The sequence below is a fragment of the Mustela lutreola genome, chromosome 3 (genome assembly GCF_030435805.1).
Source record: "Mustela lutreola isolate mMusLut2 chromosome 3, mMusLut2.pri, whole genome shotgun sequence".
NCBI lineage: Eukaryota > Metazoa > Chordata > Mammalia > Carnivora > Mustelidae > Mustela > Mustela lutreola.
This window is the reverse complement of record NC_081292.1, coordinates 76,883,195-77,027,373: the sequence shown is the minus strand read 5'-3', so window position 1 is coordinate 77,027,373 and position 144,179 is coordinate 76,883,195. Positions and strand designations below refer to the sequence as shown.

General features: G+C 37.2%; 2 protein-coding genes across 7 annotated transcripts; one reads left to right on the top strand and one right to left on the bottom strand.

The window, feature by feature from the left end:
* Positions 1 to 38,486: 38,486 nt before the first annotated feature.
* On the bottom strand, positions 38,487 to 82,633 carry TMEM68 (transmembrane protein 68). Of its 3 annotated transcripts, none has more exons than XM_059166431.1 (8): positions 82,485 to 82,626; positions 75,366 to 75,410; positions 74,342 to 74,735; positions 60,399 to 60,566; positions 57,973 to 58,166; positions 53,140 to 53,200; positions 51,379 to 51,518; positions 38,487 to 39,869 (listed from the first exon to the last, which is right to left on the bottom strand). In XM_059166431.1, the coding sequence occupies exons 3-8, from the start codon at positions 74,664 to 74,666 to the stop codon at positions 39,765 to 39,767; spliced, it is 993 nt and encodes a 330-aa protein (XP_059022414.1). In that variant the 5' UTR covers positions 74,667 to 74,735; positions 75,366 to 75,410; positions 82,485 to 82,626; the 3' UTR covers positions 38,487 to 39,764. The 3 variants fall into 3 exon arrangements, with proteins under 3 accessions (XP_059022414.1, XP_059022415.1, XP_059022416.1); XM_059166432.1 differs by lacking the exon at positions 82,485 to 82,626 and adding an exon at positions 81,566 to 81,698; XM_059166433.1 differs by lacking the exon at positions 38,487 to 39,869 and adding an exon at positions 55,823 to 55,955 and having other exon boundaries at positions 82,485 to 82,633.
* Positions 82,634 to 82,668: 35 nt separating this feature from the next.
* TGS1 (trimethylguanosine synthase 1) lies at positions 82,669 to 121,805 on the top strand. 4 transcript variants are annotated; one of them, XM_059166427.1, is made up of 13 exons: positions 82,669 to 82,983; positions 88,065 to 88,129; positions 90,516 to 90,685; positions 91,019 to 91,841; positions 94,397 to 94,514; positions 95,957 to 96,043; positions 99,216 to 99,387; positions 101,093 to 101,399; positions 103,690 to 103,845; positions 105,315 to 105,458; positions 108,599 to 108,815; positions 109,710 to 109,788; positions 120,186 to 121,805. In XM_059166427.1, exons 1-13 carry the CDS (start codon positions 82,880 to 82,882, stop codon positions 120,306 to 120,308), a joined length of 2,565 nt encoding a protein of 854 aa, XP_059022410.1. In that variant the 5' UTR covers positions 82,669 to 82,879; the 3' UTR covers positions 120,309 to 121,805. The 4 variants fall into 4 exon arrangements, with proteins under 4 accessions (XP_059022410.1, XP_059022412.1, XP_059022413.1 ...); XM_059166428.1 differs by lacking the exon at positions 82,669 to 82,983 and adding an exon at positions 90,039 to 90,080 and having other exon boundaries at positions 88,070 to 88,129; XM_059166429.1 differs by lacking the exon at positions 88,065 to 88,129.
* Positions 121,806 to 144,179: the final 22,374 nt, after the last annotated feature.

The window sequence follows — 144,179 nt, the reverse complement described above, 5'->3', positions numbered from 1 at the left end:
AACTAAAAGCCTTCTGAAAGACATGGGTTTAAAATTCTCACAGATGTTCAGGAGAAAGTGAAATGTAAAAAATGACTCAGTCTTTTTATAATGGCTCATGTTTAAAAGTCTTAAACAGCACAACGGATGCTGGATCTTGACCAGGAATCAGATGCTTGACAACCAGATCCTGCAACCTCAGCAAGTCTGGGAAGGTGTCCTTTTTCCTCTCAGCACTGATAAAACTCTCTGCAACTCTAGAAAGGCAGCACCAGAAAAAGATATAAAAAATCAATTGGTCATCAATCAATCAATCCATGGCATTAGCATATTGTAACTTGTACTAGTAAGTGCAATTCATTTAGTAATGGTCACTATGTTTCTGTGCATTCTTTCCTGCTGGTTACCTGAAGCATTTGATAGAGGAGATTCATGATTTTATTTAATGTTGAGAAGAGTTTGATTAAGTAAGTTTACAATCAGTGCTTAAGCATTTGGGTAATTTAATTTGTTAAATGTGTAAATTTTGACATAGTCATCTTAGGTAGCATGTAAATACTTAGAGGAACATCAATCATTTATTTTTAATGTTTGAAGAAATGTTTAAATAAGTTATAATATTAGTAAAATGGACATTAAGTAAAATATGAATAGCTGCTAATGTTATCTACTGCTTGACATATCTTGGTCCATGGAGAAGAATCTGGTTAACAATTTTTTTTAAAGAAAGAAAGAGAAAGAGAGAGGGTGCATACGTATGTGCATACATGCAAGTAGAGGGGAGGGGTAGAGAGAAAGAGAGAATCTCAAGCAAGCTCCATGCCCAGTGAGGAGCCTGATGCTCTGAGATCATGACCTTAGCAGAAATCAAGAGTCAGTTGTTTAACCAACTGGGCACCTAGATGCCCCCTATTTAACATTTTTTATAAAGTTCTATAGCAAATGCAGACAAAACCTAGAAAGAAAAAGATATTTTATGCATGTATTCATAATACTATATTGCACACTACTCAAATTCCAACTTAAGAGATTTCTAACTTCAGTGTCCTAACTGCCATTTTCAACAGATCAGATTTAATCCAGTTCTGATGGAGAATAATTTAATATTGCCTCCACAACTAGAGGTAGAGATAGTGGAAAAAAGGGCAATTTTGCATTTCTGACAGATACATGCCCCACAAGAAACACGTTTGATATTTGATCATTTTTCTTTTGAATGTCCATACCCAAACTCATCTTTCAAGGTGCAAGAGGCCCGCACACAAGGTAATAACCAGTTTTCAGTGAACATAGATACCAACACAAGAGGGCCAAAAAGAAAGATCCTTCAAACTGGCTGTAAATGTTATTTCTCTCCACACATATCTTTTTTTTTTTTTCAGAATTTTTTTTACCTTTATTTATTTACCAGTTTTCAGAGTAATGAGTTAATTGGTGCCCTAGCAGTATCCAAAAGGGGTTAAAAAAATTTTTTTTAGTATCAGAAAGGCACAGCTTTTTAGATGACATATATATATTCATTTCCTGTAACCATTATTCTTTTTTAAAAAATTATTTATCTAGAGAAAGAGTGTGAGCATGTGCACACAAGGAGGGAAGAGACAGAGGGAAAAGGAGAGAGGAAATCTCAAGGAGACGCCATGCCACGCTGAGTATGGAGCCCAACACAGGACTTGATCTCACAACTCTGAGATCATGATCTGAGCCAAAATCAAGAGTCGGACACTTAACCACCTGAGCCACCCAGGTGCCCCTCATTATTCTTTCTGATGATCAAATTGCCTTCTGTTGATGCCTCCTGTGTCCTTTGAAGATGACCCCAGTAATTTTTTTAATTGTAGTAAATTATATATAACTTTTGTCATTTTCACCATTTTATGTGTACAGTTCAGCATTAGTAAGAACATTCACACTGTTGTATAACCACCACCACCCTTCTCCAGAATTTCTCATTTTCCCAAATTGAAACCCTCTACCCATTAAACAATAACTCTCTACACTCTCCTCCCCACCAGCTCCTGACAGCCACCATTTTTTCTGTCTCTGAATTTGACTACTCACTCTAGGCACCTCCTATAAGTCAAATTACATGGTATTTGTCTGTGACTGACTTATTTTACTCAGCATGTCTTCAAGGTGCATTCATGTTGCATCGTGTGTCCAAATTTCATTGATTTTTTTTTAGGACTGAATAAGATACATTTTAGGTGTGTATCACATTTTGTTTGTCTGTGCATGGATGGTCCCTTGGGTTGCTTCTACCTTTTGGCAATTATGAATGATGAACATGGGCGTACAAGTATCTGTTCAAGTCCCTACCTCCAATTCTTTGAAGCTTATACCACACATGGAGTTGCTGGTTATGGTAATTCCGTGTTTAGTTTTTTAAGGAACTACCCCCACTGTTTCCCAGAGCAGCCGCACCACTTTACATTCCTACCAGGAGTGCCCAAGCATTCTGATTTTTCCACATCTCCATCAGCACTTCTATTCTGTTTGTCTTTTTTTTTTTTTTTTTAATGATATCCATCATAAGAGGTGATTTTTGTCTTCCTGGCTGTGATGTATGCCCCACAAGAAATGTGTTTGATGTTCGATCGTTTCTTTTGACTGTGTATACCTAAGTTCATTGGCCAGGGTGGCCAAAGAACCACACATATGAGAATGGGGAGTGATGAAATATGGGTATTCCTCTTGGAGTGATGAGTGGGTCTTGGAACTGACTAGATGGGATGGGTGAACACCACCATGAATGTACTGAAAGCCACTTAATTATAAACTTTAAAATAGCTAAAGGTAAAATTTGTGGTATGTGAATATTACCTCAATTAAAACAAAATGAACAAACCAACAAAAAACAGTGGAATGAGGTGGGATAAAGGAATAAAACCACTGCTGGATAAGCAAGGGAACATTTCTGAGGAGCTCCTGAGTGGTTTGGTTGGTTAAGCGACTGTCTTCGGCTCAGGCCCTGATCCTAGGGTCCTGGGATCTAGCCCCAGGTAGGGCTCCCTGATCAGCAAGGGGTCTGCTTCTCCCTCTCCCTCTATCCCTACCCCCAACCCCTACTCATGCTCTCTCTCGCTCGCTCTCACTATCTCAAATAAACAAATAAAATCTTTTTTTTTAAAAAAGTACGTTTTTGAGAAAAAAAAATATTTGAAGCTGGAAGTGTGAGGACCAAAGTTAAGTGACACAGTGACATAGGAAACTGAAGAGCCAGACACTATTTCAAACTGAAATGAGGGGAATGGGAGGGCAGTGAGGAAGTGCTTCAAGATTGTTCCAGATTCTTTGCAGGCTAATTCAGGTATTTGGGACCGAAAGGGAAACTGAAAATCAATAATTTCACTGTAGAGACCTCAAAAACAGACACCTAAAAAAATAGTAATAAGCGGGATGTCATCTTAAGCTTTGTCGACTCTGTCACTTGTTATTTCCCCAATATGGGACTGAGCCCTAGTGGCTTCCATGGTCAAGGGAAGTTTCCTCTCTGAAAATTTGATCAGGGCTTTCCCTATCAAGTAATCTAAGTAATTAAATGATAAAAAGTATAATTTTTGCCTAACAGTTCAGCAAAATTTTAAGATTGGTAATGCTAGTATTGGTAATGTGTGGAACAGGGCACTCTCAGGCTCCGATGGCAGCAGTGGAAGATCAGCAGCTCTAGGGGGTAATTTGGTAATATGTAATCAGTTTTTTAATATGCATACCCTTTACCCAACAATCTTACTTCTGTAAATTTATCCTAAGGAAATAACTGGAAAGGCATATAAAGTTTAATGTACAAATATGTTCATCATGGCATTATTTATAATGAAGAAATTCTCAATTCTCAGCAGAGAATTCATTAAATATCTTATGGTAAAGCCATGCAGTGAAATGCTGCTATATGGATTTAAAAATAATCATGAAGATCCGTATTTGTTTTAAAGAAAAATGCCCATGATATTGTTACATTTGATAAAAAAAGATTACAAAATCATATGTGTATTATCACATTTTTTAATATATGCATAGAAAAAATGTGGAAGGGCACTCATCCAAATGTTAGTAGGTTTTCTCTCTGGACAGAGGTGATTTTCATTTTTGCTTTACACTGTTTATATTGCCTAGATTTATTTCTATTAATGCATTATTTTCATTATAAGAAAAAAAATATATGAAGTGGTGTTTATTTTGAGAAACTCTCTAGTAAAGAAAAAATAAAAATGAAAAAAACTTAAGAACATAAAATACTTCCAAGACAAAGATACTGATGAGCTCAGCTTAGGTTGACGTCTCAGCTGGATCAATGGCGTCCGGCCGCTGGATTTCTCCACTGTGAATCAAGGTTCCTGGAGAAGAGGAATTCACCGTGAGCCGAGCAGTCACTCCAGTTTTTGTATATTATGCCATTTCAGCGAATTTATGGACAAATATCCTGACGGCAAGTCTTAAACCTCTAGGTTTAGATCAGAAATTGTAATTGCGGCTATAAATAGGAAACTCTTAAAAGCTAAAAAAAAAATAATAATCCTTATCTGCACTACCACACCTCTAACAAGATTCTGTTGTTGGTGAGTAAGGCCCACACATGTTATATTTTAAACACTCCAGGGGATTCTAATATACAACCTAGGTTGAGAAATAATGGTCTAGACCAGACTGAGGATTTTTTGTTCTGGAATTAGCATCTATGTGATTTAGAACCAAGGTTCTCAAACATGGGGAACAAGTTAGAAATGCAGATTCCTTGGCTTCAACTCAGACATTCTAATTCAGTAGGTTTGGGTGGGGCCCAGGAATCTGAATTTTTTACAAGAACATCCCAGGTGATTCCAGCAAAAGTAATAGAAAAGCTTCTGGAAATAAATACATACATACGTACATACATACATACTAAACAAACAAAAAGAACATTTTACAAGATACGTAGAGTAAAAAGTTTAGCATGGTTCTAGTCAGACCTTAAAAGCAGATGGCCATCAGAAATATTTCTGCTGCTGGGGTGCCTGGGTGGCTCAGTGGGTTAAAGCCTCTGCCTTCAGCTCAGGTCATGATCCCAGGGCCCTGGGATCAAGCCCCACGTCAGGCTCTCTGCTTAGCAGGGAGCCTGCTTCCTCCTCTCTCTCTGCCTCCCTCTCTGTCTACTTGTGCTCTCTGTCTGTCAAATAAATAAAATCTTTAAAAACAAACAAACAAACAAAAGAAATATTTCTGCCAAGAAATCTAGTATCGAAAAGTATGTAGATTTCAAGGAGTTACTTCTATGGAGGTTAAACAACACTGACAGAGAGTGGCATAGGATGGAAAATTTTTACTATTTTTTTTATTTTATTGTATTGTATTTACTATTCAAGTGCATCATTTAGGGCTACTAGAGCAAGTTGTCCCCAGAGCAGCAGTGTGACAAGGAAAGAGTCACTACTCGCCACAGTACTGTCCTCTGGCATGAAAAAGATGACTTCCTTCCTGCTGCTACTCAGGGGACACTGGGTTTTCCTTTTTCAGACTTTCTTCCCTCAACTTCAGAAATCTGAGGAGTAAGATAGAAAACAACATTCCTGTGATCGAATGGGACAATTTTTTAAAAAATGCTTTCAAATAGATGAGGAATAAGTTAGAAATACAATTCTTGGGAAAGTCTTCTTTCAGAATCTCTTAATGCTCTCCAAGTCCTTTCAAGGAAAAACAATTCAAAGAAAAATTATGAAATAATGGCTCCCAGGTGGCACAACCAGAGTGGTTTTTGTACAAAGAACACAATAGTTGTTCTCTTGGAGAACTTTCCTGATGTTTCTGGTATCACTCCATCCCTCAAAAAGAAAGCACTGCACTGAAGGGCCATGAAAGTTTTCCATGGCAGGTTGGAGCAGAGCTTAATCTAAAAGTCAGTCTCCAGTGGCATACAAGTCCTCCTTTCCTTGACAGAATGAGGAGCAAGAAGGCTGTGTTTAGACTTATTGTCCACGTGTGGTCCTCCCCCTCATCCCTGCTCACTGCCACAAACGTTTTGCCCCCACTGCACTCCAGCTCTGCAAGATGACGCTGATGGAATAAGTTACAGCTCCAGAGCTGCTTGCTTGTCATAATTCATAAACCAAGGGATGCAAACACCAAATGTAAACCCTCAAAATAGTAACATCAGTTAGCCACTGTGAACCGTGTTGAACTTTTTCCTGGTCTCCTCTTTGCTTTTAGGAAGTCATGACAACACATCTGGACAGATTGCAAGGGAGTCCTTGTGGTTAGATGTCTAACTGGTGAGTCCCTTACAGTCTTGGGTTCAAATTCCAACCCTATTACTCTAATGTGTGATCTTGAGAAAGTCATCTATCCTCTGTCAACCTCATTTTCCCTATCTGTAAAACACACAGATCAATGGAACAGAATAGAGAGCCCAGAAATAGACCCTCAACTCTATGGTCAACTAATCTTCGACAAAGCAGGAAAGAATGTCCAATGGAAAAAAGACAGCCTCTTCAATAAATGGTGTTGGGAAAATTGGACAGCCACATGCAGAAAAATGATATTGGACTATTTCCTTACACCACACATGGAAATAGACTCAAAATGGATGAAGGACCTCAATGTGAGAAAGGCATCCATCAAAATCCTTGAGGAGAACACAGGCAGCAACCTCTTTGACCTCAGCTGCAGCAACATATTCCTAGGTACATCACCGAAGGCAAGGGAAGCAAGGACAAAAATGAACTCTTGGGATTTCATCAAGATCAAAAGCTTTTGCACAGCAAAGGAAACAGTTAACAAAACCAAAAGACAACTGACAGAATGGGAGAAGATATTTGCAAACGACATATCAGATAAAGGGCTAGTGTCCAAAATCTATAAAGAACTTAGCAAACTCAACACCCAAAGAACAAATAATCCAATCAAGAAATGGGCAGAAGACATGAACAGACATTTCTGCAAAGAAGACATCCAGATAGCCAACAGACACAAGAAAAAGTACTCCTTATCACTCGGCATCAGGGAAATACAAATCAAAACCACAATGAGATACCACCTCACACCAGTCAGAATGGCTAAAATTAACTAGTCAGGAAATGACAGATGCTGGCTAGGATGCGGAGAAAGGGGAACCCTCCTACACTGTTGGTGGGAATGCAAGCTGGTGCAACCACTCTGAAAAAAACATGGAGGTTCCTCAAAATGTTGAAAATAGAACTACCCTATGAGCCAGCAATAGCACTACTGGGTATTTACCCTAAAGATTCAAACTAGTGATCCAAAGGGGCATGTGCACCTGAATGTTTATAGCAGCAATGTCTACAATAGCCAAACTATGGAAAGAACTTAGATGTCCATCAACAGACGAATGGATCAAGAAGATATGGCATATATACACAATGGAATACTATGCAGCCATCAAAAGAAATGAAATCTTGCCATTTGTGACGACGTGGATGGAACTAGAGGGTATCAGGCTTAGCGAAATAAGTCAAGCGAAGAAAGACAACTATCATATGATCTCCCTGATATGAGGAAGTGGAGATGCAACATGGGGGGTTAAGGGGGTAGGAGAAGAATAAATGAAACAAGATGGGATTGGGAGGGAGACAAACCATAAGTGACTCTTAATCTCACAAAACAAACTGAGGGTTGCTGGAGGGGGGGGTATTGGGAGAAGGGAGGTGGTGTTATGGACGTTGGGGAGGGTATGTGCTATGGCGAGTGCTGTGAAGTGTGTAAACCTGGCGATTCACAGACCTGTACCCCTGGGGATAAAAATATATTTTTATTAAAAAATAATAAAAAAAAATTTAAAAATGTAAATAATTATTGGCAAGGGTATAGAGAAATTGGAACCTTTGGATATTGCTGGGAGGAAAGTAAAATAGTACAGGCACCAAGAAAAAAATATGGTAGCTCCTCAAAAAATTAAACATTTATATCATATATATAATCCACCAATTACACTTCTAGGTATATACCCAAAAGTAGTGAAAGCAGGAACTTGAACAGGTAATTGTACATCAGTGTTCATAGCAGCTTTTCATAGCAGCTTCTCATAATAGCCAAAAGAAGGAAACAACCCAAATGTCCATAGCTTGATGAATGGATAAACAAAATGCGGTTTATATACATACAGTGGGATGTTATACAGTCTGTAAAAGGAATGAAGTTCTAATGGATAATGGATAAAATGCAACATGAATAAAATTTAAAGACATTATGTGAAATGAAATACACCAGATACAAAAGAATATTGTATGACTTCACTTACATGCAGTACTATGTAGTCAAACTCATAGAGACAGAAGGTGGAGCAGTGGTTACAAGGGGCTGGAGGAGGAGGGGGATGTAAGTTTTGTTTAGTGGGTACAGCGTTTCAGTTTGGGATGTCTAAGAAGTTATAGAAATGGGTAGTGGTGATGGTTGCCCAACAATCTGAATTATACCCTCAAGAAAGTTTCAAATGGTATGGTTTATGTATGTTTTACCACAATTTTCGTTTAAAAACTTTAAAAGAATCTGAGGATACCCTATTTGGCAAGCATCACAGAAATAAATGGTTTAGGCATCAATGTATCCATTGATGATACTAGTGGGTGAAAGTATGAAGGAGAACAGGAAACTTACAGTATCAAGGAACTTCCCTTCTCTTAATTATAGAAGGAAAACCGTGACTTTTAGAGTGGAGAAACCAGGCAGACAAGACCTTAACCAAATGATCAAGTTCACTTCACCAGTATTAGGAGTAATGGACCCTCTGGGCCTCCTGACAACTGCACCAGGAAACACAACAGCACTTCCTTTCAGCCCTGCTCCTGCCAAAAATGTGTAGCCTAAATCTAATGATGAGGAAGTACCCAGGCAAAAGATACCACAATGAAAAAGGAAATTCTCAAATCACCTGGCTTACAACAAGGAAGACTTCTTCTTTCACCAAGAAGTGGAACTGCCCCAGCCTTAGCTAATCTAGCATTTTAGATTTGTTTTTGTCTCTTGACGGTTTTCATTCTGCTATCCTTAGCCTGTTCAGCTCCCCTGTAGTTGCAAGAGGGCTGTGGCTCCCATGTTATGTTCCAGACATAGCAATGGGCAAGGGAGACAAGGAGCTATCTCTTTTGATATTTCTCACTTTTAATCAACGAGGAAAAGGCTTCCTAGAAGACCCCAATACAAGTTACCCTCCTGGGTCTTTGGCCCAATATAGGTCACATATGAACCCCAGAACAAATCTCTGCTAAAGGGGAAAGGGATTCCTGGGCTATTCAGGGAACCTGTGGATGTCACATGGGGAAAGGTGGCCACCCAAATCGCAGTGGAGCTCTGTGGCAAGTTCGGCTTTCTGGCGGCGCACAAAAGAAGAATGAAGCACAAACAAGTCAGCTCAAGAGAAAGGGAGCAGGGGACAATGGTAGAAAAGACTGCCACCCCAAACAACTCCTCAGACCTATATTTATGAGATATAGACAGTAATCAACAAAGGAGCCAAAGAAGGCTACACATTAATCATATGCCTTGTAGATAAGAATGAAGGCAAAATATATTTGAGCAATCACATTCAAAGGGATCATCTAATTAGCCACAGGTGCTCTCCAGGGAAGGGGAGATAATGGAAAAATGAAGCAGGCGGCATTCCACCCTGAGCAGGCTAGGTATCCCCAGCTGCTCAGCTTCAAGGACATTTATCATTCTCTTCCCCAGAGGCCTATTGCCAGTATGTTTTTCTTAAGGCTATATCTAAACATGCTTGATAACTAGTATAATTTCTCATGGGTTATATATATATATATATTTTTTTTTTTTGTAAGATTTTATTTATTTATTTGTAAGAGAGAGAGAGAGAGCAAGTACAGGCAGACAGAGTGGAAGGCAGAGTCAGAGGGAGAAGCAGGCTCCCTGCGGAGCAAGGAGCCCGATGTGGGACTCGATCCCAGGACGCTGGGATCATGACCTGAGCCAAAGGCAGCTGCTTAACCAACCGAGCCACCCAGGCGTCCCATCTCATGGGTTATATTTTAAGTAATACATTGTTCTGAGGCACAGTTACAGCAAGGAAGAAACATGAATGGCTATTTCAGGGTGAATGGTGGACCCTCCAGGGCCAAGGCCAGCTTCAACTTTGAATGTTAGATGATTCATCCATCAGGTAGGGAACCAAGGATCTCCAACGAGGGAGGTTTTGGGGGAGGAAATTGTAAATTACATCTGGAGGTCAGTAGACAACAGTAACAAAGACACATGAAGATGTTGTAAGCAGAAGATATAGACCTGAAAAGAGACTCTTTCTGTTTGGTTAAAATCGGCAACTAAGGGTATTGAAGTAGTAGCAGGCAGGTATGCATGAAGAATCCTGTAATCCACCTTTTTTTGTAAAAACTAACAACATCTTTAATGTTAGTGAGTAGGAAGGGGAAATAGAAAATACATGCTCAAATAATGGGACTTGGGTGGATGAGGAAAAATAAAGTTTTTCCAGGAGAAAATGGATGGACTATGTCTTTTATGCTTATCTTTTTAGTGCTTTAAAAAAACAAAAACAAAAACATTCTCTGGGATTCACAACATCCCTGTCTAGCCCAGTATAGTGCTTTATCACCCCGAGTCTCAAGAAACTTAATCAATACCATGGTTGCCTAAATGTAAGTCCAATTAGTCTTTTTCAGTCTTAAACACACATGAAATACAACTGTTTATTTCCCAAAGTTGCTACATAGAGATTTCACAAAATCTATTTAATTGTATCACCGAACACTTGAAAGATACCTTATTGTAACATCTCAGGCTGGCAGTGCCAATCAATAAAAATGAACAATTCCTAGATTCAATTTGCAGAAAACTCAATACAATATATTTTACAGGGGGGTTTCTTTGTTATGTCTACATTCTAGGTTTAGTGTTGTTCTGAAGGCTGATCTTTAGGGGAATCAAATTCTTTCCATTTGTCAATAGAGAAAAGCATTTTTGAGCAGATTCTAATTACCTAGCTAATAGGACTTGTTGCTTGGGATTTAAATACATTGGTGCATTTTTATAAATCAATTAAGCCATTTTTTATATGAAGCCAAACAATTTTATCACAAGAAAATATTTTAATCTTTTCATAGACTTTCCTCATGTATTCAGTAACTATGTATAACACAGAAAGAACCAAGGACACAACAGTCTGGAAGGAACCCAACAGTCAATGATACAAACCACTGTTGACTAATAATACATAACATGTGTCCAGTGCTATGTTTTATATGCCAGCATTGTGCCAAGGGATTTACATCTTGGTTTTTTTGTTTTGTTTTATTTTGTTTTCTGTTTGTTTGTTCTTCTCAAAGAGGTCATGTGAGTTGCCCAAGCTACTATAGCTAAGAAGTGGAAGAGGCAACATTCAAACCCAGTTTTGTTGTCTCCACAGCCCATGTCTTAACCACAATGCTATAATGCTTTTGGCAGATAACATACGTTAAGAAACTACAAATGTGGCAAATGAAATAGAAAGGAAATCTATGGCAGCCAACACTGTGGGAGGACAGAGAAGACCAAAGTGGGCCTGACATTTTAGCTGAACAAGAGTTTGTCAAGGAAAACAAGAGGAGGTGAGGGCAGTATGCAGCTAAGCAGAGCAGAGGGAAAGTGGGGGGTGGGGTGGGGTGGGGATGGGCAAGCTGCAAAGAAGCTGTAAAAGAAAAAACCCTGTGTGGCTACAATAGAGAGATGAGAGGAGGGAGAAAGGGAGAGGAGTAAGACTGCTTGTGAACCTTTTCAGCAAGGCAGGAGTTTATTTAAATGCACCTTAATGGGGCTTTCCTATATTCTTCTGTTTTCATGAATATTTTCCTTTAGTTTTAATAGAATGTTTCAACTTTTTAAGTTACCAATTGAATACAAATACATTTAGTTTTCTTCCATTTTTCATATAATAGAGATATTATATAGATATGACTTGGGTTTCTGGACTATTTTTTGAAGAAAGTGATTTTTAATGATGACAAATTCTACTTCTTGCTTAGAGTCCTTCTTTGTGAGGATGGGTTTTGACCAGTTTTAAGAAGATCCTAGGTTTTCAGCTATTTGAAAGGCACAGATCTTATGATAAGTGGGTACATTTTGCTTTATAAACACCTTGACAACTGGTTGGCAGGTTGGGACCCAGTTCCGAGTAGCAGCAACTGGAACAATAGTCCAGCCAAGAATCAGGCTTTGCAGCCCAGAGCCAAGGTTTGCACTTGCAAGAGGTTAAGTCCTTGCAGGCACTTGCTTCTAATAGATACTCGTTACATCAAAATTAAAATAATACAGATATGGGAAGCAGTCTTCAGCAACAATGGGGGAAAAACCCACTTCCTACAAAACACTCACAGCTTCTTCCTCCGCACTTGCTGCCCCCTGCCCCCAGATCTCTTAACTTTGTGAAAAGAATGGTGCTTCTTGAATCCATAAGAACAGCCACATGCACTGAAGAAAGCACTACTGCAGAATTTAGGCCCTTTTAAGTTTTTTGTACATTGCTCAGGCTCTTTTGTTAACTCTTTTGTTAACTCATACAAAAGCTTGCCTTTGATCAACTTAGAATATTAGCAAAGAGGGGAGGAGCCACATATGAACCATGATGCTTTCATGTTACACTGACCCTGTCCCCCATTCGCCTACTTTACAAGGTTGTTAAAAGATTTTTAGAAGACACCTAAAGTGCTTTGAACAGCACCTGGCTAGTGATGAGTGTTCAGCGGCTGTTGGCTGTTACTATTAAATCGGGATCCTCTCTTATTTACAATGTTTAAAATTAAGCCTTCCGAGCCTTGTCAGGTTATGAGAGAAGATTCCCCAGGCCTTGGAAGGGGGCCTGGCATGACAAGGGAAGGGCTAGCTGCTGGTAATGCAGTGAGGGAAGACTGAACTGAAGGGAGACTTTTATGGATGGATCTCATTAGGGTAGCCTGACGCAGGCCAAGCTGTGGGGGAGCCTGGACGAAGAGCCTGGTGCCGTGACAGCAGTTGTCATGTCTCGTTAGTTAGTTACAGATTATAGCACTAGCAATTATTAATGCAACTGCTTAATCTCTATCCTAGAGGTATCACTTCTAGATGATTTTTCTCCTCTTGACTGATACGAAGAGTGCCACGCAGACCCCAAACACACAATTGTCAACTTAATTAACATAAAGCTGGATTCCCTGGGAAGATGGCCGCTTACTCCAGCAACCCATTTGTCCTCTTCGGCATTTTGTTGAAGTTCTTATGGTTCAAAATTTGTAAATAGTCATACACTGTTGTATCACATACTTACCCTTTGAAGACTTGACGGGAATTTATCTTCTCAGGCCCTCCATGGAATATTGGATCCCGTTGTGACCCGCAAGGAAAGAGAAGTGAAAAATGTTGATGTTTCCCAGATTCAGCCACACTAACTTAGTACTTGGAGTTTATATGCGAGTCTTCCACAGAAATGAGATTTTCTAACATAGATGATTATCAAATGAGTTCCTGAATATCCACCAGGAAAAAGATGGTTTAACAAAGTAAAGGGTGTGTTTGTTGTAAAATATTAAGCGTCTATCAGAAAGGATGAGTTAGGTCTATATCTATTCATTTGGAGGTATCTTCAAGTTATGTTTTCTTCTCTTAAAGAAGGTTTCAAGACAATATTTAGAATTAGATCTTATGTTTGCAAAAACAGCACACACACACACACACACACACACACACACACACCCCACATACACCACAGAGTATAGTATTTCCATCTAGTGTGTATCCATTTGAATATGTCTTGCATGCGTGAGGAAGGACGGAAAGGTGTGAGGAGGCTGGCAACACACCAGGACGCTGACAATACACACCTCAGAGGCTCATGGCGGGGAGGCATGAAGGGTTCGTTTTATTTTCTTTATATGCCTTTGGACAAAGTCACTCATTACAAAGAACATGCTTTACTATCGTATTTTAGAAATCTATTAAAGAGGATTTAAACAGGAAAAGTTGTCCCAACCAAAAATTTTTAAGAAGTTTCCCTAGGGATTTCTACTTTGCCTTTATACCTCCACTATAACATTAAAAACCAACCTGGAAAGGTGGGGCTGGACTCTAAATTGTCTATTGTTGTGTGTGTATTTCCCAATTCTTAAAAATGGCCTAACTTGGCCTGGCCTCCTGCCAAGTGCCCCAGCTCCCAGGGTAGTCCCTCCTTTCCAGGGCCTGCTTTCCCTGGCTCCCCTGAGGGCACCCTCTTCCATCACCCCATACCTCTCACTGGCCTCTTAATAGTTAATGCTGACTACCTCCAAACTTCGGGTCCTGAATTGAGAACCAGACATGATTTCCCCCCTTGTTCGGTTGAAACCAGGTCAGAGTTGCACAAGACTGTGTGCCTCAGTTTACATTCTTCCCCAGAGCAAGGAAAATCTCTAATTTCCGAGGATTCTTTTCCTCGTGGTATCCAAATTGCAGCCCCCTCTTCCTTGAGTCCAAAGTTCTGCCAGAAGAAGTGGACCAAGGCTGCAAGTCCACAGTCAAATGAGATGCTTTCCCACCTCATGATTTCATCAAAGTAGCTGTAGCAAGTGTGCTTTTTGTTTTCTGGTGTCCTTTCTTCTTCTTCAGGAATAGGAATCTCAGTTCATAGCTGGGCACTATGCCATCATCCTCCCTTGTGGTTAGTTGTAGTTGTCTAGCAGTTCCTCCAAAAATTGAAAATAGAAGCACCCTACAACCTAGTAATTGCACTACTGGGTAATTACCCCAAAGATACAAACATAGTGATGACTTTCTGAGGAGTCAAGATGGCGGAGAAATAGCAGGCTGAGACTACTTCAGCTAGCCGGAGATCAGCTAGATAGCTTATCTAAAGATTGCAAACACCTGAAAATCCATCGGCAGATCAAAGAGAAGAACAGCAATTCTGGAAACAGAAAAACAACCACTTTCTGAAAGGTAGGACCGGCGGATAAGTGAATCCAAAGCGACGGGAAGATAGACCCCGGGGGGAGGGTCCGGCTCCCGGCAAGCGGCGGAGCAACGGTGCACAAAATCAGGACTTTTAAAAGTCTGTTCCGCTGAGGGACATCGCTCCAGAGGCTACCTGGGGCAAAGCCCACATGGGGTCAGCGTGGCCTCAGGTCCTGCAGGGTCACAGAAGGATCGGGGGTATCTGAGTGTCGCAGAGCTTGTGGGTATTGGAACGGGAAAGCCGGCTACAGAGACAGAGCCGACAGCAAGCTCGCAGCACTGGGTGACCTTGAACCGGTCGCAGGCTCGGTGAGCTCGGAGCGCGGCCGGAGGTCAGGCAGACGGGAGTAACTGGGCGCGGTTCTCTGAGCGCGCACTGAGGAGTGGGGCCCTGGGCTCTCGGCTCCTCCAGGCCGGAGACCAGGAGGCCACCATTTGTATTCCCGTCCTCCAGAACTCTACGGAAAGCGCTCAGGGAACAAAAGCTCCTGAAAACAAACCCAAGCGGATTACTCACCCTGGCCCCCCGGGTAAGGGCGGTGTAATTCCGCCTGGGGCAGACACTTGAGAATCACTACAACAGGCCCCTCCCCCAGAATATCAACAAGAAATCCAGCAGAGACCAAGTTCACCTACCAAGGAGTGCGGTTTCAATACCAAGGAGAACAGCAGAATTCTAGAAGAGGAGAAAAAAAGAACGGAACTCATGGCTTTTTCCCTGTGATTTTTTTTAGTCTTGCAGTTAATTTAATTTTTTTCTTTTTCATTTTTTGTTTTTTTTTCTCGCCTTCGAGTAAAATTATTTTTTTAACTGTTACCTTTTTCTTTTTTAACGATTTTTTACTAGTTTATCTAATATATATATTTTTTCTTTTTTATATTGTCCTTAGGTGTTTTCTTTTTTTTAAAATTCTTTTCTTTTTTTTTCTCTTTTTTCTTTTTTTTTCTTTCTTCTTTTTTGAACCTCTTTTTATCCCCTTTCTCCCCCCTCACGATTTTGGATCTCTTCTAATTTGGTTAAAGCATATTTTCCTGGGGTTGTTGCCACCCTTTTAGTATTTTACTTGCCCCTTCATATACTCTTATCTGGACAAAATGACAAGACAGAAAAATTCAACACAAAAAAAAGAACAAGAGGCAGTACCGAAGGCTAGGGACCTAATCAATACAGACATTGGTAATATGTCAGATCTAGAGTTCAGAATGACAATTCTCAAGGTTCTAGCCGGGCTCGAAAAAGGCATGGAAGATATTAGAGAAACCCTCTCGAGAGATATAAAAGCCCTTTCTGGAGAAATAAAAGAACTAAAATCTAACCAAGTTGAAATCAAAAAAGCTATTAATGAGGTGCAATCAAAAATGGAGGCTCTCACTGCTAGGATAAATGAGGCAGAAGAAAGAATTAGTGATATAGAAGACCAAATGACAGAGAATAAAGAAGCTGAGCAAAAGAGGGACAAACAGCTACTGGACCACGAGAGGAGAATTCGAGAGATAAGTGACACCATAAGACGAAACAACATTAGAATAATTGGGATTCCAGAAGAAGAAGAAAGAGAGAGGGGAGCAGAAGGTATACTAGAGAGAATTATTGGGGAGAATTTCCCCAATATGGCAAAGGGAACGAGCATCAAAATTCAGGAGGTTCAGAGAACGCCCCTCAAATCAATAAGAATAGGCCCACACCCCGTCACCTAATAGTAAAATTTACAAGTCTCAGTGACAAAGAGAAAATCCTGAAAGCAGCCCGGGAAAAGAAGTCTGTAACATACAATGGTAAAAATATTAGATTGGCAGCTGACTTATCCACAGAGACCTGGCAGGCCAGAAAGAGCTGGCATGATATTTTCAGAGCACTAAACAAGAAAAACATGCAGCCAAGAATACTATATCCAGCTAGGCTATCATTGAAAATAGAAGGAGAGATTAAAAGCTTCCAGGACAAACAACAACTGAAAGAATTTGCAAACACCAAACCAGCTGTACAGGAAATCTTGAAAAGGGTCCTCTAAGCAAAGAGAGAGCCTACAAGTGGTAGATCAGAAAGGAACAGAGACCATATACAGTAACAGTCATCTTACAGGCAATACAATGGCCCTAAATTCATATCTCTCAATAGTTACCCTGAATGTTAATGGGCTAAATGCCCCTGTCAAAAGACACAGGGTATCAGAATGGATAAAAAAACAAAACCCATTTATATGTTGCCTCCAAGAAACTCATTTTAAGCCCGAAGACACCTCCAGATTTAAGGTGAGGGGGTGGAAAAGAATTTACCATGCTAATGGACATCAGAAGAAAGCAGGAGTGGCAATCCTTACATCAGATCAATTAGATTTTAAGCCAAAGACTATAATAAGAGATGAGAAAGGACACTATATCATACTAAGGGTCTGTCCAACAAGAAGATTTAACAATTTTAAATATCTATGCCCCCAACGTGGGAGCACCCAACTATATAAACCAATTAATAACAAAATCAAAGAAACACATCAACAATAATACAATAATAGTAGGGGACTTTAACACTCCCCTCACTGAAATGGACAGATCATCCAAGCAAAAGATCAGCAAGGAAATAAAGGCCTTAAACGACACACTGGAGCAGATGGACATCACAGATATATTCAGAACATTTCATCCCAAAGCAACAGAATACACATTCTTCTCTAGTGCACATGGAACATTCTCCAGAATAGATCACATCCTCGGTCCTAAATCAGGACTCAACTGGTATCAAAAGATTGGGATAATTCCTTGCATATTTTCAGACCACAATGCTCTAAAGCTAGAACTCAACCACAAAAGGAAGGTTGGAAAGAACCCAATACATGGAGACTAAACAGCATCCTTCTAAAGAATGAATGGGTCAACCGGGAAATTAAAGAAGAATTGAAAAAAATCATAGAAACAAATGATAATGAAAATACAACGGTTCAAAATCTGTGCGACACAACAAAGGCAGTCCTGAGAGGAAAATATATAGCGGTACAAGCCTTTCTCAAGAAACAAGAAAGGTCTCATGTACACAACCTAACCCTACACCTAAAGGAGCTGGAGAAAGAACAAGAAAGAAACCCTAAGCCCAGCAGGAAAGAGAAATCATAAAGATCAGAGCAGAAATCAATGAAATAGAAACCAAAAAAACAATAGAACAAATCAACGAAACTAGGAGCTGGTTCTTTGAAAGAATTAATAAAATTGATAAACCCCTGGCCAGACTTATCAAAAAGAAAAGAGAAAGGACCCAAATAAATAAAATCATGAATGAAAGAGGAGAGATCACAACTAACACCAAAGAAATACAAACTATTATAAGAACATACTATGAGCAACTCTACGGCAATAAATTTGACAATCTGGAAGAAATGGATGCATTCCTAGAAACATATAAACTACCACAACTGAACCAGGAAGAAATAGAAAGCCTGAACAGACCCATAACCAGTAAGGAGATTGAAACAGTCATTAAAAATCTCCAAACAAACAAAAGCCCAGGGCCAGACGGCTTCCCGGGGGAATTCTACCAAACATTTAAAGAAGAACTAATTCCTATTCTCCTGAAACTGTTCCAAAAAATAGAAATGGAAGGAAAACTTCCAAACTCATTTTATGAGGCCAGCATCACCTTGATCCCAAAACCAGACAAGGATCCCACCAAAAAAGAGAGCTATAGACCGATATCCTTGATGAACACAGATGCGAAAATACTCAACAAAATACTAGCCAATAGGATTCAACAGTACATTAAAAAGATTATTCACCACGACCAAGTGGGATTTATTCCAGGGCTGCAAGGTTGGTTCAACATCCGCAAATCAGTCAATGTGATACAACACATCAATAAAAGAAAGAACAAGAACCATATGATACTCTCAATAGATGCTGAAAAAGCATTTGACAAAGTACAGCATCCCTTCCTGATCAAAACTCTTCAAAGTGTAGGGATAGAGGGCACATACCTCAATATCATCAAAGCCATCTATGAAAAACCCACCGCAAATATCATTCTCAATGGAGAAAAACTGAAATCTTTTCCGCTAAGGTCAGGAACACGGCAGGAATGTCCATTATCACCACTGCTATTCAACATAGTACTAGAGGTCCTAGCCTCAGCAATCAGACAACAAAAGGAAATTAAAGGCATCCAAATCGGCAAAGAAGAAGTCAAATTATCACTCTTTGCAGATGATATGATACTATATGTGGAAAACCCAAAAGACTCCACTCCAAAACTGCTAGAACTTATACAGGAATTCAGTAAAGTGTCAGGATATAAAATCAATGCACAGAAATCAGTTGCATTTCTCTACACCAACAGCAAGACAGAAGAAAGGGAAATTAAGGAGTCAATCCCATTTACAATTGCACCCAAAACCATAAGATACCTAGGAATAAACCTAACCAAAGAGACACAGAATCTATACTCAGAAAACTATAAAGTACTCATGAAAGAAATTGAGGAAGACACAAAGAAATGGAAAAATGTTCCATGGTCCTGGATTGGAAGAATAAATATTGTGAAAATGTCTATGCTACCTAAAGCAATCTACACATTTAATGCAATTCCTATCAAAGTACCATCCATCTTTTTCAAGGAAATGGAACAAATAATTCTAAAATTTATATGGAACCAGAAAAGACCTCGAATAGCCAAAGGGATATTGAAAAAGAAAGCCAACGTTGGTGGCATCACAATTCCGGACTTCAAGCTCTATTACAAAGCTGTCATCATCAAGACAGCATGGTACTGGCACAAAAACAGACCCATAGATCAATGGAACAGAATAGAGAGCCCAGAAATAGACCCTCAACTCTATGGTCAACTCTTCTTCGACAAAGCAGGAAAGAATGTCCAATGGAAAAAAGACAGCCTCTTCAATAAATGGTGCTGGGAAAATTGGACAGCCACATGCAGAAAAATGAAATTGGACCATTTCCTTACACCACACACAAAAATAGACTCAAAATGGATGAAGGACCTCAATGTGAGAAAGGAATCCATCAAAATCCTTGAGGAGAACACAGGCAACAACCTCTTCGACCTCAGCCGCAGCAACATCTTCCTAGGAACAACGCCAAAGGCAAGGGAAGCAAGGGAAAAAATGAACTATTGGGATTTCATCAAGATCAAAAGCTTTTGCACAGCAAAGGAAACAGTTAACAAAATCAAAAGACAACTGACAGAATGGGAGAAGATATTTGCAAACGACATATCAGATAAAGGACTAGTGTCCAGAATCTATAAAGAACTTAGCAAACTCAACACCCAAAGAACAAATAATCCAATCAACAAATGGGCAGAAGACATGAACAGACATTTTTACAAAGAAGACATCCAGATGGCCAACAGACACATGAAAAAGTGCTCCATATCACTCGGCATCAGGGAAATACAAATCAAAACCACAATGCGATATCACCTCACACCAGTCAGAATGGCTAAAATCAACAAGTCAGGAAATGACAGATGTTGGCGAGGATGCGGAGAAAGGGGAACCCTCCTACACTGTTGGTGGGAATGCAAGCTGGTGCAACCTCTCTGGAAAACAGCATGGAGGTTCCTCAAAATGTTGAAAATAGAACTGCCCTATGACTCAGCAATTGCACTATTGGGTATTTACCCTAAAGATACAAACGTAGTGATCCAAAGGGGCACGTGTACCCGAATGTTTATAGCAGCAATGTCTACAATAGCCAAACTATGGAAAGAACCTAGATGTCCATCAACAGATGAATGGATCAAGAAGAAGTGGTATATATACACAATGGAATACTATGCAGCCATCAAAAGAAATGAAATCTTGCCATTTGCGACAACATGGATGGAACTAGAGCGTATCATGCTTAGCGAAATAAATCAAGCAGAGAAAGACAACTATCATATGATCTCCCTGATATGAGGAAGTTGTGATGCAACATGGGGGCTTAAGTGGGTACGAGAAGAATAAATGAAAGAAAATGGGATTGGGAGGGAGACAAACCATAAGTGACTCTTAATCTCACAAAACAAACTGAGGGTTGCTGGGGGGAGGGGGTTTGGGAGAAGGGGGTGGTATTATGGACATTGGGGAGGGTATGTGCTTTGGTGAGTGCTGTGAAGTGTGTAAACCTGGTGATTCACAGACCTGTACCCCTGGGGATAAAAATATATGTTTATAAAAAATAAAAAAATTATAAAAAAAAAACATAGTGATGATATGAAGGGGTACCTGTACATCAATATTTACAGTAGTAATGTGCACAATAGCTAAATTGTGGAAAGAGCCCAGATATCCATCAACAGATGAACGGGAAAAGATGAGATATATATACAGAAGGAATATTACTCAGCCATCAAAAAAATGAAATCTTGCCATTTGCAATGATGTGGAGGAAACTACATGTTATACTAAGCTAAATAAGTCAATCAGAGAAAGACAATTATCACATGATCTCACTGATATGAGGAATTTAAGACACCAAACAGAGGATCATAGAGGAAGAGAGGAAGAAATAAAACAAGAAGAAGTCAGAGAGGGAGACAAATCATAAGAGATTTTCAATCATAGGAAACAAACTAAGGGCTGCTGAGGGGGGGGGGTGGATGGTAGGGGGATGGGGTAATTGGATGATGGACATTAGAGAGGACACATGATATAACGAGCACTGGGTGTTATATAGGACTGATGAAACCTCTGAAGCTAATAGTACATTTTATGCCAATTAATTGAACTAAAAAATAAATGAATAATTACCACTTCCCCCCAAAATTATAAAACTAAATAAAAACCAAAAAAAAAAAGAAAAAGAAAAAGAAGAAGAGGCAAAGCAGGCAGGGACAAGGGGCCCCCCCACCTTAGAGGAAACCACCCTTAAAAGGATTTTACACCAACATGGAAGGAGCTCTCCACCCTTTCCCATGTGATAGGCAAATGACAAAAACCTGATCGGATGATGAGCACATGGAGGATTAATCAGATTAAAACAGCCCACCAACAAGCCCAGAAAATCCCCTAGACTTAGGTAGTAGAGTCTACTAATGTGTTTCAGTTTCCCAGTGGCAGTGTGATGAGGACTGGGAAAGAACAAGTTGTCTTGGACTTCCTACTGCCGGTGCCCTCACTAGACTGCCTACCCCTATTCAGCCAGTTCATAAGTCATTTATATTTTTATTTTATTTTATTTTACTTTATTTTATTTTATTTTTTCAGTGTCCCAAGATTCCTTGTTTATGCACCACACCCAGTGCTCCATGCAATATGTGCCCTCCTTAATATCCACCACCAGGTTCACCGAACCCCCCAACCCCCTCTCCTCCAAAACCCTCAGTTTGTTTCTCAGAGTCCACAGTCTCTCATGGTCCCTCTCCCCCTCCAGTTTCCCCCAGCTCAGTTCTCTCCTTCCAATGTCCCCCATGTTATTCCTTATGCTCCACAAATAAGTGAAACCATATGGTAATTGACTCTCTCTGCTTGACTTATTTCACTCAGCATAATCTCCTCTAGTCCCACCCATGTTGGTACAAAAGCTGGGTATTCATCCTTTCTGATGGAGACATAATACTCCATTGTATATATGGACCATATCTTCTTTATCCATTCGTCAGTTGAAGGGCATCTTAGCTCTTTCTATAGTTTGGCAACTGTGGACATTGCTGCTATGAACACTGAAGTACAGATGGCCCTTCTTTTCACCACATCTTTATCTTTGGGATGAATACCCATAGTGCAATTGCAGAGTCATAGGGAAGCTCTATTTTTAATTTCTTAAGGAATCTTCACACTGTTTTCCAAAGTGGCTGCACCAACTTGCATTCCTACCAACAGTGTAAGAGGGTTCCCCTTTCTCCACGTCCTCTCCAACACTACTGTTTACTGTCTTGTTAATTTTGGCCATTCTAACTGGTGTAAGGTGGTACCTCAATGTAGTTTTTTATTTGAATCTCCCTGATGGCTAGTGATGATGAACATTTTTTCATGTGTCTGTTAGCCATTCATATGTCATCTCTGGAGAAGTGTCTATTCATGTCTTCTGCACATTTTTTGATGTGATTATCTGTTTTTTTGAATGTTGAGTTTGCGTTCTTTCTAGATCTTGGATATCAGACCTTTGTCTGTAATATCATTTGCAAATATCTTCTTCCATCCTATGGGTTGCCTCTGTTTTGCTGACCGTTTCCTTTGCTGGGTAGAAGATTTTGTTCTTGATGAAGATCCTAGCTAATAGGATCCAACAGTAATTAAAAAGATTATCCACTATGACCAGGTGGGGTTCAATCCCTGGGAGGCAAGGGTGGTTCAACATTTGCAAATCAATAAGAGAAGAAAGAAGAACCACATGGTCCTCTCAACAGATGCAGAAAAAGCATTTGACAAGATACAGAATCCATTCCTGATTAAAACACTTCAAAGTATATGGACAGAGGGAACATTCCTCAACTTCATAAAATCTCTGTTAGGAATCTCTGTTAGGAGTAAGAGACAAACTCCCTACCTCTTCCCCAGATTTTCAGAATGGGATGGATATGGAAATGAGCCTTCCACCCACCACATTCAGTAGTTGTGGACAGAGTAAATCCACTGAGAGTTGTTTTCTTAGAATCCATGTCTTGCTGTTAGCACAGATCCTCTAGAAAGCAGAGCCAGAAGCAAGGATTAAGATGCTAATACTTTATTTAGACAATGCAAGCTGAGGGCAGTGACAGTAAAGTAAAAAGAGAGGCAGGGAGAACTGTGACACAGCATAACGGGATGTGTTAGCATGACTGCTAAAGCTGTTTTTCATTCAGGGACAATAAAAAACAGCAGGTTGCTCTGCAGTGTGTTTATTCACCACATATCATCATCCAGAAGGGTTGTTAAGAGGGACTGCATTTCAGAGTAAGTCTACAGTAGAGAGAAAAGAAGGGAATACACAAGCCTAACTTCCACTCATCACCTGGTTCCCCCTCGCTGGTATGCAATTCAAGGGGAGCTAATTCCCTCACATGCCCAGGTTGCATTATCCATTGGTAGTATCATACCAATTGGTAGCTACTCAGAAAGGCAAATATCAGAGTCTTCTGTGTAAAGTGTTAACAAAGTCCAAAAGTGGAAGGCCAATGTGGTCCAGGCAGTGGGCCAACCAAGGAAGCGAGAAAGAGGAGGAAGTTAAGAGAGTCTGAGAAGGAAGGCAAGGTTTCAAATCCATTATATAGTCACAAGCCAACTGGGTATGCTTCCAAAATTCCTTTACTTTTGACCACCTTTTTTGGTTTGTCTTTAAAAATTATGAAGTAATTTTGGTTATGACATTTTTGATACAGTAAACAAGGGAACAACTGTTCACCAACTGATAGTCATTAGCTAACATATTTGGGCAGTGTGAGAAGTTCTGGTCAAGAACATGCTGTGAAGTCAAGCTTTATGTTTCCTCCTTCATTCCAAAACAAAGCAGTAACAGAGGTTAAAAGTAAGAAAAATTCATCCCCTGTGGGACTAGAAGAAATACAGTCATCCCTACTGAACATTAGGAAAAAAAATTACTGGGGCACCTGGGTGACTCAGTCCATTAAGCATCTGCCTTCAGCTCAGGTCATGATCTCAGGGTCCTGGGATCAAGCCCTGCATCGGGCTCTCTGCTCAGCAGGGAATCTGCTTCTCACTCTGCCTCTCCCATCTGCTCATGCCTGTTCACAAATTCTCTTTCTCAAATAAATAAATAAAATCTTCAACAAAAAAAAAAAGAAAAAAGAAAAAATTACTAAAGGAATTCTATAGGGTTTTTTTGTTTGTTTTTTTGTTTTGTTTTGTTTTTTAGAGAGAGACAGAAAGAGTGCACAAGTGGGGATGGTGGGTGGGGGTGGGGCAGAGAGAGAATTCCAAGCAGGCTCCACACCCAGCATGGAGTCTGACATGGTGCTCAATCCCATGATCCATGAAATCATGAGCTAAAACCAAGAGTTGGATGCTTAATGCACTGAGGCACCCACATACCCCAGGAACTGTAGTATTTGTAGCAAACATTTGTAATTTTTGTTTTCTTTTGGCCATCTAGAAGCTAAACACATTTCCTACTTTGGAGAAAACCAAATTTGTGGAAATAGGATGCTTCCAGTAGGACAGCTAATGTGAAGGGGCAGTTATAGTTTCTCTTCAATGCGCCCACAGCTAAGCCATGGTTGCATATCCTGATTTAGCCAATTAGATGCTTCTGCCTAGAGCTTTGACACTTGAGAGAAAATGTAAAATTGATGAGGCAGAGATTATTCCTTAACGAGTGGTAGAGACAAGAACCCTGAGACACAGAGCAGGAGCTCAAGAGCGAAAGTGTTTCAAGTTTGTTCCACTGGTGATTGTGCATCTTTGAAGCCCAAAAATGTAGAATTTCCATTGATCACGCAAGCCATCCAATACCCTTAAAAAAGGGTTCTTCTGCTTATGTTAACCAGAATTAGTTTCTGTTATTTGCAACCAAGAACCCTGACAGAGTCGAGATTGAGAGCGAGAACCTGGAAGAAAGTAGCATGACTCAAGAAACTCTCATAAAAATAAATATGCCTGGAGTGACACCTGGCTTCCCCATACATTCTCAATTCCATCATTAAGCCTATAAGAGGGGAGATGTGTATACTCAGACTTAATGTTTTTCTTTGTCACCTGGAGTTAAAGGCCAACAGTCTGGAATATGATCATGCAAAGAAGACAGAGATGAAGACTGGAGCCACATGGACACAAGCCAAGGAAGGTGGCAACCACGAAAAACTAAAAGAGGCAAGGAACTGATTCTTCCCATGCGTGGCCTTGCTGACACCATGATTTTGGACTTCCGGCCTTTAGAACTGTGAGAGAATCAATTTCCATTGTTTTAAACCACCAAGTTTGTGGTAATTTGTTACAGAAATCCTATAAAACAAATACACACAACAATTTCACTCCAAGGTATTTATCTAAGTGAAATGAGAACCTATGTTCACCTAAGACTTGTACAAAAATATTTATAGCAGCTTTATTTGCAATAGCCAGAAACCAAAAGAAAACACAATATCCCTCTGCTGGGGAATGATTAAACAAACTACACTCTGTCCATATCATGTAATAATGCTCAGCAGGAAAAGGAAAACAACCAGCAATACATGTAATGACATGGATGAATTCCAAAGGTATTATGGTAAGTGAAAGAGGCCAAACCCCAAATGCCATCAAGTGTCTGATTCCACTGAGTTCACATTTTGGAAAAGGCAAATCTTTAGGGATAGAAAGCAGAATCATAGTTACCATGGGATGGAGTTGGAGAAGGGTTGACTACAAAAGTGGCACATGGCGAAATTTTGAGGTTGGATGACACAACAGTTCTGGTATCTTGGTTGTGATTGTGAGTACACAGTGATGTCTTCAAAGCCCACAGAACTACACATCAGAAAGGGTGAACTGTAGATCAATCTTAAAATTAAAAAAGTAAAAATACTCTGATAAATCATCATTCTAGAACTGGGCACCAGGGGACATGGTAATCAGGAAAGTCACTCAAACACTCATCAAGATGGATCTTGTTTTGCCTAAGAAAGATCACCGAGGAAAAGGATACATTTCATTTTAATTTAATGCCACAAACCAAAAATACTTTTTTGAAGGATAAAGTTTGTATGAGATATGCTAATAGGGGATAAGTTTCTTAAAAGAAATAGTACTTGCCCTTAGGATTAAAGACCTGGAGAAAACTAATATGAAGTAGAATACAAACATCATTTTGACAACTTGAAGGAAATGTGGTATCAAAATTTGTTCCTGGTTTATTTTTCACTTCTCCCGTGCACTTAGGGCTCTTTTGGGTTTTTAGACAAAAAATTACACTTTGCAGTATTTAAAAAAAAAGAAAACCCAAGAGCTCTAAAGTAATAGAAAATGAAAGAGGAGATTTTAGAAAGCAGGAAGATTCGAGTAAAGGAGGAAAACAACAACAACAACAAACACAACGCTCTTCCAAAATGGCTAAGAGTCAGTGAAATATGAAAACTGCTGCTGAGGATCTCCCTGGACCAAGAAAAAAATATATATGGTTTGTAAATCTTGACTTGCCTTGCAGTTAATTACATCCCACATTCAGTAGAGAGAAAAATATGAAAAATTATTATTCCATCTCAATTGTGAACAATAGTTGAAAATGTAGTTTTCAAAATAATTGAAAAGGTAAAAATCCATGATATCTTAAAAGCTAGCAAAGGAATTCTGAACACAGACACTTCTGAGTTCAGATAAAAATAGCCATATTTCTGTATCTGGAGATTCTACAAAAGGAAGATGACTCAAGAGGAAGGAGAAGCCCAACACGGATGACCAAAGGTTGAAGAAATGGAAGGTACACATCAAAACCCTTGTAGTTATGCAAATTGATCTCAAGTTTTAATAGGTCATTATGAAAGATGGAAGAAATAATAAATGTCCGAGAACAAGTTCCAAAATAGCATGACATGAAACTCTAGATCAGCACCCGAGGCTGAAGCAGCAAATGAGAACAATATACCAGGGTTCTCCATAGAAACAGAACCAATAAGAGATACAGACATACATAAGGATGTTTATTATTAGAAATCAGTTCCTATGATTATGAAGGGCAAGAAGTCACGTGATCTGCCAGCTGCCAGCTGCAGAACCTGGAAAGCCACCAGTAAAGTGCCAGCCCTATTGTAGGAGACTTTTGTTGTGGCACAAAAATGGGCAAAGAGAGCAAATTCTGCCTTACCCTACCAGGCCCAATAACACTGGGCTCCCAGCTTCATAGAAAAGTGACCATTTCTTTTTTTTTTTCTCTAAGATTTTATTTATTTATTCTTTATTTCTTTCTTTCTCTTTCTTTATTTATCTGACACAGAGAGGGCGAGAGAACAAGCAGAGGGATGGGCGGAGGGAGAGAGAAGCAGACACCCAACTGAGCCACCCAGATGCCCACAATGTGGCCATTTCATTTATTTTGTAATAGAGATCATAATTTCTACCTTCAAGGACTGGTAGAACTAAGTCATATCTGTATGTGATTTAGCACATGGCAGGTAACTATGATGTGAGTACTGAACTATTTCCTATCAAAATAGTAAATAACAAAAATATTTAATAACAAAGCTAAACACTTAATAGCACAGCAAAAGCACTCACTTTCAATTTAGATTTGGCCTTCTTCGTTAGAAAATATCTTAAAACTAGAAAAGTATAAATAATCCTTCTTCAAAAGACTTGATGCTTAAAATATGTTGGTCAAAACATGGCGATTATTCATTGTTTTTGATTTTTCACATCTCCAGGTCCAGATGAATTAGAATTTGTAATTATTGGTATCCAAGGAATTTTGGACAGCGGTATAGAGACCAAAATTTTCAGGGGGGAGCTTGAATAAATGTCTTAGTTTTCAAGAGGAGGCAGAGGTGGATTCTGAGAAAACCAAACCCATAAAGAAAGAAAGTGTAGAATTTGAAAGCCAGGTGAATTGTTTTAACTCATAGACACGCTGCTTAAGACAACTCTAGCTCTATTGATCAAGCAGATATTTTGTTATCACTCAGAAAAGAAGCCATATATTAAATCCAGGAGCCTAGAAGCAGGCAATATTCATGGCTCCAGTAGGTGGGTGGAAAGAAGATTCACAGTTGAAGAGAAATGACAATAAATTCAGAATTGAGAACTCCATGATCAGAACTAGGGTCTGAGTATCCTGGTCAGAGCTAGAAATAGAGCACAAGAGCACATGCACAAAGGTGGCCAAGCAGGGCAGTTGGTTTCTGAGAAGGATATTAGCATGCGAAGGGCTATGGTCTCTGGACCATGAGGTCCATTAAGAGCAGGAGAAGAAGGTGAACTACAGTGATATTGCAAGAGTACTGCCAACTCCATGGGGAGGGCTGGAGCTGGGGTGGCCCTTAAAGACATCTTGAATTGAGACACAGAGCAGGGCTATCTTCTTCCTGCAATGGACTAGTCACAGAGGTGAGCTAGTGCCTGGGGAGTGGCTGCAGCCCTTTCAGCAGAGGGCAATGACAGGAGAGACGCTCAGCTATCTTCAGCAGCTGGGGGATAAGCACCTCTGTCCAAAGGAGGATGGTACCTGCTACACCTGGCCTGATGCCAGATCTCCATAACACCAAGGAGGATCACCTACAGCCCTCCTGGGTCATGAGCAGGGCTGAGACTGGAGGCAGGGGTGGTAGTTGTGGAAAAGTCAAGGACTTTTGCTAACAGATCAGCAATTTGCTAGCAAGTTAAAAGTTATTTCACTTCTTTGAGCTCCTGGTTTCATCCATATTTATAGAACACTTAGGGGCAGAATTAAAAGGCATAGCATATAAAAGAAAGAAAGACATATCAGTATGTTGATGATAGAGTCAGAGAGATCATTACAACTTGGAATGATACAGTGAAAGAGAATATAAGATTTAAGAGGGATTAAATACATAAGAAGTATGTATTTATTAAATACATAAGAAATATTTAATAAAGGTCCCACAGTTAAATTGCTCATACACACACATACACACCAGGAAAGTAAATAACAATAGTAGACATTTACTGAGTACCAAGTACCTATCATGAGCCCGGCCTTACCCTCTATGCTTTCAATACTATGCAACTAGATGCCATAAAGTACTAAACCCCTTACAGGGATGTTTTCCATTAATCCTCTCAGCAAACCTGCAAGACAGGAGCTTTTATTACCCTTCCTCTTCATAGAGGTGAACTTGGTTTGGGAGGGTAAGTAATTCTACTCAAGGTCAGTTAACTGGGAAAAGGTAGACCCAGGACACCAAGAACCTTGAAACAAACATAAAGCTCTTACATGTGACCATCACACCATGTTAGAGAGAAAAGAAACTAGTATATAACAAATCACATGTTACATCATTTGATCCACACATCAGTCAGGATATATAAATTGCAAGTAACAATAATTTTAATTTTAACAGATTTAAGCCCAACAGAAAACAACTGGTTCATGTAACTGGAAGTCCAGAGGTAGAATAGCTTTGAGGGTTGACTTCTTCTAATGGCTCCATCTCTATTTTCTTGCAAATCTTTCTACTGGGCCTCCAGTGAGGTTGGCTTCTTCCCAGACTGGAAGCAATAACCTCACAGCAGATTCAGGGCTCACTGGATCCAAAAATTAATCCAGACAAAGAAAGAAAGGGTCATTTCCAGGAGCTCACCCAGAAAAACGAGAGAGAATTTTCCCAAAGTCCCTGGCTCACTTCTACTTACATCTCCCTGTCAAAATTATGAACAGATCAAGGACATGCGATCATTCTTAGACAAACTGGGCCATCCCTGGAATTGCAAGAGGGGTCAGCATACCCTGAGATTCACAGAGTTCCTGGAGAAGGGGTGGGTACCTAAATAAAGTTAGGGATCTCTTTGGAAGAAGAAAGGAGGGAAAGAATGGGTCTTGGGTAGAGAATCAACAACGTCTGTTTCAGAGAAATGAATTCTCCTCCCACCTTCCTTTTGTGATCTGTGGCTTTAAAATAGTTCTTGTGAAAAAGAGCTGTGGTTTTTGTACTAATAATAAATTTCATATGAGCTAAATGGATCAGAGGGTTAATGTAAATGTATCAGATGGTTAATCTTGAGCTCACTGATAAGAGTGGCCAGGATAGAAGAAGGAATAGCTTTATCATACTCAATTCTGGTCATACTGGGACATGGTATCAACTCCAGATATTGCATGTAAAGAGGAATAGTAAAGATCATGGAGGAGGTGGAAGCATAGCAATAGTCCCCGAAAGAGTGGAAACTCGGCAAGTTCAAATCCCAATTCTGCCATATTCCTTCCGTGTGAACTTCCACAAGTTGTATAAACTCTAAACCTGTTTACTCATCTTTGAAATAAGGATACTGACACAGACCTGTACCCCTGGGGCTAATAATACATTGAATTTTAATAAAAAATTTAAAAATTACAAAACTAAAATAAAATAGGGATATTGATTAAATATTTACCTTGCAGAGTTGCTGAGAAAAACAAGAAAGACCAAATTCTGTAAGTTCACAGGAGCATAAAGTTTACTTGAATATCATGATTTCTAGATCCTTGCTTCTGCTGGATTTGTCCAGCTCAAGAATTGTGTAGAAGACCCCAGTGAGCTCACTTGGCACTCCTCCTAACCCACCTAGACATAAATCTTGGTCCCTTTCTTTGATTTCCACAGAAAAACAAACAACTCCCTCAGTCTCTTGAATAAGAATCAATGGGAACACTAGACAGACACATGCAAAAGAATGAAACTGGACCACTGTTTTATGCCATGCACAAAAATTATCTCAAAATTATTAAAAGACTTGAATTTAAGATCTGAAACCACTAAACTCCTGGAAGAAAACAGTAAGCTTAGTGATAATTTTTCAGATCTGACTCAAAAGCAAGGACAATGCAACCAAAAATAAACATGCAGAGCTCGTCAAATTAGACAGCTCTGCACACCAAAGGAACCATCAACAAAATAAAAAGACAACCTACTGAGTGGGAGAAAATATCTGCAAATCACATATCTGATAAGGGGTTAATATCCAAAACATATAAGAATTCAATAGCAAAAAATTTAAAAATAGTCTGATTGAAAACTGAGATTTTTTTTTTTAAGATTTTATTTATTTATTTGACAGAGAGAGTTCACAAGCAGGCAGAGAGGCAGGCAGAGAGAGAGGGGGAAGCAGGCTCCCTACTGAGCAGAGAGCCTGATGCGGGGCTTGATCCCAGGATCCTGAGATCATGACCTGAGTCAAAGGCAGTGGCTTAACCCACTGAGCCACCCAAGCGCTCCCGGAGCAGAAGATTTTAATAGTTATTTTCTTCAAAGATGACACACAGATGGCCAACACATAGATATAAAATGATGCTCAACAAAAACCACAATGAAATATCACCTCACACGTGACAGAATGGCTATTATAAAAAATAAAAATAAAAAAAAATAAGAGGTAACAAATCCTGGCAAGGATGTGGAGAAAAAGGAACTGTTGTGCACCATTGGTGGGGCTGTGAATTGATGCAGCCCTATTGAAAACACTACGGGCATTCCTTCAAAAATTAAAAATTGAACTACCATACGATCCACAACTCCACTTCTGGATATCTATCTGAATAAGACAAAAACACTAACTCAGAAAGATATCTGTACCCTGATGTGCATTGCAGCATTACTTATAACAACCAAAATATGTAAACAACATAACTGTCCACTGGCAGATGAATGGATAAAGAAGACATGGTGTGTGTGTGTGTGTGTGTGTGTTCGTATAATATTATTCAGTCATCAAAAAGAATAAAATCTTGCCATTTGTGACAACATGGAAGGACTCTGAAGGCATAATGCAATGAAATTAGTCAGAGAAAGAGAAATACCCTAAGATTTCACTTTTATGTGTAATTTATAAAATAAAAAAACAAACAGAACCAAGTTCATATAGAGAACAAACTGGTGGTTTCCAGAAGCAGGGGTTAGGGGGAGACAAAACGGGTAAAGGGAGTCAAAGGGTACAAACTTACAATTATACAATAAATAATGTGCAGCATGTAACGTGCAGCATGTTGACTAGAACTAACAGTACTGTACCGCATATCTGAAAGTTCCGAAGAGGGTAAATCTTTTAAGTTCTCATAAAAGAAAGAAAGAGAAAGAGAGGAAGGAAGGATGGATGGAAGGAAGGGAGGGAAGAAGGGAGAAAAAGAGAGAGAGACGGAGAAGAAAGAGAGAGGGAGGGAGGGAGGAGGAAAGAAAGAGATGGAAAGAAAGAGGGGAAGGAAGAAAGGAAGGGTGGGAGGAAGGAGGAGGAGGAATTCATCAAATATCCAACTCAAAGAATAAAGAGCTAAACAAGTAAAAATTGCAGGAGACTTGGGATAAAATGAATCTATCAGGGGCACCTGGGTGACTCAGTGGGTTAAAGCTTTAACCCCTCTGCCTTCGGCTCAGGTCATGATTCCAGAGTCCTGGGAATCTCTGCTCAGCAGGGAGCCTGCTTCCTCCTCTCTCTAGATCTCTCTCTGCCCTCCTCTCTGCCTACTTGTGATCTCTGTCTGTCAAATAAATACACAATTTTTTTTAAGTGAATCTATCAGAAAGAAAAACAGGTCCCACAGAAAACACTTAAAACCAACATGCCATAGAATATAATAGGAAATGACTCAAAAATGCTGAGAATGGAGGCGCCTGGGTGGCCCAGTATATAAAGCGTCCTACTCTTGATCTCAGCTCAGGTCTTGAGCTCAGGGTTGTGTGTTTAGAAATCAACAAGCAACATGGAAGAGATATAAGTCAAATCTATTCTTTCACCTTTGAACATGAAACATAATCATATAAAGACAAAAACGCACTTTTACCACATGTATTCAGCATACTGTCAGAGGTTCTAATTAGAGTAATTAGATAAGAAAAAGAAATAAAAGATACCCAAATTGAAAAGGCGGATGTAATCTATTTGCAGATGACATGAATTTACATACAGTTTACTGTTAAGATTAACCAAAAAAGGGGATGCCTGGGTGGCTCAATTGGTCAAGCGTCTGCCTTTGGCTCAGGTCACTATCGCAAATCATGGGATAGAGTCCTGCATTGGGCTCCCTGCTCAGCAGGAAGCCTGCTTCTCCCTCTGCTTGCCACTCCCCCTGCTTGTGCATGCTCTCTCTCTCACAAAAAATGAAATCTTAAAAAAAGATTCCACCAAAAAAACCTGTTAAATAGATGAAATCAGTAAAGTTGATGAAACAAAATTAACACACAGAAAGCACTTCTATTTCTATACATAAACAGTGAACAACTGAAAAGTAAATTAAGAAAGCAATTATTTAATAGAATAAAAGAGAATAAAATGTTAAGACTTGAACACTCAAAACTATAAAACATTGCTGAAAGAAATCTAAGATGATACAAATAAATGGAAAGTATCCTGTTCTTTAAATACTTAATATGAAGATGACACCACCACCCAAAACAATGTATGGATTAAATATAAATCAAATACAAAATCAAATACAAAAATCAAATACAAAAACCCAATAGTATTTTTTTTTCATAAACAGGAATACCCATCCTAAAATTCATATGGAATCTCAAGGGACTCCAAATAACTGAAACAAAACAATCTTTAAAAAGAACAAAAAGGGCTCATACTTCTAGATTTCAAAACTTACTACAAAGTTACAGTAACCAAAACAGTGGTAATGGCATATGGACAGACATATAGGTCAATGGAACAGAATACAGTCCAGAAATAAAGACTTGCATTTAGGATCATCTGATTTATGAGAAGGGTGCCAAGACCACACATGGAAAGGACAGTCTTTTCAACAAATGGTTCTAGAAAACTGGACAGCCACATGCAAATGTATAAATTTTATACCAAACACAAAAATTAACTTAAAATGGATCAAAGATCTAAACTTAAGAACTAAAATCATAAAACTCTCAGAAGAAAAAATAGGGGGAAAGCTTCATATTGGATTTGGCAATGATTTCTTGGATATGACACCAAAAGTAAATATGGCAAAAGAAAAAGTAGATAAATTAGATCTCAACAAAATAAATTTTAAAGATTTATTAGTCATTCTAGAGAGTGGGGGAGGGGCAGGGGGAGGAGAAGGAGAATCCCAACAGAGTCCCTGCTGAGAGTAGAGCCCAACATGGGGCCTGATCCCATGACCCCAAGGACCATGACCTGAGCCAAAATCAAGAGCTGGAGGCCCAAATGACTGAACAACCCAGGCACCCCTAGGTCTTAACAGAATTAAAAACTTTTGTTCAACAAAGGACGCTATCAAAAGAGTAAAAACACAACCCACAGAATAGGGATCAAATATTTGCAAATTATATAACCGATAAGGGATTACTATCCAGAATATATAAAGAACTCTAAAAACAAAAATAGGACTTCAACAGGACATTTCTCCAAAGATGATATGCAAATGGCCAACAAGCACATGAAAAGATATTAAATCATGTCATTAGGGAGATGCAAATCAAAGCCACAGTAAGATACCACTTCATACCCATTAGGATAGTTACCATCAAAAAAATTGAAAATAACAAGTGTTGGTGAGGATATGGAGAAAACGGAATCCTGGTACATTGCTATCAGGAATGTAAAATGGTAGTCTATGGAGATTAGTTTGGTGGTTCCTCAAAAAGTTAGACATGGTGTTATGATGATCCAGCAATTCCTCTCCTAGGTATACATCAAAAAGAATTGAAAGCAGGAACTCAAACAGATACTTCTATACCAATCTCCACAGCAACATTATTTACAATAGCCAAAGGGTAGAAACACCACTTTGGATAAACAAAATGTGCTATATATATACAATGGAATATTTTGAAGCCATAAGAAGATATGAAATTCTGATATATGCTACACAAATGATCCTTGAAAATATTGTAGTGGTCTAATAAAATATATATGTATTTTGTCTTTGGTCCTAGCTTCTGGCACTGAGCTCCTAAAATCCTGGTAAATTCCTGAGTGATAGGAATACCTGTTTTATGCTAATGACTCCTAGTTGGGTATGATGGGGAAAGGCTAGATAGCTTTAGGATGAGGCTAGTTATCAGGAAAACTATGCAATTAGAGAGTTAGAACTTTGAGCTCCATCCCCAGTTTCCAAGGAGGAGAGAGGACAACCAATGATGCCAAGATGAGGTTTGGGGGAAACTTCTGGGTTGGTGAACACATCATATGCTGGGAAGGTGGTACACCCAGAGAGAACATGGAAGCTTTGACACACCTACTACTCCCATACCTTGCCCTCTTCCATTTGGCTGTTCCTGAGTTGTATCCTTTATAATAAAACTGTAAGTATGGTATTTTCCTGAGTTCTGTGAGTTGTTCTACTAATTATCCAACCTGAGCAGGGCAGGATGGGAGAAGGTCATGGAAACTTCCAAATTCGTCATAGGGCAGGCAGAGCAGATAGGGCTTAGAGGCTCTATTTGCAACTGGTACATGAAGTGGGGACAGCCTTATGGGACTAGGCCTTACCTTGTAGAGTCTGTGTTAACTCATTCCAATAGTTAGGGTCAGAATTGAATGGAATTGTAGGAAACCCAGTTGATGTCGGAGATTGAAGAATTGGCAATGCAACTATGTTATCTAGTGTAAGAGAAGATACCAAATAATTTTGCTAAGTGAAATAAACCAGACACAAAAGAATAAATATTATGATTCCACTTATATAAAATACAGAGATCGGGCAAATTCATAGAAAAAGAAAGTGGAAAAGAGGTTATCAAGGGCTGGGGAAAGCAGGGAATGTAGAGTTATTATTTAAAGGACATAGAATTGCTGTTTGGGATAATGAAATAGTTCCTGGAAATGAGTAGTAGTGATGGTTCTACAATACTGTAAATGTATTTAATACCAATGAATTGTATGCCTTAAAAAGGGCTAAAATGATAAATTCCTTATACACATTTTATAATAAAAAAGTAACAAAAATATATTTTTAAAATAGTAATCATATACAAATACAAAAACATCCCACTTACCCTTGTAAATATCTATTATTCCAAAGTTTCGTAAATGCTATAAACTTGAGGGTCTCATATTTAAATTACTTAAAAGTAGAAGAATACTCCTTTGAACAAAATATGAATCTCAGTGTCCACAACGATAACATCAAGTGTGTGGGAAGAGCAGAAATTGGAAAATTCTTTATTATAGTGGAATGCCAACGAATAAATGTAGAATAATAGTTAGAAAATCACACTTTTGAAAACCTCAAAGTAGTAATTATTTCAGAAAATAGCCAACTTAAGGAAGGTAAACTAGAGGGTGAAAGTGTGATGAGAAACATTTACATAGTCTCTAAGTATCTCTCCATAAGCTCAATACAAAGGAAAAATTTACAGGGAAAAAACCTAGTGGGTGCCATTTTAACCAGGTGATCAAAGTTACTACCATTGTTAATGACACAAACCAACATTATGTGCCTCCTGACGTGAAACACTTGAAAGAGCACAACACCATTATGTGGTATTTCTGGAATAATGCATAACCTGGATCAAATCATGAAAAAACAGAGGGAAATAAAACAGTCTTCTCTAAAAATGTCAGTATCATTAAAGACAAAGAAGGGCTAGGCAATCATTCCAGATTAAAGGTTACTAAAGATATGTAAACTAAATGCAGTATGTGATTCTGCTGTGAACCATGAATCAAGAAGAGAAACTGATATAAAGGATATTGAGACAACAGGTAAAACTGAAATCTGGCCTTAAGATCAGATACTAGGTATCAATGATAAATGTCCTGATTTTGATCATTGCTCTGTGGTGCTATGAATGGATGGCCTTATAATCAAGGGTAAAGGTAAAGGGCCTGGCATCTGCAATTTACTATCGGTTGATTCAGAAGAAAAAAATATTTATAAATTTATAGAGAGAGAGAAAGAGGAGGAGGGGTGGGTAAACAAATGTGACATAACAATTTAGTCAGTCTGGGTGAAGAGTACATGGGAGTACTGTGTATTGCTATTGCAACTTTTCTGTAAATCTGATGTTGTTTCAAAGTTAAAGTTTTTTTTTTTAAGGATATGAAAGATTTCCCAGAGAGGTATGCCATGCTCATGCTTCTGGAAAGTCCCTAGCTTCCATCAGACTTCCATCAGAACACTCCCTCAAAAAGGGTTAAGAATATCCCCTTTTACTTTTTTTCTCTATTTGATCGTATTCCCTCATTCTTCTTTTTTCTTTTATTCATTTATTTATTTTCAGCATAACAGTATCATTATTTTTTCACCAAACCCAGTGCTCCATGCAATCTGTGCCCTCTATTATAAGCACCACCTGGTACCCCAACCTCCCACCCCCCACCCCTTCAAACCCCTCAGATTGTTTTTCAGAGTCCATAGTCTCTCATGATTCACCTCCCCTTCCAATTTACCCCAACTCCCTTCTCCTCTCTAACTCCCCTTGTCCTCCATGCTATTTGTTATGCTCCACAAATAAGTGAAACCATATGATAATCGACTCTCTCTGCTTGACTTATTTCACTCAGCATCATCTCTTCCAGTCCCGTCCATGTTGCTACAAAAGTTGGGTATTCATCCTTTCTGATGGAGGCATAATACTCCATAGTGTATATGGACCACATCTTCGCTCTTTGGAGAACAGTGTGGAGATTCCCTCATTCTTCTAAACGACACTTAAATTCGAAAAGCAAAGATAAAGATCTTGCACTGAGTGAGACAGGATGGCTTCCAGTTACTCTATCAGAGAACGAAGCAAGGTTTTATCTAAAGCAGTAAAACTTAAATACTGTAAAAAATTATAGCTTCTGCTATATGAACAATGAATATCATTCTTTCTTCCATTTTTAAAAACCAATAGTTAGTTGCCCCAAACATTATTCTCATTTGTTTTATAATCATTTATTCATTCATTCTGGAAATATTTATTGATTTCAAACAAACACAGCTTACTGCTAGAGGGCGAAAAAAGCTTCAAGTAATCATTGACTCTTTTCATTGAAATTGAAATTAAAATATATTAATTACATTAGAAAGTAAGGTTTACTCTTTGTGGCTGAGATAGATGAATATGATTACAGGTGAAAAATGAATAAAGAGTAAAACAAAGTTAGTTTGAAGTAAAAAAAAGTCACATATGCAATTTCACAAGAAAATGAATTGCAATTCAGCTTTACTTTTATTTTATGTTGCTTAATTCTATATACATTACAGATATCATACATATATACTTGTTATACAAAAATCAATACAAAAATCCAAGTAAGTTAATATCTAAAAAAGGAAGAGGAAGATACTGCATTTGATTTCTGGTACTCTTCCATTTAAATACTTTAAAAATTCAGATTTCAAGGAGACAACAAATCAAAAGCCATTAATTTTTCAGAAAGTTTTGTGTTCACATAAGTTTATCATTCAAGTATATTTTTATTGAAACAATAAACCATTTGACTGGTTGCAAAGTCAAACTGAATAAGCCATGGTATTCAGCAAAGGCAGAACTTTCTTAGTTCTGCTTTTATCAGCCTAGAATCAACTTCTAACATACAAAATGCAAAGCACAACAGTGATTTTTAACCTTATACTATTAAATGTCATGTTACATAGCTGACAATGCACAGCATACCCTATATGGTACGTCTACAGATTTTCGTTAAAAAATAAAATACTAAAAATAATAATAATTATTAGAAATTCTACTTTTCCTAATTTCCCTTTTATTCAATTTGAAAAACAGTGTATCTTTCCCATTGTGCTTGGCAACTTGACATCATATCTAAAGAAATAATTTAAACATCATGTGGACCAAATATATACATAAATGTCTAAAAATTCTTGGTATTGTTTAATTCAATTATAATTTCAGTTCTACAGTTATCAGTCACAGCAAATACAAAGAATTTAAAATTTTAAAAAAGAATTTAAAATAATATTCCTCAACAAATTATTAGCATGTTTTTAAAAAGTGAATTGTTGAGGCACAAAAACATTAGATGATTCGCCCAAGATCATGAAAGGAATGAGGGGCAGATAAAAGAGTATTTTTTCTTCTAACTTCAGTGTCTGTACTGAATTATGCCATCTTGCAAAATCAGTTCAGTGCAACAGATACAGAAATTAGATGCATTATCTTAGGAATGTTTGTTTAACCTAAATTGCTGTTATTAATAAACTTAACTTTTAAAATCTATATGTTTATCATACATTATCAGGAATTTATAAAAAGAAACATCATTTTCTGAATTATTAGGCATGTAATGAATTTAAATTTGACACAATTGATTGCAAAAACAAAATCAACAATACAATTTTAAACGAGTTCAGTCTAGGATGCTTATTAACATTTAAAAAAAATACTAATTATAGAACCTACAAAATTTAGAGGACAGTACCACAGACACAAACATATAAATATAAATGTATTAAATCATTTTCTAGTCGTTCTTCTGTTTTTTATGAAAACGTTCTAACAAAGCGCTCATAATGTTTCCTGGTATTCTTTGGTGCTTATCAATCAAAGCTTGAAGAGCATTCTTTGTCTATTAAGAAAACAAAAGAAAAGCCATTATTCTTTTAGTTCCCAAAATAGATCATTTATGTTGTAAAGAACCTAATACACTATTTTCAAAAACGTCCTCCTTAATTTAGCACCCATCTCTCAAAATTAGTGACTTCTTTCTCAGCACACAGACGGCACTGATTGTATTATGCTGGAAGCCCAGTTAACGTTATGTGGCTATTTTCTACACCAGACTGTAAGTTCCTTAAGACATAGCTTTGTATTTCTCCAGCAATGAGCACAGCAATGCTTTGTATACAGTAAACACTACAAGGAACTGAAGGAGAAAATTTGGAAGGAAAAAAGTAGTAGGAAATTTTCTAGGGGAAGTTTTACTCCTTTCCATTCAAGAATAAACTTGTGTGCATTTTTCATTCATCACTACACACCCAAACAACTACAGCAGGCAGTGCAAGAGGAGACAGTGAGGAAAACTATGACTGAGTTTTTAGTCACTTTTTAGTGACTTTTACACTTTTTAGTTCATTAGGTCAACAGTTTAACAGAAATTTAAGTTAGATCACAGCAATGGGTCAAGTAAGATATAACAAGAAATCTCCTAAAACTATTTGTTTCCCCTTAAATTCATGACAAATTTCAATAACTTTTACTTTTAGATCAGTTTGTGGCTATCTAAAAAAATTTTTGTGCACGCACATAATGCACATATATTCACACATACACACTTCCTTTCAGATGCTAGCCTTTCAACAGCCTTCTTCTTATAAATCTTGGACCTTCATCTTTTCTCTAAGTTTTTATTTAAATTCCAGTTAGTTAACATACAGTGTAATATTAACTTCAGGTGTACAATTTAGTGATTCACCACTTCCATACATCACCTGGTGCTCATCACAAGTACCTTCCTTAATCCCCATCAACTATCTCACCCATTCCCCCACCCACCTCCCCTCCAGTAATGATCCATTACTTCTCTATTGTTAAGAGTCTGAGTTGCACCTCTTTTAAAATATAATAAACCCTAGCCTAAAGATGTATTTTAAAAATAAGCCTCTCTAAAACACAAGTTTTTGCATCTCTGAAAGGAGAACTACTTCATACACTTATTCTAAGTATTAAATGAAATTACAACCATGTCTTCAGGTTCATGGCACAATGTGAAGTATATTCTTTAAATTTTATTCACTTATTTAGAAAACGGATGCTTTGGAAGCTATAACATCAGTGAAATGAGGCTCTAATCCCAGGCTCTTAACTTAATAAATGGATCAAGTACAAAATAATAAAATATGTAAGATCATTTGTAAGATGTATCTATAATCTGAGATGTGTAAAGAAAGCATCTGGAAGTTCAGACCTGAGAGCCCATTTGGTGAGCAGGGAAGGACACATGAATGAGAATGAGATACTGTTTGGTCTGGGTCTCCAAGGACCAGTAAGATTTCACTGACAGCGAAGGCAAAAGCAGGAGGAAAAAGACCACAGGAAAACAACAGCCTAAGGAATGGTGAGTTAGCAAATTTGGTTGGAGTTTCAGGTAGGTGTTTAGAAGCTGATGAACAAGGCTCTAAAATTAGAATTCAATTAAATCATCAAAGGCATTAAACACCAAGTGAAAAGACAGACTTAATTTAATATGAATTGAGTTGTCAAGGAAGGGTCCTGGGTGAAGAAATATTAGGGCAATGCATTAAGAAAATACAACTCTTGCAAAATCACCAGTGACATCCCTCTGTCACCAAACCTAGTAACATTCTTTTAATCTTACTTGACCTCTCCATCACCATTGATCTTGCTTCTGAAATTCTCACACTGGAGGAAAAGCAGATTTTCTCCTAGCTTTCAGGCTGCTCCTTTTCAATCTTCTTTGTAGATTTATAATCCCCAAATCAGGCACTTACTTCTTCTTCAAAGGTTCAGATAACTTTAATTACCTTTCATTTACTGATGACTCCTAAATCTGTATTTCTGGCCTGCTCGGCTTCATATAGGAATATGCAATATGACTTCCCTTGAATGTTTTAAAGGCACCTCAAATTCAATATGCCTAAGACAAACCCAGCATTCTTTCACTCATACCGTGTCCTCTTCTTAGTTCCTTCCTTATTTCAGCAAATGACACTACCATAAACCTAGCCTAGTAACCCAAAACCTAGGAGTCATCCTTAACAACTTCTGCTTCTCACTCAACAATGGTTAATCCGGGGCACCTGGGGTGGCTCAGTGGGTTAAGCTGCTGCCTTCGGATCTCAGGGTCCTGGGATCGAGCCCCGCATGGGGCTCTCTGCTCAGCTGGCAGCCTGCTTCCCTCTCTCTCTCTGCCTGCCTCTCTGCCTACTTGTGATCTATCTCTATAAAATAAATAAATAAAATCTTAAAAAAAAAAAAAAACTGCAGAAAGGCAGAGAACTGTAAGACTTCTTCTTCTAAAAAAAAAAAAAAATGGTTAATCCATTGGCAAAATCCATTCATTTCACTTCCCAAAGACCACTAACATCTATCCACTTCTCTCCATTTCCTTCCCACCTTAACAATACAGGAATATGACATATGCATGTATGTATGAACAGACCTGTATTTATATATATGTGTGTGGGTGTGTGGATGAGACTGTAGAGAAAGTTAAAGAGACAGACAGAAACAGACACAGTAAATGCAGAAATGAAATGATAGATTAAGACTGAGAGAACTTTCAGGATATGTCCCAAGTGCCCTGTTCAGCACTGGCACCCTGTATTTTACTTTAGATTTAGACAGTGCTTACAAAATGGTTTCCACAATCAAATGCCTGAACAATCTATCACCCATTTTTTAAATGAGATTTCATTTCTACATTAATTTGGATGCTAATAATTTTGAATTTGTGATAATCTGGGGATCATTATCTTACAGTTATGCTTGTATTATTGACAAGAAGATTGGAAAATCATGACAATATATTCACAAAAGGAAAATTCCAAGTATTCTTTATTTCAAGTATACTTCAGTTCAATAATGACAATTTACAGTAAAAAATATGAATACGGCACTATGTCCTTAAATAAATTCTCCCACTATGTGGGGGAATATAAGTCTACTATGCTTTGGTAGACTACTTATTACTTTAGCTACTGATAATAATGTACATAAAGTAACCGGAAAGGGTAACTGAGGTATTTCAAGGATTCAGAAAAGCCTTCTTTCTTACTTAGTTTAAATAAGTAAGATTGTACTATGTTTATATATTTTAATATATAAAATATCTAATTCCAGCAGTGACCTGAATGTGAGTAAATTTTCCTCTCATGTGAAAAACCCTCATATGAAAAATCAAGGCACTAGAATTTAACTATCAGTAATATATTTTCCTTAACTAAGGAAAATAAGGGAACAGGGTTCATTTAAGAAACCTGGAAGAAATGTTTGAGATCATCTAGTTCAATTTCTCTGCTCTACAAATAAGCAAACTGGGACCTAGAAATAACATATTTATCCAAAGTGACACTGCTGCCTAGTGGTAGTGCGAGGATTATAGCCCAGATCCTTAAATTTCCACATCAGGATTTTCCCCTTCCTTCTCTATCTATTATCTTCTATTTTGCCCATAAAAAATATGGTATTTGTAAAAAGTATTCCTAAGTAGCTCTGGCCCACTTAAATCCTAATAGTGAGGAAAAAATTTAAAAGAGCAAATCAGAATTTGGTTATATCCTCCAGGCAAATGCACTATTCGGGGGCAGCAAAGAAATGTGTTATATTAATAGTAAAGTGTGTGTGAGCAAAAGCAACATCATGGGGTAAGGTCCCTGGTGTTGAGGCTCCCGGAGCCCTATCAGTAAGGCATCGTCTCGGGATGAGAAAAGAATCATGCTATGCAGAGAGCATGTCCTGACCCTAAAAACCAGCGTTCACAGAGTTTTTTTTCAGGATGCAGGAAGGCAATAAACTATGAGTATATTTAATGGACCAGCAGCATACGTGGAGGTAAGTTTTCTAAGAATGAAGTTCGTTGACAAGGCACACAATGTTTCTTCACTGTTCCCTTTGTGAAACTTCTTACCTATCCGCTGCCTGATTTGAATAGTCCCATCTAATATAATATTATAGCTGTTTCAGCTGCATATCCTTTTTTTTTTTTTAAAGATTTTATTTATTTGACAGAGATCACAAGCAGGCAGAGAGGCAGACAGAGAGAGAGGAGCAAGCAGGCTCCCTGCTGAGCAGAGAGCCCAATGTGGGGCTCAATCTGAGGACCCTGAGATCATGACCTGAGCCGAAGGCAGAGGCTTTAACCCACTGAGACACCCAGGTGCCCCTGCATATCCTTGTCTAAGAGTCCGGTCTTGCTGAGTCCGAGTATGGTATAGTAGATTACAGTGATTCATTCCCTCTGCCTACCAGTGCCTCTCTTCTGGGCCATCCTATGGGAAGACTACAGATCCTGTCCCAATAAAATCCAGTGTGGCCGTGTGACCGCTTTCACCAGTAAAATGTCCGTGGGAGTAAGTGAGCCACTTCCAAATAGAAGCTTTAAAAGGTTCCATTCCTGACATTTTCTTTTTACCATGGCAACATCCCCCATGAATTAGTCATGAACCCAGGAGAAAGAAGACATGGACCTCAGGGGAAATATAACATGAACAAGTAAGCTTTACTGTCCTAAGCCTCTGAGATTGTTTGGTTGTTATGGCAGCAAACCCTAGCAAAACTGACTAAAATCATCCAGTTTTCTCATATATAAAATAGCAACAATAAGCTCTACCCTACAGGATTAAATCAGACTTATACATAGAAGGAAAAAGTGAAATTCCCTCTGTTCACAGATGACGTGATTTTATACATAGAAAACCCTAAAGATTCCATAAAAGAACAGTTAGAACTAATAAACAAATTCAGTTAAGTTGAATATAAAATCTACACACAAAACTCAGTTGTGTTTGGGTACACTAACAATGAACAGTTTGAAAACAAAACAAAAACCAAGAAACAATCCTATTTACAATAGCATTCAAAAAAATAAAATAACTTAGGAAAAACTGTAACCAAGGAGGAAAAAGACTTTCACACTGAAAATGATAAAACACTGCTGAAAGAAACTAAAGACACAAATAAATACACATCTGTGTTCATGGATTAAAAGATTTAATATTGTTAAGCTGTCCATTCTATCCAAGGTGATCTACAGATTCAAAACAATCCCTACTAAAATCCTTACAGCATTTTTTTCAGAACTAGGAAAAAAAAAAAAAAGCCTAAAATTCATTTGCAATTTCAAAGGACTCTAAATAGACAAAAGAAGAAAAAAGCTGCAGGCCAAAGCTGCAGAAATCAAAACAGTGATACTATCATAAAGACAAACATATAGACCAATGGAATAGAAAAGACAACCCAGAAATAAACATTTGCATGTATAGCAAATGATCTTTGACAAGGGTGCCAAGACCATACAATGATGGTGGGAAAACGAGATATCCACATTAAAAAAGAATGAAGTTGAACCTTATCTTACATTACACACAAAAAATTATCTCAAATCGGATTAAAGAGCTAAATCTAAGACCTAAAAATATAAACACTCCTAGAAAAAAATGTAGGTGAAAAGCTTCATGACACTGGATTTGGCAATAATTTCTTGACTACGACACCAAAAGCACAGGCAACAAAGCAAAAATAGACAAAGAGGAATACATCAAACTCAAAAAGTTCTATACATCAAAAGAAACAAGCAGCAGGCTGAAAAGGAACCTACAGGAGAAAAAAAAATTTGTAGATCATATATCTAATAAGGAATTAATATCCACAATAAAGACCTTCTACAATTCAAATCAACCCAAATGTAATTATTTGTATTTGTATACAAATACTATGATTATATTGTAATGATTATATTTTCCAAATAATATGATTAAAAACGTGAGCCAACACCTTGAACACACATTTCTCCAAGGAAGATATACAAACGGCCAACAAGTGTATGAAATGATGCTCAACATCAGTAATCATTAGAGAAATGCAAATCAAAACTACAATGAGATATTACTACTTCACACCCATTAGTAAGATGACTAACATCAACAAAACAGAAAATAACAAGTGCTGGCAAAGATGCAGAGAAATTGGAACCCTTATGCACTGCTGGTACGGATATAAAATGGCATGGCCAACTACAGAAAACTGTATGGAAGACACTCCTTGAAAAATTAAAGACAGAATTATCATAGTGTGAGATAACAGAAAATACTTACTGGTCTCTGCCCCTGGATCCTGGTACAGAGGCCCTGAAACTTTTATAATTTCATCAGTGATAAGGGCACTAGAAACATGTTTTGTTCTATTGTTCTAATATTTGGTTTCTGACTCCAGTTCCTCACGCAGTGCTCCTAAAACCCTTATAATTTTCTCAGTGATAAAAATTTCTTTTGCTCTACTGGACTCGTGGATGGCTTCTGGGTAAGGGCTGGTCACCAGAAAGACCAAACTATGATTAGAAGCTTGGAATCTTTAGCTCAATTCCATCATCCCCCATAAAATTCCAATAGTACAGACTTCAGGGAGTTCAGGGAGCTTCCAGGTGGGTGAATACACCCACACCAGGAGGGTGGTACACCCTAAGCTCATGGGGGCTCTGCACCTGGGGCCCTCTCATTCTTCATTCCTCCGTTATCTCTTAATCTGACTGTTCATCTGTATCCTCTATTGTATCATTTAATAAACTGATAAAAGTAAGTGTACCCGTGAGTGCTGTGAGCCACGCTAGCAAATTAATTGAACCTGGGGAGGGGTCATGGGAACCTCCAATTTGTAGCCAACTCAGCAGAAGTTGTGAGTTACCTGAGGACCTACTACATGCGATTAGCATCTAGAATGGGGTGGGAATAGCCTTGTGGGACTGAGCTCTTAACCTGTGGGATCTACACTATCTCTAGGTAGATTGTGTCCAAATTGAGTTATATTATCGGACATCCAGCTGGTGTCAGAGAATTGCTTGGTGGGAGGAAAAACCTCCATATATTTGGTGATCAGAAGTGTCAGAAGTCACGTGGCATGTAAAAGTAAAGAAGATTCACAAGTAAAAGAAAGACATAGTACGGAAAAACTGGGCTTTTCCCTAGAGGAGGGAAAAGCTGGAATTTTTTCTTTCCACATACGATCCAGCAATCACACGTCTGGATATATATCCAGAAGAATTCAAAACACGATCTTGAAAACATATTTGTGCATCAATTTTCACTACAGCATTATTCACCACAGCCAAGAAAATGGAAGCAATTCAAATGTCCAACAATGAATGAATGGATAAACAAAATGTGGCATATACATACAATGGAATATTACCAGCTTTAAAAAAAAAGAAAGAAATCCTGCCACATGCTATAATACAAATGGACCTGAAAGGCATGCTAAGAATCACTATCATAGTGGAATTACTATGATTCCACTTTTCTATAGCAGTCAAACTCCTAGTACTAGAAAAGTAGAATGGGGGTTTCCAGGGGCTGCAGGGAAAAAGTGGTAAGCTGGTATGATTCTGCTCACATGCGAAATCCAAAAAAAAAAGAATTTGTGGAAACACAGAGTAGAATGGGGGCTGCCAGGGTGTGGGGGAATAGGGAGATTTTGATAAAGGATACAAACTTATAGGTCTCAGATGAGTAAATTCTAATGTGCAGCATGGTTGACTTACAGTTAATAATACTATATTATATATTAGAAAGTAGCTAACAGAAAAGGTCATAAATATTCCCACCACATATGCAAAATAGTAATTACGGGTGGTGGAAGTGTTGTCTAATCTTATTGTGATGATCATTTCACAATACACAATTTGATATTTACAATATCAAATCTTCACCTTGCACATTAAACTTTTAGTGTTATATGTCAATTATATCTCGATAAAGCTTGGGGAGAAAAAGAATCTTGTGTCACCCATAAAGAAATCAGAGTAAATTGGTGGATATATATGAAAAATATATTTGATATTTGATTTCTGATATATGTATATCATATATATATTTGATATATTGATATTTGATGGATATATATTAAAAAGAGAGAGAGAAGGAATGGTTCGTTGGTGTTCAATGGACACAGAGATTCAATGTAGCAAGATGAAAAGAAGGTTCTAAAGATTGGATTCACAACAATGAATAAATATATTTAGCACGAATAAAACATATACTTAAAAATGGTTATGTAATAAATTTTATATTTTTAACCACAATTTTTAAATTTAAAAAAAATCACAGTATACATACAAAAGGCTGGTATAAAGTTATAATCAACACATTCATCCCATTTTCCAGGTGATTCAGTAATTTGACATTTATGGCTTTTATCTAATTTTATACTTTCTGAAGTTGTAACTACAAGCTGAGTGGTCTTTTTTTCCTTGATCTTTTTTTCCTTGTCTTTGCTGGAATGAATATTACTGATCACTTCTGTTTTTTAAACATCCTCACCTGCTGACTTTACTCACACTAATTTACTTGTTCCCCACCTCTCTGCCACTTCCCTTTCTGTCAGCTTTGGGTGTTTTCCTTGGCACACCCCTTACATGTTACTTGTCCTCCCATCTGTCCTAAGTTGTCTTCTTTCTCTCTCTAGCTGCTTTGTAAAACTCATGACATCAGTAACTATCTCATGCAGATAACTTCTAAATCTTCATCAATTCTGACCTCTCTCCCAAACTCCAGAGCAATATTTTTTAATTTTACTTTTACTTATGAAGGGGTGCCTGGGTGGCTCAGTTGGTTAAGCATCTGCCTTCAGCTCAGGCCATGATCTCAGGGTCGTGGCATGGATTGAGCCCTGAGCCCTGTGCCCTGTACCAGGCTCTCTGTTCAGTGGGAAGTCCACTTCTCCTTCTCTCTCAAATAAATAAAATAAATAAAATCTTAAAAAAAAAAAAACTATGCATATAAATCTATACATACATATCCTGCAGGTAGCTATAGAATTAGGTTTCAAGTCTGGTATTTTCTCTCTGTAAAATCTCTCAAATTTGCACCTTGCTCTCCCTTTCAAGTACATAAAAAGATCACTATGCAATTCATTCATTCATCAAACATTTATTGTGATCTAATTAAATACGAATGCTCTGCTGGGAACTGGAGACACAAGAATTCATAGCCTAACCTCTGCTCTTAAAAAGCGCACTTATATTTATATGTATCTAAGTGATCACAATTACTAGAGTCATCTTCACAAACCATTGTAGAGGAACAGATTATACATCTGCTTGCTTCTGCCAAATAACTCTGAATGAAACTCGTATGAGCCAATCCCAAACAGAGGCCTATCCTAATTGAAATGTACTGGTAGACAAATTCCCTAGTGTGAGAGTTAAGGGCCTAAAAATATAGCCCCTACTTACTTTTCCGGTTTCATCTCAACTAAACCCTACTCACTAAGCTAGTGATTCCCCAAGTTTATTTTTCCACAGTTGTTATTAAATGCTATTCAACGAAAAACAAGGAGAGGGTTTTGGTCAGGTGAGAACAGGAAAATGTGCTTTGAAACAAAGTTAAAGAGACCTCTTTGCTGCGGGATTCTTAGAACTTTCAACATGTTAATGTGTTTTGCAAAATTCCTGGAGAATTTATCAGGCAGTCTTTCCCAACCTTGCTGTTCTAACCCCCTCAGACTACTGGTATATGGTCAACTTTCCTATCACTATTTCTTTATTCATACTCTTCCTCCAACCCCAAGTCCACATGTCCAAATCACATCCCTCTTTCAAGACCCACCACAAACGCCCTCATTCCAGAAAGCTTTTCCTATTTTTTCCTTCACTAAGTGGTCTTTTTCCCCCTTTGAGTTTCTACTGTCTCATTCAAATTAGCCTCCATATTGCTTCCAGTGACCTTTGCAAATGCAGTCTTATCACAGTGTTCACCTATTTTCAAGACCATGACACCCCGCCCCTGACCCAGCTTTTAGGAAACAAAATCAACTGTAGGCCATGATTGTCCAGACCTGTCCTGTGTTTCTAGCTTCATCTCCCATAATATTTTCCCTTCTGGCTATACAAAACTACCCGCAATTCCCCAAAGATTTTACGCTGTCATATTGCCATCCATTTATACATTTAGTTTCCTCCACCTCATTCCTTGTATTTCCAAACTGAATTCAGCTATCACCTCTCCCAAGGAGGTACCCCTGATCTAATTTGGGTATCCTTCCTTTGTGCTTCCATAATACCCAAAGATAGCAGTTCTCAGGCTGGATCTTGCCCCACTGGGTGTTACATGAAAAGATCTAGAGGCATTTCTTCATTATCACAATGATAATGGGGTGAGGATGGGAGTGCTACTGGCATCTAGTGAGGAGAGGCCACAGAGGGTGGTAAGCCCCATATGGCACACAGCACAGGCCTCCACAACATGTTAGTAACACCCGGAGTAAGAAATCTTCTGCAAGCACACCCCTGTGGTTAGTGCATCACCATATAAACGCTGATTTAGTTATTCCGTTCCCCTGCTGGACTGCAAGTTCCTAGAGTAATGGTATTCACTTTTGTTAATAATGTTAACACCCAGCATTCCCAGAGCACTTACTATATACCCCTCCCTCTTCCAAACAATGAACATGTATAATCTCATGTAATCCTCAGAGACAACTGTGAGTGGTTATGATTCAGGGTCATGAGACTGAGTCCTGTGTCAGGCTCCATCCATGTTGGGCATGGAGCCTGCTTAGGATTTTCTCTCTCCCTCTACCCCTCCCACAGCCCCTCCCACCGTTTATTGCACACGCTCGCTCTCTCTCTTTTTTATTTTCTAAAAAAAAAAAATAAACAAATATTCTCTTCCATGTTCTGCAGACTAACAGAGTAAGCTGTGGACTCCCTGAGGTCACACAGCACACACGTGGTGGAGCTAAGAACAATCTGACTTCATAACCCACACTCTTAAAAACTACTCTACTTTCCTGCCAGGATATTTCATTTTTTTTTTTTTAAGATTTTTTATTTATTTGAGAGAGAGACAGTGAGAGAGAACATGAGCGAGGAGAAGGTCAGAGGGAGAAGCAGACTCCCCATGGAGCTGGGAGCCCGATGTGGGACTTGATCCCGGGACTCCAGGATCATGACCCAAGCCTAAGGCAGTCGTCCAACCAACTGAGCCACCCAGGCGCCCCCTGCCAGGATATTTCTATCAAACAAGAACAACACTTTCCTTTCAAGGAGGTCAATTCTTTCTTCTGGACATCACTTATGAAACTTTTTCATTACCAGTACCAAGAGCCCCAACCTCTTAGCACTTGTGACATTTTAAAATGAGTGGTTCTTTGTTGTGGGGAGCCGTCCTGTGCATGGTAAGAAGTAGCATCCCTGTCCTCTACTCACTGCAAGCCCATGGCCCCACCATCTCCCAGGACCTGCCTATCATGACAATAACTTAACATCCTGAGACACTGCCAAATGTCCCTTGGGGAAAAAAGCACCACTGATCGAAACTTATCTGTAGAATGAATGAATTCATTTTTAATACAATAGTTGAAAGTAAAAATCTGTTCAAAGATTAAGAAAAAAAAGAATAATTTACCTTCTCAGCTAATTCTTCTGCTGTTATCTTTGGATCATAGGGAATAGGATCACCTAAATAGGTACGTAATTTCACTGGAAAACCGCCATACATTGGAGCAAATGGATAACGGAATTTTTCATAAAGCCACCTAAATAGCCCTGTTTTAAAGTAAGCAAAATTATTTTAATTGGTTAAATATTCTGAGCAACTGTAAATTTTCAAATTAATAATTAATAATGTGGGACTTAGAAGAAGGTAGCCAACAGTATCACCTCCCAGTAATTAATACAATATGTATATATTTTAAAGATGAGCTTTTCATCAATTCTAACAAATGTAGCATATTAATGTAAGATGTTAATAATAGGAGAAACCAGAAGGTGGTGAGAAGCTTTATGGGTACTCTCTGTACTTCCACTCAATTATTCTGTGAACCTAAAAATGCCTCCCAAAATAAGGTTTATTTTTTAAAAAGTGAACTTTTAAAAATATGAGAATTTTAAAAGGCAAACCAATTACTATTATTACAAAACTGAGGGTAAAGATTGCAACCAAAAGCTAGAAGCTAAAAAGTCTAGAGACCCACAAATATAGGCTTCTATGAATATAAAAGAATAGAAAAGAAAAGTCATAAGTTAAATTCACATAAACATGGAACTAAAATGCACAATAAATAGGTAAAAAAAAATTATTGTAAATTAAGAGAAATGCAAAAAGTAGCAAAGAATTACTAATGCTAATGACCAAGTATGAAACCTAGCAAAATCAAAAGTGGCAATAATGTAAAATAAACTGCGGGATTAAGTAAAAAAGAAAGTCAAAAAGCAATCACAAGTAATTTTTAAACTACTTTATAACTAAAGAAACAAAATTGGGAATAATTCTGTTATGCAACTTAAATTCTGAAGAAATAACCTGAGAGAAAATTAGAAGAACAATTCTACAGCAAGAGCTAAACATCACATCAATCCGCCTTTCCAGCTTAAATTTGGGGGAAAAAAAGGGGGGGGGGAATGTTAAAAAATGTAATAGAATATCAACAACATACCAACATTACACATAAAAGAAACAATAAAAGTTTAAAGTTTTTTAAGAGGAGATTTGTATGTGGATAGGAATAATATAGTTTTTATACCACAGGGTATAAAAACAAACTGAAAATTTCAAAATAAAAAAAAAACAACAGAGATACTGCAAAGAAAAAGCACTTCTAATTGTTATCATTCCAGTAACTATACTCAAAGCTTATTTTGTTACCCACAAATTAAAGTTAGACAAAAAGAACTTTACAATATAAATGTATCATGGTTCAAAATATTATAAAAAGCAAAAAACAAGAAGTAACACAAATGAACCAAAGCAGATGATATATCCCTTAGGTCATTAATCTTAATTCAATATCATATTGTCATCCATTTTTAAAGCTGTAACTTCTTCAGCGGTGAGTTAGGAAGATAGTCTGGGTAATGGGTACATTTGTTCAAAACCTCAACAGCATGCTCAACCAAGGAAATTAGATAATTCTGTAATTTTAAGAAGCCCACAAAACAAATAAGCTTCAGTATGTATATAAGACTCTTAACAAAAATATAACATCTAAGAACTGCCACTACTTAGAATCAGTTATCATTTAGACTGTAAATAATAAAACATCTAATAATATATCCATTATCTAAATAATTCAAAAGAATTTCTTATGCGGTTCAAAAGCCCAAGTTTCGAAGATTATATTCTAAATATTACATTATAATTAGAAAAACCGTATGAATCAGAACTTACTTGTTCCTCCAAGTGATCTAAATCCTTCTCGAATATTTTGTGTAAACATAGGAATAATGGGCTGAAGAGAGAATTTGAATTAAAAAAGTAAATATATTGATCCATTCAATATCTCCATTGAGTCAATAATGCAAACTTTTGAGGGCTTGTTCAAGATTATGAAAATAAGGTATTTTTAAAATAAATGTATACTTTTATCACCAGTGTGATTTATTATACTAAATTCAACTAGATCATTTGTAAAAACAAAAATTGGAAACACTACCCTCTAGTGGCAATATATAATATTTCACTTACAAACTTTCCTATCCTTTCCACATAAACTCTTGAAATTCAAAATAAAGATTACAGTAATCATTAATTTCATTAAATAAAATTAATGTGGTAAATTAATTTGATTTTAGTGGTCCACTGAATAGTATGCTCACTGGAAAAAAAGTTACAAGGCAGATATTCCTTCTTGGGAAATTTATAAAAATTCAAATGACAGGTTTTGGAAAGATGCTGTCATGCAACCACCAAAACACTATTTTTTTCATGAGATTATTAAATCTAAAAATGTTGAATATCAATGAAAAGCATAAGACTCACTGCAAAAAATAAAGGACAATTAATATATATATAAACAATTCTTTTTATCATTAATATTAAAGGATTTCTGCTCATAAGTTCATGATTTTTATTATTCCATGAACATCTGTGATTAAGTACGATTTTTTAAATGGAGACCTTAATCAAATGTCCTAAAACAATGAAGTTGCAAAGGATCATATAAGGAGATAGAAGGACAGTGAAACTGAAGTAGATAAAAAATTGAATAAGAACACTTTAAAATGCTCACAAAATACACTGAATTAAATGGCATTTTAGAATTTAAAAAACTGAGAATCACTTTACTTACATTCTACCATCAGTATTTGCCTAATACAGAGTTAGTTACTTGTCCTGGTGAGCAGGGTTTGAGATATTTAAATAAGCTGACATTTAAAAAGCCATTCTTATTCAGTTGTGGAAAACATTAAATATGGTGGACTAAAGGAAAGGGTATAGCTTTCTCCATTAAACTTATTAACTCACATAGAACTACTGGTCATTTATTTAGTGTATTTCTTCCCTCACCAGAAGGACACACTGTTTTGTTTACAGCTATATCCCCAGCACCTGAAATAGTGCCTGGAACAGACTGTGCTAAAACAAAGTGTGATGGATGAATTAATTAACGAAAGAATGAAGATACAGGACAGAGAGACATCGCACATAATGAAGTAGTTTGTATTCTCTGAATACAAAATGTTGGAAATAGGCAGCAATCTTAAAACAGTTTGGAAAAAAGAAGTCAGGTAAAGAAAGGCACTCTGACGGAAGAATTTAAAAGTCTCATGGTGTTAATTCACAAAACTAAAATGTAAAACAAAGTATACTGACTCTTTTGTACAAAATTCAGATTATGATCTAGGAAACCAACACTAGTTTTGTGAAATAGTGACTGCTGACATTCTAACTTTTTTTTAAAAGAGTTATAAAATGTCTTTAGAGTTGAGAATATAAAATGCCCAAGAAGAAACAGAAATCTTATGGCTTATATATACATCCTTTGTCTTCTCTGACCAATACTGCTGGGTTTGTGTCTACTGACTAGCATGAATCCCTAGATTCATACTGAAGCATGCACTTTATGAAAACTCTTCAGGGTACATACCACCCTTTAAATAGCTTACTCTCCAGAAGCTCGATATATCTAGAACCTATTAAGAAGGAAAATGCTTACCCTAGCAGACTCAGTATTCCAGGCTCTAGTCTGGCCATATAGTTTCTATATTTGCATTCAAGCTAACAGCCTTAAAGTTATAAGCATTACTTTATAACAACTTGATACTGTAGTACAATTATTCGTTCCTTTTCTTATATACCTAATGCATGCATACAAGGTATTGGCATAAGTAACCTGGAATTAAATTGTTTGCATGCATACATGTGTCTCCTTATATATGTGAGTATACAGGTATGAAAGAGAAAGAGAATGTGTATTTTGTTAAAACTATTCTTGGGGCTTTAGTTTAAAATGGTCTCAGAGTCTAAACTTTGCCCCTAAAAATAAGTGAGCACCACTGGACAAGTTATTTACCACGTTTATTCTTCAGGTTCTTCATATATAAAGTGGGAATAATAAGAATTATACTATCTCAAAGTTATTTTTTAGATTGATATAATACATATAAACAATTTTATTAAGACAAATGTTATTTTATTTTACAACACTTGTTTTTCCAAACTGAGTAAATGAGCTAATATTTTTCCAACTTATTTAGATATGAAGTTACCTAAAAATTCTCAGGAATTTCATAAAGTAAGAGTGACTTAAATTATATTAAAAAGCCTGTAACTTTCAGAAAACCTTAAACATTTTTTTTACCAATATTGTGTGAACTTGCATTGAAAAATCTAGATTTTTTCACTTTAATTTGTTACCATGTTACAATTTAAATGTAGTTATTCCTCCAACAGTCTTAAATTTTTACTTTATGATAATTTTGTGTTTATGATAGTTTATGATAATTTTGTGAGGACCATGAAGGGGTTTTCCAGATCGGACACTTGTACCATTTACGACTATCTCTATATGGTTAAAAATGCTCCCTCATGGATCTGGAAGGTGCCTCTAACCTCAGGTCAGCAGACTCACTGTGAAATGCAGTCAGGGATGGCAACAGCCGCGGTTGCCTGCGGTCCTGAACTGTGTGCTCTGCTCTGCTTCTGCCTTGCTGTATGACCCGATCCCTCCATCCCTTCATCTCTCTGTGCCTGAGTTTCCTCATCTGTAACATCGGAATAATTATATATGTCACCTACTTAATGCACAGGAGGACCGACATAAAGCCTTTTAAAAGCACTACAAAAGGTTGGGGTGGTACAATAGTTATCAAATGTACAATGCTGCCTGTAAATCAACAATGGTAAAGATTTCTGACTTTAAACTTACAAAAGTTGTTTATAAAATGTTCTCAAGTTTCATACAAAAACTTTAAATTATCTAGATTATCTTAATTATCTAGAAACTCTATCAAAGATTGAAAAGAATAGTTCCTTTCTCTCTATAATTTCTTTCTTTCCAGCCTTCTTCCAAGCAATGTTCCTTAAATCTGTGAAGTTAAGGATGAGAAATTAGAATCTCACGATCAATTTATGTAATTCCAAACCTACTTCTGTGATTTTTCACCTTAAAACTTTAGGAGAAATAATCCTTTCAAATATAAACCTGAAAATTAAACTATCTTTGATTAGGGTTTTAGCTTTTATCACAGTTTTAACAGACAATTACTTTCATTACCCTTAATTTTTGTACAATAGTGCATATATCCTTTGGTACTTTCTCATATATTCTAAAATTTTTATAACCAGTGCTTAAGACTCTAAGAAATAAAATGTGCTATGAGTTAATTGTCTGTATCACTAATACTATTAATGTAAGTTAAATTCCAAATGTCCCTTTCTAGTAGTGTTTAATATTGTGTTAAAAAAATCAATTCAATTTAATTCAAATAGCCTACTAAGTGCTAGTCACTGTACTAAGGACTCAAAATATAAAAAGATGATCTTGTCCTTAGGGAGCTTATAATTTACTGTAGGACAATAATGTTTAAATTTTTACGTTGTCTATAATTAAACACTTGGACAAGTACATTAACTCTTACTCTGGGATTACGTTACTAAAGCACTACAGCAATTACTTTTAGTAGTTACATGTACATGTGTACAGAAGAGAAAAAAGTTCAACACATTTTATTTTAACTCTGCAGTTGTAAAAAAAAAAAGTTAAAATTCCATTTTTTTTTTCCAAAAAGAAAATTTCCATTTTTTCCCAAATACTGGTCTTGGGTTAGAATGAGTCATCCATAAACTCTTCCTTTTTAATCCTATATTTGTAAGATGAATAGGTAAGCTAAAGGTGCATAACGGTCTCTATATAGCAGTAAAGGGTACACAAAAAACTGAAACATGAAAGTATTGGCAACAGTCTCTAACTAATTGGCCTGGAAAAAGAACACCATCCTGTCAAAGGTACTACCATTTCTTTTTCCAACAGACAATCTAAAATGAAAACAGAAAACAAAGAAGAAATATTCCATAAGTAATAAATAAATGCTTCATAGGATAAATTATAATATGGAGACCAAAAAGTTGAGAATTACTTTCCAATGCAAAGAAAAGGACAAAATAGCATTCGTATTCTCCAGTCTACCAAGTAGAACAGTCACCGTGGATCCCTGAGGAACACTTAATCTTATTGACTAATTTTTTTATAAGATCTTTTTAAAAGATCTTAAATTACACTAATAACTATTTCTTATCTTTATTCATACTATCAGATAGCTGATCACATTTGCTGAAAAAAAATAACAGGAGTTATGCATTCAAGTCCCATTATTATACAGATTGGTCACATAAAAGAACTGCAATGAAACCAACCAACAACCATCACTGAAATATGCCAACTCAGTCATACCAAAGGCTTAAAACTGAAAATACTTTTGAAAAAGATGTAATTGAAGGAATACAAAAAATTTTACAGATATAATTAAAAGCAGCTAGATTTTGAAATGTAAAATAAAACTTGGATGGATATTTTCCAAATTTTCAGATTAATTTTTTTAAGATGGCATCCCAAGCGCAAGGAAAATTTCTCTATCATTAACCTTACAAAGAGTTATGTACACTGATCTTTCAGTAGTGCAATTAAAGTATCTAAATTCTTATATATTCTGGCCCACTACATAAGCATTGATTTTAAATTCAACCTAGCTTTACTTTAATAATTAGTTTTATATAACTTACCACTTTTGCATCAATTGCAACCTGAGCGAAGCCTTTACGATTACCCCAAATGATGTTGTAGGTTTCATCACTAATTAGGGCTTCTCGAACTCCACCTGGTGAAATAGCTAACAAGTGACCACTCCTCAGAATTTCAACACATTTTTCTCTTGGTCCATGTAGAGCACAAAATACATCAAGTAATAAACTAAACCCTGTAAAAAACATTAGCATGAAGATTTATCTTAAGTACTTCTTGTCCAATTCTTCAAGACAAAAATCTTTACAACCTACATAAATTATCTATACTTCAATCAGTAAACTCCTTTTTTTACTTTTTTTTAAGTCAACAAGAACTCTTAAGGTTTGGATAAGATTAATGTTGCTGGTAAAGTAATAGCTAAGCCTTATCGATCACCTCCTACTGATAATTTCCTCAGTGATCACCTACTACTCAGGTTACAGTGCATATTCAAACTCTGAATTAAAACTCACAAAATCCTTGGAAAACAGGGATTCTGATCCCCATTTTACAGGCAAAGAAGTTGGTTCAGAGGGTAAGTATCTTGCTCAAAGTCACACACCTAGCAAATGGCAGGGCAGAGATTCCAGGCCGGGTATGTCTAGTCCAAAGCTCCTTCCACTGCATCTCAGAGCCAAACACTGTCTATAGTATTTATTACAGCAATCAGAAATGATATCCCATCAGCAATCACAAATCTAATCTTCCTTCAACCCTATAAGAAAAAGAATCACTCAAGAGAATGTAAATCTGACTATACTTAGCCCTACCAAAATTGGCAAGCCATAACACATCTATTGAAATTAAAAGTCAGATGATGTTAATCCCATAATTAATTTGTTAAATCAATAATAACAGCAAAATCATTAAGAGTTTTTAATGAAGTGAGTATTTAATTCAGTTACAGCTAATTCCAAGTCTTAATATTATACAGTTTTTCAAAGCACAACTATTTATGGATGAAAGAAATAATTCTATCAGTAATTAACTATTTTAACCAAATATTAAACTGCAACTTCTGAGGACTGATGTTAGTATAATACATTACTTTTGAGAATGGGAAATATGAGTAGTGAAATTGTACAGACTAACCAAACTTCTCACAGGTTTAAGGATCTGAAGCAAGATTATAAAAATTATTAAGATTCAAATAATATTCACCACATATTATATTAAAAGCTCACTGACTTAACTGGATACATTTTCATAATAGGTTTCATAAATTACGAGATCATAAAGGAGAAATCTCTTTAAAAAACCAAGTGCTAAATAAAAATATTCACATTGTATTATGTTAAAAAAAAAGAAAAAAATGGAAGCAACCTGTAAGAGAAAACTAGTCAATAAACATTTTAGTCATACATTAAAACTATTCTTTATAAAGCAAGGTAAAATGTTAATGCTAATATTATATATTTTTTAAAAAAACACAAAAGAGTTTACATAACATGTAAAAATATACAAATTAAAAATGATGTATAATAAAAAAAATGTAACTGGTTATGTTAGTGCAGTAAGATTATAATGATGTTTTCCTTTTCTCTAGTTTGCAAATTTATTATAAAGTGATCATATTGCTTTCTAAAGAGAAATCTTTTTTAGCCAATTTAGTTTAATCAGACACAAGGATACCCAAAACATTAACCATGTCTATGAAAAGCACTGAATAGATTGTTATTTAATTCACTGTTTGGTATTTGTCTCTCTGGTTGATGGGTGGGTGGCTTTGGCTTTTATTATTTTAAAGGACATGCTATCAGCTTTGTTGTAGAATGGCTTTTAAAAACTGTCTGAAATCACTTGGTTAACTAATCTTTTTTAAAAGGTATAAAGCATTTATGAACAGATTAAGGAGAATATAGTCCTTAATTTTAAGAGTTATAAGTCTAGCAGGCAAGTCAAGTATGATAAAGACATACAGATTCTTTAGGATAGGATTTCTGAAGCAATATTATTATATGATGACAAAATATATCCTGGTTGATTTTTTTAAATAATTTTGATTTGCTATAATACAGACAGTAATCAAACTTTAATTACTTTGAAGTTAAACTCCAAAAATCAGTATCTCATTGAGAAATTCATCATATGAAAAATCAACTACCCTCTATACAATATAAATTAATTACATGGCAAAAGTTACAATTTATTTTTTTAAATTGGAAGTTTAGCATTTAACTTAGAAAAATAATGACTAAATACCTATTAATAAAGAAAAAAGTTAGATAACATTTTTGACCATAATGTTTTTATATTTAGATACATTACCTAAAGAGCACTATTAGATATTAGAGCTAAGTGTGTTACCCTAAAAAGGCAAAAAGCTTTTCCAAATGGTACTAGAGAGCTCAAAGATACAAAATTTAATATAATTTGATCATGTTAATTAAACATTCTTATATCACTATCTACAGTCAAAGTTTACCTGGGATTTTAAAGACAAAGTGATCAGCTACTACACGGCAAGTTCTGCCTTTGTGGATAAAAATTTTAGCCATGAAGTAGTAAAAATCTATAGGAATAGCTCCATGATAAAAAATGATAAGTGCTGGTCCTTCTTCTGGTATTTTTTCCATCCCATGAACTTCATAACCTGTTGGAAAGACAAAATACAATGCTTAAAATATATTTATTAGTTTATTTACACTAAAGGATGTTTATTAACCCAGAAACTCAGTCTTTTCTTATAATGTACTATACTTTTTTCTTATACTGTATTATAAGTACTTATACTGTATGTAAGTATTATACTATACTACAAGTCTTTTCTTATACTGTACTACAAATGAACTTAAAGTGCATAAGCCTTCCTCCTTCTCCTTCCCTTCTTGCACGAATCAGTCCTACAGCCATTAGATGTGCCAGAGTGAAGTCTGGGGTGGGATGGCCTGGAGTACATGCTGGAGCCCAATCAGGGTGAGGAGGGCATCCACATGAGGCGGCCCAGAGTGGGGAGTCAAAACCCAAGCAGAGTTTTGAGTGCACCCCCACAGGAGAGTCTAGAACAGGGTGCTGGGGCCTAAATGGGAAAGGGAGGGGATCCAACGGTGGGATTAAGCACAGGATTAGAAGATAGCATCCAGACACTTCAGTGGCCTAGTATGGGGTAAGATGGTATCTGCAAGTGGCAGTGATAAGAGGTTGGTTTCATATGGGGGGTTGGTCAAATGAGTCTACACATTAAGAATGTGAGCCTGGTTCCTCACTACTGGCGAAGGTAGCTACAAAAACAGAAAAGGAGAAAAATAGAATAAACTCAAACCGTAAGAGAACCTCGCTCATACCCTAAAAGTAAGAAAAAGCAGTATGTCAGAAAGCTGAGGTCGCTCTCTCAAACAGATGAACCGACAGCTCCAATGGGTGATAAGCCCCTCTAATGAGAAACAAACCGAGGATGGGAAGAAGACATAGGTACCCTAAAAATCGGCAAAAAGAAAATAACTGAAATGTTAATAAATTCAAAGACCAAGTGAGGAGACCATAGTGTAGAATCCCTGGGAATCCCAGATACAAACAAGAGTCCACACTCACCAACATTCCTCCATGGGACTCAGTGGGTGCTTACAAGAAAAAGCAGGGGCATGGCAGGGAAGAGACCCAAAAGAGCCCTTTGCAAATGGTATAGAGAACAAAATCCTACTTGCTTCTCAGAAGCTTCTCTTGGAAAAGCAAAACCTGACACTGGGAGAGGTGCAGGAAACTCTTCCATACCTTCTAAGAAAACAGCATCTGTAAAAAGCAACTGATGCTGGAAAGGACAGAACTCATTCCCCCCTCCTCTCACCCTTGCCTCACCCTACTATCCCACTCTCAGGCAGAAGTCCACTTCTGGGTAGAAGGGTAGAAGTCAAAGCATCTGCCTCCGGGAGACAAAGAGTAGGTCCAGGTTCTGAAATGACATCAGAGATCTGCTACTATTCAGAGGAAGAGCAAGAAACTTTGTGCCAACCCCAGACTCCCAGCTACACAAGGGAGAGTTCGCCTTCCATGGGGAAGCAGCAAAGGGACATTGAGAAAGCCTCACACCTGAGCCTCAGGCATACAGGGCCTGCGCACAATTCTGGCTAAACCAAGAAAATTGAAGAGTTGCCCCGGTCATCCCCATCCCACCACAAGCCTCACATGGAATTACAAGCAAAGGCAAAGAAAGGCCCCCGTCTGTGGTACAGGCATACTGGGTTAAGGAGAGAGGAGGAAGATGGAGAAAAACCCTCTGGCACTGTTATATACAAAACATCATTTAAAGTGTTACATACAAATAAAACATCATTTAAAGTGTTATATAAAAGTGTTATATACTAATGTTGCAAACTTTTGTTTTACTCCCAAACATATAAATTATACTTTAGAAATTACCCCCATTTTATTCATCAAAAACAAAAATGATTTTATAAAATCTAACTACCACATGCAGGGAAAAAACTGTGATGACAAATTTGAATTAGAGATCAAGAAAACATCTCTCCTATACTAGAAGTGAACTTAAAGACTAGTGCCACCTCTTACCTCTCCTTCCTGCCACATTGTTAACCCTGTTCCAAGTCACTGTAAGGGGAACAAAAGTTTCACCAAGAGAAGCAAATGACAGGATGAAAGACTGGTGGAGATGGGGGTGGGGATGATCTATGGAGGCTTCCTTCTAATAAGAACCAGTTTACGTTGGCTTCCTGTCCATACTTTTTTTTTCCTCTTCTGCCAGCTAATGAGATTAACCTGCCTACTGCCCTTTACACTGCTATACCAACACATTTTTTATGGCAATCCTGTGCTATTGGTGTTTGTGGGGAATATCAAAGATTTACGTAAACTCCACCAATGCTTCAGAGGAAAACACCCTGCATATTTTATCACTAGAGTTTGAACTTATACTCTGAGGAGGAGATGAAATGTGATCATGGTTCTAGTCATAAGATCTATTTTTCCTTCCCATCTTACTGCTGCCAGGTGCCATACAGACCTCAGCCTCAGCAGGTCCCAGCAAAAAGAAAAAAGCAAACTGAACCACCAATGAGTCAATGAAGAAATCAAAGTACCCTGAGACAAATGAAAATGGAAATACATTGGAAATGGAAATATACTGAAATAAACTTGTGGAACACAGCAAAAGTTTTAAAAGGGAAGTTTACAGTGATAAATGCCTATCTCAAGAAAAATTTCAAATAAACAACCTAACTACACCTCGAGAAACTATAAAAAGAACAAAGTTAGTAGAAGGAAGGAAATAACAAAGATTAGAGGGGAAATGAGTGAAGTAAAGGCTAAAACGTCAACACAAAATATCAATGAAACCAAGTGGTTTCAGTTGACTAAGTGGTGGTTCAGTTGACTAAGCTTTTGCCTTTGATTCAAGTCATGTTCCAGAGTTCCAGGATTGAGCCCCACATCGGGATTCCTGTTCAGCGGGGAGTATGCTTTTCCTTCTGATCATGTTTACTCTCTCTCACTCTCTATCTCCCTTTCAAATAATAAATAAAATCTTAAAAAAAAAAAAAAAGTAGAGATGACTCTTTTCAAAGATAAGGAAACTGACAAACCTTTAGCTAGATTCACAAGAAGAAGAGAGTACTTGAAAAATTAACTCAAAGAGGGGACCTTACAACTGATACCACAGAAGCACAAAGAATAAGAAACTACCATGAAAAATATATGCCAAGAAACTGGACAACCTACAAGAAATGGATAAATTCAAACCTCTAAGACTGAATCATGAAGAAACAGAAAATCTGAACAGACCAACTACTAGTAAGGAGATTGAATTAGTAATCAAAAACCTCCCAACAAACAAAACTCCAGGACTAGATGGCTTCACCAGTGAATTCTACTAAACATTCGAAGAGGAATTAATAACAATTCTCAAACTCTTCCAAACAAGAGAAGAGGAGAGAACTCTTCCAAACTCCTTTTACATTACCCTGATACCAAAACCAGACAAGGTCATTACAAGAAAAGAAAATTACAGGCTAATATCCCTGATGAACATAGATGTAAAAATCCTCAACAAAGTATTAGCAAACCAAACTCAGCAATGCATTAAAAAATCATATACCATGATCAAATGGAACTTATAAGAATGTAAAAATGGTTCAACATTTGCAAATCAATTAATGCAATACACCACATAAACAAAATGAAAAGTAAAAATTATATGATCATCTCAATAGATGCAGAAAAAGCATCTGATAGAGTTCAATATCTTTATGATAAAAAACTCTCAACAAAGTGAGTATAGAGACAATATATGTTAACATAATAAAGGCCATATATGAGAAGCCCATAGCTAACATCATACTAAATGGTGGAAAAATCTAAAGTTTTCCTCTATGATCAGAAATAAGACAAGGATGCACACTCTCACCACTTTTATTCAACCTAATACTTAAAGTCCTAGCCAGAGCAGTTGGGCAAGAAAAAGAAATAAAAGGCATCCAAATTGGAGAGGAAGGAATAAAACTGTCAGTATTTAAAGACGACATGATATTCTACAGAGAAAATCCTAGAGACTCCATCAAAAAACTGTTAGAATAAACAAATTCAGTAAAGTTGCAGGACACAAAATAAATGTACAGTAATCTGTTGTGTTTCTGTACACTAATAACAAACTATCAAAAAGAGAGATTAAGAAAACAATCTCATTTAAGATTACATGCAGAAGAATAAAATATCTAGAATAAATTTAACCAAGGAGGTAAAAGACCTATACTGAAAATAATAAGATATTAATGAAAGAAACTGAACTAGATACAAATAAATGGAATGACAGTCCATGCTCATGGACTGGAAGAACTAATATTGTTAAAATGTCCATAACAGCTAAAGCAATCTACAGATTCAATACAATCCTTATCAAAATTTCAATGGCATTTTTCACAGAAATGGAACAAGCAAATCTAAATATTTGAATGAAACCATGAAAGATCCCAAAGAGTCAAAGCAATCACGAGAAAGAGCAAAGCTACAGGCAACATTTCCTTGATCTCAAACTGTATTGCAAACCTATAGTTATCAAAACAGTATGGTATCGAAATAAAAACAGACACACAGACCAACAGAACAGAATAGAGAGCCTAGAAATAAATCCACACACACATGGTCAATTAATTTTTGACAAAAGAGGCAAGAATATGCAATGGGGAAAGAATAGTCTCTTCAATGGTCACATTGGGGTCACAATGGGGAAATGGTCACATTCAAAAGAATGAAACTAGACTACTATCTTCCTCATACACAAAAATTAACTCAAAATGGATTCAAGATTTGAATGTTAAGACCTGAAACCACAGAACTCCTAGAAGACATAGGCAGTAAACTTCCTGACATCAGAGTTGGCAATGACTTTTTAAATCTGATTCCAAAATCAAAGGCAACAAAAACAAAAATACACAAATGGGACTGTATCAAACTAAAAAGTTCTGCACAGCCAAGGAAACCATCAATGAAATGAAAAGGGAGAAATTTGAAAGGGAGAAATTTGCAAATGATAGATCTGATAAAGTTAATATGCAAAACACAAAGAACTTCCACAACTCAAAAACAGTAAAAAAAAAAAAAAAAAAAAACTCCTACAACTCAAAAACATCTAAAAAAAATGGACAGAGAATCTAAATAGACATTTTTGCAAAGATATACAGACGGCCAACCAGTATGTGAAAGATGTTCAACATCACTAACCATCAGAGAAATGCAAATCAAAACCACAATGATCTATCACCTCATATCTGTTACAATAGTTATCAAAAAGTCAAGAAATAAGTGTTGGTAAGGATATGGCGAAAGGGGAATCCTGCACAGCTGGTGCAAATGTAAATTAGTGCAACAACTATGGAAAACAGTATGCAGGATCCTCAGAAAGTTAAAAATAGAACTATCACAACATCCAGCAATTCCACTTCTGAATATTTATCCAAAGTAAACAAAAACACTAATTCAAAAAGAGATCTGCATCCCCATGTTCACTTTAAACCATTATTTCCAATAGCCAAAATATAAAAACAACCTAAGTGTCTATGAATGGATAAATGGATAAAGAAAATAGAGCATATATAGACACAATGGAATATTATTCACCTATTAAAAAAAAAAAAAAAAAAGAACAGTATCTTATACTATCTGTGACCTGGGTGGACCTTGAGGGCATTATGCTAAGTAAAGTAAGTCAGAAAGTAAAAGATAAACACCATATGATCTCACTTATATGTGGACTTTAAAAAAAAAAAAAAAAAAAGAGCTCACAGACATAGAGAACAGACTGAAGGTCTCCAGAGGCAGGAGATGGGGGTGGGCAAAATGGGATCAAAAGATATAAACTTTGGGGTGCCTGGGTAGCTCAGTGGGTTAAAGCCTCTGCCTTCGGCTCAGGTCATGATCCCAGGCTCCTCGGATCTAGCCCCACATGGGCTCTCTGCTCAGCGGGGAGTCCTCTCTCTCTGCCTGCCTCTCTGCCTACTTGTGATCTCTGTCAAAAAATAAACAAAATCTTAAAAAAAAAAAAGATATAAACTTTAGTTTTATTGTAAGTAAGTTGTGGTGATATAATGTACAGCATGACTACGATGAACTGTACATTTGAAAGCTGCTCAGAGAACAAATCTTAAAAGTTGTCATCACAAAATGAATTTTGCCACTGTGTATGACAATGTATTTACACCAAAGAACCAATTAAAATGGAAAAAAACATATGATGATGTATTTTAACTACTTAACTGTGGTGATCATTTCACATTTATACAAATATAAAACCACTATGTTGTACACCTGAAATATGATGTTAATTATATCTCAATTTTTAAAAAGGAAGAAAATTATAAAGTAATACAGAAATCGGGACGCCTGGGTAGCACATTTTGTTAAGCCACTGCCATCGCTGCCTTCGGCTCAGGTCATGATCCCAGGGACTAAGATCAAATCCCACATTGCGATCCTTGTTCAACAGGGAGCCTGCTTTTATCTGCCTCTGCCTACCACTCTGCCTGCTTGTGTGCACTCTCTCTCTCTAAAACAAATAAATAAAAAGTTAAAAAAAAAGTAATACAGAAATTGTTTTTGCTATTACTGTTTTTCCATGTCATAAAAGAAACACCAACCTTGGTTTATACTCCATTCAGTTAAATAAAAATGTAGAAATCTTTCTCAAAAAAAAAAAAAAAACCCAAGACATGGGGGGAAAGACACGCATTCAGAGGCCAAGGGCAGAATTAGGGTCAAAGTAAAAGGAAGCTAAGAAGAAAGGAAATTTCAAGTGACTAGAGCAGAAAAGGAAAGGAAGCTCCTGAAGTCAGACTGCCGCACCGGGAACAGCCGTCCTAAGAAGCCCACCACTCGTGTAAGAGATAAAAGGGAAGTCCAGAATATGAGAATCTGCAATGATGTTTCTTTCCTTAAATCTATTCCCATTTGATTGCTAAGAAACAAATTTGAGTATCAAAGACTGTAGTGTAAATTTTAGATCAGGAAATTTTTTTTTTTAAGATTTTATTTATTTATTTGACAGACAGAGATCACAAGTAGGCACAGAGGCAGGCAGAGAGAGAGGGAAACAGGCTCCCTGCTAAGCAGAGAGCCTGATGCAGGGCTCGATCCCAGGACCCTGGGATCATGACCTGAGCTGAAGGCAGAGGCTTTAACTCTCTGAGCCACCCAGGCGCCCCAGGAAATTCATTTTTGAAGTAGTTTATAATGTCTTCACCGAATAGATGAAGGTAAGTGTGGCAACTATGATTCTAGTATGGAAAAAATAAAGTATTGGTAATACCTCAAATGAACTTAAAGAATGTTTTTAAAAATTGAATTTAGTGAGATTTTGAGATTATGTATACTTTTAACCTTTCTTTCCAATTACCTAGTTCAAATTCAAGCAAGTGGATTTACTTTTAGCTCTATAGAACAATCACTGAGGTCTCAAGTTACCAAAAGAATCAATTGTCTCACCTGGTAATTTTTTTGAGAAATAAAAAATACTCCTTTGAGGAGTACTACACAGAATATTACACAGAATATTCCTGAGGTTTCTTCCTGCCTTCCAGAATATTTTTTAAAAATTAAATAATTGTACTTATATAACATCAAATCATTGGTTGAGACTAGTAACATTGTTATTTCAATTATTGACAGAAACTATGGTTTACCACTATGGTAAATAAACATGAAATCCAAACATTAAACTGTGTTGCTCTTAAAGCAAAGATGTGATATACCTTACTACTCACTGCTCAGAAAGCACCAGTAAATTATACTCCAGTCCAACATTTTCGAGGCTTTTAGAGCCCAACTGCCCATCAATTATTAGTCAAATTCTTTCATGAATTATATGGACAAAAGGTGTCTCCCTAAAAATACTTCCTCATCTTTGTGCTTCTAGTCACGTGACTGCCTTTAAATGGAACGCATCCTGTCCAGTGTCTCCCTAACATAAGTAGAAACTATAGGGGCGCCCGGGTGGCCCAGTTGGTTGAGCGTCTGACTCTTGATTTCGGCTTGGGTCATGATTTCAGGGTCATAGGATGAAGCCCGGGGCTGGGCTCTATATTCAGCATGGAATCTGCTTGGGTTTCTCTGCCTCTGCTCCTATCCATTGCTCTCTACCTCTCTTCTCCCAAATCAGTCCCAAGCAAATCTTTGGGGGAAAAAAAAAAGGTAATAACTTTAGAGCACTTTAGCTCTTCCTCCCTCAAGACTCCATATGTACCTGGTCACCAAAACCTCTTAAATCTATCACTCCTTCTTCCCAATGTTAGTTTTAAAGTGCAGTCCTATCATCTCCTGCCTATAGTATATTAATCCTTAGGGAAGCTTATGAACAATACAAGCTTGGAGAAAGTAATCACAATGGCAATTAATTATCACTGTTCATCCAACCACTGTCCAGGGAAGGGGAAGCATATTTTGACTAGTGTGGACCCTGGGCATAGGTCACACAGTGGTGGAGCCAAGGTGGGAACCCACATTTGTCTAACTCCAAAGTCTGTGCTTCTCACCCTATACTATAACCTGTACTACAGATATGTCCAAGCTAAGCTACATCTTGATTTGCAAATGCTGGTTGCAACCTATTAGTGAGTTATGAAATCACTTTAGTGAGTTATGAGCATTTTTCTTTTTAAAAAGGAAGTACAATAGAAAATAAAAGAGATCTTCATAGAAAGTACATATACTTTGCATGAGAGTGTGTGTGTGTGTGTGTGTGTGTGTGTACTGGGCAGCAAAATGCATTTCTTACTAGGAATAACTATAAAAAATTTGATGGTCTAAAAATATCTTGAAAACAGTAGGGACTCTGAATATAGTAGGTATGATAAGTTGAACTTAATTATGATCATGATATAGACAATATACTTTGGTGCCTTCCAAATTATTAGGAGGAAGATGTTCTTTGGGGTCCCGAGTGGCTCAGCCAGTTAAGTTTTCAAATCTTGATTTCAGCTCAGCTCATGATCTCAGGATCATGAGTTGGAGCCCCAGCGGGAAGTTTGCTTGAGATTCTTTCCCTTTCTCTCTCCCATTGCCCCTCCCCATACTTGCATGTACTCTCACTCTCTAAAATAAATAAATAAATCTTTATTAAAAAGATGCTCTACAATTAAGATAGCTAACATTTATCAAACATTAAGTATGTAATAGAAATTATGCTAAATACTACTTTACATGAAATTTCACTGACTCCTTACAACAACCCATTTTCTAAAAGAGGAAAATGAGGTTTAAAATCATTAAGTATCTTGGTTGAGAAAGATTACTTACATAGTTTTAAGTGGTTCCCCCAAGATATTTTTCAATTACAAAGTAAAAAATAGCAACTTCATGGTAGAGAAACCTGGAAACAACTCCTTAGCCACAAAATCAAAGTCTTTACACCAGTAATAAGACAAAGCAACATTATGAACACCTGATACAATGCACTGAGATGGACACATCATCATTTTTGTGGTATTCTTGTCAAGTATGTGTAAATACACATAACTTCAGTCTCATTACAGAAAATATCAGATCTAAATTGAGAGTCTACAAAATAATTGAGCAGTCCTCTTCAAAACTGTGAAAGTCATGAAAGATGCATACAACAAAGCAAAACAAAACAAAACACCTAACTAAATAACCATCACAAATTGGAAGAGACATGGCAACTAAATGCAGCATGGAACTCTGGTACAAGGAAACTGATGAGAAAACTGGTAACATTTAAGTAAGACCTGTAGTTTACTTAATGGTATTATACCATTATTAAGTCAGTAACTGTAGAAATGGTTACATAAGATGTTAACATTAAGGGAAGTTGTGTGAAAATATGCAGGAAAAAATATTTTTGTAGCTTCCCTATAATTCTAAATATTTTTTAAAAACAAAGTTTAGAAAACTCATGATTGTTGCAAAGGGCAGGGGACAGAAAGGAGGGGGGAAGTGGAAAAAGAAGTGAGGTAACTTGTCAAGGCCACCAGCCAGTAGTTGGGGAGAACCTGGTTTTAAGCTCAGGGAATCCCACACTCAATAAGAGAAGAGGTTAAAGGAAACGCTTTTCCAACTGAAGTAGAGAGGGAATGTCTCTTAATACCTCAATTTAATTTTCGCATAGGCTTTGCTACATCCCATTTAATTTATAGGGCCCTTTTAGTGAATAAATTGTATCCATTCTTTATGAAATAATAATAAAACATAAAGTAAAAGAAAGTTGAATTTAGGGATGCCTGGATGGCTCAGTCGGTTAAGCGTCTACCTTCAGCTGAGGTCATGCAAGACCCCAGGGTTCTGGGATCAAGCCCCACATCAGGCTCCCTGCTCAGTGGGGAGCCTGATGTGCGGCTCCCCACTGAGCTCCATTTTCCCCAACTCCCACCCCATGCATGCTCTCTGGCACACTCTCTATTAAATAAATAAAATCTTTAAAAAATTTTTTTGAGTTTATGCTATTATGGCCCATTTTTAAAAAAACTCTAACTCATATAACATAATAAACCATATGATCAGCCTACTTATTCAAACCATATTTTTCAATAATTTTGTACTGCCAATGAATTTAACCAGTTATGATGGCATTAGGTAAACATACCTATTTTCAGATAATAAAGTAAATTTCCCTTGTAAAACAAACACAAAATAAAATAAGATAAAATAAACAACTAAGGGGCACCTGGATGGCTCAATCAGTTAGGTTCAGGTCATGATCTCAGTGTTCTGGGATCAATCCCTACGTCAGGCTCCCCGCTCAGTAGGGAGTCTTCTTCTCCCTCTCTGCCCCTCCCCTCTGCTCATGCTCTCTCTCACTTAAATAAATAAATAAAATCTTTAAAAAAAAAAAAAAAACTAAAAGCCCCAAAAATGAAATATTCCTTACGTCCCTAAGATGAAAGTTACAGTCCTCATTACCTTTACAGTCGTGCGAAAATACATAGCTTTTACTTTTCTCAAAAACATCTAGCTATCTTACAGAGGACTTAATTTTCAAGGGAAATATTAAATGTTACAAGTCCACCTTTTAAAAATGTTCATATTTTCTAGGAATAATGTTTTTTGAAAAATAAGTCAAAAATTTTAACACTTTAAAAGCTAACTTGAGGGTAGGCATTTCATTGACCTACCACCAAGCAAACTGCCTAGAAATGTAGGTATTTAAGAAACATCAAATTAATATTTCTTTATTTACTATAGGCATTATGTTAAGCAGCAAGTAAGAATCAGAAATTTTTTGAAAAGTGACAGGGCACTTAAATTATGTACAGTATAACATAAAATACAACTTCAAAAGACAACACGCTGGATAAAGTCTCATACAGACATACTTACAGTGAAAAAATTATAAATAAATGATGGTTCAACAGATAACTGACTAAATTCATTGTAAGATTTACAGAGTTCCATATAGTCATTAGAAGTCACTAAGGCTTAGTGACATGAAAAATACTAGTTGGCAACACAGAAAAAATTATAAACACATCAGAATTTTAACAAAACACAACTGCAATAGTAAATTTAAGGTGATCGTCATTTGCCTTATTTTTTTTACCACATTTTTTTACAATCAACATTTTTATTAGTTAAAAAATTCCTCTGAAGATTCCTTAAAGAAGCATGAATTAAAACTGATTTGATACCAATACAAAATCCACATATGCATACAAATGCCTTTTATATATGTCCCTAAACAACAGGGCAAATAAAACCATCTTTTCCAGTTTTATTGAGAAACAATTGGTATGTATCACTGTATAAGCTGAAAGCATACAGAATGATGGTTTGAATTACATATATTGTGAAATGATTACCACAGTAGGTTTAGCTATCATTCATCATCTCATATCGATAAAAGAGTAAAGAAAAAAATATTTTACTCCTTGTATTAAGAACTCTTAGAATTTACTCTTTAAAACTTGACTGTATATTGTATAGCAGTGTTAGCTATAGTCATGTTGTACATTACATCCCTAGAACCAACTTATCTAGTAACTGGAAGTTAATACCTTTAACCATCCTCCTCCAATTCCTCTTCCCCATCCTCTGCCTCTGATAACCATTAAGTCTGACCTCTTTTTTCAATGATGGTGGGTTTTTCCTTTTTCTAGATGCCACATATAAGTGAAATGATATAGGATTTTTCTGTCTTATCTCACTTAGCACAATGCCTTCAAGGTACATCTATGTTGTTGTAAATGGCAGGATTTCATTTTTTAATGGCTGAATAAGGAAAAATCACTTCTAAGAGAGTATCATTTATCCCAATAAAATATAGTATCAAGTTACCATAAAAAAATTTAAAACAGGCTAAGAACTATATATTTTAGTTCTTCTGAGCCATAAATGCATATTTAAAAATATCTCAGAAAGATAAAAACACCTCAAAACTATATATTCTATTTCAAAATAAGCTTAGTGCTTGAAGTTACCTAAATTAAATCATGTTTCCTGAAATATAAATAAACTCAAAATTCCTTATGATATACATAATCCTGAAATATAGGGGATTATCTATTTGGGATAATAGAGCAGCCTACAAAGATGCAATCTCTGCAGATGGACACGGGTGATATGCTGAAGGACCATCTTGTCTCACGTAAAACAACCATAAAAGGGAATGAGTTGTAATGACTAGCAAGAGCATTAGTATTGAGTAATGTTCAAAATTCAGTACATCAAAGGCAAAGGGCTCCTGTTTGCAAACCAGCTGAATACCACTACTATGACCCTGAATTCTCTGAATAAACTGACCACACAGCACAGATCATAACAGCACAGGCTCTAGAGCTTGATATCTGAGATTGTATCCTGACTTTTCTTCCTAGCTTTCTAGTGTGCCTTGGGCAAATAACAATCTCTCTTTTCCTCAACTTCCTCACAGGAAAACTGTAAATGGAGATAATACACGGAATCTATCCTAAGTTTTAAGACTGTATGTCAAACATTCAACAATGGTGGCATAAGAAGTACTAAAAAAAGACTTCTAAGACTGCATGTAGTATTAAAATGATGACACAGTGGCCTAATAAGCAGGTCACTGGTGATCTTTGCTAATAGCAGCCTTGTATTGCTGTGGTATATATCCTCTGGTATCTATTTCAAAATCTATGCTTCTGTGCCTTTCTGGGAAACCACTTTGATGCCCAAAATGAAATAGAAAGTACATCTCTGTTACACACCTACTGAATTCTCTGTATTTTTTTATAAGTCCTAGTGCAAAAATGGCTAACAAATAAGATAAAAATTGGTAGAGATAATAGGCCACAAGAGGGCAATTTTCACGGTAGCCACAGAACCAATCATTAAATACAGAACAATACAATTTCTCAAATGATAAAAAATGAATATCCTAGAGAGAAACTTGTTGCTATCTCATTTATTCAAGAGACATGTGACCTCTGAAGTTAATCAAACAGAAAATGGGTAAACCATGGTATACAAATTATATTTAATATTATTAGTTAATATTCATTTTTTAAATATCTACACTAGGAAATTCACTTATTTTGAACAAAATCGAATTAAATACTAAATAATTAAAGCAGGTTTCTATAGGTTTCTATACAGTTTTAATTAGTTTCTTACTCTTTTAGATGTCTTACACATAAATTTGAGTATTTTAAAATAGGTTTCTATACAGTTTCAATTAGTTTCTTGGCCTTTTAGTTATCTTACATATAAACTTTAATATTTTAGGTTACAGTAAGAGCCTACATTGTTGTATGGTTCTTTGTTTAATGGGAACTAATGTGTTTGGGAACACTAATTTTAAGAAAGACATGTAGATACACAATGTATGCAAAGAGATAAAATGAAATAGTAAATATCCCTTATATTTTTTACTATTGATCAATAAAATGAGATGATGATATAGCTCCAGTGCCACACAGATGAAGAGCCACACAGAGACAGCGAAGTAATCTTGCTTACCGTGCCAAACCGCCGCATGTCCATCCCAGAGAGTTGCCACTGTCTTCCTTGCACCATCCCATAAATTATGAGAATAGGCTTCTTTTAATACATTCTTCCTCTTATAAATGTGTAAGAAAATAATAGTAAGATAGAGAAGAAAGATAGTAAAGTAAGGAAGTATTAAAAGTATTAGTGGTGTAAAAACCCACAAGAGATAGTTTGCAAAATTCAAATAGTCCTCCAACTGTTCCACACCAAACCATTCTTCAAGTATGTGAATCAGACAAGTCATATAGGGCATAGAATCTTGTCCTGTGCCACAGGTTTGATTTTTGTTTATCATTTTTCTTTAGGTGAAAATGACAAATGCAGTCTCTTTCTTCATTGTCATGGTAGGTCTTTAATTTGGCCACTAGAAGGGAAAAATAACCCAATGTTATTCCTTTCACAGTTGAAAAGTTAAATGTTTTAGTCTACATAAATACTACATAGAGTCATTTCTTAATACCAAAAATGAGTAGATTGCTATGGTTAACTTTGTTGCAAACTTCAATGTGAAAATAATAAGGTTTCATTTGCATGTTCATGAAGCATGTCAGGTTTAGCTTTTGAAATAACTCACAAGCTTTAATTGAGAAAGAAAAATAAACCTGATGAAGAATGAAATTTCAGACTGATCTTAATAATCTGACTTACATCTTAAGTGGATCATACTGAATGTTTCTATCTTAAACCAGGTTATGTTGAGGTAACTGTTCTTCACAAAAGCAAGCATCAATATTTCACTCAATAAAAGTAACCCAATTGTTTAGGAAATGATGACATACATTTTTGGCTACTGTTTTTTAGAAGCAGGTTTACCAAAAAAAAAAAAAAAAAAAAAAAAAATCTCTATTCTTTTAACATTATGCAATAATAAAAAATTTATCACTGTCATTTCTATCTTATAGTCACTAAAATTTCTCTTAAGTGTTCAATGACTGAAACTATAGCCATACAATTATTTCATGTCACTTATCTCTAAACCAGTCACTTAACTTACCAGAAATTAAGTAAATTTCTTGTCCCAAGTTTCAGAGTATGTGCTCTGGAAAACAGCATACAAATGGAAAAACATATGATTAAAAAAAGATAATCATTAATATCTAGAGTTCCCATAAAATAAATATCAAGACACATTCACAAATGTGTGACATATATTATAGACCCACACTAGTGTATCACAGTTAAAAATTATACTCATGCAACCAAAGATTTAATGAGGACAGCTTTACACACCATTTATGTCCATTATATAAAAACCACTTGAGACTTCAATTAAAATTCAGAGCTATTAAAAAAAGAGAAAAAAGAAAAAAATTTTCAGAGCTATAAAAACCTTTGCTTCTTTGGAAAAAAAGTTTGAAGGTAAAATGTGTAACTGACCAGGTCTCTTCTTAGTAACTTTCCCAGATAATAAGCCAAAGTCAAATATGATATTCAATGGTATATTTATATTAGCTCTTAGGATCATGTCCTACACAAGATTTCCTTCTTTCATTCCTATCTTCCCTGGTTCTGATTATATTCTTGGAGATATTTTATCATTCCTCCATGCTACATAATCTTTAAGAAAATCATCTCAAACCCTTTATAGATGAGGCAGGAAATGAGTAAATAAATAAAGGGATGGAGGGAGAGGGAGAGACAGATATACAAGAGCAGTTATATGTTGTCTTTATCCCAAGATTGTCTTGCTGACTGACTTATTAACAGGGCATGGAAGATTTAGTCTTACTTAATTTCCTTGTAACCAAAAGCATTTACTTGTGAGAAATTGTACACCTGCTATGGTAACAGAAGGTAAACACAACACACATTAAGCTCACAATCTAGGCTTTTTTTCCCCCTGAAGTATAGTTGACACACAATGCCATTTTCGTTTCAGGCAATGAACTTAGTGATCTGACAACTCTATACGTTATGCTGAGCTCACAATATGGCTACCATCTGTCACCGTACAACGATGTGGGCTTTAAGTACATCATATTCTCATCAATCCATCTAAAGTCTTGAACCCTTATAATGTATCAGGGTTTGAACATTTAGAAGGCAACAAAAACTTAGTGAAACTTACTACTTTTAAAATGAGAGCTTCCCCCACTGGGATGGCTGGAATCACAAAAATGGAAAGTAAGCGATATGGAGAAATTAGAACCTTATGTACAACCATGGTGAAAATCTGTTTCGCAGTTCCTCAAAAATCTAAACAAAGAGTTACCTAATGACCCAACAATTCTATTCTTAGGTATGTACCCCGGAAAACTGAAAGCATGCATTCACACAGAAATTCATGTATGAATGTTGATAGCAAAATTACTCCTAAGGGCCAAAAAAGTGAAATGCCCATCAACTGATGGATAGATCAATAAAATGTGCTCACCCCTACAGTAGAATATTATTCAGCCATAAAAAGAGATAATGGTTCATGCTACAATAGGCATGAACCTTGAAAACATACTAGATTAAAAAAATCAGACACTAAAGGCCACATTCTATATGAGTCCATTCATATGAAATAACCAGAATAGGCTAATCAATAGAGACAAGAGGGTAAGTGGTTGCCAGGGGCTGGGGGGAAGGGGCAATGAGAAGTGGCCACTAATGTTAACAAAGGTGTCTTTGGGAATAATGAAAAGGGCCCAGAATTAGATTGTAATGATGGTTGTACAACCTGGGGAATACCCTAAAAACCGTGAAGTTGTACATTTTTAAATGGTCAACGTTATGCTAAATTATACCTCAAAAGAAAAAGAGATTTTAAATATTGTTAATAAATTAAAATACATGACAGTCTCTCAAATATGTTAAAAGGAGCTTTTCCTAGGCCTAAAAACCAATCATTTTGATGATCTGTCCCTTACTGCTTAATACAATGGCCCTAATAATCTAGTCTCATTTCTGACTTTAACAGGATCATAACATCTTGTGATTTTATTTTTCCTAAAGATTTTATTTATTTATTTATTTGACAAAGAGAGAGAGATCACAAGTAGGCAGAGAGGCAGGCAAAAAGAGAGGGGGAAGCAGGCCACCTGCTGAGCAGAGAGCCTGATGTGGGGCTTGATCCCAGGACCCTGAGATCATGACCTGAGCCACAAAGGCTTAACCCACTGAGCCACCCAGGCACCCCCCCATATCTTATGATCTTAAAACCTTTAGTACTACCCCCCACTCAAACTGGTAATAGAACTGTACTTCTTATCCTCAATTACACTCTGACTTATCAAACAAGCACAGTACAGCAAAGAGGGACATCTTCATAAGTAGTCAATGAACAGTGGCCCGGTGCTGCACACAAGAAGCTCCTTCAAAATAGTCATCCTCGAATTCGATTTAAACTTTCCGGAACAGAAAACTCAAAAGGTGTCGATTCCATCTTCAAAATCATCCAGATCTTGCACATACTTATCTCACTGTAACTTTTCCCTACTGCACCCAGTTCTACACCATAGAACCTTTTTCATTACACAAACTCTCAAGTTTCAACAAAGCTATGATGAGCTGTGAAATCCCATTTTCTGGTCAGAATCCTTAATTCTTTCAATCACTCCTCAGACCCTAGTTTCATAACCTTTCAGCACTCAGGTCACTCCCCATGACAGATTCTAGTTGTATGATATTGAGTAACCCACTTGTAACTCAACTTGCTAAGATCTATAAAATTAGGATATGGTGGTACATATACTACATTAGATGATGATAAGTGCTATGGAGAAATATACAGCAGGATAAGAGAAAAATAGAGGTCTATATCACTCAAGAGGGTAGGAGGGAGGGTTGCTGTGTTATATACAGTTGCCTGGGAAGGACTCTTTGAAAGGTACATTTGAGCAGAGACCTGAGGAAATGAGGAAGCAAACTATGTGGGTATTTGGAGGAGAAGTCCTGGCTAAAATAAAAGTAAATACAAAGGATGTCTACTGGTGTGGTCTGAGGAGCAACAAGGAAGAAGGCTGAAGAAGAGTGATAGGGAGAGCAGTCAGAAATGGAGAGAGGAGTAGCACTGTAGAACTCTGTAGGCTTAGTTTAACTTTAAGTGAGATGAAGAAGGCACCAGAAGAGTGAGACTGCCTAACTTGGGTTTTAAATGACTGCCGTATTGAGAATACACTGCATAGGAAGCAAATAGGAAGTTCAGGCAATAATTGAAATGAGAGATGAAAGTGGCTTGGACAACGTGACAGAGTGAAAGTCTGTAAGAGATGATAATTTCTGGATATACTGTGAAGATAAAGCCAAAGGAGTTGCTGATGAATGGATGTACAATATAAGTGAGAGAGAGAGAGAAGTCTGGGATGACTACAGTGTTTTGGCAATATGGGTCTGTACTCTAGGAGACTCTGTTACTTATTGTATGACCTAGGCAAGTTACTTATTAAGTCTGCCTCAGTCTCTCCATCTGTAAAGTGGGGATAATAGCAATACCTGTCTAGTAAAACTGTTGTGAAGAATACACACACACACACACACACATATTTTAGATTTTATTTATTTATTTGACAGACAAAGATCACAAGTAGGCAGAGAGGCAGGCGGGGGGTGGGGAGAGTAGGATCCCCGCCATGCTGAGAGCCCCACATGGGGCCCAATCACAGGACTCCAAGACCATGACCAGAGCCAAAGCCAGAGGCCTCAATCACTGAGCCACCCAGGTGCCCCAAGAATATATGTTTTTAAAAAACGTTAGAAGAGTACCTTCCACTATGTAAGCCCTAAGTAAGCATTGATAGCATCGTCATCATATTAGCTTGCTTGTGAAAAGATGGAGTTACAGGAAGAACAGGTCTGGGATTGGAAGAGAGATCAGAAATTCAGTTTTAAACATGTAAAGATTCTAGCAGACATCCAAGTGAAGACCTTAAATAGGCAGCTGGTCATAGAGATTAGCAGGAAGATCAAATTTGGAGAAATATATCTGGGAATTGGGAATATAAATATTGTATGAAAACCATGAAACTAAAAAAGATCCTTCTAGGGAGGAAATATAGAATTAAAAAGAGCCCCCAGAACTGAACACTGGGGCACTCAACATTTTAGAAGTTGGGACAACAATGAGGAACCAGCATTCCCCTTCCAGGAGTGGCACCCTGCATGTCAAAGTAACAAAGTGTTCCCAAGAAGAAAGGAGTTATTCAGTGGTTTCAAATGATGCAGAGAGGTCTAAGAAATTATCATGGACCATTGGGTTTTACAACACAGAGACACTGACAAGTCCAGATAATTAAGAACTATTTTGTACAGTGGGGATGAAAGTCGGGTGGAGTAAATTCATGAAAAAGTGAGAGGAAATGAATTGGAAACAGCAAATATGGACAACTCTTTATAGGAATGCTGATGCAAAAAGGAAGAGAGGAATGTGGGCCAAGTCTGTTATTGTTTTGAGATGAAAGAAAACATGGTCTTTAATACCAATGCTAATGCCTCAGTGGGAGAGTAAGAAATAGATGAGGCAGGAGAGGAGTAATTGTTGGCAGCAGTCCTTGACTAGGCCAGAAGGGACAGAATACAGTGTATAAGAAAGGGCATGGCATGGCTCATATAAGACTTAAAACATTGGGTTATTAATTCATTTACTCAACATATGTTTACTAAGCAAATAACTTGTGCTTGACACTATTCTAAACACTTGGGGATACACTAGTAAACAAAATCATATGAGAAAACATATGTAAAGCACTTAGAACAATATGCCTGGCACATAGTAAGCACCTAACAAATACGAGCTAAATAAAGATAGACCTTAACTGTGTTCATTCAAATCTCTGACAAAAGATGTGGACCAAGACAGTGCCCTAAAGTTTGTCACTAAAGAACTACCAGAAGAATCTGAATAATAAGCTTTTAAGTTGATAAAATACTTACTTTTGATGGTGTGAGAGCAGGGCTTTAGAACTCAATGAACACAATCTTTTAATTTTGCAGAAACCAGTTAAAAAGAGAAAGCCAAGCTGACTTGCCCAAAGTTACTAAATTCATTCAGTGAAGAAACAAGGGCCAAAATTAAAACCCGGTTCTCCTACTTCCTACTCTGGTTTTCATTACACTTTCTTTAATCTCTCTCTTCCCCTCTCTCTCTCGGTCTCTGTCTCTCTCACAGAAAGGCTGAAAATGTTAAAATTGCAATCTCTGTTCCCTCTACTTCCGCCTAGCCCTCCTCTCCCTCCAATTTGGCATAGACTATATTTGACTCCTTACCAATCTATTCTAATCCAATTAAAAACTATAATTGTAAAAGATGTTCTGGGGGAGATACAGTATTTTAATTACCAAAATTCCAGGTCATTTCCTATTAAAAAAAAAAAATCTACAGTTAAACATAGCCGTGTGCATCACATATAAAGAAAATATCACCATGCTGATATTGCTGGTGAGGAACATTTACTGTAAATGACCTTATACATTTTCAAAGTAAGAGTATTTTGAAAAATAATACATCAGAACAGAGGATTTTTTGTTTTCTAGAAAGCTTTACAAAAATTAAACAATTTTTAAACACCCATTATCAGGACTTTTAGCACCATGGATGCCAACAGATCCATTTCTTACTTTTAGTATATAAGCCACATTGAAGATACACTGAAAATGCTGATTAAATTAAATAGTCACTGAAATAAAATTAATTTCCCTTTTCTCTCCTGCATTGTTAATAGTTGTTTAACAGGGGTTTAGGATTCAGCCCTAGTGAGTAAGCATTCCACTTCAAACTAAAAGAAGTTTCTCTAATATAAATTAAATAAATATATCTGGGAAACCTAATCATTTTATCTTTAAAACAATGCCCTTCAGATTCAAGCTTCAAACTCTAGTTTCTATTATGAACGACCTTTCAAGGTTTTGTGTTTTGTTTCTGGGTTGTTGCTTTTTTTTTTTTTTAAACCCAGAATGTCCTTCAACTTCTAGCTAAAATCCTCCACTGTGATCATTACTATTCCAGCTTTTTTTCTTCACCTCTCCTCGTGCCCCAGATGCTGCCTGTCTACACCGGCGTGTCCGTAACTGTGCAGCACTCCTACTTTCTTGAGACACTCAAATGAGCATAGCCCGGATCCCAAAGTAAGACAGCAGCACGGATGTGGAAATAAGCAGTTCGTGTAGAAGTAAACATTTCACTTGGAAAATTAATTTTCTATTTCCATCCCATGGAAAACGCGACCAAAATACTAAACCTTAAATAGTAAGCCTTAAACACCCGGATTTTACCTCAGTCGTTACACACGCTAAAGAATGCTATTTTGGCATTAACAGCACAACCAAGTCCGGAAACGCTCCCGCCACCTTCGCGCTGGAACTCGCTTCTTGGAGGAAGCTGCCTGGACAGTCTCACCGACTACCACACGCTGAACGCCAACTGCCCTGTTCAGATCTAGCAGTGGCGTTCCGGTTTTCCGCATCCTTAAGCGCACACGCATTTTTCTTCCGCGTCCGCCGCCTGAGGACGACAGAGACCTGTTCCACCCGCGGCAAACCCCAGGGACCGACGCGGCGTCCGCCGCGCGCACACCAGGTAGCCACGGAAACTGTTAATAGCAATGAGAGGTCTGACAGGCACAGTTTCATTCAGCCCTTCCAGCAGCCCTAGGAAGCAGGGACTCTTCATCACTCCGATTCTACGGATGATCACAAGGAGGCTCAGAAGGGTTAAGTCGCTTGCCGGGTCACACAGGTAGCGAGGGAGCACCAGACCCGGATTCCGCGCCCGACCTGCGGGAAGCCTTCTTAACCACTTCATTCCTGCGGCCCCGCGAGCCCAGGAGGCTCGATTCGGATCCTGGAAACAGAGGTCACGGGGCAAGCCCAGAGGCCTCTGCCCAGGTTCGGACACCTCGCCCCGCCGCCCAAGTTGAGACAAAACGAGGTTTTTGAGCGCGAGGGGGGATGCGCGGCGGAGAGAATAGGCTCGTTGTGACCCAGGCAGGATCACGCGCCCCCGCCACTCCGTGCCCGAGCTTACACCGAGTGCCGCGGGAAGCCCAGCCCGCCCGCCCCCGCCGGGGACTCCCGGGCGGTCCCACCGAGACTAGACGTGCGGCCTTGGCCGCTCCGAGCCCCGCGCGACTGACGCGGAGCTGTGCGCCCGGAGGGGAGGAGCACTAGGAAGCCAAGATGAGGACCGACACACCTCGGGCGGGAGGGGCAGAAGCGGCTCGCCCTCACCCTCGAACAGCGGCGGGAGCTCTTCGGTGGCTCGGCGACCGAGGGAAAAGGAGAAATTTCAGCGGCGGGTCTCTCCCCGGAGCAACCTGGTAAGAAAAAGACAAACTGCCGCTGCAGCACGGACGGCGTTGAGTGTGACACCCCCATCGCCCCGCCCCTTCCCGTGAGCACCCGGAGCCACTTCCGGTGGCGGCTCCTTTGCCCGCTCCAGGTTCGAGGGGCCCCGGGCCCGTTCCTGTTCCCTGACGTACCCCTGGGCGCGCCGGCGAGACCTCCCTTCGGTCTCCGGGAACCGAGCAGAGGCCGGAAAGGCCTGTCCCGTGCTGCTTCCCGCAGAACGTCCTGCACTGAGGTGGTAAAATGTGCTGCGAGAAGTGGAGCCGCGTGGCCGAAATGTTTCTCTTCATTGAAGACCTGGAAGAGGATCATAAAATCCTTTGCCTCTGCTCCAGGGCATTTGTAGAGTAAGTAAAAAATCGTATTCCTCTTCATCTCTAACATGGTTATTTCCCAGAAATGTAGGCCTTGCAAACTACATGGAATTGGGATCCACGGCCGGAGTATAAGACCCTTGGGCAGGGTGATATTTCAGGAAAAAAAAAAAAAAATCTTGGGCTTCACGGAGAGGTCGCCGGTTGCCATTAAGTCAAAGAGTAAAATCTACTTTGTAGGCTTTTGTGGGGGAAAAAAAAATGGCAGCTGATTTATTTCGTTTTAATGAGCGGACATTTAAAAATCGGGAGAAGGGAAATGTAAAATGAAATCTCCTTAGTGGCTGTGACGTCACAAGTTGAAGGCTGAGTAACTCTTGGGGGTTAACATTTTTAAAACCTTAAGTTTTATTAAAGCGCAAATGCGCTGAAATAGAGTTTCTAATTACCCGAGAAAAAAAGATTTAGCTCTTTGGAGTTTTGAAATGCATTTTTGGAAAATATATGTTTGGGGTAAACATCGCCCTGCATGGAAGATAGCCGGCGGGTAGGAAAAAACTGACTGAAGAATTGTACTCTGGGTGAGGCTTTCTTTATATTAGGTGAGTTTAGCCACTTGAATCTTTTCTTCATCCCTAAAACAGGTATATCTGCCCCGGTTATCTCACAGGCTGATTGTTAGATTCAACTTGAGGAAGCAAATTTTATGTGCTAGAGTTTTAATATAGTTTATTGGAGTAAAGTTTAAGTTTGAAGCAGTTCTCACTGTTTGCCATTGTGTGTTTGTGGAGTAATTGGAAAATTAATCCAAAAGGAAATCACTTTAATTTTAAAAGTATTGTCCTTGTACACATGCATGCATGTATTCATTCAATAAATGCTTTTTGTGCTTCCTTGTATTAGCTACGCTGATGGGCACCGGGGTACAAGAACTGCCTGTCCCACACCCTTTGAGTTTACTTTCTAGCAAAGGAGATGAATATTAGGACAATTGTTACATATATATTTAGCAAATTACTCTTGTAAGTACTGTAAGAGAAAAGTACAGATATATATGATAGCAGAAACCTAACCTTTCTCCACAGATCACAAGAGATTGTTGAAGGAAGTAGTATTTGAAAAGAAGTCTAAAGAGCAGAGATAAACTGGGGTATATTTGAGCGGGAAGGAGCAACAATCAGAACTCTGAGTAAAAAACAAAAGAAAGCCAAGACTGCATACTTAGTTCTTAGCCTAAAGCTGGATTTGAGTCTTGGGGTTGTACTCCTTTCCAGAAAGAACAGAAAAACAATGTAAGTTATAAATGTAAAGGGTTGAGAAAAATTGTCATGCCGTACCCCTACAAAACTATGCTTCTAGATTTCAATTAAAGTAACTTTATTTTAAACACAATGTAATTGGTGTATATATCAATTAGTTTGAATTTAGTCTCATTTGAATTAAAACATTCCTCCTCTATAGTTCAGGTAATTTCATACATATTCTTAAAACTTAGAACCTCTATTTACTTAGTTCAAGTAAAATTGAGTTCAAAATAAGGAGAGAAAAGAATGGCTTTTTCCTTTAGATCATTTAATGCCCAGATAAATTATAATCCTTTAGAATGAAAAGAACATTTTGAAATTATTTCCAGTAGCCACTTGAGAAGTCTTTGGGATCACTTCTAGGCCTTTGGGCTAACATCAAGTGGAGGAATCTTTGGGACTTTGGAGACATGCTGGAATTTCAGAGGCTTATTAGTTTAACCCTGCTTTCCAGATAGGGAAAAGGTTTGTTTCACAGTCTTCTTTGTTTGTTTCAGTCTTAAAACAACACATTGATTCTAGAATAAGTTATTAAACTGAGAAAATAGTCCATGTAGCAGAAAACAGAAAATGAGCATTAGCATAGGTGCCTAATACCTTTTTAGTATTGAATTGATTCTCATACTGAGTAAGGTTATTGTACACCTCTCCTCAAAGGCAGGAAATAGAACCTAACATCGTTAACTAATGTTTATCATCTGAGGACATTATATTAACATACTGTCTTATGAGCTCTAGAATAATAATTCTGTTTCAACTATGCATTCAGGTTTCCATTAGTTATATATGTATAATATAATGGAGCTCTTAAAAATAATCTTTATAGAGCCACCTGGGTGGCTCAGTCCCATTAAACAACTGCTTTCAGCTCAGGTCATGATCCCAGGGTCCTGGGACCAAGCACTGCATCAGGCTCTCTGCTCAGAGGGGAGCCTGCTTCTCCCTCTGCCTCCACTGCTCCTTTTTCTTCTGCTCTCTCACTCACACTCTCTCTCCCTCAAATAAATAAAATCTTTAAAAAAAAAATAATCTTTATAACGGCTCAGTAGTAAAATGAAAAAATACTTTGTATTAACATATCTGAATATAAAATATCTACACTATGATTACAGTTATGTAAAATTGTGTCTTTTATTATATACAAAGCCTAGAATTGAACATAGGGAAATGATGGAGTAGTAAATTCTTGTTATAAAATTGTTTATACTATAAATAACAGGCTTTTCTTAATTTTCTTAAATCATTTTAAAATAATTTCCAACTTGCAAAAATAGGTCAGTACAGGAGTAAAGAATGGGTTCAAACTTAAACAAAAAAACAAAAATAGGTCAAAGAACTCTGATATTCCCCTCCTAGACTCACCTAGTATTAACAGTTAACTGCATTTGCTCTATCTCTCCCTCTGAATACACACAGACACACGCGTGTGCCCTCCTCCTCCCCTGCACACAGTTTTTAGTCTTTTTCTGAACCACTTGAGAGCAAGCTGCACATATGATTCCCCATTACTCCTAAATACTCCATTGTGTATTTCCCTAAAACAAATGTGTTCTCTTTCATAACCACTGTAGTGGGTTCATATTTCCCCAACTTTCCCAGCAGTGTCTCTTTTCTTTCTGATCCAGAGTTCCACATAGTTCCTTTTATGACTTGTCAATCTCCTCTTTTGGAAAAATTCTTCACCTTTTCCCTCCCTATCATGGCCTCAAAATTTTAAAAAATGCAGACCTTATCTTGTGTGCTGGTCTTCCTTAACCTGGGTCTATCTGACATTTCAGCACAAACAGAGCTGGGCCATGCCGTCTTGGCAGGAATGCCACAGAAATAATCCTGTGTTTGGCTCTGCATCATTTCAGTCACTTGCTGTGGACCCATTCCACCCCTGATGACATTGACCTCCATTACCTAATTATGTTGCAGTCTCATAACTATCTCTGCTGTAAAGTCAAACTGGTTCCATTTGTATGTATTAGTATTTGGAGGGAAAGTACTCCAGTATTAGTACCCTGTTCCTGTGCCTGAATCAGCTGCCTCAGAAGGTTTCCAAAGAGCAATTCTCTATCATTCTGCTTTTATTAGTTGGCATTCTGCAGGGAGAATGCCTTCTCTCCTCATGTATTTGTTTACTCCTTTATTTACATTAACATGAATTCTGGATTATTCATTTTTTTAGTACATTCTATTTTATTACTCATTTATTTTGATGTTCACATAGTTTTAGCTGTTATGGGCCCCTCGAGGTGGCTTGTATATCATTTTGATGTGTCCCTGGCATTCTCTGACCTCCTCCTAACCCTCTAGCACAGAAGGTGACCCAGGCTTATCTTTTCTAGTCCGTGCTTCAACCTGGAGCTTCCGCTTCTCCAAGGTACCTTGGCTCCTTCTAGCAGAGTAGTGTTCAGAAACCAAGACTTGCGTGGTCATTGTGTTCTTTGCTCCTGGGTTTTCATTGCCTCTATGCTCTCTCAGCAGACACAGTTAGTCAGGATATATCTGTGCTTTACATGCATACATAAATACCTGTATGTGTATAGAAAATCTTGGCTGTCATTATCCTAAATATACTTACTTGCTCAATGTAACCAATCTTGCCACCATATTAGTCTCCTCCTCCACCTGACACCTAGTGCCCCATATCTGTGGGTACTGGTGGGGACACCATTGATGTCCTCTGTACAGCTGCTGATCTCCCCCACCACCCTAACCACTTCTCCATTGTCCAGTGTTCTTGGGGACTAGTGGGCATGCTGCCAAAGCACTTTTGCACTTTAGCCTCTGGCCTGTTTGCTGTCCTGCTATGAGTGATCACCTACTTTATGTTTTATAAAGTATCAAAAAATAAACAGGAGGACAATAAAATATATCAAATATACAGGAATTTTATTTTGTTGACTTTATTGTTGCCCCATTAGAAAAATAATATTCGCTAATACTTGAAGATTGCCTTATTATGGCACTTCTGGTGGTGTTTTTTACAGCTGAATTTAATGGTAGGAAGATAATATAGAAATTTTAATTTTTAATTGTTCGTTAAACTCATTTGCGTTAGGTAGTTTCCAGTCTTAGCAGATAGAGAAAAAATTTAGAAGTAGATAATGTAAAGAAAAGTTTAATCATTCACTGTTTTTTAAAAATTGTTGAGACTAGGATGGCTGTCTGGCTCAGTTGGTGGAACATGTGACTCTCCATTTCGGGGTCATGAGTTCAAGGGCCAGGTTGAGCTTGGGGCTTACCTAGATAGGTAGGTAGGTAGGTAGATAAAATTTTAAAATTGAGGGTGAATTGTTTTGATTTATGTTTCAGTTTGATTAAATATTTAAATAAGAACTTTGGGGGTTAATCCCCACAACAGCCTTTGCTCAGACCATTAATATCTTGTCTACTAGGCATGATAACTTGGCCTATTTGCAAATGGAGTAGGATCTGCATGTGGATTTATATATGTGTGTAAGATAGATCTTTCCACTTTTATGCTCATTTCTTCGAGCAAATTTAAAGAACACTTCATTGTTCATGTATTGTAAGATTGATTCTTCCTCCAAACCAGAACTACCATTTAATTTTAATAATCAGTAATTAACAATTAAAGATGCTTCCCATGTGCTATCTATTAAATATTTTACAATATACTATTCTTATAATAACTTCACAGGTTATGTATTATTACCTGTACGTTACAGATGAGGAAAATATATTAGCAGATTGCTTTTCTGTTCCTTAACCTTGTTAATTAATCTGTGCTGCCTCAAACTTGTTTTTTTCTCAAGTTTATAATTTATTTCAATATTGACTATTTAATTTGCTTTGTAGAGATCGAAAATTGTGCAATCTGGGTTTAAAAGGCTACTATGTCAAAGGCAGTGGCGACAATGCAGGTAATACAGTGTAAAACATTATGGCCCTTTTCTTGCGCAAAGTAACTAATAGTGTATTTATTTTAAATATAATTTGTTATACTACATTAATTTGTTGGCATTAAATATTATAAATGACAACCAGTAATCACAGGTTACTTTCCTTATTTTTTATTATAACGTGGTTCTAGAATCCCTGTCAAAGCACATCTTTTTTTTTTTCTGTAGCTAGCTCCTGTGTGGAGTTGAGGTAGCCTCTTTTGCTCTATGTAGTTGTTGCCATTAGATAAGAGCAAGATGAAATTTGAAGCTTTGAAAAGTAGAGAACATATTTTTTTTCAGCAAAATTTTATTGTGCGGGAAGATAAACAGAGGCACATTAAAATTTTCAGGAGTTTATTTGAACTTATATCTATGCAACTCAGGCAGTTGCCAGCTTCCTAGATAGGAGCACCACTATAGGACAGGAGTTAGGGGAGAGTTTTTTAGTAGAGAGGATATAGAAGCAAAGCAAGGAAATTATTGATTGGCTCTATCTTAAGGAATGACCTCATTTGGGGAAGCCTAGTTAGCTGTTTGTGATTAGTTGTTCTTCAGTGTTCTTTTCTTAGATTTGAGTGCTTTGATTGTGGCTTATGTCTTTGGTTTCCTTACAGAGACAACGAAGGCCTTCAAGCCACCTCAGTTTAATGACCTTCTTGTTTAATACTTTAACAACTGTATAGATAAATTATTCAGGATAAATGCAAAGTGAACATCCTTAGTCTTCTGTTTGAGTTAAAGAGGCCACAATCTGGGTTAACTTTCACAGATAACAAATAGAATTTATTATGTATTTTGAGTCTTACCTAGTTAACCTGAAAACTATCTTGGTCTCTCTCAGACTTCCCTCAGTGACCTCATTTGTTCTTTCCACACAGGTCTTTTTTGTTTCTCTAGATAGAAAACTAGCGTGAGTTCTAGGCTAAATTCAGCACAAATTAAGTGCATCATGTTACCCTTAAAAATCCTTTAGCTCTCACAGTGGTGGAACAAATCACTGTTTCTTTAGTTGATCACTGAATGAAGTGTTTGGTTTACATTTCAATGTAATGTACAAATAAGGTTTCTTTAGACACCAGGCTCCTAGTGAACATAAAATATGCATACCATGAAAGGATCATAAAACTTAGCACATTTGTTTTTCCTATTTGCTGTCTCCTGATCTTTCATAAGTTCATTGAATAGAATGGTGAGTAGAATCTTCTTTAAGTAGGTATCTTTTTTCCCTCTTTGTTTTAGTAGAATTTATACACAGAAGATTCCTCTTATTTACAGTCCCCATTTTTGGTTTGTAAGATTCACTCTTTTATTGTCTATGATCATTTAGCTGGAGTGCAGCTCAGCCCTAATTGAGTATGTCAGTGAATAAAGTGATACTTCTTTCACATTTTAAATGGTTAATGGAGCTTTTGAATGGCATTTGTCCAATTAATGGTGTGGTAAACTTTTATATAACCATGCTAGTATAAAGCTAAACTTGTTTCGTTATAATAAAACAGGTTTTCTGGGAGAATCAGGGCATTTGAAAGGAACTTCCAGTTTAGGGGATTTCAGACTTTTATAGCTTTCATTAAATCATGACTCCCACGGAGTCACAGAATATAAATCCCAGTTGTGATTGAAAAAACCATGAGGCACCTAAAGACATAACCTTTTGCCACTCTTCTTACTAGATCCTAAAGTAAACTCCACAAATCATCATTTTAAATTCACTGATCTAATTGAGGAATATTGCTCATTGATAATGATAATGATATTCCTTATTGAGTATGATATATCCTTATTGATTATGATATATCCAATAATAATGTTACTTATTGAGTAATAAGGAATGTGAAAATGTGTTTTCCCTGTAGTTATTCTGCCACATTCCCTCTTATATCCTCAGTACTTTGCACAGTACACAGCACAGAGGACATGCTCAGCAAGTGTAAGTTGATTAGGCAGCTGGTGGTGGGCAGAGCCATATTAGAAGTTGTCTCCTGATTCTTAATTGGCTATTTCTTACTTGTCTGTGTTACCCCTAAAAAATCGTAACCTTTGCATAACTCTTGGTCTCAGGTTTCTCTTTAAAATGAGGATGAGGGGCCTCTGTTAGTTGAGTGTCCAGCTCTTGATTTTGGCTAGAGTCATAATCTCAGGGTCCTGGGATCAACCCCAATATTGGGCTCCCTACTCAGAGGGGAGTCTGCCTGTCTGTCCTCTTCCTCTGCCCCTCCCCCTGCTTGTGTGGGCTTGTCCATGGGCTTGTGATGTGTGTTCATGTTCTCTTTCTCTCAAACAAATAAATTTTTTAAAAATAAAATGATGAAAAAATGTGCATCTGCATTTTCTATAAAATGAAGCTAACAGATGCTGTCTGTAGGAGACCAAGCTACAGAAGAGGAAGAAGGGGAGGAAGGTGGCACTGCAGAGTCACATGACAGTAAAGGCTTAGGCCTTGATGAAAGTGAACTTGATTCTGAGGCTGAACTCATGAGAAGTATGGGACTACCACTTCAGTTTGGTGGGATATCTGCACATAAGAATTTTGAGGTAAGTTACTTATGTTTCTCTTTCTTAGTTTTCTCTGTAAGATATCACAAAGAATTTTTTTATCCCAAATCTAACATATTCATAAGTTAGAGCATTCTACCTCTTTTTAAACATACATATTTATAAATTAATTAAAACTGCAAGTTTTGATATATATCCTTTTTCCCTCCTCCTGGAAACATAAATAGTAAGATTAACTTGTTTGTATAACTAAAAACCCAGGATGTGGATTTGACAGTAAATAATTTAGTGTTTAAAATAGACCTGGATTCTCTTTATTTTATAGTTTATTTGTGAGCTGCATTTTATATTCAAGTTATTTATCTTATGTAGGTTTCTATGAATACTAGAAATAAAGTTAAAATAAAAAGGAAAAAGAAAAAACATCAAAAGAAGTACTTAGATGAAATTATAAGAGAATCTTGGAGACAAGAATGTGAAGATGACATTTTGGCTTCAGATGATCCATCTTCAGTTGAACAGTATGAGAGCACCAAAACAAGTAAACGTCAAACCAAAAAAGATACTGAAACTGAAAATCTTCCTGTTGAAAATACATTAACTCCAAAGCTGGAAATCACAGAAAAATGGGAAAAATATTGGAACGAATATGGTGGAGGAATATTATGGCAAAGCTGGCAAGAAAAACATTCAGATCAGACACTATGTTCTGAACCTTGGAACATTCCTGATACAAAGGAGGAATGGGAACAACACTATAGTCAACTTTATTGGTATTATTTGGAACAGTTTCAGTATTGGGAAGCTCAGGGTTGGACTTTTGATACCTCACAAACCTGTGAAACAGATACCTGTGGGTCTAAAATAGAAGTTGACAATGAGAAAGAAGAAAATTGCATGAAAGCAGACTTAATGTCTTTTCCATCTCCATCTATTACAATTGATAGTGAAAGCTCTAGTTCAAGTGATAAAGAGCATATTGAAATTCTTGATGGAATTAGTAATATAAGTTTGAATTCAGAGGAAGTGGAACAAAGCCAGTTAGATTCTTCAGTAAGTTGTGATGGGCATCAGTGGCTAAGTGAAGTCAACAGCAGCAGAGAATGTCCTGCTTCTGGCCAGAGTAAACCATGTAATGGAGGAACCAAGGATAGCAGCTTGTCTGGGAACAGAAGCACAAACCAACCAGATCAGGGTAAGATTGGCCAAGATTTATCCTACTAAGTAACAGTTAGGAAAATTAACCTATTGAGCAAAATAATTAACACCTATCCTTTATGATAGGGTTATACAATGTCAACTACATTTTATAATGTCACATAATTTAATTTATGTATTATAAGTTTATTACCTTTCACGTAAATAAAAAGAATATTTGTCTGGAATTCTCAAAACTACCATTCCTTCCACTTGGACCTTGGTGGCCAGTGAAATAAAAATTGGAACTCCCTTGAGAAATTTTATAATAGAGTGGATGGGGAACTTCCAGGTTTCTATGGAGCAAATGAATTTATAGGAGGCCTATTTGAGAATAGTTCAGAGTACACAGTGGACATCAGGCAAATCTGATTGTAAGTCATACTGGAATTTATTTCCAAGCAATTGAAGTCTTGCTCTGTAGGGAATCTCAACAGGGCATGATATTAATTTATAATTGGAAGGGTTGACTTTAGGATTCTCATAAAATATCCAGGATAAGGAATTTGATTGACTCCCGCCTAAGTGATTTGAAACGAAACAAAAAATCTGGTTTAAAGAAAGGACTAAGGAAAGCCATTGAGAGGTATATTAAGAAAAGTCAGAGGTTGGTAAGAATGTTCTTGCTCAGAAGGAGAATTCTAACTGATGGCACCAGGAAAATGAGAGAGAAAATTTTTATGACTTCTGAACTTCCAGAAGATGGATGTTTAGTGCTAGAAAAGTCTGGTTTATAAGACTTTCTTCTCAGTCTCATCCCTATATGAAGCAAAAGTTTTTGGCCTTTTATTTAACAATTGGATTTGCTTTGCTCCTCAGATTGCTGATCTTCATCTACCTGAGAGTTTCCTTTAGAGAGTTACTGAAGTGGCTCTACCTACCTCTTAATCTCTTTTTTCTCTGTGCTCTTCCAATGGAAGTTACTTACTCTCATTCCTTGTTATTTTCATATTTTTTTAAATAATGTGATTATTTTATATTGGTCTTTTGATACTCTTCTATACTTTCCTGATTTCTTTCTGTGCTAATTTTGACCATAAAATTTGAAATATGTATACTGGCCAATGAATTTTCCCCTCTCTTATTCCTTCTTGTTATTCCTTTGATCATCCTCACTTATCTTCCTATTTTTCTCTTTGTCAAATATACTAAACCTTATAGTCCGTGCCTTCCGTTGCCTTTTTCCTAACTATATATATAGATTATCCATTTCTTTACTTAGTCCCAGGGTGAGTCCCATCAGGATAAATCGGAGAATTCTAGGTTTTAATTTATTTTAGATCTTGCCTTGAGATCAAAACACAAGGTATAGGGGCGCCTAAGTGGCTCAGTCGGTTAAGTGTCTGTCTTCAGCTCCGGTCATGATCCCAGGGTGGTGGGATCAAGCCCCACATTGGGCTCTCTGCTCAGCAGGGAGTCTCCTCCCTCTTCTGCTGCTCTTTCCCTACTCATGCTCTCTTGCTTCCAAAGAAATAAGTAAAATCTTTAAAAAACACATACAAAGTATATATTGCATTTCTATATAAATGTGTTTTCTGTTGTTTGTGGTTGGGTGTTCTCTTAAAATAATCTGTGCCTACAGATTGCCTACAATCAGACTCTCTTTGTCTACACTGCAGATCTCCATTTCCAGTCCCACCCACTCACTTTGTGCCAATCTGAAGAAAGACATGTCCCTCAGGTGGAGCTACCACAAGTTAAAATTTTTTTTCTAAATGGTGGTGCTTACCTTGCTGTTACTTTTAATTTAAGTTATATTAGAGATAATTAACTGTGTTTGCTTCTTAATAAACAGAAGTCATTTTATTTTAAAGATTTTATTTATTTATTTGACAGAGATCACAAGTAGGCAGAGAGGCAGGCAGAGAAAAGGAAGCAAGCTCCCTGCCGAGCAGAGATACCAGTGCGGGGCTCGATCCCAGGACCCTGGGACCACCACCTGATCTGAAGGCAGAGGCCTCAACCCACTAAGCCACCCAGGCACCCCCGAGAAATCATTTTTAATCAATGTATTATGCTGTCTTCAGAGTGATTTAAGTTAAAATTCCATCAAAATATGGGGAACCTTAGTGGCTCACTCAGTTAAGCATTTGACTCTTGATTTCTGTTCAGATCATGATCTCAGGGTCATGAGATCAAGTCCCAAGTCAGGCTTTATGCTTAGCAGAGTGTGCTTGAGATTCTCTCTCTCCCTTTAATATTAACTAATTAAAGTTCTATCAAATGTGATAACTGCTTAGCTATCACAAAGGTAACTGTGGATTACTTTCTGTAGATATGGACAGCTATGAGGAAAAAGTTTTAGTCTGTTTCTTTAAGTAGTTAAACCATGGAAACTTTTAAACTTTAATAATTACACATAGCTATAGTTTTTTTATGCTCAGATTCTGGGTGTAGAAATACAGAATAGGTAGTTGTGGTCTGGCACTGTGCCTGATATGCATGTACAGTTCATTGCAGGAAGGTAGCAAAAATATTTCGATAGCATTTGCAAAAGGCAGATGAGTTGTCACACTAAAGGGAAAATCCACTGCAATATGTCTGCCTCTTTAGATTCACAGGACTCTTCAGAAGCAAACACAATCAAAGAAAGACCACATCCCAACAATATTGATGGAGATGAGAGTGAAGAAGATCCACCTGAACGTAAACCAAGCAAACTCAAGAGAAGGCAAGTTGCATATTACCTCTCTCTCCACAGTGTGGTAGCATAAGCACTTGTGTCCTTGAGGGAGTGCCTACAAAGGGCTTGTTATATTGTAGTGCTGTCAGTCCTGTGAGGAAATAAGATGAGACATACTAGCAAGACGCTACACCCTAGAACACTTGGCAGATCCCGTCTGACTCTGCCACGGTTTCTTGCTTCTAAAGTGGAACTAATGGTTTTTTTATGAGCTCGTTGGGAAGACAAAAAACTAGCCTGTAATAAATCTGACAGTAGCTATCCATGGATGACAGCTTTTAATTCGTATATAAGTTGATAAGGTTTCTCTCAAGGAAGTTCTGTTTTTTTCCCCAAATGTCTGAGTATTTTTAGCAATTTTATTGCTAAAATAGATCTCAGAAATATGTAATCTAATGTTCTTAATCTGTAGGTGGGAATATTAAAACAAAATGAGGATAAATGCCTTTCCCAGAGTTACATAGCAAAACAATGGCAGTTCTAAGTCTAACACCCAGACCAACTCTTCAGGAAGCAGTGCTAGTATACTATTGATATGTAAAATTAAACAAGTAGCAAATAATATAAGTAGAATATGGTCAAATGCTAATTCCGTAAAATACAAGGAAAGAGAAGACATTGCAAAACTTAGGTGTTAGCTAATAACATTTTAATTCTTTGACAGGATATGTAGTATTCCATCTTCTGAAAAAATAATAGGCAAGCTTTGGAGGCTAAGTAGCTTAGTATATACATAAAAGCATGCTTCCATTGTGTTTTTTCTACATGCTATACAATGCTCCATAATTCCTCCTTTAGTTCCTGGAGGCAGAGACTATGTGTGGCATACTTATTTTCTGGAACCTAGTAGGTTCACCATAAATGTTCAATGACTAACTTAATTTGTAAGAATTATTTCTCACCATTTTCTCTTACTTGGTACTGTCATTAGGTAGTAGGGATCACTAGAAGGCATCCACAATAAATTGATGATCATGGGTTACTTATTATTTGTATCACTACCTTATTCTTAATATATATACAGAGAGAGAGAGTAAATTTTTTGGTTGCATTGATACTTACCAAATGTTTCCATCTTCATTTTTAAGGAAAACTAAAAATAGCACTCTAGGAGATTAAAGCTGCAGCTTTTACAGGTGTCTTTCCAGAGGCAGATGGAGAGATAGGTATTAGTGCCATGTTCAAGTATAAAGATAATTAGGATTTGAGTACTTATTGCTGTGTTCCAAACACTGCTGTGTAGTTTAGCATATTTGGAAAATCTGATTAAACTGCTCTTTCCTGTCTTCATGGGTTTGTGAGCTGGTGGTTGGTTGTGCAATAGGAAGGTGTGTGTGTAGGTTGATTATGATATCTTTTGATATTTGCCTGAACTGGTGGGCTCTGGATGTAATGGCTTATTGCTGTTTACCTTTTGTTTATTTGTTTAGCCACGAACTGGACGTTGATGAAAACCCAGATTCAGACTTTGATGACAGTGGTTCCCTTCTAGGATTCAAGCCTGGCTCAGGACAAAAGTAATTAATTATACATAAATATTACATAAACACTGTGTCTTCTTAAAGTTGTAACACTTCAGCTATCTTCAAGTTCTCTGATATTCAGATAGCTTATGATGGTTATAGATTTGATAGAATTTGAGATATTACATTAAAACACTAACTTCTCATAGATTACTACATGTTTGATATATTCACTTGTGTTATTAACTCAGTTGTACTTCAAAGCAACCTAATATTAGAGTTTCATGGGTAAGGCAGCTGCAGCCCACAGAGGTGTGATTTGGTCATGATCACATTAAGGATTTAGTCCACGCTTTTGAGACTTCTAAGCATGGTTCCCTTTTTTACCTTGCATCTCACATGTCTGCCTTTGTGTACATCTGAGATCTCTTGCAAGCATGTCATGACGAGTTCAAGTCTGCAGTAGCCTTTTTTCTTTTTTATAATGAAAACATTAAAACTCAAAACAGAAGTAAGAGAGTAAAAATCTTTCAAATCATTCCTCAGAGGTAGGCAGTATTTGGCATATATCCTTCCTAATTTAATTGTGTGTTTTTATGCTTATATACATATAACAGGCTACTCATTTTTTATACAACACAAAAATAGAATCATAGTATACATGTTCTGCAGCTTGCTTTTTTCTCCTCAACAATGTACCATGAACATCCTGACTTATCAGTATGTGCACATTTATCTAGTATTTGTATGTTTAACTGACCACCCTGTATGTCCTTCTAGGTTGTTCCTAAGATCTAGGCATATGCCCTTGAGGTTCCTCACAAGTTATGTGTTTACCAATAGTTCATTCCTACTTACTGCTGAATAGTATTCACTGTATGGATATATCAGTTTTAATCATTCATCTGTGCAAGAATATTTGGATTATGTGTGGTATTTTGCTATTACAAATAAAGCTGCTATGAACATTTGTATACAGAAAGTATAAGTTTTCTCTGGGATTAAATGCCCAAGCATCTAAATCTAAGATTTATAAGAAATCTGAACCCGAAGAAAATGAAAGAAAACTGAATTAGATATAAGAAAATTGAGGGGTCTGTTGTATATACCTTGAAGACTGAACTGAGTAGTTAAGGCGCACTAAAGACATTTATGTCAGCTTGCACCAGTGATTTAAACCAAGATTAAGGTCTTTGATGTTTCAAGGGGTGAGATTTGTTTTCTTAGTTGTGAAATTTTAACTGATATCTACATATTATGAAGTCAGAAAGAAGAGGACATAGATCTCAAAATTGACTTATAAAATGAATCCAAATTAGCTCAGAAATATATGCTCATAATTATAATACTATGAATATATTTAAACTATCTGTTATCTCTCCTTATGGTACTTGAAGGCAGTTGTAGTTCATAGCATTTAAAGCTAAAGATCATAAAGATTAGTAACATAAAATATTTTCCTGATATTGCCATGTTTAAGATTCTGGCAGAATTTATTTCTACCCACATATAATTTTATTGAGAAATTACTTGGGTGGCTCTTGCTATTATACATTTGTGGAGATTTATTCTGTTACCTGGAATTTAACTTTTCTTCTATTTAGTATTCCTAGTTCTACTTTAAAGGATAAAATTGGGGCACCTGGGTGGCAAAGTTGATTGAACTTTCTGCTCAAGTTGTGATCTCAGGGTCGTGGAGCAGGGCCCACTAAAGTTTCTCCCTCTCCCTCTGCCCCTCCTCATTGTGTGCACATGCTGTGTCTATAAAATAAATAAATCTTTAAAAAAAAAAAGCATAAAATAGACTTTATAAAGAAGTTTACAGCACGACTAGATGAAAGCACCTGACATTTAACACTAAACTCTTTAGTTCATAAATGCTAATTGTATATTACACTTTAAATTTCTAAGAGTCTGTGGCACTGTGAAAGATGTACTTAAACGAGGCTTGATACAGTCAAAGAAGTCTTTGTACTAGTTCTGTATGATTTAGGACTTAAAAAATTCAGATGATTAGATCAACTGGTATTCTCTAAATATTTTGATAATAGGGGTTTGCTTCTTTGGTAAGCTCAGATCAATTTAAGTTAAAAAATCAGTGACCACTTTTAAAATAATTTGTAGAGAGATGCCTAGGTGGCTCGTATAGGAATACCTAGGTAGTTAAGCATCTACCTTAGGCTCAGGTAATGATCCCAGGGTCCTGGGATTGAGCCGTACATCAGGCTCCTTGCTCAGCGTCTCCTCCCTCTGCCTGCTGCTCCCCCTGTTTGTGCTTGCTCTCTCTCTCACACAAATAAAATCTTCAAAATAAATGAAAATAATTCATATCAACAATAGCCAAATTATGGAGAGAGTGCAAATGTCCATCAAATGATGAATGGGTAAAGAAGATGTGGTACATATATACAATGGGATATTACTCAGCCATCCACAAGAATGAAATCTTGCCAATTGGAATGACATGAATGGAGCTAAGAGTATATTATGCTAAGCAAAATAAGTCAATTCAGAAAAACAAATACCAAATGACTTGACTTACGGAATTTAAGAAACAAAGCATGAACATATGGGAAGGTGGAGGGAAAAAAAGAAACCATAAGAGACTCATAATGACGGAGAACAAACTGAGGGTTGATGGAGAAAGGTGGGTGGGGAATGGACTAGATGGGTGACAGGAATTTAAAAGGGAACCTGGGATAAGCATTGGGGTTTGTATGTAAGTGATGAATCACTGAATTCTGCTCCTGAAACCAATATTGCACTGTATGTTAACTAACTAGAATTCAAATAAAAATTTAAAAGATAAAATAGTTCCGATGTACCCAAATATGTATTAAAGTGCTTTGGTATCCTCTCACCATGAGAAAAGATTATATTTTCCTAATATGCAGTGGGGTTATATTTTTCTAATATTTCCTTTTTATATTTTACTATGTAATATCTGCTTTCTGTTATATGTAAGGTATGTTGATCTCCCCAACTGGTGTTTCACATTAACTTGGAAGTTAACATATAACCAAGACCCTAAATTCCTCTACATTCGAACTTTATTTCATAATCTTTATAATTTAGAAAAATAAGATGGTGGCTAGTAGAAAATAAAATAAAAATTAAATGGTGGTAGTAGAAAAATAGTGAAAATCGTCAGTTTTATTCTCTTTTCATATAAGAAAAGAAACTCAGAACTTAAGGTTTGAGTCAACTTCCTTTGGTTTGATCACAGATATGGTGGAATTTCAAACTTCAGTCATCGGCGGGTCAGATACCTACAGAAGAATGTGAAGTATAAGTCAAAGTTCCTGGACATGAGAAGACAAATAAATATGAAAAACAAACACATTTTCTTTACTGAAGAGTCAGAAAAAGCATTCAAAAAAAGCAAAACCTTGACTAAGGTACATATAAATTTTATTCTCTATTTACAGATAAAATTTCATTTTGTGAGCTTGACTCTTTAAAATTTTTTTCAGGTGGAAATCTTGTTTCTATCAGATATAAAGGTACCTGAAATTCTCTTCCCCTTCCTTCCCAAAGGCATATACCATGTGAACCAAATTTGAAATAGAGTAAGTTGAGAGTAATATGAAAAAGTGATATTTTGAAAGCTAGTATCACTGGAAAGATAAATAGATAAAATTGCTTCATATATATAGTAACAGTGAGAATTTCTTATCTGCCTCAGGCTAAGTAGGATCCTGGAAATTAGTATCTGGTCCTGCATTTATTGTAAGCTTTAATTTTGAGCTCATCTAGAGGTGATTAGTCAAACGTTGCACTAATCAGTTCATCCTAATAGTTTGATGCTAATTCAGTGATTTACATTGCTAACTGGAATATTCACATCCCCTCTCTTTCACTCTGCTATACCTGCTGTCCAAGCACCTGAAAAACAAATGTAATTAGAATTATTTTTGCTTGGCTTGATGAGTGATGCATATCCATTATAGAGGGGAAAAAATAAAACACCTTCTAGTGAGCAAAACCTTTGCGTCGGTTACCTCTCCAGCAGCTCCTTCAGGTAACAAAACAAAATCTCAGACCCTGTGATGACTTTGTTTTACCCTTAGGATACATTATCCTTTCCAACTTAAGCATTCTTCCAAAACATGCTACAGATTTATAGCTAGCTTTATTTTTGTTATATTTCAGATTGGTTGCTGGTGATATTTTAATATTTTAGTGGTCCTGGTTATATCTGGAACACATTTCCTAATATCAGCAGTCAGTCTTACAGAATTTTTTACATGTTGGATGTGATAGTCCCCGTACATCCAGCTATAGACAAAGAGCAAAAACATAACTGCTAAGTATTGCCAAGAAGAAAAGAAATATGACTGTTGTGTCCTTAGATATCTGACTGCTCTATAAACACAGTCCCTTTAAAGACTCTGGGTTGTTATTTATGCTCATCGTCCAATTTCTATGCTAACTCATAGGAAGGTCACCAGGATCTGTTACAAAGAATGTTCTTGTTACAGAAGTGTGCAAGGATATACATATCATCTGTTAACACCTTGTTAACATTTCTAAGAAACTCAGTTTTTAGGAATCATTTTACTGGCTTTACTGCTCCATTAAAGGACAGCTTGCTTTCTAAGATAGCACTCCTATTTTCCTTACAGATAGATGGACACTAGATCTTTTTAGTTTATCTTTGGTGCTGAGTACAGTTTAACGTAACCTGAGCCATTGAAGAAAGGTCTGTATAATTTGAAAAGTTAATAATAATGACTCAACAATAAGTAGGTACATTTGTAATGGTAATACCACATAGTATGGTTATATTATTAGAAGCCTTTTATGCAAAGCTACGAGAACAGTTCAGCTTTGTCTTAGTGTTAATTGATTACAGGAAGGTCATTGTCATGTGTTTAATCTGATATTTTCTTCCTTTTAAAGAAATCTTTAATAAGGTCATGGTATGTCCAGATATAAAAGTATAGTTAGCTCAGAATTACTTATATATAATTAGCTTGTATGATACAGTATACGTATTAGAGATAATTACAACAGCTTCAGTGAAGTCCAAATGGTAAAACAGATGGGAATATTCTGTGTAATTTGGAATTCATTCATGCTTGTAATGACTTAAAATTTCAGGTAGAAAAATTCCTAAAATGGATTAATGAGCCAATGGATGAGGAAGCATCACAGGAATCAGTTTCTCATGACAATGTGCAAGACACCTGCACGAGCAGTGACTCAGAGGAACAAGAAATGCCTGTTGAAAAAGGTGATGACCCACTGGAGACAAGTAATCCAGAGCCTGAAAAGTGTCATGCCATGTCTTCAGCTGGTGAACTTGAAACAGAAAAAAAGGAGGGAGACAACACAGTAGTAGCTATTATGGATAAGGAAGATGGTGTTACTCAGATTACCCCAGATTCTCTTCAGGTAGAAACTGAAGGTAAGATTAAGAATGCCTTCAGCTTGCTGATGAATTTCGGTAATATGCTTCCCTAGTTTTCACTTCTAAATCATCTGTACCTAAGGATTCAGTACTATTTATTTTTAATTGGAGAGAAGGCACACAGCAAGTATAAATGCCAGTGGCAAAGATTAGGCGCCAAAACACTACATTCTTGGCTGAGCAAGCATGAGAAAAGAAAAGGCCAAGCACGTGGGAAAACTGAGTCCCTCTGTCTGTGCCATTAAGATTGGTCTCTGCCACTACCCTCTTCCCTAGGCTAAAAGTGACTGGCTTAAAATTTGGTATTGCCCTCGTTTTCCTTTTGATGATTCTTTGGGGCCAGGGGGTGCTTTTGTGGTAATGGTTGTTGGTAGTGGTAGTTTGTTGTTTGGGTGGTACACTGACATAAAGTATTTATAGCAGTTGTCTATAATGAATGCAGAATGGAGTCACATTTTTCAGTTTATGTCCTTTTGTACTATTTGAATGTATTCTACAGTAAATGTTCTTTTATAATTTATAATTGTATTCAATGGAATATTGAGCCTTTTATGAGGTAGAAATTTTCATTTGACATGTATTCATTTTTATCGATGAATGATTTCAGACTTGCCCTAATGAAACAATTATATTGTGATGGTCTCTTTCTTAATTTAGAATTTTGGAAAATACCTCATTTGAATCTTAATATTTTGTGTGTATGTGTGTGTGTGTGTGTATAGAGCTGTATTCTTTGTATCACATACTTCTTTGCCTTTCTAAAATGTATACTTAAAGTAGTTTAAATTTTTGTATTGTCATGTACAACTGATGTTTATGTGGTACTTGTAGATTTCCAAAATGCCTTTATGTGCCTCATTTTTATTTAATCTATAAAATAACCCAGTGAAGTAGGCAGGATTATCCTCATTCTAAAAATACAGAAAGTTAAGCTCAGAGAAACTAAGAAATTTGCCTGAGGTCACAGAACCAGTTGGCAGCATAGAAGGACGCAGTACCAGGTTGTCTGATTCCTCAATCCCATTTTCCGGCCCTCCCCTACTTCCCTAATTACCTTGCCTCATATTGCTGGTAGTTCTCACCTGGGGTGATACCACCACCTCAAGGGCATACCTGGGATACCTGGGGATACCAACACTTAGTATTTTGGGTTGCTTAATGTTACATCATGTACAGGATGGTCTTGCACAGTAAGTAATTATTCACTCAAAATGTTAGTGTCCCCTCTCCTAAAACACTCTTACTACACTTTGCTGTTGATAACACCTTGAGTGTTACAATGCTCAGATGACCATATTAAGACATAGTCCTATCCTTAAGGATCATTTAAATGTAGTCATTTTTATTTGTCAACATCAATTCTTGTCATTATACTTAGCTCTGATAGCACTCTTTCTAAGTTGCTGTTTCTAACCTTGGAACTTAAACCAAATAACCAAATTAATAAAAATTGTTTATCTAAGCAAAAGTCAATCTCGGAATGAATGAGATCCCTTTCTATTAACATTAAAGCAGTGACCTGTTTTAATTTCCCAGAGGCCACATGACCCTTCAGGTCATGTCTGGATTCAGAGGATTGACCAAGTTGGAAGTTAGGGGCTTAATCAGTCCTTGGGAGATTTTGGTTTTTTTTGTTTTTTTTTTTTGTTTTTTTTTTTTAAGATTTTATTTATTTATTCAACAGGTAGAGATCACAAGTAGGCAGAGAGGCAGGCAGAGAGAGAGAGAGGAGGAAACAGGCTCCCTGCTGAGCAGAGAGCCTGATGTGGGGCTTGATCCCAGGACCCTGGGAACATGACCTGAGCCGAAGGCAGAGGCTTTAACCCACTGAGCCACCCAGGAGCCCTGGAGATTTTGTTTTAAAGAAGGGAAGAGAAATGTTTGGATTTCTATAATTGACCAATTAAAGCAGTGTCTTTTCTAACAGAAATCATAACTTTTATACCTATATAGTATCTCTACATATGTCCTAACAATCCTGTGAAGTACGTAGGTGAAATATTATTCATTCATTCCTTTCAAGGAATTAAAAAATTGGATCTTACAGAGCCTGGGTTACTGTTCCAAGCTCAGGGAGCTCATAAATAGCAAAATAGGGCTATAATCTAAAGTCAGTGCTGTTTGCAGTATGCCCTCCCGCTTCTTCTGTAGGGCCGTTGCCTGTATAGTCTGCGGTGCATTCCCACATTGTAATTACTGAATGTGGCTACACTTACTTCTTAGATAAATTCATCTATGATTTCCTTTTTTCATAGTGAATATCTGTCTTTACACTATTTTATTTTAGTGGAAAGTAAAAAGAAGAAGAAGAAAAAGAAAAACAAGAACAGAAAGGTAATTGGTCTGCCTCCTGAGATCGCTGCTGTTCCTGAGCTGGCAAAATACTGGGCACAGAGATACAGGCTCTTCTCCCGTTTTGATGATGGGATTAAATTGGACAGAGGTAAAATATGTATATAATGTTTAACACTATTTTGAAATAATTTCAGACTTAACAAAAAAGTGACAGGAATAGTAAAAAATTGTTTATAATGCCCTTTACCCAGATTTGGCTATTTTTAACATTTGCCACATTTGCTTTACCATTCTGTGTGTGTTTCTGATCCAGTTGCTCCTACCCCTTAACACTGTGTGTGTGTGTGTGTGTGTGTGTATTTTCTGAGAATAAGGATACTTTATGTAACAATGATAAAATTGCAAATTTAACATGACTACAGTTATTATCATCTGGAGTCCAGACTCTTATGTAATCTGTTATCCTGGTCATGTCTTTTATGGCATTTTTTTTTTCCTTCCAGTATAGGATCATGTATTGCATTTAGTTTTCATGTTTCTTTAGTTTCCTTTCATTTGGAATAGTTCCTCGGCCTTTTTGTTTTTTATGACTTTGACATTTTTCCAAAGAAAGGTGACCCATTTATTTTCTATAGTCTCTCAATTTGGATATACATGTGTTTTTAAAACTTCACATTCAGGTTTAATCTATACTTAATCTATATTTTAGGATAAATAATAAAAGGAATCAATCGATTATTAAGCAGAACATCTGATGACAAAATACCTAGTTCAGAAAGACGCCACTTAATGAATTAACACTGGAACTAGAAAGAGTGTTCCTGCTATATCTTGAACACCTTCCTTAATGCAGTTCTACAAAGTGATGCTTAGTTTCATATTGGGGCTACTTAAACACTGGTCTTAATAACTCAAAATTAGGAGGCTTGATCTGGGGTTAGAATTTTGGGTTCTGTCAGCTTTTTATAGTAATTTACAAAATGTTGTGTATTGAAGAAAGTGCATAGGTGTTTGGAGAAATAAGACTGGATAAAAGCTTTTTAATTCCTATAAAGGGAGTTTATATGTTTATTCTTCCAGCAATGAGGAGCCATTTAAAGTTTTGGTAAGGAAAGTTCAGAGAAATAGCTTTCCGAAAAAAATGTTAATTCTATTGGGAAAGGAGGTCAGTTTGCTTCCCCATTAGAAATGAAGTAATCAGGAAACTCAGTGGAGTTTGGGAAGTGAGCCAGTTGGATAGCTAACTTTCCATTTTCCATAATAGTCAGTAGTTAATACTTCAGACAAAAACTAAAAATTGCATTCAATTATTAGAAGTATATTACAAAAGAATCAGGCAAAAATTGAGGCAGTTGCTTTGGTGGAAATTGGGAATGGAAATGGTACTGGTCCTTTGTATAACAAGCTTGGCAGAACTTTAAAACTAAGTAACTTATAATTTCTGGAAAAGAGAAACTAAGTTTTGCTCAAGTACATATAATATATATATTATATATATAGTGTGTGTGTGTGTGTGTGTGTGTGTATATGTGTATGTGTGTGTATGTTTGCTATGTTTATGCTTGGGTTGGCGTCTTGAAACTAAACATCTTAACAGAAATACTCTTCGCTTCACAGAGGGCTGGTTTTCAGTTACTCCTGAGAAGATTGCTGAACACATTGCTGGCCGGGTCAGCCAGTCCTTCAAGTGTGACATTGTAGTAGATGCATTTTGTGGAGTTGGAGGAAATACTATTCAGTTTGCGTTAACAGGAAAAAGAGGTAATTAGCCATCAAAGGAAGATCAGTAATTTCTTTTTAATTTATTCAGTAAATGTTTCATTTTGCTTTAGCCTGTCTTTGCTAAGATTTATTATATAATTAGTAATTTAATGCCAAATATTTAAAATAATAATAGTTAGCATATAGTAAGCATACAGTTTGTATCTCATATTGGTATAAGTGCTTAATATGTATTTATTAGTCAGCGGTCTTGTAAAGTGTATCTTTTACTATCTGCGTTTCACAGATAAACTGGGAAATAAAGAGATGAAATAACTTGCTCAGGATTACACAGACACAGTTTGGTGAAGCCAAAATTATAGTATTATAAAAAACTAAAAATATTAAAATGGGAAACCATTCTTTAGAAGATGAGTGGTTAAGGAGTTCCAGTTTTGCCACCTTTGTGACTTTGGACATCGTTTAACAATTAAGATAACCTCTGTAATACCTTTCAGTTTGTGCATTGTAAAATTGAAAATTTTTAAAGTATTAGGTCATTCTCGTGGTCGTTTGACTTCGGAATCATGAAAAAGAAACCTTGTGTCACTATATATGTGCCAGGAACTATGTCAAGTAGGTTATATGTCTGCTATTTCCCAAAGCAAAAAAAAAAAAAAAAACTTTGTAAAATTGGAAGGTCTGCCCAAATGGACATAGCTGAGTCATGAAGGCAGGATTTTTACTCTGTTTTTTTTCTGATATCCCTGTTCTTTCTAAATTATTTTTAAAGTGTAGTATAATGTGACATTTTAAAGATACCAATTGTTCTCTGAAGATGCTCTTCCCCCCAGCATCTTTGTATTATACATGCAGCATCTGTTTCAGTGAATTAACAGTTAAGTCTCTTAAATTTATTTCAAGTTTTTAATGTTAACTAGGAAAGTATGAGTCTGGAAGTATAATATAGAAGCTAAAAACTGGTGAAGGAAAACTTAACCTTGAAGACCCAGACCCATGCTGCTGAACTGTGACCCTTATTAAATCATGCTCCAGGGCATGACAGTTCTCACCCTACATGGTCTTCTAATAGCCTGAATGAAAGTTGTCTTCACATTTACTGGAATAGGAGTTATTTTCTTGTGTTCCTTGAATTCATTATTTATTCTTAAAGTTCTCTGCACTTGCCAGCTCTGTTAGACCAGTGTTTATTGCATTAAAATAATTTTTCCTCAAAAATTTTCAAATTTGTCTTCATTTTGACATTGTATCACAGCATGACAATTAAAATATCTGCCTTCTGGTAAAGCGGCAAACGGATATGGAAATTTTTTCAAAATATTATGGAAACTATCCGTATTGTAGATTTGTATTTCTATGAATATAGGTCTCTTGCCAAAGCTTTCTGTAGCTTAGTACACATTTGTTAAAGAAAAATATCTGATGTGGGTCCCAAGCTAAAGGAAGGCTACTTCTGCTACACCCAGACCCAATGGTTGTCTAGGCATGTACTCAACTAAATGGTTAGAGAATCCACAAAGTTTTGCATTTTGATGTTAAAGATTTTTTCCCTTTCTCTATACTTCAGTATTACTGCTATCCAATAGAATTTTCTGTGATAATGGAAATGTTGTGTATCTGCACTGTCTAGTATCATAGGCCACTAGCCACATGTGGCTGTTGGTCATTTGAAATGTGACAGTGTGGGGGTGTCTGGGTAGCTCAGTGGGTTAAGCAGCTGACTCATGATTTCAGCTCAGGCTATGATCTCAAGGTCCTGGGATGGAGCCCTGTGTCAGGCTCAGCACTCAGTGGAGAATCTCCTTGATAATTTTCTCTCCTTCTCCCCACTGCCCCTCCCCCAGCTTCCGAATGCATGCATGTATTCTCTCTCTCTCAAATAAATAAATAAATCTTAAAAGAATGTGGCAGTGTGACTGAGGATCTAAATTCTTTGTCATTTTAATCAGTTTAAAGGTAATAACCACATATGGCTAGTGACTACCATTTCATGGACAGTGCAGTTCTGTATGATGTCATTCAACATTTGCCAGCATTTCCTTTACATGATAGAATGAGTGCTTCCATTCTGTTAGGCCTAAAACCAAAGCAGCCTCTAGGACAAATGTAGATGAAAACATGAGGATTGACTGAATATATTTGATGTTGAAAATCATTTTTCCCATTGAGTTTTTGGTGTTGTCAGCATATCTTCCCATCTGTCTCTATACTACAAATGGAGCAGATTTAACAGCTGAAAAGAATATTTTCGTCTTTTCTCTTAGGAATGGTAGTTTATTTAGAACAGAAAATATAGCATTGTAAATGCATGATTTCAGCATGTAATTGGAGCTTGTATTCATTGTTCAAGTGATTTATTTAGTGCATTACTTCTCAAAAGTGTTAACAAATTTTGAAACCGGCATTTTCTAGAAAACTATGTTTCCATGACAACCATGTTGTATGCATCAGGGTTCCACTTAGCCTTTCCAAATATGAAATATTGCCACCAGCATACTGGTGCACATACAGGTGCACTTGAGTTACTGACTGCCAGATAGGAGTGAGCTAAAAATAACTTATGTTTGCATTGCTAATTATGAAATTGCAATAAATTAAATGAAAGCCCATCCAATGAAAACAGTGTTGTCGGTTCCCTCCTCCTAAGATTAAACATTATCAGCAGACGCTTTTACGTTTCTTCTTCATAAACTAGCTCTATGGGTTTGTCAAAATGTGTTTTAATTTGCTTTTCTGTAAAAGTTGTCAAATTTGTTCTTCTTTGGAAGCTTTGTTTCATTTTAGGAAATTGGTTGTTTCTGAAATCCTAGTGTTAGAGGCTTGACATGTAGTCAGTGATCTTTCCAAGTGTTTGCCACTCAGGCTGTTCAGAGCACAGAGCTAAGCACGTGTTTACCTCTCAGAAGATATGGTGTGGCAGCTGTCACTACTTGCTTTGGAAAACCTGGCTGAGTGACAACTTTGAAAGCCAAGTCCTTCGGTCAAATTTTCTTAGTGCTACTCAAGTGAATCTTTCTAACTTAGATTAAAATTTTTAATTAAGTTCTTTATCTCTGATACATGTGCCATATTCTCTTAGTCTTTAAAAAAAGTTCTTACACTGAGAAAAAATCAGACTGCTCAGAAGATGAACTGTTCTATAGATCAGTGTCATTTGACTCTTCTTTTCCCGCTTTTAGTGATTGCCATTGATATTGATCCTGTGAAGATTGATCTTGCTCGCAATAATGCAGAAGTTTATGGAATAGCAGACAAGATAGAGTTCATCTGTGGAGATTTCCTCTTGCTGGCTTCACATTTAAAGGCTGATGTTGTGTTTCTTAGCCCTCCTTGGGGAGGACCAGATTACGCTACTGCGGAGACCTTTGACATCAGGACCATGATGTCTCCTGATGGATATCCTTTGGAAGGCTGAGCGTTTACTCAGACAGTGGTTGTGGAGAGAAAGATGTGCATATGAGTGAGTGTGTGTATGTGTGTTTCAGAAAGAGACATGAGTGAAGTGGGGAAATATTAATGGCACTTGATAGATTCCAGTTTATTTTGCATAAAAAGCCAGTATGTAAAAATTAAGTGGTGGTTTACTTCCAAGAGGAATGGCAGGTGTGAAGACATATTTCCTTCGGGCACTATCCAGTTTTTTCATTATAAAACAACTGGGAAATACTAATTGCTTGAAATTATTGCCTTGGAAATTGGGAGTTTCCTCAAGACCTGTCTGTCCATAGACTCTGGGTGACCATCTCTTAACTTTTCTTCAACTTATATTGGCTTGTGCCTATTCTCTTTGCATCTTCAGATGTTCCCTGTCAGTCTTCCAAGATACTGAAGGAAACCCTTCTTTCATGAAGAACAACATTTATTTGTCCTTTTCTTTATCTCTCCTACCCAGAGGAATCCCCCGAACAGGAAGCATGTTTCTAAAATGCTATTTAAAATTTAGAATGTAAGCCACAATGACCAGATTTACTTGTCTTTATTCTTTACTGGAAAGTGGTTGTATTGTGCTTTCCTATTATATTTTCATAATAATTAGGAAACGGCAGAAAGAGAAAGTGTATTTCTGACTCTTGGCTGCCTTCCACATGGGTAATCGAATGAATGGGCTTAACTTCTAATCTCTGACCCATCTGAATTACAAATCTGCTATTTAATTCTCTTAGGTTCCATTAGAGAATATAAATGTGTGTCTCATAGTTACATACCAAAATACATTTGAGTTATGGTATAACATATCTGTGATTAGAAATTAACTGCTGTTTTTGTTACCATTCCTTAACTATTATTCACCTTCGAAATCTTCAGGCTTTCCCAGAAGATAACTAATAATATTGTTTATTTTCTTCCAAGAAATGCTGATATTGACCAGGTAAGCCACTACTAAGCAATTTCTATGAGCCTCTGGCATAACTTACAAAAAAATGGGCAGGAAAAAGAACAAGGACCTTCCTTTGAGAACATATTTATGAGAAGTCTCTGGGTTTTTTACTATTATTAGAAAACTGGAGGTGTTTGGCAGTTAAATCCATGCCCGTTTCATCCACTTCATCTCCACAGCTGCAGGAGGATATATATATATATATATATGTGTGTATGTATGTATATATAAACCCTCTGGGCTTTTAATTATGTGTTCTGAAAGGATAACTGAATGTGTTGTGTTTCAAATGCACATACCCAAACTAGCCAAGATCTGTCTTTATTGAGACCTACCTTGAGAGTAGAGGTTTTAGGTATTCCTCAAAAGAGGATCCTAAATAGAAATATACAGACAGATGAAACCTTAATTTGGCCAGAAGCAAGTTTAACTGTAGTCTTGGAATATAGGACACTTGGCTAGTAGTTGAAGAGCTTAATGTCCCTATTCCATTCTTCCTGTAAACACTTACTTAATAATGGAATTTTTTCTCTTACAGAATTGGACTTGACCTAACAGCCTCATAAACATTTGATGATGTCTTTACTTCATGTTTTTGTTGATTTGCTTTCTGTAAACAGTTTTGCTATCATATCTATGATAACACATATTATCATATGTATGATAAGCATTCTGTTGAAAATGTTGGTCTTTTTATATTTTAAATTTTACTGTAGTGTTACTAGCTCTGAGGTTTTCCTTTCTCTCCTATTTGATACTGAGAGCCGACCCTGTCCTTCTGACCTTTTTCATCTTATTCTGAAGAAATTATCTCCCATTATTTATTCAACGAAATTTTTTACTACCGTTGTTCCTTTTTCTGGAACATCACTTATGTGGACATTAGTCTTTCAAATTTATATTTCCTGGTGTTTTTTCTCTTCCTTTTTCTTCTGAGAGATCTGGTCTTCCAATTAGCTCATTCCTCAGGTATATGTGTTCTTTTATCTATCTCACCTATTGTTTTTTAGTTCAACTATTACATTCTTTATACTTAATATTTCTGCACTGTTTTTTGTTTTCTTCTTTTATACTCTAATAGTAATATCTCTTACTGTTATTTTAAGAAGTTTAAATTCCTAATCTGGTCTACCCTTTCTGTATTTCATATAATTTAGAATCCATTTTGTTTTTCTTCCATGAAATACTTGTGGTCCTCAATATCTTGTCTTACTATGTATTGGCTGTTCTCAAGTAATGCAGGAGACAGGCTGTGCTTTAGGGTCCCTGGGGACCTTTGGAAAAACTGTATCTGTCTAAGTGCCAGATCATTTTAATGTGTAGCCTGGGTTGACAACCACTGCTGAGGTTTGTGTTAGCCCCAGTGATAACCTCAAGGGATGAAAGTGGATAGGCTATGGGGTTGCCAACTCAGGCACCACAAGACTGCAGTTATCACCAAACACCATCTCAGGACACAGCTCCTCCCCTTTGAGGAGGATCTGGACAGAAATTGATTTAAAGATTGTATTCTTCAATCTTTTACTGTCATTTCTCACCTCACTGGTACGGAAAAGGAAGAGTGAGACAATTGGATTAGTTCCCACCTGTTCTCAGCTCTTCAGAGCAAGATTTCTTTTCAGACTGTCCTGACTTGACTCCTGAACATAGACCAGAGTTCCCAGTTTCTCTAAGTGATATACCAAATGCAGGGTGATTGTGAGGGAGCAGCAAGAGCAGAATTTCTTTCTTTCTTTTTTTTTTAAATTTATTTTAGAGAGAGAGGAAAAAAAACACAAGGGGGGTGCAGAGGGAGAGGGAGAGAGAGAGAGAGAGAGAAAGAATCTCAAGCAGCCTCCTCTCTGAGTGCAGAGCCCGATGTGGGGCTCAATCTCACAACCCTGAGCTAAAATCAAGAGTTAGCTGCTTGACTAGCTGAGACACTCAGGTGCCCTGAGAGCAGAATGTCTAAGTTCTTGTTTTCTTTCTTCCCATCTTAGCTTCTCAAAAGCACAAGCACTTCCCTCCTGCCATAAGCCAGAGGTACTCCCCTCCATCCTATACACATATTCAGACAGTCTTGGGTCTCCAGAAGATTCTTTAGGGCTTGCAGTAGCCAGTATTCATGCTAGTTCAGCATCTTAGGGCTTTGGTCATGGGGACATAAATAATGCAACCTTCTCATTAAAAAGGTGGAAATTAAATCCTCTGGCTATCTTGTTAGATGACTTCAAGAAAGGTTCTGATGATCTAGGATATAAACTGGACTTCAAAAAAGCTTTGATTGTAGGAGTTGAGGAGAAAGTGGCAAGAGCACCAGTGACATGGAAGTGAGCATATGTGGATAATGTTCAGTTAATGGGCTCAAAACCAGACAGAGAAAGAGAGATTAAGAGTCAAACAGACCTAGTTTAGTCTTAGCCCTGCCACTTACTAGCTGCCTGGTGACGATTGTGAGGCATAAATGAGTATGTGGGTATTTCACTTATCACCAGTACTTCTAGCCTATAAACTCTCAATAAAGTCCTATGTATGTGACTTTGAAGATGCTATTACAAAGTTTTTGTGAGAAGAATGTAAATGCTGCTAACACTTTGAAGAGGGCCAGTATGGAAAGATGACATTTTTCTCTAGAGGATAGAATATAAGGTTTTATATTTGTGTAATGATGAAATTTAATTTATAAACACACTTTCCAGATGATATATTTTTCTCTTTCTCTTATCAGAAACATATACTTGCTTGAAAGGACATATTCTTATGTCAGGTTGTTCCCCTCTCCCAGTCTTGGCTTATTTCCTTGGTCTTTGGAGCACTGGCTCTCAGCTCTGGCTGCTAATTGGAATTGCCTGAATGGCTTTTTTTTAATTGTGGTAAGATACACATAACAAAACTTAAACCATAAACTATTTATAAACGTACAGTTTAGTGGCATTATATACATTCACATTGTTGTGCAGCCATCCCCACCATCCATCTCAAAACTTCATCTTCCCAACTGAAACTCTACTTTTAAACACTGACTCCCCATTACCTGGAAACCGCCATTCTACTGTCTCTATGAATTTGATGATTCTAGGAACCTCGAATAAGTAGAATCACACAGTATTTGCCCTTTTGTACCTAGCTCTTTTCCCTGAGCATAATATCCTAAAAGTTCATCCGTGTTTCAACATGTGTCAGAATTTCCTTCCTTTTTAAAACTATTTGAATGATACTGCATTGTATGTATATGCTACATTTTGGGTTATTTTCACCTCTGGCTGATGTGAATAATGCTGCTATGAGTGCATAGTATCTATTCCTGCTTTCAGTTCTTTCGGGTATATAGCCAGAAGCGAAACTGCTGAATCAGAGTAATGCTGCTTAGTTTCTTGAGGATCCACTATACAGTTCTCCATGGCGGCTGAACCATTTTACATTTCTCCCAACGGTTCTTTTTTCTTTTTTTTAAAGATTTTACTTATTTGACAGAGATCGGAAATAGACAGAGAGGGCGTTGGGGGGAAGCAGGCGCCCCAACGAGCAGAGAGCCTGATTCAGGATTTGATCCCAGAACCCTGGGATCATGACCTGAGCCGAAGGCAGGGACTTAACCCACTGAGCCACCCAGGCGCCCCATCTATCAGCAGTTCTTTAAGAGTTGCAGTTTCTCCACATTCTCGATAACATTTGTTTTTTTCTGTTTGTTGTTTGTAATAATACCTAATGGGTATGAAATGGTATCTCATTGTAGTTTTGATTTGTATTTCCCTCATGACTAATGATGTTGACCATCTATTCACATACGTATACTCTGGCTATTAATCCCTTATCCGTATGTGCTTTGCCCATATTTTTCTGCATTCCATGAGTTTGCCTTTTTACTATCTTGACAGTGTTCTTTGCTACACAAAGTTTTTAATTTTGATGGAGTTCAACTTAGCTGTTTTTCTGGATATTCCTGGTACTTTGGTGTCGTATTCAAAAAATTGTTGCCAAATACAATGTCATGAAATTCCTCCCTGTTTTCTTCTGAGAGTTTTATCATTTTAGCTGAGTAGCTCTTTAAAACTACCAGTACCCTGGTCCACTAGGAAAGATTCTCTCTGATTTATTTTCTGGATGAGGCCCATGCATGAATTTTTTAAAAGTCCCTAAATGATTGTAATGTGCTTCTAGATTTGGGATTCTCTGGGTTAAGAGAAGGGTAAATAAAATGAGCGAGTCTGAGCTCTTATTCGGGGTTAGAAGGAGATGAAATTAGATCTTATTACCTGTCATTTGTTTATGAGCCACTGTGTCTAAACATTAGAAAAAGTACTGTCCTCTTACTCCCTGCATTTTTATATCAAATTTGATATTAAACCATACCTGCTACTCATGTGACTCTGATCTTCATTGTAGACTGCCAGATAAGGGTTGAGCCTGTTGATTCCTAATTTTTATTTGCCCATGTAAATTGCAAATCTCAAAGTTTCAAAGAGGTTATATGATCCTTATATTAAAAATTAGATGGGCTTACTTGGATACCTGAATGACAATAGGAAATTTACTACTTGGTTATAAAAGTTACAATGAGTATATTTTTTCTAGTTGAATTAACACCAGCCCAAGGAGATAAGTTAACTTTTTTCTTTTAATAAAACTTGTGTTTTTGGTTTCCTTCATTTCAACAAACTGTTAGAATCACAGTTGGTGACTTTACATTTTCTACCTGTAGAGGGAGTAATGACACTGAAGAATGATAAAAGTCAAAAAAGAAATGAGATTTCAAGTATATTGTTTGGTATTAAATTTGGGTCAAATTACAGAAGGAGGTCAGCTTTTTTTAAAAAATGAAGAAAATCTATCCATATGTAGGATTTTTTTAAATGAGAGAAAATGCAATACTGCAAGAATGAGAGAAATCAGCTTTTTTTGTTAAGGAATGTTTAGAATGTCACAGCGACCAGAACTTACAAATGGGCTGGTTTATGAGCTCCCCAAGTTTGAAACTCAGGCTGGATTTTTCCCATAGAAATGTCTGTAGAGAACAGTTCATTTCCCATCCAGGGAGATTTTACTCTGGACTGTGTTTATATTTATTGTAACTAAACTAAGTATGGGCCCAACCCAGATAAAGGTTGTTGTGTAGTCCCTCCATATGGGAGAAGAGGCCAGTTATTTTCCATATCTAGTAAAATATTTTTCTAGTTCTCCTATTATCTCAGTCTTTTATTCCCTTTTTTCCATATGGGGGTTACTGTGGCACACATATTACCTTGCTACCTCAACTCTCACTACCCAGCTCAAGAACTAATTCACAAAGTATTTTTGTGCTAGGCTCTTTGGAAGGAAATCACAAGTGAAACTTTGGAACTGATTAGCTTCAGTTCATAGGGCCCAGGGTAAATGTATTTATCTATTGGATGCCTGTTCCTTGCTGTGGGTTTTTTTTGTTTGTTTTTGTTTTGTTTTGTTTTGTTTCTTTTTTTTTTCCTCATTTGTTTCCTTTGACAGTCATAAAATTGCAGTCATTACCAGCTTTGGATCCCCCAGGCATTCCAAATATGGAAAACTTCTGTTTTAAAAAGTAAACATACACAGTATGGATAGGTCTCTGAGCAGAGTGGAATGTTTGTATGAAATCCCTGTGGGTGGAAGCTCCAACCAGAAGGAGCCCTGTCTCCTAGGCAGACATTGGAATGCTGGGAGGAGTGGCTGCTGGTTGGTGTGGTATAGCACCTCCTTATTCTTCCCTGTTAAAATGCCTGGCCTCAGGAAAGTGATAGCATTTATGCTTTTCAAATTTAACGCTCTTTCCTTTATGATTTGTTTAAACCAGTATAGAGAGCAGGGCCCCACTGAGCAGCATCCTTAAGAACAGTGTTGAAAAGTGGACTGGGAGGTGGGCCTATATCATGTAACCCTGGCATTTGTATGGTAGACATGCTGCACCCTACCATGACTTCCCCCAGACAGACGTCATGACAACAGCTATATCTGTATTGGGCCCACACTCAGTTTAGCTACCCTAAATATAAATACTGTCCAGAGTATAAATCTCCCTGGATGGGAAATTAACTGTTCTTTATAGACATTTCTATAAAATTAGTTTTGTTCTGCACATGGTAAACAAATGAGATTTTTATGCTAAAGTGAATGAATCTTAATTTTTTACTAATTGTTTTTCAGATAACTTGCATGCTACCTCAGGCTCTCACATATTATTTCCTGTTTCTTTCTTTTTTCAAATGTTTACTTGTTGATTAAAACAAATACGATTTTTAAAAGCCACCATAGTCAACAGGAGGGCATTGGGGATATGCCAATAATTATCCTGGGCATTAAAAATTTACCTGCATTAGTCTCTTAGGAGAAGGCTACCAAAAATCAGTTCACTAAGCTTTACTTCTTACCTGTTCTCAGAGCTAGAATCTGGAAACATGAAGACTTCTTAAATTTAACTAGTTACATGAAGCACAACAGACCAAAGAATCAGGAAATCCCCAGCTGTTAGCACAGGACTTGTTTGTAGCAGTCTGTGTGGTATCCTTCTATTTATCTATATCATTTACTAAAAAAAATTTACCCAAAGGGGTGAAGGAAATATAAACTTCTCCACTGTAGTAATAAGACTGTTTTTCAGTGCTCTAATTTTTCTGTATCTTTCTTAAACTGTTCCTGTCCTTGATATTGATTATGTTTTTCCATTAGGATCCAGTTTGGTGGTTACTGTCTCTCATTTGTTGAGCTCTCATACACTTTCACTTCAAATCAGTTTGCTTTAAAAAAAAAAAAAAAAATGCAGGGGTTCCTGGCTTCCTTAGTCAGTAGAACATGCGACTCTTGGGGTCGGTCGTGAGTTCAAGCCTCACATTGGGCGTAGAGTTTACTTTTTAAAAGAAAGAAGAAAATGCACTTTTAAATGTTTAGTTGGCTCTTAATCTTCAGTCTTAAATCTTTCATTTTTACTAAAATTATCACCTTTAATGTTTACCCATTTCTCCTTTCCCAATCCCCAAGGAACAACTATTATAAAATCTAGTTGATGGGAGTTCCGGCCTTAGTTCTAATTCCAATCCAAAATAATTGGGACTTCTTTTGGTAAATCTAGTTAGTATACTTGGGTGATATGCCAAAAACATGACATATAATCTAGAGCCGTTGTTAACCTTTGTCTGTTTACCTACCTATGTTTTTCTCTCCCTCTGTTTCACCCCCTCCTTTCCTCCTCCTCTCTCTCAATTTATTAAACTTTAAGAAAGGGGAAGGAATCAAATAATATTTTGCCAGTTAAACCTGCTAGTGAAAAATACAGCTGGAAGTTAATGGCATTAAATTTGATTGAAGCAAAACAATACTGATTTGAACTACATAATTTTTGTAGTCTTTTAACTCCAGAATGGTAACCTTTAGAGTTAGAAATTGTTTTTAGAAATTGTTTTTAATTAGAAAATGTGAAAGTGACATGTTAAGGGTTTTTTTCTTAATTTTCTCTCTAAACACTGAATAGAAACAATTTTTCTCATTGTATTTCGACATACAGTCACCTTTTCCTCCAATATCATGAATGGTGCACACTTGTTTTGTCTGTCACCTGACTCTCCCAGCCTTCAGGAAGGCAGAGATTATTTTGTTTTTGTTGCACTCCACTGCCTGGGACAAAAACCTCTAAGTGTTCAGTAAATAGTTGTTGAATAAAATAATAAATAATTTATTAACTTTTGCAGCAGACCTGGGAAAACCCCCTCATGTTGAGGGCATCTCCACTCCTTTCTCTGTCCAAAGCACCCAAGTCCAGGTAGCCCTCTAAAAAGTGGGGAGAAAAGAAAAAGAAAGTACCCCACCTCAGATATTCGTTTTAATGTAATTCTATTTATGACTGAAAAATACCTATCTCTTAAGGAGATAGGTAGTATTCCTATTTTTCAGGAACCAATTTCTATATTGACGGTCGAACTGGTATTGAAATTTGCCCCTGACTTTGCTTTTAGTTCTGTCTGCTAGATCTGTTCTAGCATATGTGTGCTATGGTTCAGCTCTGCTCTGGTTCTCTTCACCTGTGCTCTTCTCTCCGCCCCTCTCCTCCTTTCTCCTCCCCAACCAATACTGCTCCCCCAGAGAAAATTTCAGCTTTTGCTGCCAGTGTCACTTCCTCAAAGTAAATCACTATTTAAAGAAACAGGAGAAATACTACACCTGAGTTATATCTAATTCCTAGAAAAATTACTGTGAAGTAACTATATTTTAGATGTACCACTTAGAATGCCTTCTGTTGGTTAAAGACAAAGTTTTTCATTTTACCCTTCCTTATGAAAAACCAGAGTGGCAGAGGCACCTGGCTGGCTCAGGCAGTGGAGCGTGTGACTCTTGGTCTCAGGGTCATGAGTTCAAGCCCCACACTGGGTGTGGAGCCTACTTAAAAAAGAAAAAAAAAAAAAAAAATCAGAGACTAGTTGGATACTTTTAATATGTAAAGTTTTACTTCAGTTTATTCCTTAATATTGAATAGTAGATACACGTGTCCTTTTTATCATTATGACAGATACTGTGTTTGACTCCAGTTGTCAGCTATTCCTGTTGCTAAAAACACAGCCATCTCTTTGTGTCCCTTTTACAGATAGGGGTTGATATTGACATTGCTACTAGTTTAGTGGGACAGCTTCTTTTAGAATGACCTGTGGTTTCTTCCCTATTTCTGTATCTGTGACTTTCTTCTAAGAGGAAGTTGAAATGCTTTAAAATACATACTCATTGGTGATGCACAGTAAATCTTCCCTTCAGCCAGATGCTGGTGTAGCATGTGTAATACCACTGAGATTAGATCACTCGACCTCTAAAATTACACCAACAGCACCTCTCTTTGCAAAATACACGTTTTGCCAATTATGATCACAAAATGAATTACAGAAACTGTGTCTTGGGCTCCTGGGTGGTTCAGTTGGAAAAGCATCCTACTCTTGATTTCATCTCAAGTCATGATCTCAGGGTCATGAGATCAAGCCCTATGGAGCCTGTTTAAGATTCTTTTTTTCCTTCTCCCCCTCCCCTGAGCTCCTGCTAGCTCACTCTCTCTCTCAAAAAGAAAAAAGAAACTACATGTTCCTTTTGTTGAAACCTACCTCTGACATTTTGGGTATCCCTTTTCCATCACTGTGTGCCTTTGGTTATCAGACTCAATGGGGCTTTCCTGATGCAATGCCCTTCTCCATAATCATTCTCACTGCTACCATGATGAAGCTCATCTCTGGTTATATAATCATGGGTTTAGAAGGGAACATTATTTCTTAGTTAATAGGCCTGAGACTGCATGAAAACTGTTGGACAAAAACAAAACTTTTTCTGCATAAGAACTTCGGGTAAAGCATTGCTAGTTTGAAGCATCTCTTTTTTTTTTTTTTTTTTAAGGTTTTATTTATTTATTTGTTTGACAGAGAGAGCACACAAGCAGGGGGAGCAGAAGGCAGAGCCTTGTTTAAGGCTCCTTAAACAAGGAGCCTGCCTGATGTGGGGCTGAATCCCAGCACCTTGTGATCATGACCTGAGCTGAAAGCAGATAGATGGTTAACCAACTAACCCACCCAGGAAGCAAAGCATCCTTGAAGCATCCTTTTGATGTTAACTCTGTGAAGGTGGAAAGGAGGTGATGCTTTTAGCTTCCTAATAAAAAGGTTGGTTGAAGTGTGTGGGTGGTGCAGTTGGTTAAGCTTCTGATTCTGCTCAGGTCATGATCTCAGGGTCAAGTGATGGGACCCTGCGTTGGGCTCTCTGCTAAGCCCTCTGGCCCTCCCCCCAAAACAACAAATAAACAAATCTTTAAAAAAAAAAAGAGAAAAGAAAAGTTTGGTCACTCTATTCTAGTAGACCTCGAAAAGTAGGGGGACTAAAAAATACACAAGAGCAGCCGATGGAGAAAGTGGTTCTGGTTGGGACAGCAATACAAGACACCAATTAGAGAAGGAAAAAGTACAAGATCAAGGGATCATGTCTGTCTTGCTCTTTGATGTACCTTACTGGAGCAGGTACTCAGTAAATAATATTGAATGAGTAAGATGGTAAGGTGAAGAGGACAAAAGTTTTCAGGGAAGAGAATTATTCTTTAAGTTTTTATCTTAATAAATAAAACTGATATTTGGGAAGACTATATTCATTTTCTCTTCCTCTGAGTTCTTTAGCTTCTGACATTGGAGAGATTAGGTCCTGTACAATAACAGCACGATGGCCTTGCCCGTATTATCAAAAGTGCTTGAAACAAGTTATTTCTGCCACCAAATATTGGATTAATGCTTGCCTGGAAAGTAGCAGTGAACATTTGAGATGCCTCATTACTTGAGAAACTTAAATGAAAGGCCAGGGTCTTGTTATTTGATAAAGCACATAAATAAAATACTTATTTTGTGATTGTGGTTATGTTATGTGTGACTTTCTTCCATTCCTTTTTTTAGGTGGCATCCTTAGCCGGGCCTGGAGGGCAAGTGGAAATAGAACAAAACTTTCTTAACAATAAGTTGAAGACAATCACTGCTTATTTTGGAGACCTGATTCGAAGATCAGCCTCTGAGTCGTAACTGAGGGGTACAAGGACAGAAAGTTCATGTGGGGTCCGAACGTTACTCAGACGAGACCCTTGGGATTTCTTTCTATATTCACTAATATTTTGTACCCGTGATCTTATATCACCATATGAAATGGAAACTTACAGTAGATTAAGGAATATTAATGAAGTACTTTGACATCTTTGGATAATTTTAACTCTGTACATTATACATAAGGATAATAAGTATCTGACATGGAAAAGGTGGGTTTTCCCTGTGCTTACTGTCAGACAGTGTGTATATATGTATGTGTATGTGTCTGGGGGTTTTGTTTTTGTTTTTGTTTTTTTCAGAATTGCATGTGTTTTGGTTTAACGTCTTTGTAAGTATGTGTAAAAAACAACTCTCTTTTTTCTAACATAGAGATATAAGAAAACAATGAACGAGCCATAGCCTATCTGCCCGTTTGATCCCTGCTAAAATAATGTTAAACCCTTAAGTGTAGAAACAGAAACAATACAGAAAGGTACAAAATAAAAAATAAAACTCTCCCACCCCCTGGTCCTACCCTTTATTCATTTATCTAAAGATAACTATAGCCAGCAGTATTTTATAATTCCTTTGGAAGACAGAAAAGGAATTGCAGTATACTTTAATATATTTTTCCCCTTCTTGTTGATACGCTATTCAATACTCCTTCCTTTTTTTTTTTTTACTTGGTCTTTTTTTTAAACTATGTACTTTTTTAAAAATATGATACTCTTTTACGAATATATATCTTGAAGACCTTTCCATGTCCTTATATACATAGAGATCTACCTCATACCTTCTCATGGAAGATGGAATACACTATAGTTAATTTAACCAGTCCCCTGCTGATGGACACTTGGGCTGTTTTCAGTTTTTTACAACTCTCAACTATTGTGGGCATCATCAGGCATTTTAATTTTGTTATTTCATATGTCAGAAAAGTGTTATCTTATTGTTTGTATGTATTCCTTAATTATGAATGAGATTTGAGCTTTTTTTCCATATATTTTGGTCTTATAATAGTTTTCTCCTTTTAAACTGACTGTTCCTATCGTTTATTTTTCTTTTGGATTATTATCTTTTTATTAATATGCATGAATCTTCATAAATTAAAGAGCCCTTTGTCTTCAGTAGGTGTTGCAAATATGTTTTTCCAGTTTGTTATTGGCTTTTGCTTGTTTTATGACTTTTTTTTTATTTTGCCATACATAATTTTTTATATAGTCAGACTTACCAATCAGTCTTTTTCTCTGTCTCTTCTGGGTTTATGGTTTTTTGAAAGATCTTTTCCATTCCCAGAATACAAATACATTTGTCTAAGCTTTTTTCTAGAATTTTACTGTTTTTGTATTTGCTCCATCTGGAATTTGCTTTTTAGCATCCTGTTATTTTATAAAGTTAGTGGTTTTTTTTAATTTCCATTACAAAAACAATATGAAATATATTTTGTAACATGGGATTTATATTCTTTTTCTATTAAAATGGCAATGAAAGGAAGAATGTGTGTTGCCTAATTATTCATCTGAAAAAGTGCGTTCAGTTAATTTTACAAGTAGGTAAAAAGACAGGGACATCGGACTCTGGCTATCAGGGATCTGGGAGCTTTATATTTTATATGCGAGCATGTTAAATATTAAAACATAGTTTGGCCTGGGATGAAGCTGGGGGAATTGAAATAAATTGGGGGAAATCTCAGTAAGTACTAGAAAGAATAACTTAAAACAACTTCGTTGGAGAATAGAGAAGCAATGCTAACTTCTGTCTCTTGAAACTTTACAACGTATGCCCAAGTGTCCTGCCCATTAGAAGTAATAGAGCCAGTCATGAAGGGTTAATATTTTTATTGATTTGCATCATCAAAATCTGTCAGTGTCCTTTGTCTTTATACTTTGTCATCATGGAACATTAGTGTATGTATCATAAATTTATCATCATTTTTAAATTAATGGTAGCATGGGTCATAAACACATGGCCTTTGGAACTAGAACATGACTTGACAGCCACTGAGGTAGGAGGTGAAGGAGTAAAAGCAGACTTCCAAAATCACCACTTGTTTTTTAGTTTGTGTCCATTAACCTTTCATGCATACCTTTTCTCCACAATACCTTTTCTTATTTATATATTGTTATATTAAAACTAGTTTATCTTTCTGAACATACATAACTTCATATGAGTAGAAAAGGAAGCCTAACCAAGATTAAAACATTTCTCTCCACTAATCATGCACAGATAAAACATTTATAGACTTGTTCACAGATTATTAGTGCCCCAAGAACTTGATTGTGCAGCTGCTTGTTCAAATAAAATCTTACCAAAATCCAAATATGTAAAAGGAATAAAAAGTGAAGCTGCTGGAGCTGCTTCAGTAAGAAAAATGAGGAAGCTAGCAGCTCTTACTCTAATCCAGCTCTCTTTTTTCTTTTGTTAAATTGCAAAAATTCTTAAAAGACATTTTGTAAAACATGAGTGTTGTCAATTTCAACACAAAGTTAAAAACTCTGATAGTGACACCCCCACCCTCTGTCTGGAGCACTTCCTCTCCACCCTCCCTCCCACATTTCCACTCCACTTCCCAAAGGTAACCATCATCAGCACCTTGATATGTGTGCTTCAAGACATTTTCCTATCTAATAAATGCTTGCACACACACAGTGTGGTGGGATGGTTATATTATGTTGACACCTGCCTTTGTCATTTAATATGCCTTAGAAATTTTTCCACATAAACACATAAACATTTGCACTTATCATTTTCAATCATCACGTAGTTCAGATCTGAGAGTTTCTTTAACCATTATGCTACTATGAACATTGAAATTGATTCCAAGTTTTTTGCAACTGCAAAGGGTACTGCCGGGTATATTTCTAAGTAGGATAGGATCCTAGAAGTGGAATTTTAAGGTTAAAGTTATGCTTATTTTTATATTTGGTCAAGTTGTCAAGTTACCCTAGAAAACTATATTCTCACCAACTGTGCATTGAAAGGGGCTACTTTTCCTCAGACTCCAAAACATGGCAAGTTTTCACTTCTGCAAACAATAAGGTTATCTTAATTGGCATGTCCTGGTTACTCGTGGGGGATGAACAGTTTTGAATATATATTTATTACTCAAGTTCATGTGTTTTTAGACATCTAATTTTTTTTACCATTTTCTAGTAAATGAACTAAATTTTCTCCATTAATTTGAAATCTAACCTCTATGTGTGTGTATGTGTGTGTATAATTCTGTGTCTGAAATTCTTTTTTTCCATCAATCATTTGTCTATTTCTGTGCCGTATGTTTTGAATACTGTAGTTTTCATTGTACATGTTAATAGTTGCAAATACCCCATCATTAGTCTCAGATATTTCTTGGCTCTTCCTGAGCATTTTTTACTTTTTCAGATGAGCTTGAATTGGTTAGTTCTATATTTTAAATCTTTAGGATTTTCACTTGAGGAAGAATGAAGTCATCACAGTATTGAATCTTTCTATCCAAAGACTTAAAATGTATGTCCCTTTCTGATACTCTGTGTCTTTCTGTAAAGCCTTCATTTTAGTTGTATAAATCTTGCATATTTTTGTCAAGTCTACTGCTTGGTATTTCACACTTCCTATTTGATTTTTCTTTTTTAAGATTTTATTTATTTGACAGAGATCACAAGTAGGCAGAGAGGCAGGCAGAGAGGGAGGAGGAAGCAGGCTCTCTGCTAAGCTGAGAGGCCAAAGTGGGGCTCGATCCCAGGACTCTGGGATCATGACCTGAGCCTAAGGCAGAGGCTTTAACCCACTGAGCCACCCAGGTACCCCTTACTGTTTGATTTTGAATGGGAATCTTTTTTTTTTTTTAAATTTTTTATTTTTTATAAACATGTATTTTTATCCCCAGGGGTACAGGTCTGTGAATCGCCAGGTTTACACACTTCACAGCACTCACCAAAGCACATACCCTCCCCAATGTCCATAACCCCACCCCCCCTTCTCCCAACCCCCCTCCCCCCAGAAACCCTCAGTTTGTTTTGTAGGATTAAGAGTCACTTATGGTTTTTCTCCCTCCCAATCCCATCTTGTTTCATTGATTCTTCTCCTACCCACTTAAGCCCCCATGTTGCATCACCACTTCCTCATATCAGGGAGATCATATGATAGTTGTCTTTCTCTGCTTGACTTATTTCGCTAAGCATGATACGCTCTAGTTCCATCCATGTTGTTGCAAGATTTCATTTCTTTTGATGGCTGCATAGTATCCCATTGTGTATATATACCACATCTTCTTGATCCATTCATCTGTTGATGGACATCTAGGTTCTTTCCATAGTTTGGCTATTGTGGACATTGCTGCTATAAACATTGAATGCGAATCTTTTTGTTGTTACTTTCCCTAGGGGGCTATTGTTTGCATATAAGAATTCTTTTACTTTCTTACATCCAGTCACCTCACTGAACTCTTTTTAATAGTCCTATTATTAACTGATTCACTTAGTTTTTCTAAATGGGCAGTCATGACATCCATGTAAGTTTTTCTCTTTGCCAGTATGTGTGACTTTTAATTCTTATTCTTTTCCTATTATATTGGTTAGAGCTGCCAGGAATGTTATGCTAATGGCACTTATTCCTTGCTTTTTATTTTGCAATGATAAGATAGAAGCATTTCTATTAAATATTAGAGCTTGCCGTTAAAATTAGAGATGTACTTTATCCTAGAGGTTTTTTTGTCCTTATTTAATAAAGGTACTAAATTACTTTTAAAATTTCAAATTATTCAGGGCGCCTAGGTGGCTCAATGGATTAAAGCCTCTGCCTTCGGCTCAGGTCATGATCCCAGGGTTCTGGGATCGAGCCCTGCATCAGGCTCTCTGCTTAGCAGGGAGCCTGCTTCCCTTCCTCTCTCTCTCTCTCTCTGACTGCCTCTCTGCCTACTTGTGGTCTCTGTCTGTTAAATAAATAAAAAAAAAATTTTTTTTTTAATTTGAAATTATTCAACCATATGGGAATTTATCATTAAATCCTACTTTATTACAATGTATGATTTTAGTCCACTATTGGATTTCACTTGGCAGGTTTACTCTATTTATGTTTGGGTTTTGTGTGCTCTACCTGGTTTTGGTATCAGAGTTAGACTATTCTGGCAGAATACTTTGGAAATGCTTCCATTTTTTTCTGAATCCTAAATAATACTAGCATTATTGGCTCATTGAACCCTTGGCTAGAACTCCAGGAAAACTGGGCCTGATACTTTTTCAAGAAAGATATTTTTAATGTAGAATTTTTTAAAATACTCTTCAGCTTCATTCTTTCATAAGTTTTTGTTTAATAATTTCCTAGAAAATATCCATTCACTTAGATTTTGGTTTATTGATACACAGTTAGTACATTATCTTATGATATCTACTTGATTATTTCACTTTTTTTATAATTTTTGTCATAAAAAGATTTAAAAACTGGCATAAAAAATTTTTGTGTGTGGGCTGCCTGGGTGGCTCAGTTGGTTAACTCTCTGCCTTCAGCTCAACTCATGATTCCAGGGTCTTGGAATCAAGCCTCACATCAGACTCCTTGATCAGCGGGGAGCCTGCTTCTGTCTGCTTGCATATCCCCCTCTCCTCACCCCGCTTGTGCGCTCTCTCTCTCTCTGTCAATTAAATAAAATCTTTTTTTTTTTAAGATTTTATTTATTTGTCAGAGAGCGAGAGTACACACAAGCAGGCAGAGAGGCAGGCAGAGAGAGAGGAGGAAGCAGGCTCCCTGCTGAGCAGAGAGTCCAATGTGGGACTCGATCCCAAGACCCCAGGATCATGACCTGAGCCGAAGGCAGCGGCTTAACCCACTGAGCCACCCAGGCATCCCCTAAATAAAATCTTTTTTAAAAAATTTTTGCTTGTATATATATAGTTCACTCATTTTCCAGATGTTAATGTCTTATCTCAAGCTACTACTCGGGAGTAGATCTGGGCAAATCCTGGAGACAATAGCAGATGGTCTAAGGTAAAACAAATGCTCTGAAGCCCTCATCCACCCAGATGACAGCCTAACCAGACAGAAGCAAGACTTGAGCCCGGCCAGGGCTGCAAAGACTTCAGGTAGTTGTCTGCTACCATTGTAACATCGCCATGTCTGTGTCAATGTGTAGGGTTAGTTTTTTTCACCTCAGCTAATTTTTTTAAACTTTATATGAAAAACAATTTCAGATACCGCCATAAATGAAAAATCACTCTCCCTTTTAATATTTGTATACTAAGATTTAAGAAAATGTTCATCCATTTACTACCGAAAGCAATGCTATATACCACGCTTAGGAACAGGGGGATGGATGGCGAATGATAACGACCCACACTGTCCACTCAAGGCGGTGAGAATTGCAACATGGTGCCCTTTGTACCAAGAAAAGGCTGCCCTTTGAACAGCTTGGTAAGTTATCACAGGTAAACAAATCAGGACAAGACTCCAAGGATGGAAACAGCATTTAGAAGGCACAAAGGCAGAAGCAGAGTCTATTTAGGCATCAGTAAATGTCAAGCCCATGCCGGAGTGGCTGAAGAGTAAGCATGCTGCTTTATGCTGTGCTAAGGAGTACCTGCTACATCCTGAACACAGTGTAGCTTTTTCTTAACACATCAAATAAAATCTGATGGAGGGTCTACCAGCTGCTGCAGTTTCCAAGTAGTGAGAACTGTAAATGGTTATTTCAAGAAAGCTGCAACAACTAAAATATTACATTAAAACATGTCTAATGTCTTGGTGGCAGAGTTCAGGTACTGCTTCATAGCCTCACAGAGGGCCTGAATTCTAACCCTGATCCCTGTGGGGGGACAGACTCCTGGATGAGGAACTCCCTTCCAGATAGAGGTCTTCAAGGAACTAGCCTGAGGCAGCCAGAGGCAAGGGAGGAAGCTCACCCACATCAATGATGTGCGTGTGGCTAGGAGGACCAAGGCAGAGGCAAATCCGAGAAAGGTTTAGGAGGTAGAGCTCACAGGAGAGAGGCAAATTAGTATCAGCCCCCTGGGCAATTCCTTACTTTCCCTAAGAGACACTCAGTTCCTGGAGACAAAACTTTCCTTTCTGCAAGAGAAAAGTGGGTTTGTTCTCCAGCTTCAAATGGAGAAGGCATTCTGTAATTAAGTAAGATGCCCTGTGGAGATAGTGAAGAGGATTAATAGGGACCATCCAGATCAGCACTGTCCAATAGAAGTATATGAGCCACAAACGTCATTTTAAATTTTCTAGTGACTACATTTAAAGGTAGACATACACAGGTGAAATTAATTTAATAATATATTTATATTGAAAATATTATCATTTCAACATGTAAATGACATAAACCCTTATTAATGAGATATTTTTCTTTCTCACTAAGTTTCCAGTATCCAGTACGTATTTTAAATTTACAGTACATCTCACTAGTACCAGCTACACCTTGTGTTCAGTACCTCTGTGGGGCCAGTTGCCAATGGCTTCCATTCAGATAGTGTGGATCTAGATTTCTAGAGAATAAAAAAGAACACTTTCATTTTGAGGCCTTGGTATCTAGTAATTAAATCTCAAATGTTTAGGAATTCAGATTTCATCCTCAGCTGACAGGAAGACATAGAAATTGAAGCTGGAAAGAGAAATAACCAATTTTGCATGTTATTACATAGGATGAAATAGTGCCCAGGTCTTCCTCCTTCCAACTAGGAATATGGAGATTCTTCTACAGTATTTCAAATAAGAGCTTAGGAAGTCCTACATTAAGGTTATGATAGTTTAATTGTCCCAGATGAAGTATAATCATGATTTTAATCCTTTAAATAATTAGCAAAAATATAGCTGAGATTAAACATAATGAACCTATATGCTGAAGGTTTTTGTTGTAACTGTTACAGTCACTTGCCTCTGAGCCTAGACTGGCTATGGATCTTGGATGAGTTTGCTTTAATTCTTTTAGGCCTGACAGCCTCTCTCCAGGAGCTGATGAAGAGCTTGGGCTCCACGAGAACTCTGGGGAATTTGCCATTTTGGGGAATCCCTTCTCAGCTTGCACCATGGCCAGAGACAGAAGCATTTTACTCAAGTTTTAAGACATATGCTCCCTTTATCCAAATCCATTTTCTTTAAATTACCTTTCTACTAAATAAATAGGAAAAAAGCAACTACACATGAATGTACACGAGGAAATGCAAATTGTATGCAAACACAAGAAATGTACTTCTCCCTAATAATCATCTGTTAAACAAATAAGTATGCTAGGCACTGCTAGATGTTGGGAACTCACAATCCCAGTTAAAACAACCTGTAGAGGGGTGCCTTGGTGGCTCAGTGGGTTAAAGCCTCTACCTTCGGCTCAGGTCATGTTTCCAGGGTCCTGGGATCAAGCCCCACATCAGGCTCTCTGCTCAGCAGGGAGCCTGCTTCCCTTCCTCTCTCTCTGCCTGCCTCTCTGCCTACTTGTGATCTCTGTCTGTCAAATAAATAAATAAAATTAAAAAAAAAAAAACCCTTTAGATACCTGATTTTATCTCATCGGTAAGCTATTTTAAAGTAATAGCATCCCATGCTAGTTTGTTATGATAAATAATTCACTCATTCAGTAGCTGTTCATCATTAACGCTTTTTGCAAAAGCAACGGAATGGGATCTGAGATGACTCAGAGTCCATTAGCGCTCACTGCCTACCCAACCTGGTGGCTACAGCTTGAGAATTTAAGTTCCCACAGGTACCTCTAGTTCAAATACACAGTCTCTCGTCTTGTGTTCCTCGGATCCAACCGCTTATCCCTGAGTTCTGCTTGGCCTCACAGTTCTTCCTTTCCATTTCACGTCAAGACATGGTCTTGCTCCATCCTGGCCTCTTCATCCTCAGCCCTCACTCTAGGCTGAACATACTCCCTCTGTCACTTACCAGACTCCTGAGGATCTGCCCTATGGAAATAAATACTTGAGGTGTGGGGGGCAGACATATACGTGAAGATGTCCATTGCATAAAGGAAAAAATTGAGAACAACCCAAATATTTTGTAAAGAGGAAGGGTTATTGACGCTGTGCCTATTAAGACTATGAAAGCACATAAATCCATTTACAGCTCAAGAGACTCTCTACAGCATACTTTCTAACAAAAAAATAATGCACTTTGAGGCCCCCTTCTTAGGTCTTGCTACCCTCTCTCCATTGATCAGAGTGGATCCCATGAGTCCTGTCTGCTCAGCCTTGCAGGAGCCAGCACAACTATATTGTCTTGCTCTGTTCTGGTTCAACCTCAAGACAAGCCCTAGAGAACTGAGAGTGGGCTGTAAAGGGTATCTCAAGTTCTACTCTTTGGGACTGAAGCCCATTTGGGCCATTTGTTCTTCTTCCTGCGCCCCACACCATGGATTCTCTGTACCCCACTGTATGTATTGATTTACATCCACAAAGTTAACACCTGGGCTAGAGAAGATAGCATTCCTCAGAAGAGTCCCATGCCCTTCTCTTGCGTAAAATGAAAAGCACAGTTTAAAGGACTTCCCCAGAAGGGAATTGGCAAACAAAGTTTTTAATTTTATTTTAAATTGTTCACCAGGTTCTACTGACCGTCTCACCATTTGGTATCAGGATTCTCTCCAGAGAAAAGTGGTTTCTAGTTGCATTTTTACCAGACAGCTATAACAGTTGAGACACCATCTGTTCTGAGATTTGATACTATAACATATGATAATAAATCAGGCAAGCAGTGTAGCAGGAAAAGACATAGAAAACATGGATAAAAGGCTGTAAAGGGTATGAGAGGTAGATCTTTGCACTGTCATCAGATAATCATCAGTGCTTCTTAGTAACACCAATAATGAGACATTAAAAACTGACTTGCATCTTCATAATTACTTTCCTTTGGAGTTTTGCATCATTTTAAAGTAGTACCTTCTAAAATTTTTACTGTTGGACAACCCAAAATGATGTCTTAACTATTTTTAAGATTTATTTGTGTATTTGATAGAGAGAGAGAGAGAGAGAGAGAGAGAGAAAGAACAAGAAGGTAGGAGGGGCAAAGGGAGAGGGAGAAACAGGCTTCCCACTGAGCAAGGACCCTGGGGTCATGACCTGAGCCAAAGGCCCATACTTAACTGACAAAAACACCCAGGCACCCCTAAAGTGATGTCTTTAATGTAAAGTATAATTGCTAACTAGTAAGCAGCCTCTGTGATGGCCTCTTAGTGATCCCTGCCTGGCATTCACACCCTTGTGTAAATACCCTCCCCTTTAGTGTGAGGGGATAAATAGAATTTGGCAGAAGTGAAAAAATCTGTTTCTAAGATTAGGTTGAAAAAAAGCATGCTTCCATTTGGGCACTGTTTTTCACTCTTGGTTTGCTCACCCTGAGAGAAACCAGCAGCCATGTTGAGAGGCAGTTGTGGCAAGCCACTGAGGCCTGCCAACAAGTACATGAGTGAGCTTGGAAGCACATCCCTCCCCAACAGAGCCTTCCAGTGAGACCACAGCCATAGCCTGTGGCTTAACTGTGATCTCAGGAGACACCCTGAATCACAGACAGCCAGCTGCACTCAGCTTCTCGGCCCACAGAAACTGTAAGGTAAATATGTATGTTGTTTAAACCTTCTGAGTTTGGGAAAATTAGTTACAAGGCAATAGATATTAACACAGTAAACAAGCAATGAAGGCTGCTATGGCCACATGGTTGACCAAATGCCTTTTGACTTCTTGTTAATGGCTTATAAGCAAGAATTCCAAATTTCTAAATAACCAGTGAATCACCTTTCCTCTACTGATTCTCATGGAAAATATCCTAGTTTAGGCCACCCTCATCTTTAGCATCAACTTCTACAATGGCCCCCTAACAGTTATTTCTGGCTCTAGGGCTGTTCCCATCCATCTGTCTTCTAACTCTGCAACCAGAGCAAGGTTTTCCAAATTCCAAATCTAATTAACTTAAACTTAAAACTCTTTAGTGACTATTCTATCCAAAAGAAAACCCTGTGTCACTCCTGAACCCTCCCTCAGGGTACCTTCCAAATAAAGCTCAAATGTCTTCCTGTGATCTAAAGGCCAGCATGGCCAGCCCACTCTTGCTCATCTCCCAGCCATACCATTTATTCTCCACTCAGTCTACCGTCCAGCCCTGAGGCTACTGTTCAGTTCCAGCTTTTGCACAGGCCATTCCCTCGGCTAAGACATCCCCTCAACACACAATAGTCTTCTGACTAACACCAAGTCAACCTAGCTTTCAGAGCTCAGAGGCCTACCTTGTCATCCCCTTGCCTTTCAGTCCCCTCTTGTCACTTCTGTGGACAAGTCCCTTCCTTGGGCTCCTGTGACTCTCTGCCTTACTCACCTGCAGACCCCTGGCACTGTCCGAGGACAGATTGAGTTGAAGCATTGAGCAGAAAACCTCTACGAAAACATAAAAAAACCCTCTATTAATCACAGAATTTTGTGTTCTCAGCTAAAATAGTTAGGTTGTCATTGTCCTTTTACTTTTGTGGGAAGATGGCAAAAAAACTCTTCTTACAAATTACTCCATCCAATATATGGTAAGGATTTATAGCATCATCTAATCTTTCCATTTATAGAAATTGAGACTGACCCACAATCACGTGATCAGTTAGTTTCACAATCCAGAACAACACATACAATTCTCGAATCTCTGACTTCTGCCCTGAGCTCTTATGAACACTTCCTCTATCTCTCAAATCCAATGACTTCTCCTTTGCCTATGAGGAAGGCGACACCCAGCCAGCATTACAGAACACTACATATGCCACAAATACATTTGCTCACGGAAGTCTTTACATAAACATTTTTACCATATCTCGAAAACTCATATCCATCCAAGTTCATCTGAATGATAAACTCACTTTTTCTATTCTATTGTTGAAAATGATAATAAAAAATTAGATTTTCACTTCACCATGTGATACTAAATGTCAATTTTGAGTTTACTTTCTAGTCTAGCTCTGTCAGATTTATTTACTGTCTGTACATGAAAGGAGAGTTTTAAAGATCAAATTTTACTATTTGCTGCTTTTTAAATGACTTTAAACTTACATTAACTTTTTAATTTTAATTTCTTTTTAAAATAATTTTTTAGCTTTTTAATTTGGAAGCCTTCAATGTGACAAGTTTAAAAAATTGCTTCTCTCTCACTCACCTTAGAGGAAAGCAACAAACTCCAGCAGAAAAAGTGAACCATAAATCATTTTTTTTAAAAAATCTGTAATCAAAACTAAATATTTGGACACTTGGAAAAAACAAAACCTATAAAGCAATCTATATCTTTCCAGAGAATATAGCAGCAACTGTATGTTGTAGCAATTCATATCTGTGTGTAGTGCTTTCACAGTTCATCATGTACCTCCAGATAGCTACTGCCTCAGTTGGTCTGCCTGACATTCTAGGATGATGTATGACAGCTGTGATCATCCCTGTCTTACACATGAGCAGAAGTCAAGAGAGTTTCAGTGAATTCATGGCTTGTCCCACCTACCATTTGCAGGACCCAGGCCAAGAATACCAGTGGAGGTCCACACGCTGTGTGTCTTTTGGTGTTGGTGATTTATGATGTCTCTAAAGCTTGGGGGTTATGGAATGGTTCTAAGAACAAATTTGTTATTAAGAACTAGAGCCACAACATGGATCTTTTAAAACCAGATCAAACATTCAATTAGCAGAGTCACATCATAGCCAAGGGCAAGGATCTCAAGTCAGCACTTGAATCAAAACAGGGCCAGTTGAACTTGGGGCATTTTAAGCTCTTATCCCCTAAATTGGCCTATGAAGTATAATACACACTGTCTCATGTTCATAACCCATGAACTATCATAAAGAATTTTATTAATGGTTACCAACCTCCCAGTCATTCTGAAAGGATCTGCAATTTCCCTGTCATGGGATTTAGGTAAATGGCCCCAGCCTTTGTTCTAAGGGTGGGCTGAGAGTAGCCAAAGCAAATCAGTATGGTCACATCTGCCCTGTCACAACAACTGGATTAGAAGTGGACTCACAGTCTACGTCACTTCAATCAGCAAAATGGTTAAGACTCTTTTTAGTTACTACTCTTTTTAGAGGGATAACTTTCATGTCAATGATTTCCTGTTCCTCCTCTTCTGTGAGGCTCATGTTTCTCCTCTGCCACAGTTTCCCTGCCCCAAAGTCTATGTGTCTCCTCCCCAGATGTGAGGGATCTTTTTTTCACACACACAAAAAGAAAGATGGTTTATTTTTACAATGTAGAAGAGGAAGAAAAAGAGGAAAGGAAAAAAATGGGTGTGTAGCATATGGATCATCTCTAACTCATGTACACAGTTCTTGGTACTCAATCTATGTATCTAAATATAAAATATTGAATGATTCCACTTATGTGAGGCACTTAGAGCAGTCAAACTCATAGAGACAGGAAGTAGAATGATGGTTACTGGGGGCTAGGAGAAGGGAGAAATGGAGAGTTACTGTTTATAAATACTGTATATTTATATTACATACTGTAATACATTTATCTTTATAGTATGTATAAATACTGGATGATGGAGATGAGGAAAAAATCTGGAGATGGACAATTGTGTTGATTATACAACAATGTGAATGTACTTAATGCCACTGAACTGCATATTTTAAATGGTAAGTTTTATTATACTTTACCACATAAAAAATGAAAAAGTGTGTTTGTGTATATACATATCATACATCAGTATGTGGTGTTTATTACATAATTATATTTACATCAATATGTAGTATTAGTTGCATAATTATATAACTATCATTTTTAATGTGGCTTTATCTATCTCACTTCCTCATTAAACTATTTGCCAGCCCAGCCCTCAATCATTCCAAAGAGCAGACTCAAAATGACATCAACACAAGTCATCTTGTGGGAGCTGGGAAACAGCTCCACAGAGCCAACCCCTACCGTGGTAAAGGAAAGAATGCAGTACTCACAATAATGCAGTATTTCCTTTACCGTGGTAAAGGAAATATTGCAGTACTCACATGCTCCAAAAGCTCTGTGTTTACATATATATTTTTTTAAGATTTTCGTTATTTATTTGACAGAAAGAGCACAAGCAGGAGGAGCTCCAGGCAGATGGAGAGGGAGAAGCAGGCTCCCTGCTGAGCAGGAAGGTGGACCCTGGGATCATGACCTGAGCCAAAGACAGATGCTAAACCTACTGAGACCCAGGCACCCCACATTACTATTATTATTTAAATTCAATTAACATAAAGTGTATTATTAGTTTCAGAGGTAAAGTTTAGTGGTTCATCAGCTGCATATAACACCCAGTGCTTATTATACCAAGTGCCCTCTTTAATGCCCATCACCCAGTTACCCCATCCCCCACCCACCTCCCTTCCAGCAACTCTCAGTTTATTTCCTATAGTAAAGAATCTCTTATGGTTTCTTTCTCTTTCTAATTTTGTCTTATTTTATTTTTCCCTCCCTTCCTCTTGATCCTGTATTTTGTTTCTTAAATTCCACATATGAGTGAAATCACATAATTGTCTTTCTCTGATTGACTTATTTTGCTTAGCATACATAATACCCTCTAGTTCCATCCATATCATTGCAAATGGTAAATTTTCATTTTTTGATAGCTAAATAATATTTTGTTGTGTATATATACACCATATCTTCTTCATCCATCTGTCGACAGACAACAGAGCTCTTTCCAGGATAGCTCTATTTTTAACTTCATGAGGAACCTCTATATTGTTTTCCAGAGTAACTGTATTACCTTGTATTCCCACCAGCAGTGTAAGAGGGTTCCCCTTTCTCTGCATCCTCCCCAACACCTGTCATCTCTTAACTTGTTAATTTCAGCCATTCTGACTGATGTGAGGGGGTATCACACAGTGGTTTTGATTTATATTTCCCTGATGCTGACTGATGTTGAGCATTTTTTCATGTGTCTGTGGGCCATTTATATGTCTTCTCCAGAAACATATAAATGTCTGTTCATGTCCTCTGCCCATTTCTTGACTGGATTATTATTATTATTATTATTTTTTTAACTTTATTTTTTTTTTTAAAGATTTTATTTATTTGTCAGAGAGAGCGAGCGAGAGAGCGAGCACAGGCAGACAGAGTGGAAGGCAGAGTCAGACGGAGAAGCAGGCTCCCTGCGGAGCAAGGAGCCCGATATGGGACTCGACCCCAGGACGCTGGGATCATGACCTGAGCCGAAGGCAGCTGCTTAACCAACTGAGCCACCCAGGCGTCCCTATTATTATTATTATTATTACTGCATTGAGATTGATAAGTTCTTTATAAATTCTGGATACTGGCCCTTTATCTGATAAGACATTTGCAAATATCTTCTCCCATTCAGTAGGTTGTCTTTTGGTTTTGTCAACTGTTTCCTTTGCTGTGCAAAAGATTTTAATCTTGATGAAGTCCCAATAGTTCATTTTTGCTTTTGTTTCCCTTGCTTTTGAAAATGTGTCTAGCAAGAAGTTGTTGTCTGTGTTCTTCTTCAAGATTTTGATGGATTTCTGTCTCATATTTAGGTCTTCCATCCATTTTTAGATTATTTCAGTGTATGGTGTAATAAAAATGGTCCAGTTTAATTCTTCTGCATGGGGCCGTCCAATTTTCCCAACACCATTTATTGAAGAGACTTTTTTCCATTAGATATTCTTTTCCGCTTTATCAAAGATTAGTTGAAAATAAAACTGAGGATCCATTTCTGGGTTTTCTATTCTGTTCCATTGACTTATGTGTCTGATTTTGTGCCAGTACCATACTGTCTTGACGATTATAGCTTTGTAAAAACTCTGTGTATATTAACTCATTAACACATACAAGAATTGTAAGATATAGGTAGTATTTTGCCCATTTTGTAGATCAAGAAACTGAAGTACTGGAAGACTAAGTAACTTCTCCCACGTTCAGAGAACTAGTAAACAAGGTAACTGAAATTCAAATCCAGGTATTCGGTCTCCAGAATTATTACACTCTTCTGCTCAAATGAAACTTAACAATCTGGGGATCTCTCTATGCCCCAGGCCTATAAGAATACAGAGATGTGTCTGGGTACCTGGGTGGCTCAGTGGGTTAAAGCCTCTGCCTTCGGCTTAGGTCATGATCCCAGGGTCCTGAGATCGAGCCCCGCATCAGGCTCTCTGCTTAGCTGGGAGCCTGCTTCTTCCTCTCTCTCTACCTGCCTCTCTGCCTACTTGGGATCTCTGCCTGTCAAATAAATAAACAAAATTTAAAAAAAAAAAGATAAAAAAGAATACAGAGATGTGTCTAGAAATGGACCTTCCTTCTCTGTGCCTTGGTTTCTCCACCTGAAAAACAGATAATAATGACACCTGTCTCATAGAGTTGTCATGAAGATTAAATGAGTTAATGGACATGACTTTGTAAAGTACTGTGTATGTCTGGCATGCGGTAAGAACTAGCTATTATTAGTCATTGTTCTTAAGGAAAAATCGAATATGTATTTAGGAATCAAAGATGGTTGTCATGATAAAGACTCTCAACAAACCAGGTATACAAAGAGTGTACCTCAACAAAATTAGGCCATATGTGACAAGCCCACAGGTAACATCATATTAAACAATAAAGTGATGAAAACTTTTCCTCTAAGATCAAGAACATGACAAGGATGTCCACTCTAGCCACTTCTCTTCAACATACTACTGAAAACCTAGGCAGAGCATTTGACGAGAAGAAATAAAAGACATCCAAATCAGGAAGGAAGAAATGAAACTGTTTCTATTTGTAGATATTATGATATCATATGTAGAAAACCCCCCAAACCCTATAAAAAACTGTTAGAACTAATAAATTCAGTAAAGTGGCAAGATACAAAATCAACATGCAAGAATCAGTTGCATTTCTATATACCAATAAGGAAATATCAGAAGATACCAAGAAATACCAAGAAAACAATTTTATTTATACTTGCATCAAAAAGAATAAAAGAATCAAAAGAATAAAATACCTAGGAATAAATTAGGCAAGGAGGTAAAACACCTGTACACTGATAACTACAAGAACTGATAAAGGAAAATGAAGAAGACAAATAAGTGGAAATACTTGTGGACCAGAAGAATTAATACCATTAAAATGTCCATAATATTCATAGCAATGTACAGATTGAATGCAAGCCCTATCAAAATTTCAATGGCATTTTTCACAGAAATAGAACAAACAATCCTAAAATTTGGTGGAACTACAAATGACCCTGAAGAGCCAAAGCGATCTTGAGAAGGAAGAACAGAGCTGGAGGCATCATACTTTGTGATTTCGAACTATACTATAAAGTTATAGTAGTCAAAACAGTATGGTATTGGCATAAAAACAGATACATAGATCAATAGAACAGCATAAGAACCCAGAAAGAAGTCCACCCATGTGGTCAATTTATTTACAACAAAAGAGCCAAGAATATACACCAGGGAAAGGATAGTCTCTTCTTTTTTTTTTTTAAGTTTTTTTTTTTTAAGATTATTTATTTATTTATTTGACAGAGAAAGAGTGAGAGAGTGCAAACACACAAACAAAGGGAGCAGCAGAGGGAGAGAGAGAAACAGGCTCTCCACTGAGCAGGGAGCCCAGCACAAGGCTCAATCCTAGAACCCTGAGATCATGAGCCAAAGGCTGATTCCCTACCAACTGAGGCACCCAGGCATCCTAAAGACAGTCTCCTCAATCAGTGGAAAATCTTGACTGGTAAAACTTGATAGCCACATGCAAAAAAAAAAAAAAAAGAAAAGAAAAGAAAAGAAAAAGATCACTTTCTTGCATCGTACACAAAAATCAACTCAAAACAGATTAAAGACTTAAACATAAGACCTGAAAACATAAAGGCAGACACAAACATAAGGGTAAGCTTGTTGACAGATCTTGGCAATGATTTTTTGGACCTGAGGTCAAAAGCAAAAATATACAGGAGAGACTACAAAAAAACAAAAAGCTTCTGCACAGCAAAGGAAACCAACAAAATGAAAACGCAACCCACTGAATGGGAGAAAATATTTGCAAATTGTATTTCTGGTAAGTGTTTGATATCCAAATATAAAAAGAACCCATAAAACTCAAAGAAAAAAATCCAATAAAAAAAATGAGCAAAGAATCTGAATAGATATTTTCCAAAGAAAACATCCCAATGGCCAACATGTACATGAAATTGTGCTCAACATCATTAATCATCTGGGAAATGAAGATCAAAACCACAATGAGATATCACTTCATACCTGTTAGAATGGCTATTATCAAAAAGTCAAGAATTAGCAAGTATCTGTGAGGATTTGGAGTAAAGGACACAGTTGTGGACCATTGGTAAGAATGTAAATTGTAGCAACCACTCTAGAAAATAATATGGAGATGCCTCAGAAATTTTAAAGTAGAACTAACATATGATCCAGCCTTTCTACTTCCTATCTGTAGGAAACAAGATCAACATATCAAAAAACCTGTACTCTAGGGTTCATTGCAGTTTTATTCACAATAGCCAGGAAAAGGAAACAACCTAAGGATACATCAATAGATAAATGGACAAAAAAAAAAAAAAAAAAGCGTGAGGGGCGCCTGGGTGGCTCAGTGGTTTGGGCTGCTGCCTTCGGCTCGGGTCATGATCTCAGGGTCCTGGGATCGAGCCCCGCATCGGGCTCTCTGCTCCGCAGGAAGCCTGCTTCCCTCTTTCTCTCTCTCTCTCTCTGCCTGCCTCTCTGCCTACTTGTGATCTCGGTCTGTCAAATAAATAAATAAAATCTTTAAAAAAAAAAAGCGTGAGATAGCTAGATGATATAGCTAGATATAGATAGATAGATAGATAGATAGCTATAGATAATGCCATATTATTCAGCCATTTATATGGATGAACTTTGAGGGCATTATGCTAAGTGAAATTATACAGAAAAAGATAAAATTATATGCTTGTCGCTTTTATGTGCAATCTAAAAATAAACCAAACTCATAGATGCAAAAAACAGATTGTGTCGGAGATAGGGGGTGAGCAAAATAAGGAAGGTGGTCAAAAGGTACAAACTTCCAGCTGTAAGATAAAGAAGTCCCAGAGATATAGTAATGTACAGCATATTGACTACGATAACAATACCATATTGTATATTTGAAAATTACTATGAGAATAAATCTGGAAAAAAAATTTGTAACAATGGTGACATGGTAATGAGACTCATTGTGATCACTGCACAATGTATACAAATATCAAATCATTATGTTGTGTATATAGCCCATTAAATATCATGGGCTATATCGATTAAATCTCAATTTAAGAAAAGAACAAAATGCTAAAAAAAAAAAAAAGTTGCTAAGAGAGTAGACTTAAATTTCGTCACAAGAAAAGAGTTGTATCCATGTGTGGCGATGGAACTCATTTTGGTGATCATTTCGCAATATATATATCTATCAGATCATCATTTTGTCCACCTAATACAATATTTTATATCAGTTATATCTCAATATACAAAAAATGGTTGTCAGGATGTTGATGAGAAACTTTTATTTTTGTTACATGAAAACTACCTTCTTAAGAATTTTGTAAATCTCAATTTTCTTCTTTTTGCAAATGAGTAAAGTTAGAGGCATGAACATTAAGGTCATTAGGGCTTCCCATTTTTGAACCTAAAACCTTCACCTTCCTGATCACATTGTTTTAATCATAAAGAAGTGATGATATTGGACTTGAGGTCATAAGACAGTAATGTGATCCAGTTTGGACAAGCGATTCAGCATCTCTGACTCTTCACATATTAAAGTGGAACTAACAATTGCAGGTTAGTAAAATAATTGGGAGAAGAAATGAAGAGATGGTGTCACAGAATGGCTAAGGTCATAGAGTCATTCGTACACATATTTACAGCCCAGGGTCTTACTGAAGGCCCTTGGCTTCAGAGGTTCTCATAGGTGGTGTAGGGCTCAGCACATAACTGCTCCAGAAACAGTATTGTCTCCAAACATCAGAACTGTTAGGGGGATATTGATGAAATGATGCTGTGTGTTGTGAAAGTGCTTAGAAAGTACAAGTTATTATTTCTGTTACTTCCTAAAGTAACGTGACTTAAAATCCCATTTTAAAAAAGATTCAAGGTTCAAGTCAGTTGTGGTGTGGGCCCACCACATGATACATTCTTGAGCTAGTTTCCCTGTTTGGGAAGTCTGACAGTTTCTACTGCGCAGCCACTCAGAGCAGCAGAGTTCCCAGGTGGGGTCACCGTGTTGTGCCCTCAAGTACAAATGTGAAAACAGATTCAACAGTATCTGCTGCTGCGTTTTTAGTTTCACTACCGGAAAAGCCTGCTTGGATGGAAAAATTTCATTCGCTATGCTTTCTGCTTTTGAGTCTGGTTAGCATTGTAAGCAGGTGTTTTTTCATTCAAAACATGTTGTGGCCCTTGTTGAGAGCTACCATGCAATAAGTAACCAGTGCAGCCTGGGACAGACACGACAACTGTGGACTTCCTAGGGCTCTAGACAGTCTCTAGAAATTCTGAAAGCAAGAAAACTTCACTCCCTGGCTCATACACCTCATCTCACTTATCTTACAGCAACCGTCCCTCAATTTCCTATAACTAACCAAAGGACAGTGGTGAATATTAGCAATTTCTCAGTTCTTCTAGGTCAGGGGTCAGCAAACTATGCTCCATCAGCTAAATCTGGCCCAGCACCTTTTTTGGTAAGGCTTGTCAGAGAAGAATAGTTTTTACATTTATAAATGGGTTCTTAAAGGAGAAGAGTATTTTATTTCATGACAAATGAAAATGAAATGAAATTCAAACTGCAGTGTCTATAAATAAAGTTTTATTGGAACACAAGCCATTCATTTACACACTGTTTATGAGAACTTTTCACGCTGCAGGGGCAGAGCTCTATTAGTCGGGAAGTTCCCATTACATTTTAGTTGAACAAAAACAGAATGAATGAGTAAAACAAGAAATACTTGCCTTTGAATATGACAAATTTTGATTTTCCAGTAGTGCTAGAAGTTAGAAATTAATTTCAGACTTTAATCTAGAAATATTTAGGAACTGGCTCAAACAAAGGGGGAAACCATGTCAAAAAGTATCGTATTTAATCTTTATTTTCTAAACCAAGTGCCAAGCATGCATTCGCTATCCCATGGTTGTCTCTGAAATACTTATGCAAAAACAAAACAAAACACAAAACAAAACAAAACAAAACAATTGTTCTAGGATAGACATTAAGCTGAAATGGATGCTTTTGAAATTAAGGGCTTTGGCTAAGTTATTCAAGATTTTAGCAGCTGCTGAAATAATTCCCTTAATTCTCTATTTTACTCTGGTGGCAAGGCAGGCCTTATTGTAGACTGCAGTTGATTATTAAATCTAATCTAGACTTTCAAAGCCTTTCCTTTACAAGTCCCCTGGGGCTTACAGCAGTGCTCCAGGCTCTGGGATGGAGACTTTAGCCTTGATTTTGCTGCTCCTTCCTTCTCCTTGTCTCCCCCTGCAGAAGAAAGTAGTCAGTGAAGTGTCTCTGTGTGTGTGTGTGTGTGTGTGTGTGTGTGTGTGTGTACCAGGAGAGAAAGAGTGTAAGAGCCACATAGGCTCAGTAACTGAGTATACCCTTGATGACTCAGTACCAGAAGCAAGCTATCATAGGTCCACAGAACAGAAAACTTTGCTTGTACTAACAAAAAAGTCCAGCTACATGAGAGTAAGAATTTAAATGCAAATCAAACTCATCATGTAGATGTTTACTGCAGTGATCTTCTGAGTGAACAGTTGAAAACAGTTTAGATATCAAAAAAAAAAAATCTAAAAAACTGAATTTTTAAATAGACCATGGTACATACACCTAGAAAAACACAATTTAGAGCCATGTAGAATTATTGTAGGAGTAGTCTGTAAAACTTGGTAGAGAAGTTCTGTGCCACCTTGTGACAAGCTAGTGGAACGGAATCTACTGATATATGGGTCCCCTCCGGTCCCCAGGTCAGGGCTACCTCCTCTATAAGGAGGCTCCCACCCCCTCACCGAGGTTCCCCAGATCTCTCCTGCCCCACATTGGTTTTACTGCCTGCCTCCTTTGTAACCATGGCCTGCTTCCAGAAAAGTCTCCACAGCCTTTGGACCATCCTCATTCCAAGGAATAAGGGAGAGGGTCCCTGGGTGGCCCAGCCAGTTAAGCCAACATCTGACTCTTGCTTTCAGCTGAGGTCATGATCTCAAAGTCGTGAGATCAAGCCCCGTTTCAGGCTCCGCACTCGCCGGGGAGTCTGCTTGAAACTCTCCCTCTCTCCCTCTGCACCTCCCCTCTGTGCTCACTCTCTCTCTTTTTCTCTCTCTCAAATAAATAAATAAATCTTTAAAAGAAAAAGAATAAGAGGGGGAGAGACAAAATTAATTATATTGCAATAAACTTATTTACTGTTTTCTGCAAGCAAAGTCATGTATTCAAATGATTATTTGAACTTCCTCCTTGGATTTGAATATTTGATACAATATTTTATTTGTAGAGATAAAAATAAATTACAAATTTTATCAAACATATTGAACTAGAAGACAGCAATTTATTTCAATAGCACTAATTTGCAGGCAGCCTATCACCAAGAGAACCAAAGAAGGGTTTGTGCATTTGGGTCTGTCTCTGCTTGCTGTCGGAAGTCCATTTGCGGCTCGTTGAGACTCCCCTGGTAGCATATGGTTCTCTCATTTGCACCATTTACTTAGCTACTGCTATAAGCTAAACTATGTCCCCACAATCGTTATTTTGAAATACTAGTCCCCAGTACCTCCGACTGTGACTGTATTTGGAGATAGGGTCTTTAAAGTGGTAATTAAGTAGCCATGAGATCATTAGGGTGGACTCTAATTTCAGAAGACTAGTGTCCTTACATGAAAAGATTAGGGCATAGACACACAGAGATGACAGAGCAGGTGAAGACACAAGGAGAAGAAAGCCATCTACAAGCCAAGGAGAGAGGCCTCAGAAGAAACTGCCAACACTTAAACCTTGGACTTCTAACCTCTGGCACCAAGAGAAAATTAATTTCTGTAGTCTCAAAGCCCCCCAGTATTTTTGTTATGACAGCTCTAGCAAACTAATAGACTAATTCATCATGCATTAGGGGATTTTTTAAAACATAATTTTAATTTTTTTTTACATTTTACCCGTTTTTATGTAATTGGTCATGAGTACCATTTAAAACATCTAGTGTGGGGGCACCTGGGTGGCTCAGTGGGTTAAAGCCTCTGCCTTCAGCTCAAGTCATGATCCCAGGGTCCTGGGATCAAGCCCCGCATCAGGCTCTCTGCTCAGCGGGGAGCCTGCCTCCCCCTCTCTCTGTCTCCCCCTGCCTCTCTGCCCACTTGTGATCTGTCTGCCAAGTAAATAAATAGAATCTTTAAAAAAAATAAAAATAAAACTTCTAGTGTGTTTGTGTTTTTTCCCAACTAGGCGGTGAGGTTCTTGAGGGGGCACTTCAACCCAAACCTATATAGCCCAGTGTCCTTGTAGAACTCAATAGATGTTTACTGACTTCATCTAATAACAAAATGTGTAACGATTCTATGAAAAAGAAGAAGTGAGAAAAGAGTGGGGAAAGTTAGTTTGGGGTAGACACTGACATTTCTATGTAGTGATTTGTTTAGTGTAATAGTTAACCCAAAGATTGAAATCCTGCTTTAAGGCTTTCCAAAATGATTTTCTTGGACCTAATCTGCTGTACTCTTCACAACAGCCTGGGACAGAAGCACCAGCCGCAGCTACGCTCCGCAGACGAGGAAACTGAGCTCAGAGCTGGCACAGAACTTGGCAGGTCACAAAAAACCAGGGGGCTGGGGGCCTGGAAGGGCAGGGCTCCAGCACAGAGCTGGAGGGTCCCAGTCAGGGCCTCAGCTAAGCCACAGGTCCAAATGCCCCGAAGCCCTCCTAGGAACCGAACTGAGGAGTACCCACAAGTCCGGTTCTTCTCATGGAAGCCCATTGTCGGGTGATTCAGAA

Coding starts and splice junctions, on each gene's coding strand:
- TMEM68 (XM_059166431.1), bottom strand. CDS start 74,666: ATGATAAACAAAAATCAAACCTGTGGCACAGGACAAGATTCTATGCCC. Junction 51,519..53,139: donor TAGATCACTTGGAGGAACAA/GTAAGTTCTGAT, acceptor ACTTTAAAACAG/GGCTATTTAGGTGGCTTTAT. Junction 39,870..51,378: donor CAGAAGAATTAGCTGAGAAG/GTAAATTATTCT, acceptor TTTTCTTAATAG/ACAAAGAATGCTCTTCAAGC.
- TGS1 (XM_059166427.1), top strand. CDS start 82,880: ATGTGCTGCGAGAAGTGGAGCCGCGTGGCCGAAATGTTTCTCTTCATT. Junction 99,388..101,092: donor AAAGCAAAACCTTGACTAAG/GTACATATAAAT, acceptor TTAAAATTTCAG/GTAGAAAAATTCCTAAAATG. Junction 101,400..103,689: donor TCTTCAGGTAGAAACTGAAG/GTAAGATTAAGA, acceptor ATTTTATTTTAG/TGGAAAGTAAAAAGAAGAAG.